General features: G+C 40.7%; 4 protein-coding genes and 1 long non-coding RNA gene across 15 annotated transcripts; 4 read left to right on the forward strand and 1 right to left on the reverse strand.

The window, feature by feature from the left end:
• Positions 1–9,699: 9,699 nt before the first annotated feature.
• setmar (SET domain and mariner transposase fusion gene) lies at positions 9,700–15,428 on the forward strand. The gene is made up of 2 exons (XM_010734666.3): positions 9,700–9,904; positions 12,555–15,428. Exons 1-2 carry the CDS (start codon positions 9,701–9,703, stop codon positions 13,350–13,352), a joined length of 1,002 nt encoding a protein of 333 aa, XP_010732968.3. The 5' UTR covers position 9,700; the 3' UTR covers positions 13,353–15,428.
• Positions 15,429–23,757: 8,329 nt separating this feature from the next.
• On the forward strand, positions 23,758–106,511 carry itpr1b (inositol 1,4,5-trisphosphate receptor, type 1b). 9 transcript variants are annotated; one of them, XM_019267298.2, is made up of 62 exons: positions 23,758–23,975; positions 25,357–25,470; positions 28,835–28,905; positions 34,860–34,975; positions 35,650–35,736; positions 36,598–36,756; positions 38,397–38,495; positions 38,618–38,701; positions 38,880–39,026; positions 39,238–39,342; positions 39,520–39,564; positions 39,670–39,699; positions 40,263–40,417; positions 44,069–44,168; positions 44,240–44,400; positions 44,567–44,708; positions 44,800–44,958; positions 45,044–45,216; positions 45,662–45,781; positions 45,861–46,052; positions 46,366–46,617; positions 46,870–47,011; positions 47,108–47,261; positions 47,424–47,617; positions 47,706–47,844; positions 48,091–48,145; positions 48,247–48,412; positions 48,523–48,690; positions 48,849–48,920; positions 49,006–49,143; positions 49,245–49,370; positions 49,479–49,679; positions 50,072–50,323; positions 51,508–51,633; positions 51,848–51,976; positions 53,012–53,132; positions 53,246–53,430; positions 56,632–56,780; positions 57,369–57,480; positions 59,494–59,529; positions 65,190–65,225; positions 66,193–66,240; positions 67,042–67,171; positions 68,737–68,921; positions 78,245–78,428; positions 79,491–79,753; positions 80,580–80,780; positions 82,119–82,229; positions 82,334–82,429; positions 82,500–82,634; positions 84,030–84,137; positions 84,625–84,856; positions 87,526–87,648; positions 92,610–92,785; positions 93,331–93,495; positions 93,747–93,936; positions 94,296–94,388; positions 95,689–95,837; positions 96,901–97,066; positions 98,124–98,284; positions 103,435–103,596; positions 105,024–106,511. In XM_019267298.2, the coding sequence occupies exons 2-62, from the start codon at positions 25,379–25,381 to the stop codon at positions 105,108–105,110; spliced, it is 8,355 nt and encodes a 2,784-aa protein (XP_019122843.1). In that variant the 5' UTR covers positions 23,758–23,975; positions 25,357–25,378; the 3' UTR covers positions 105,111–106,511. The 9 variants fall into 9 exon arrangements, with proteins under 9 accessions (XP_019122843.1, XP_019122846.1, XP_027129215.1 ...); XM_019267301.2 differs by having other exon boundaries at positions 84,625–84,817; XM_027273414.1 differs by having other exon boundaries at positions 47,706–47,832.
• A 2,376-nt stretch (positions 106,512–108,887) lies between these two features.
• bhlhe40 (basic helix-loop-helix family, member e40) lies at positions 108,888–112,490 on the forward strand. The gene is made up of 5 exons (XM_010734668.3): positions 108,888–109,365; positions 109,476–109,536; positions 109,630–109,737; positions 110,082–110,205; positions 110,357–112,490. The coding sequence occupies exons 1-5, from the start codon at positions 109,289–109,291 to the stop codon at positions 111,217–111,219; spliced, it is 1,233 nt and encodes a 410-aa protein (XP_010732970.1). The 5' UTR covers positions 108,888–109,288; the 3' UTR covers positions 111,220–112,490.
• Positions 112,491–130,390: 17,900 nt separating this feature from the next.
• Positions 130,391–135,523, reverse strand: LOC109140410 (uncharacterized). 2 transcript variants are annotated; one of them, XR_002042472.2, is made up of 5 exons: positions 135,449–135,523; positions 135,099–135,251; positions 134,301–134,464; positions 133,927–134,099; positions 130,391–133,009 (listed from the first exon to the last, which is right to left on the reverse strand). It is a non-coding gene; the product is annotated as an uncharacterized LOC109140410 (long non-coding RNA). The 2 variants fall into 2 exon arrangements; XR_002042473.2 differs by having other exon boundaries at positions 133,927–134,149.
• A 2,503-nt stretch (positions 135,524–138,026) lies between these two features.
• Positions 138,027–141,200, forward strand: LOC104921975 (N-acylethanolamine-hydrolyzing acid amidase). 2 transcript variants are annotated; one of them, XM_010734670.3, is made up of 11 exons: positions 138,027–138,289; positions 138,723–138,887; positions 139,012–139,135; positions 139,441–139,531; positions 139,620–139,705; positions 139,791–139,954; positions 140,039–140,101; positions 140,184–140,250; positions 140,384–140,412; positions 140,750–140,819; positions 140,910–141,200. In XM_010734670.3, exons 1-11 carry the CDS (start codon positions 138,117–138,119, stop codon positions 140,925–140,927), a joined length of 1,050 nt encoding a protein of 349 aa, XP_010732972.1. In that variant the 5' UTR covers positions 138,027–138,116; the 3' UTR covers positions 140,928–141,200. The 2 variants fall into 2 exon arrangements, with proteins under 2 accessions (XP_010732972.1, XP_010732971.1); XM_010734669.3 differs by having other exon boundaries at positions 138,028–138,289; positions 139,791–139,963.
• Positions 141,201–144,179: the final 2,979 nt, after the last annotated feature.

Here is a 144,179-nt window from a genome sequence, read left to right on the forward strand (position 1 = left end):
ATGAAATCCCACTGTTAACCTGCATACACTGCTGGCAGCACAGCTCTTCTGCTCCTGATTTTAGACACAGGTAGTGCCAATCAAATTTGCTTGTTGATTGCTGTTGCTGAGTTATAATACATATATGACTTTATTTAAAATGCATCTGGCATTTTAATGTTTCAAGCTGACTGACCTATAACATATCAATACAAACGTTTTTATATGGTCATCAATGTTGTCAGATTCACAGATATAGGTCTTTATATACTGTATATGTTTTCACTAAAAAAAGCAATCAAGTTGTCAATAAACCTGTTGCCTTGAAACAAAATAGCTTCTTGTGAATTTAAAACAACCCCAACTTTATGTGTTACGGTCAGCTGAGTGAATCCCGCAAACTTACAAAGCTTACAACTAAATCACAATGTCTTATAATCATTTAATACCAGCCACTGGAAGTGAAACACAAATAGCCACTCAACTCCTACGCAACAGAGAGCAAATGCGAAATGGGTGTGAACTTTCCGACATCCTCTTCTGATTACACTAATGACATGCCTCATCAGTTTCACCCCACACAACGTCACTTCTGACAGCATAACTGGGGACATTTTCTTCTTGTGAGGAGGTTGGAGGGTGAAGTAATGATGTGCCAACACTTTCTTTTCCTGGCTTTGGGAAGATTGATTTCTTCATTCTACAACCAAAACAATGCTGTGTTTTTCATAGGTTCACAATTAAAAAGAATTTCACTATAAATTTTTTCAGCACAGTGCACCCCTGCATGAAAAGTTTAACCTTTAGAGTTTAAATTACTCACTATTTTATTTATTTAATGAAGCACATGTCAACAACTGAAAATTTGTTCCATATTTACACTTGTTCACTGATTACTTGCTTGTCCAGAAAGACTACTGTATCTGGTTTCATTGCCCACTTGCCCAGCTCTGGTTCTGGCACGACACTGACTCTGCGCCCTGTCAGTATTCCCCAGCACTCCATGTGGTCCAAAACGCCTGTGGTACAAACAATAACACTAACTCTGAGCAGCTTGGTTAACAAACTGTGCTAGAATTAGCAAACAGCATCTACAGCAGAAGTTTACTTAACTGTTCATCAGTAAACTATATAAATCACAAAGAGTTGAAAATATTAATAATCAGTGATATAGTTGGTGGTGGGTGGGTGATTGTACCTGGAGGTCACCTTTTATATGATCACGTCAGTGTAGCATCAAAATGATTTAAATTAGTTATTTTATGGTAGAAAAGTTGCACAATGTTGCTTTAAAAAGAGAGCCTACTCCACAGCTGAATGCAGTCACAGAAATAAGTACATGAAGTGAAAACTGAAGTGAGAAAAGCAAAAAGCATTCCACTGCCTTTTGTAATCCACACAGCACTCAGCTTTCAATGGCTCTGAGTGCCCTGACTCAGTTCTCACTGCCTAAATTTGGACATGAGCTCTACTTTTAAAGAGCATATAATAATCAACAGGGTTCAAAAGAGGGTCATCTCAAATAGATTGTTTATCCCAGCAAATGAAAAAGCATGCATAACCAAAGTTATCCTGGGTGCAGCGATCACGCTGGCCCAGCTTCGGTTATTTTCATTGTTCTGGGAAGAGTGTGGGTGTAACTTCACACTTTTTCCTGAGAGCAACTGCCTGCCTTGCAGAGACAGCACCTGTGAGCCTGTTCTGCAATTATTCTCAAACTCTCACACACACGAAGATAAATTTAACTACTCACAAAGTGATTGTTAGCCAGCAAGCCTTTGATGAATGACACCTTCAAACTCTTATGTTTGCACAATCCTCATTAACTTTTTATGGTACAAAATGTTATTTTGTATCAAAGAAAATCAGTTTTGGAGAAAGCTGTGTGATTATATATTACTAAAAGTTATTCATAATGCCATCATAGATTAACATTTTTGGGCTGTCCACTGGTCCAGACAAAAATATCTCAATAACTATTGGATGGACCATTCTGTACAGACGTTCATGTTCCCCATGATAAATCCTAATGACTTGGTGATCCCCTGACTGACGTTGTCATTTGTCATTTTTAGTTTCTTGAAAACTATTCCATTGATTTCCTAGAAAATTGGTTCAGATATTCATATTCATATCCTAATAACTCTGCTCTCTCTGCTCTCCAGAGCTTTTTATTTTTGCCATCATCAGGTAAAAATTTTGACTTCGCCAATACTTAAGTTTATGACCAAATACTGTACTTATTTAATGCTACAAAGGCATTATAAAACTACCTGTTGAACATCAGAACATTAGCAATAACACTGTAAGAATGTTAGCATAATGACGTTAACCTTTATTTCAAAGCACTGAATGATTAATTGCCATTTTGTCTCTGAAAGGACCATCACAATGCTGCTACAGTGGCTGCAGACTCTTAATCTTGATGACGTATGGTGTAGACCATTATATCAACACCTGCACTGTACTTTTCCTGGCACAGTCTGAATTCATGGAAATCCTTTCCTGGCTTGGTAAACAGCAGTCTTTACAAATCAGTGTGCATAGAGCACCTTCATTATTTTATATTAGTTTGTCAATCAGAATGCAAATGGCCTATTCCAGGAATGGTCACTGAGCAGTGGAAGCGAGTATGAAAATGATGGTAAAACAAATGCAGTTTCTGTAGTACAGGGGAAATGAGTTTCACCGCGGTCAACAAAACATCTGGGAAATCTCTCACTGAAGGATGGTGGGACGTCTTTCCAGATCCTGGAGAATCTGTCCCAGAGATTAAGCTAGTTGGACATGTAACACAGAAATTCAGTTAAAATGATTTGGAATACAATCACAAGGAGACACTTCTTTGTAGGACTATATTGTGATGATATTATTGCTTATATACTGTCTAAATAATGGAGGCATACTGTGGGAAAAGTCAAAGTGGAAGTGTGGAAACAAAATGCATTTCACTGATGTTAATCATCTGTTAAATGCATAATGAATTGTTCCAGGGATTGTTGTGGTGTTTTCTCCCAGGGCCTAATTAAAAAGCTTTGCTTCTTGCCTGCAGCATACTGCAAGTGTGAATGTATGTTAAGTCTCACTGCTGACACAGAACCCTGAAGCTCATTTCCATCTTCTAAGACTTAATGCGCTGAATGTTATGGTTGTGTCTTTATTCAAACAGGCACATAAAGTGCTCTGTACTAATGAAAGTCAAAACCTGTGGGTAAATGGTTTAGACACAGAATATTCAGTGTACAGAAAAAACAATTTGATCATTTTACTGACAACATTCCTCTTTGACATGAAGGTGAAACGATATAATGAGACAATACAATCAAACGTGGCTTCACTCCATTACTCTATTGATTGCCTAGACAACAGTGCAAAAATATTCTCTCATATTGATTGCTTATGTGCTTGTGTGCATAGTAAGTGAGACATTACATTTACCAGTTTGGATAGGTTATTGAATATGTTATGTATTAAATAATAAATCAAAAGATACATTTAGAGTTGCAAGAAAAGAACGAACTCGAGCTTATTCTCATAAAAACACACAACTGAACCACTGTCAGATTCATTTAATCGGAATAGACAGACAAGCACGTACCTCTGTCCGGCTCCTTTTCCCATGTCCAATTTTTTTTATCATCTTCTGTCCTAAATTTTTTTTTCGGAGCCATTTGTGTAACTCAGTTCATCAAAATATGTTTAATTTCATAAGTTTGAGAGTCTGTAATCATTTGATGTTCTTTATATATATTTGTGTCATCAAATTTGATTTGTATGTGCTGTTATTGTCTACCTGAATGTTTGTATATTATGTTGAAAGTCACACTGACACTGATTGTGGCCCTAAAAAACCACACAGAGCGTTAACAACAGCGCCGTGCCCTGTGCAATCTTGTTCATTTATAGAACAGTATGTAACCAGTTCAGTTCAGTTTGAGATCCATCACAAATACTTGAAAACAGAACAGTGAAATTATTATAATAACACAGTAACTCCTCTCCGACAAACTCTGTAAGCTCTTGTCTCAGCTAATAGCAAATATTTACTCAGAGGGTCAGATTAACGAGGTTACATTTCATCCAAAAAACAAAGCTCTTCTGCTCTGAAGCTCTTTCCATGATGATGACACAACTTTAAAGTGTTCATTGCTGTGTGTTGTAATCATTCTCCACACAGCTCTCTTTTTATTGTGCAATAAGATGGTTACAAAACAAGCACGGACACACATAGACGGTCAAAAGACGTTATACAAAGTGAGACAAACGGCATAAACAGGACACAACATGAGTTCAAACCGGTGGGTGTATAGTAAACAAAGGGCGAAGAATTGACTTCAGTTTTGTGCCTGTGTGTTCTGAAGGCAGAACATAAAAACAGTTTTTGTGATCATTACAGATGAGGAGCTGAAAATGAGCAGTGATCATTGAACACAATGTTTCCTAGTACCAGAAATCTAGCAGACAGAGACTGACGGGAAATAATCACAAAATAGATTATGTGAAACCTGGAAACCTTTGTGCCTTCATGCCTATGCAGCTTGACTAACACGCTGCTTCTACTGCTGCAACACTGGACCTGAACTGACCTGCAAGATTTAAATAAAAAAAGGTTGTTTAACACTGATTAAACATCAGCTGGAGATCCACAGTGAACATGTCTTTAAAACATAGCATGTAAACAAATGGTCTGAGGTGAGACGCTGTTCTTTTTCTTTCTACAGCATGAGGGGTCCTGCAGAGAAAGTGTGCATGGATTATTACACCCCATTTAAAACACAGACACTGACCCAGCGCTGGCTAAGTGGAAACAGACAAAGGGTATTGATTGGATTGGAAGAATGGAGCCTCTTGAGCGATTCAACATCTTTATAGGTAACACGGCTGGCTGACTTGATTTGTGAAAGCTGTGCATTGATTGCTGAGATTATACATCACTGTTATTCCCTTTTTATTCCGTAAAACTTGTGTTGCTGCATGCTTCTGTATTCTGTGAGTGAAAGTAAACTGTGTCCTGAAGTCCTGAAGTGCACCTGAACATTTTATAATCTTGTTTGTCATTTGAGCTGAACCGTGCAGTATTACTACTTAATTAATACTTTATTGTTTTAAACAATCTTGTTTTCTGTGGATTTACATGCGAAATGACTGGATACATTTACAGATTTTTCACAGAAAAGTATTGTTTAATGGGAGATAATTGCTATCTTAAACATATAATCAATGTGGTTACCACCATATCTGTCACCAGAGTATTATTAGTGATGATTTTCATTTTACACAGATTCTGTATGATTTATTTTAGTTCATTAACCCTGAACTCTTAACAATGGTCTCAATTTACCAAACAGATGATGAACAGTCTGAGAGGTCTTGAGAAAGAAAAGTGTCATTTCAACCAGTTTATCTTCATTCAGTCAGGCTGCTGTCATTACATGTGCACTACAGGTAGCGATCACCATTGTTGATCTAGGCATAAAACGTTCAATCACATGTAACATAACATGATATTTTACTTCTTTCTTAGTCCAGTAAACTTGAATGATCACACTCATCAAAGTCACCCAGTGGAGCAGATTTGACTCTTTTGTAAAGTTAAGTGTCGTTTGAAGTTGCCATATGGCAGATTTAACAATCAATCTTTAAAAAGGTGCTTTCACACAATGAGCGGTTATTGTTACTGTGTCATTGATCAGAATGAACACAATAGATGGTAAAGAATGTGACTGTAGATCGGTAACATTAAATATTTCTTTTGTGTAGTTATCCATTGTATTTCAGTCTTGATTTAAAACTTATTTTTGTGTCATAATGTGTGTCATTAATGTTATGGTAAACTATTATGCTGACATGAAAATAAATACATTTTTATAACTTTGGTAAGAATAAAAGCACAGTAACATTAACATTTTTCCATTAAGAACTTTAAGGTTAGGGGGATGGTTTGTGGTGAAATATTGAAAACCAAAGAAAAGGTTTTTTTAAAATGCTTACATTAAAAGTAACATGCAACACGCTAGGAACCCTTGAAAACTAAAAACTGAAACTAAAATTATGTAAGGTTTTTTTCTGAAAGCATTGTGGGCACACAAAATCTAATTGCAAAGTGTCTTACTCCAGTTTTCACAGGTATGCGTATAAAACTGCTTTGATTTGAACCCTTTTTAAAGAAATACAGATGTTGTTTAGCTGTGTACAGTCTTGACTCTTGACTTGTCTCTCAGCAGATTTCTATCAAACTTCATTCATTTTTCAAACTCATCGCAAAGAGCTAAATATGTTGCTTTGCCTCAGGAGGCTAATGAACCCCCTTGACTCCTTGTTTAATTGCTTTGCAAAATCTTGTCATGTGAGTGAATCGCACTGTCGCTGCAGTTGCCTGGCAGCAGAGGAAGGCACCCGGTCTCATGGGATGACTGCCACAGAGTGCACGGATACAGACTGAAGTCCTCCTCGTGTGAACTGTGTTCTCACCCAAATGTTTGAACAAAGTGTTCATGGGTTTGAATCTTTCTTTCTTTCTTTCTTTCTTTCTTTCTTTCTTTCTTTCTTTCTTTCTTTCTTTCTCTGTGACTTATCGGAGCATCTCTGCTTCCCTGTTTGTTGGACTGCCTTTGATGGCCTTTGATGAACTCAGTGGAGCAGTCAGAAAAAAACCTCTTTGAAACCTCTGGGGTCAAGTCATCATAATTATGTCTACTCAAGCTGACAAAGGCAGATGAGGGAAACCTTTGAAATTTCCTTTGTTCTCCGCTGTCAGGCCAGACAACAGTGCATCCACACGGCCACGGCGCAGCTTTCCTCACAAGCTGGGAGAAGCATCACAGCCAATTTGAGGGCAAGTCAATCAGCAGAGAAGCAAAGGGACTGCTGGACTGTTGTTGATAATCTCCCCAGAGAACAGGCTCTATCATGCCTTTGGTTCATTAACTCTCCAACCAATTGTAGTCCAGCCTCAAAGTTCAGCTCTTTTGTGTTGGTGTGTGTGTGTATGTGTGTGTGTGTGTTCTCATTAAAGCCAAAAGATCCTTGACAACACCCATGTAAGACCCCCCAACGACCTGCCTCATCTGGAACAGGGGAAGCCGTTTCACCCCATTGTCAGATGGCACAATGAGATCACAATGTCAAGTCATATTATGTACTCCAGGAAATGCCCTTTTAAAAGCTAAAAAGAAAACCAATGAACATATGTTAAACAATAAAATTAAGAGACTAACCCAAAATGAACCTGAAATTTTTTTAAAATGTTTAAAAATGAAAAGATGTTGAGATTGAGTGAACACGTTACTGCTTTAGGATGTGTGGTGCATGAGACAGATTATGCAATTTTTTCCACCAAATCCTTAAATATGTGGTCATCAGTATTAATATTCTGCCCTTAATTAAGGCAGAAATTTAATGAACACAAGGATATGTGGGAAGAATGGTTCCATGCCTCTATCCCCTGTTGGATTCTATTTTATGAGAAATTGCCAGATAATTTTAATTTCATATAATTTCGTATTAACATTAAAAAGTCAACTTTCACAAAAAAATGGTTGAATAGTTATAGTGAACATAGATGTATATATTTATCATAGTATATCATAGAGGTCTGATGCCTTTTCACTTTCATCTTGACAGGCACCTCTTTAAAACTGGTGTTATTTTTAGCCATGCTAGCAGCATGCCTTCAGGGACTGCAATGTCGGTCTGACAGTTAGTTGGTCTATCACTCTGATCTTAACTGTTGGATGGATTGGTTTGAAATATTGTAATGACATTCATGCTTCCCAGAGGATAAACCATTCAAACATCGTTGATACTCTGACTTGTACATGTCTCGTACCACCAACTTGTCCAAGTTTTGACTTAATCTGTGAAATATCTGAACATCCACATGATAAACGTGACCCTTTCTTACAGAGATTTGTGGTTCCCAGAGGTTGAATCCTGTGGTCACTGCCTCACGTCCCTTCTAGTGCCAACAAGAGGCTGACTTTTGTTGGTAGAATCTGGACAAATACTGAATAGATTATCATGAAATCTGGACATTTATCTCAGATTTTTGAACTTTACAAATACCTATATCTATATACGTATATAATATCTGCAAAACTATTGAACCAACAGCCTCACCTGTACTTTATTTTACTGCTGTGTAAATGTTAGTATGCTAACACAGTAAACTAAGATGGTGAACATGTTAATGTCAACACTGTTAACACTAACATGCTGTGTAGTACACAGTCTCACAGAGCTGTATATATACAAAATGTGCTTTTTAATGTTTAATTTTCTAGTCTAATGCTAACAAAGTAACTATCATATTCAGTGGTTGAATATAGAGCTGTATATTAAATTCTACAACTGTTGAAAATGTGGATTGATTTAGGGCATCACACAGTATACATCAGTAGCTCGTCAACTATCTGTACAAATGTCTGTGGTGTATTTTGAAAGCTATTGTAGAAGCACAACACAACAGTTGAGTCACGAAGCCCACTTTCTTTTCAGCACTAACCTCTGTTGTTGTCAAACTGTCAATCAGTTCATTGTCAAATACTTGTACCATTCACTTCTACCATTTCAGCTTGTGACTGAATATGCAAACTCTGAAACCTACATACAGTGGATGCATGGCTAACAACTGACATCTCTAATTTTGCCCAAGGACAAAGATGAAGGCTGACTCTCAAAGGAAAATCCTTGGTCACTTGTGTGCAGCATGGAAATGCCAGCTGACAATGTGACCCCCTCATCTGCCTCAGATAGCCACCAGAGAATAAACCACTGCATATCAATTCCACACACCACTGTAACACCACAGGAAGGTTAGGCAGGGAAAAGATACACAACTTAAAGAATGACATTCCAGCAAAGTTATTTATGTTATTGTGTAACTGAACTGAACAGCGAGAAAACACTTTGAATCACGACTCTTCTCTCAGGCTTTAACAGCTACTGGGTTTGTCTGGGCTGCTGTGAACACACAGGATCCCACACACAGCAAACTCACTGGTTTGGTCATGTGGGTAGTCTATAAGAGCGAAAGAAGAAGAGCGTAAAAGAGGTCTTTGTCATGACAGAAGCAGCTATTTTAACCACTATACATGCAGTGTCAAGCATTTGGCTCTTTTAATATGTTTTAATTGATTGATTAATTAAATTATTAATTGGTTCCTTCTGTTGTTTATCCATCTATGTTCACCATGCAGAAGTTTAGTTGTGACTTCAGAGGGATATACTACTTAGTACTTTGCCTAACTAGTCCTGTCATCTGCAGGCCATGTGACATTACTGCACACCACTGGGTAACCAAAACTACTTGTGCTTTGGGATAGTGATGAAAAAACTGGAGGTCTGAGGACAACAATTGAGCAAAGAAAGAAAGAAGCCAAGAAAGAAAGTCACTGTTGAATAAATGGGGCCGCTTATATAATGAATTGAATAAATAGATGTGACACTGTCAGGCTTCTTTTTTAATTTCAAATAAGAAATTCTCTCTAGTTTCATCCTCACAGCAGATCAGACGAGACAATTAACTCACGCTGTTTGTCCTTAATGAGCTCCTGTCCACTTTGTCCTTAGCACGGACGGACAGATGTGTGTCAAACCACACGAGTTGTAATTACAGTGCTGTAGTAACACAAACTCATCACTAGATGGTGCTACTCTGTAATTAAACTACCGGAAGTTGCCGCTTCCAGCATGTGGTCTGTATCATAGACATATATACAATATGGCGGCACCGTTTACGTACGATTCAGCGCTCAATGCGGCGTCTATGTATATATGTCTATGGTCTGTATGCTCTGCCGGTGTTTTAATGGAAACTCCGGATATGAATATAAATATAGATAGTTTGGATTTGAGCAACGGTCTCGAGAGCGTCCCTGTTTTAATCAAGAAGAGTTCAGGTGCGCTGACATTTCCCGTGTTTCAGGTAATAATACGCAGTGTGTTTCTGTCCGCAGCTGAACACATTGAGCTGCAGTTAGCCTCAGTAAACGTTGTGTATATGTTTCAGCAACGTTTACAGACTTTAAGACCTCCATATTTATAGCAGCCATTCGGTTGTTTTGTTAGAGGAGTGTCATGAGAGCACAGGTGTTGTTTTAGTGCCATTTATTTTCGTAATAATATAACATTTCTACCTAGGCTAATACTTCGGTTACAAGTATAGAAACACAGGACAGGTTCGCGGGGTCTTTTCTCTTAAAACTAAACACAGGTGTTACTATTGATGGGAAGTTCAGTTCTTTTTAGGGAGTCGGGTCATTTTACTCAGCTCGCCAAGAAGAGCTCTTTCGGCTCTTCATTTGACCACTTATACCTTTTCTAATTCAGCCAAATTTATTTGGCACTATTTTGACTGATTTGTATGTGTATGCATATATCATTTAAATTATTCAATACATCCTTTGTACTGAAGTATTCAAAAGTAAATTACATTTTCAAATATCAATAAATTGCTGTAGCCAGTTGTTTTCATTGCATTTACAGACCCTTGTAACTCTCTGAAACCGCCCAGTGAATGCACTAACTTAATTGTAGAACCGCTCTGCTACACAAAGCAGATAGAAACACTTCAGCATAGAAATTAAAAAAGGACAGCTATTGACTGCATAGAGCACCGGTAGCGCACTGTATTACTTTACTTTACAAAACAAAACAAACATTGTTCACTTAAAAGAGCTGGCTCTTTGAATTGGCTCGTTCGCGACTGACCCATCCCTAGGTGTTACTAATGAAATGAACCATGAATCAGCATGCACCATGTCAGCACCCTGAAAGTACAGCAGCTAAAATATCATTAATTTTTTGGTATTTACACACCATTTTTCTATGAGTTTCTCCTGCTGGGACATTTTAAAATGTCCACCATGAAAAAAATCTTTTGTAATCTATTCTTGGTCACTTGTGGGTTGTGTGCAACCAGCTTGACAGGGCGACCCCACCACATATATATCTGATAAAGGCCACAGCATAAACCTGTAAATCATATCATAATGCATCACAACAACAATCAGACGTGACTAACGATGAAAATAATGTTTGAATCGCGACTCTCTACACACTCCTTGTGTGCTCTGGGAACAGATGGACATACAGTAGATACATCCAAAGATCATTCTGATGATGATGATGATGATGATGATGATGATGATGGATGTCACCACCAGTGTCACTTCCCTTTTAATACCTTTGATTTGACATGTTCATGTACACAGATCCTGTAGCCTGATAGTTACAGATAACTTCAAAATAAAGAAAAAAAATACTATCATGACATTTACAAACAAAGTGTTGTTTTTAAAGAATTGTTACCACAATACACATTATTTACAAAGGTAGAAATTAAATAAAAATCAGTGCTCTCTGACAAACTCCATAAAGAGAGTTTCTGCCTTAAACATTATCTTTGTTATGTATCTGACACTACAGATACCAATATACCTTGATATATTTATCTGTCTGTCTCTAATAATGTAGAATATAATGTAATGTGTAACAAAGAAGAAGAGGAACTGTGGATACTATGACGTTGCTTTCATGTTGAACCCACAGTACACGCTACAACATCAGAAAACACACACGTTTAAGAGTAAATAATAAAGGTCCAGTGTGTAGAATTTAGTTGCATCTAGTAGTCTAATTGCTGCATTGCAATCTCCTCACATCACCCTCACCTTCTTGGTGTAAAGGAGAAACAAACATTTTAAGGGCCCTGTCTAGAGTCACTATTTAGTTTAGTCTATAGAAACATGGCCTGCATGAAAGAGGACCCGCTCCCACTATAGATATGAAAGGATCATTTTTAAGTAAGAAAAATAAAGAATAAAGGTTCTTATTTTCAGGTGATCATACATGCATGAAAACATAGTTATGAATATTATATTCCATGTTCACCTTTTTAAGTATGTGCTTTGTCCAAATTCATTTTACTACACAGCAATACTACCATGCAAAAATACAATATAAGGAATACAATGACAGGACTGAACTGTATTACTGCAATTAAAGACTAAGTTGAGATCTGTTATGAACATGTGAGATAATAGAAGATTTAGCTGATGCTTTTATCTAAAGCAACTTGCAGAAAAATCCAAATTAAAATGCATTTCATTTAGGGTGTTGATACTGGAGGAGTTGTACTAGAGCTTTGTCCAGAAAACCTGCAAGTACTCGTCAAACCTAGTGGTTATCGGCTCTGTCAGACCAAATCTATTATTTTGCCAGCAGATGGCAGCAAATCATTACAGGCTACAGCCTTGTCTTCTGACTGCAGTACAGGGAAGTATAAAATAACTGCCTCTCCAGAATCAGAGGAGTCCTAGATAACACCCACAGAACCTTTCTGACTGCATTACAGTACAAATCTTAAAGATTGTAAATTATATCGTTCAATGAACTCTTCTAGATTAAACGTTCAGTCTATAAGATGCATGCCACATTTTCCTAAAGCTCAAGGTGGTGTCTTCAGATATCATATTTTGCCTTATCAACAGTCCAAAACTGAAGTGTATTCAGTTCACTGTCCAGTAACACAAAGGCATCTAACTTCAACTTTTTCTGCCCTTGTTGTTTTTCAGTATTCTCCAGATAACATTCAGGGACCAGGATGCACTGTTGACCCCAGTGAAGTCACCCTTCCTGGATGCTCCTGCATTTCCCACTTGTGCTTCACTGAGAGCTGCTCCTGCCTGCAGACACATGGCCAGGCATACAACAGCACCGGCACACTGCTGAACCTGAGCAGAACACACTCTGGTTACTGCTCACCTGTGTTTGAGTGTAACGCCCTTTGCCCCTGCAGTGATTTCTGCTCTAACCGGGTGGTGCAGGGAGGACTTAGATTCAGGTTGGAAGTTTTCAGCACCAAGAACAGGGGCTGGGGGGTACGGACACTAGAGGCAATCCCGCACGGGACATTTGTGTGCGAGTATGCAGGGGAGGTGATCAGTTTTGAGGAGGCTAGACGCAGACAGCTTGCCCAGAGATCTGAGGAAAATAACTACATCATTGCCGTCAGGGAGCATGCAGGCGTGGACTCCATCACTGAGACGTTTGTGGACCCTGCCATGGCGGGAAACGTAGGCCGCTTTCTTAACCACTCCTGCCAGCCCAACCTGTTCATGCAGCCAGTCCGTGTGCACTCTGTGGTTCCTCGACTGGCGCTGTTTGCTGGACGGAACATTGATGCACAAGAGGAGCTGACGTTTGACTACTCAGGAGGATACAGCAATCAACCTCCTGTGGAGCTGCTGTCCACTCAAAGTGATGCTGCCATACAGGCCAGTAGGACAGACGGCCTCCAGAGGAAAGAGTGCCGCTGTGGTGGCAACAACTGTGTTCAGTTGCTTCCACTGGATTTATCTATTCTCAACTGAAATAATCTAAATTTAATCATGAAAATGGAGAAAAGATTTTTATATAAAACTATGGCTACATAGTTCTCTCTATTTCCAGTAAAACCTTGGTTAATTCAGCCACTGGTTAGAAAAAGAAACAATCTGTGGCTCCTTCAAGACAATCAGCTGGATGAGTCATGTCTGTGCCCGTCATTGTTTCCTGTTTGGTTCTCCCTAGTGTCTCTTGATCTGGTATTGTCTCCCACTCAAATGTAAGATGATGCAAACTAAAACTCAAGGCAGAAAAAAACAAGACTATTATTTTTCTGAGAGAGAAAACTTGTTGACATTTCTGTCTGTTCTTTCACAATCCATTTCATCTGTCAGGGGAGGGCTTGTCCTGTGTAGGACAAGTGTTTCCCACCAGATTTACTTGCAGCTCTAATCTTGTCCGAGCAGGTATAAACCCCATTTCTTACACGACACAGGAATCTGGAAGGAACTGAAGCATCATTTGCGCTGACAGAAATGAGAGGAATGATGTTTAATAGGTTTCTTTTAATAGCCACATAGGCCACAGAATTGATCTTTACACCCTTGGTTGCCAAAGTTTCATGCAATAAGATGTCATCATGCCAGTAAAAACAAATCATCAAAATTCTCAGTTAAAGTAATAGCTGTCATGTTTCCATCAACTTGACATTTCTTTTCTGTGTTCGTGCGATGCAGCCTCCTGTTGCAGATATTCTCAGCTCCTCATCGCACTCGAACCTCCAGAGAGGTGGGAGCAATTAAAAAGAGCCAGGGGGGATTTTTTTTATATAGAAACGGACTTTATCCCCCCGTCAAAGGAGGGGCGAAGGTGTCCCACTTTAGTGTGACGTTTCTGAATCAGGATCCTCTCTGTTCAATCTGACCCGTTTCTAGTCTAGACCTGCTTTCATTTTATTAATATCCACATCTGGGTTAATTAGGATGGAGACCGTGTTTCATCCAGAATTGGGACCAGTGCTCCAGCTACACTGGGGCTGAGAGAGACTAAATGGTGGGAGGAGATAGAAGCCCTGTGCTGATCGGAGACCACTGTCAAGTTGATTGGTTTCTGTGTCACCCAGTGGACCGGTTAAAGGCGCAGTCGTTGTTGTTTTGACCCATATTTTCTCCTCTGTGAGGGTTACCTGAGATTTCTTTCTGTTTAAAATGAGCTGTTCTTTGCATGGACCAAATATAATATGTAAATTTTAAGCTACAAGAAGCATCTGGTTAGCTTAGCTTAGCACTAGCAGTAACCTTACTGCACCAGAACCATCTGGGAAGTCGTTGGAAAAAGGGGCGAGCACTTTCAAAAAAATACAGGCAAGGTGATTGGATGAATAATGTCTTCAACCAATCAGATAACACAGTCAAACTCTTACCTAAGCCTGAAGTCAGAAAAGGATCACAAACATCTTTCTTCTTTGGATGAATAAATACTCTCCACATTGGAAATAATTGATGCAAGCAGCATCTTTTTACCAGACACCATTGTTGTTTTCTGGCAATTACACACAACCTTGCAATAGACCACACATGTAGCTCATCTTGTAGCTGCCTCTACTTCCCCACAAGCTGCTGACTGGTCTGTAACCACTGTTCAAACACAGGCGCATAGCTTGAAGCCTGGCAAGATGGATTCTTGCTTGAATTTGTCGTCTAGCTGCCTCACAAGGTTCATGGGTCACCTGCCACTGTCCTAAAAAACTAAATCCACCCACAATAGTTTAACATGTTGTATCTCATCCGTTTAATCTGAACTGACTGTAGAGTGTAAAAATGAGACACTGTGACTTGTCTTGCCATAACCAATCTCAGAACCCACAGTGACAGTGATTTAGCCTCTGGGGGCAAAGACCCATGTTTCTAGGCTTCCTGTGTAGTCCATATCCACTGACTACACAGGAAGCCTAGAAACATGGATCTTTGCTTTGGATCCAGATAAGAGATAACCAGGTCAACTTCCTCCATAGTCCAATTGGCAACCTAAGACGAGAAAGACACAATTCCAGTATTCTCTGTAAACTGATATCTGCATGTGAATGGATTTAAGCTAAGTTAATAAAATGCTAAAAAACGAAATGTTTTGCCTCTTTTGTTTTCCATACGCACTGTTGGAACCAAATCCTGCACAAATCAACTGTCAGCATTTGCTACTTTGAAACCGGAGGCACTTGATCACAAAAATACCAATTTCTACATAATGTTGCTTTAAATAGTGAGCTCTTTAGAGCTGCTGGTTGGTGGATTACCTTTGGTTACCTTTAGGCTGACAGTTAAATTGATCTTCTCATCTAACTCTGGGCAATATAGCAAATAAGAATTATAGAAAATTTGACAAAAAGTCAAACTATCCCTTTGAACTCCACAAATACAATGTCTGATTGGACACAAAGTAGTAGTATAATACAACAAGAAATCAACCCAAGTTGATTGACATCTGCAAGGTGCAAGCCAGAACAACAGTACAAAATATCGTTTTTGTGATCAATGCTAATTTACAGTGTATTACCAGAAATACTGTACTGCCATGTGGAGGGCTGGATGTTAGCTGTGGCTGTGACCTTGCAGAAAACTAGGACAGAGAGAATGCAGAGGGGAAAAAAGGAATAGCCAGGCATTTCTCAAACCAAAGGATAGAAATGTATAGAAAGTTCTAGGTCAAGGTTTCTATCTCCGCCATCAACTAAACCATGTGTGCAGTGGTCTAATATTTTATCTCTGTTACCAACAGATTCAACACTTCATTTGACGACAAGAATCAGCTCCTAATGCTTTCAATTTGTGACCCTCTTTATTGTGCCTTTTGTGATAAACCAGATTCCAGCCTCTCTTCAAATACACGACTCATGTCATTTTTGAGTCAGATGTCCCTGAAATCCCTATGGCAACCGACTATGTGTACAGGAGGTGATTTGGCGGCAGCGGCTGGTTCAGAGGTGCACGAAGGCTGTTCTCAAATCCTGACTGTTGAGGAGCCAGGCTGCAAATGAATGGCTCATTTCCAGGATGGTCACCTAGCAACCACCAGTTAATCACATGAGGTGAACTTCCCTGCTGTACCCCCTCCACAAACACACACACACCATATACAAAAACAAATACGTCAATGATGCCTTACGATGCAGCAGCCTGTTACACCATTTTGTAAAGGTATTTTGAGAATGATATCTCTGAAGGAAAATAAATGTTTTTAAAATAACTGCCATCATTGTTTGAATGGTACACTTCATAACTTTGAAATGTCAAAATCTCGAAATTGACCAGTACATGAAAAAAACAATGTTTTTATAGAATCTCTCTTTACAGAACTCAATGAATTTGTATCATTTTAGGAAGAGACCTACCATCAATACTGTTGTGGAGAAATTGCTGAAGTCAAAGGTCAATGGTGAGGTCAGGAAGGAAGAAAGTGTTCAGGAGCCTCTGATGTCTTATGCTGTATTATTTTTTGACGCTTGGCCAAGGAGAATTAGAGACACTCTCAAAGTTCATCAGAAGTGCCTGAGTCGGTCTCACATTCTGGCGAACTCGTGCTGGTGGATCGACTTTAAACCTCAAGATAACACCACAAATACTACACGCCCCAGAACTAGCCAAAGAGAATGCCTTTACGCATGGAGGTGTTATTGTCAGCATATTCTAGTCTGTTTACACAGATTGGAACGTCAGCGACAAGCTATCTATTATGTCTAGTAAGGCAGCAACGGGTCTCTTCGACCCTGGCCACCACAGTGTTGAGATAGACTGGCACCTACTGTTCTCAACCAAAGCCAAACAATTAATACTGCCGAGGACCTCAAGGCCCACACGTGACCTCGTGTAACCTAAGGATAGAAAATTCCATAACACCATCCATTTAAAACTGAAAAACACTCACCAGCTAACAACTAGCAGCTAACAGGGGGATTATGTGGACTATTTCTTGGCCAGTGGCCATTGTCACCAGCAGGGACTATAGAAAGTTACTGCTTCTAGCCAAAACATGAAATAATTGAAATTTGTACAGATTAAACGAATGAAATATATCAGGTTCTTGAGCTTTAGAGATGTCGGTAGGCAGGCAGGCTAGCTGCTTCCTCCTATTTCCAGTCTTTAAGCTCCATACTTACTCCAGCTCTATATTTACTGGTATTGATCTTTGAGTGTATTTCTCAAAATGTCAAACTATTCCTTTAAAGCACATGAGTCAAAAATAATAATAATAAAAGAGTAAAACAGTGTGCTGTGGCTACAGTAAAAGTCGAGTTGTCTCACTCTGAGAAGAGATTTTGATTTTTAGGTGATTAAGGTGTGTTCTGTATATGGGATCACCCTTCATCCTTCATTGCTGCCCCACAGCCCCATTTAAGCTAACAATACTTTAACCTAAATATCTTGCCAAGTGTATCTTGACCGGACAGAAGACACAGATTGTACTTGTGAAAGCCATGCATCACGTTGATAAAGGGGTGAGACACTATTTTAGGATGAGTGACCAGTGGAGAAATTACAACTGGCAGTCCATTTATTCAAAAATGGAGCGCCTCTCATATGAAGGAGCAGATGTCCTTGAATCCTGGAGCCAAAGAAAAAAAAAAAAAAAAAAACAGTTGGACCTGCTGGCAAAGGCATCTCAAAGACCAGTTTAAAACATTTCTTTCAAGTCTTGACTTTGTCTGGATGTTGGCTGATAACATAAAAAATATCAGCAATTTATTTAGACAAATTTCAGTTATTTACAACATCATTTTAAAAAGGAGTTTTCCACAAAAAGAGCCTGATAAAAGTTAGTGTAGCTTGTAGGAGAAACCACAAAAAAATAATTAACGATTATTGTGATCTTCATGTTTAAATATGCTTCAACTCTTAATGTATGAAATCAGTTGTTTGAACCACATGGGTCTGTACATTTGTAATGTTCCTGTGTCTGTTGTATTGAATAGATCAACAGATTAAACAGCATGTATTAAATCAGTCATATAATTTGCCTAGTTACCTGAAAATGCAATGTCATTCAAGTAAAGTCAAGGTACAATTTCAGGATTTTTATAAATATGACTCTTTCTTACTACATTGTGTGTAAAGTAGCAGGTAATGTTGTGGCTTCACTTCAGTGTTGGAGGAAGAAGATGTCAATGGGGTTTTTCAGTTTGACTCCTCCCATCACAGATGTTAAGTTAAATTTGGTCCAGGACACCTGCAGCAGGCTCAGCAGGAAGTTCTAGAGCCCAAGAGGCAAACGCCTCCACAGCTGCTCTCACCACTGATCAGACTGCACATGCATACATATGTTAACTCCACCTACACTATGTTACAGCACACAAGATCTTAATTAAGCGGTTTATGTCTTCAGTTTGCTTAAAGGTGGCTAAGTGGGATTTAGACACAATATTTCTAAGATAAAGGGGAAATGAATATAGGGAATTGATTGGTTTTCATCATAACCTAACATATCCCCACGATTAGCTTTAATCACTGTCATTATGTCACACTGCAATCGCAGTCTTGTGCAATGATCCTCAAATGATCCCACTGAGTCTGCTTGGAGGTTTAGGCACTCGTTGGACAGTGGGGTTGTTATGGAAGATACTTCAGGCTGAGACTAATCATGTGTGAGCCACTTCACTAAAGGAGTTTGAAACCTTGTGCAACAGCTCACCGACAAATAGTCAGTCCCAAATGTTTCAGTGCAAACTAAGCTGTGACAATCCCATTACCAGTCCTGTGTACAGCATGCAGCACGGTCTTTTTCTTCATTCTGAAAACGTGACTATATCATTGTTATAATGTTATTTTGATAAGAAGAAGCTACATCTTATTATAATTATATTATTATATTAGATATGTTAAATAGTTAATGGTGCAAACAAACAATCCAACTTTAATATGATTACAATACTTGTGGATCAAAATCAGAATGATATTCATGTATACATTTTGTATAAGAATATACTAGCATTTAATCTGACATATGTAGACTCATTTAGGTAACCAGGTAGCTTATAAAATGCAGTGAAAGTGAGGCTAGGACTACTCTGACTGATTCTAGTGGATTACCTGCAATTAAAGCAGCTTACAGAACATGTTCTGCAGGTTAAATAGGTGAGTTCAGACCACTGCCTTCTTGTCTATTGTTCTCCTTCAGCAGGATTAGCTCAAACAGCTTTTAAGTATCAACAAAAACTCACTCGTATCTGTCTCCACAGTTAACACCTGGCAGATAATTTCCACTGGCATGAGTGCATGGTCTGGAATATTGATTATACCGTAACCAAGGGGATGTGGTGAAGTGATCCTCCGCTTTGTGCACAGTGTGTATGAAGAAGGGGCTAGTTGAATATAGCTATTTCGTCAGTGATGTTTTCTATGCACCACCTGTTGCACACAAAATGTAATACTTTTATGATTAATACACATTTTCATGCAGTTTGCCACAAAAGATCCAGTCCAGTCCATGATTCAGCACAGAACGTGAAACTTATTTTTCCTACATCGGTAACAAGTTATGGCACAAAAATCACAAGGCCTAATTAGGATATCTCTGCAGCTGGTCTAATCAGATTATTTCCACTGGGAATATGCAGGCCATTATACCAGCATAATTGTCTTTTATTTTTAGTCAGGTGGATCTCTACCTTACACCAGGCTGCTGTACCAATACCTGTTGTTTTGCAGGCAAGGCAGGATCTCATGCCTTGTGGTTCAGCTCACACAGCTCTCACTTCTTGCTCATTGGTCGACTGTGATCAAAAAAGAAAAAGAAGCTTCTTTGAGAACGCATGGTATCATGGGAGGGTCTAATAAGTGTCAATCTACTTGACCGTGTCTGAGTCCTATGTGTGATCTGTGTAAACTGTGGCATGATAAACCTCTTAAGCTTTGACTGTGCAACTGACTCGACTCTACAGGGGAGTGATGTCGTTAACAGATTATTAATGACATCATGTCCCTGTCACAGACTCAGGAAGGCTGGCAGAGGATAATAGATTGTTTGTATGCCCTTTTCTTTACACTACGATGGAAGGTCCTGTGTATTTATGACAGACTTGCTCACATCAAAAAGTTATGCATACTGATCCCGAGGAAGCCTTGACTCATTGCTCCAGTTGCCAGAGCTTTAAAGAGTTTAAATTATCAAATGGAACTAATCTGTACAGAATATACAACTGTGGGTGTGAGCCTCCTGAAGTTAAAAGAAGTTCTATCAGTATTCTACATTTAGCTTGAAATTGCTAATAAGCCATTATCTATGATTCTTGCTCCCAGCGGCATCACGTCTTCAGTGGTTCACTGTCCCAGATCCAGAATTGCAGTTAGAGGCCGCCACATTGTTTATAGAGTTATCAACTTACAGGGCACTCCATATCTCCTTTTAACGTGAGTAAATGTGGACCTACTAGAGCTTTCATCTTACACATGAAATCAAAAAATAATGAGGAATAATGAAAACACAAGAGGCTCTTTGTTTTTCCGAATATATTTAGCTCTACTCTGACATTTCTGATGAATGCAAGGATTGGTTTGCAGGCAATGGCCCACACAGAGGACTATCGGAGCCTCAGACAAGAAAAGTACCAACCATTGTGCCCACACATCGCTGCTTAGGGAAGGCCTGGATCTGCACATGAGAATACTCACTCTAACACATGCACAATGACAAATCTCACAATCTGTGCACCCACACAGATGGTAGCTGCATTTTGTCATCCTCCTGTCTCTGATGGTTTCCAAGCATGCAGCTGCTGTGTTCATTCATTTGTTAGTCATTTGTTAAATCTATCAGGAAAACCGGCCCATGTCACAAATCAGACTACCAATTGGGATGAATCACCTCTCCCTCCCACTGAACTTCTTGTTCATGACCCTCGTTCATGGGAAAACGATCGCTCTCCCCACCCATCGCATCTCCTGTGAATGTATATCAGTAGTTGTTGGGTGTTGCTGTGTGGGGTGGGAAAGCCCTCTGGCAGCAAACAAGCTCTTAAGGTTAAAGCAGGGTGATAAAACACTCACCAAATACCCAGAGAATAGAGACTTCCTTATGTTTACAAAGCTACAAGTCAAATCATGTCTGACATCAGAATCGCTTTGATTCACAAAAACACAACAGCAGTTGTGTCCAGTTTTATATATATACAGTACATTTTTTGCTCTGTGGTAGAATGGTAGCCAGCCGTCTGTACACTGTATCCATGACAACTGAGTAGTCCATGATCTGTATTCAACTTTACTTAATGTCAAATTTAGCCAATGCCTGGAGATACTTTTTTGTAGAACAAAGGCTATTCTCTTAGATGTTGTGAGGTCATAATACAGACACCCATGCTTGTATCAGACAATGATGCCCTGAAACAAAGCACTTGTCCTTCGTCCTTCCTTTCACAACGATTATGATTCAACAAATAGAATAACAGTCTGTTTGTGTACAAGTGGTTTTGGATGTGCTTTTGATATAATTTGTGATATAATTTGATAATAATGACTGATTGCATAACAGTAAGAGGGGGGAGTGGCACCACATGCATAATATGTGTTGTTTTTCAATTGCCCGGAACCTAGTACACTAAAACACAGTGTATCAGTGAATCACAGTGTAGAAGTTTTTTTTGGCCTCGGCACTCTACAGCAATCTGCAGTCATTTACATCTTAAAGACACTGTGCACAGTGAGAAGCAGATGTGGAATGTAGAAAAAGAAAAGAAGCACTTTTATGGTAATGGACACTCGCACTTACTCCACTCTTGTTATCTCTCTAGATTCTGTGGCTCAGAGACCAAATGAACAGCTCATCAATGGGTTTGGTTAATGCCAGCGAGCCCATTTTAGGGATGAAAGTGCTTGTTCTCTTCATGTGCCTCTCTTTCACTCATTCATATTGCAATTAGGAATAATTAGAAATAATGAATCTTTTACATATTTCAAAGTTACCATCTACTGTATGGAGGCTTTTATGGAGAAATTGAAGGTAAGTCTCTTCACTGTTTTGGGATAAATAATAGGATTACTGTGACGAGCCTCTGCCCACACTTATTTATTCACATGGCAAGTTATGTGTGAGTTCAGGACGCACAATGCATGTTCAGTACAAGCGTCTGCTCTAATTCAAATCTATAAAAACGTTACAGTGTGATTTTAATGGGTCAGCTGCAAATAAACCAGATCACTCAAAGTCGTGAGAGTGACATTTCCAAAGGTTATATTACAAACTTGGAAACCTGGTTGTTCCTGATTATGCTAACTGTAAAAGTATGGTGTATATGCATTATTCAACAATAATTTCTATGTAAAAAAAAAAGAAAAAAGAAAAAGAAAAGAAAGAAAGAACAGAAAATTAGAAAAGAAATACAAATCTGGCCTGACCTAAACAGACCCCACAGGAGTGCCCCACCACAAACCTAGGAATGTGCCAGTGGCCGACTCAGTGTTTCTGACAGGAGAGTGCACACACAACCGATGTCTTTATCCCGTGTCCTTTCACACTTCGACATGCACAGCATGGCCTCTTCTTTGTAAGGCAGTATGGGTGCTTCTGTTTTTGACATTACATACATGAAATTATGTAGACATTGACAAAAACCTAAAGTCACATGGATTGGTCTCATTCAGCAACACGTTTGCTCCAGTCCACAACATGTGACACATCTAAAGGAGTTATTTATGCTTAGGAGTAGACAGACATTAAGCACATGATCCCACACAGGCCGGGAATTTCTATTTGATTATCTTCTATTGCAATTGTTTGATGCCTGCAGTGTCAGCTGCTGGGGATTCATACAAGACTAGCCAGTCAGTCAGTCACAGCCATGCCTTGAGCTTAATGCCAATGTAAGCCAGCAACATGATCACAGTGTATATATTGACATACTGACATTTAAGCAGATAATATGTTTACTGTGTTCACCATGTTGCAGTCTTAGGGTTAATATGCACTACACGTTTGATAACTAGCAATAAACACAAAGTAGGTGCAGATGACTCTGATGGGAATGTCATAAATTATGCATGCATTTGGTTTTTCATTGGAAGCTTAGAACTGATAATGGCACTAAAGGAAAAGTTGGGATGACTTCAGTCATAGGCATAGTGCATCCTCTGGGAATCATGAATGTCTGTGCAAAATGACAATCCATCTAATAGTTGTTATGATACAGTATATCAGTCTATATTGATAGTTCAGTATTTGACAGACTGACACTGAGATCCCAAGAGCCCCTGTAGTTAATAGGAACATATACATAAGTATTATTTTATTCAAATAAAATGAAACAAACTGTTACAATAAGCTTTTTTAAGACAACAATGCCTCTTTAAAATCGGAATAGTTACTTTGTTTGTACTGCCAGTGACAGTTTAACTGCCCAAAGAACATCATTACCCAGCGAGCTCCGCTGCAGTATAAATAGTAACGAAATGGGCGTTCCCTCAGTGACATGTGGAGGAGGTAAGAAGCGGATTGTTGCCGAGGACGCATTCAGCTGTCAGAGATAACGCCGCTCAGCCTGCTCTTACCTGGAGTTTCACCACCATGGACTTAACCGAGGATAGCGCTGTGGAAATTATCCTGTGTTGACCCACTTCTTCACACGTTTCTTTCTCTCGCTCCCTCTTTCTCTCTCCATCTTTGACGCAGCCTTTCATTCCTGACAGGTAAAGTCCTTCATGTGTAGTTTTCCAGCGGTGTTCATTTTGTCACTGAGCTATAAGCATCCCTGTCAAGGAAGTAGCCCACGCGCTCATTTGTTGCTGTTATGCTGCGGCTCGTGCGAATAGTACAGAAAGAGGCGCTTTGACGTGTAACGTAGCTAGCATGGATGTTTGAGTCCGAATGAGTAACAATTGTGGAGCAATTATTTACACTGGACACAAATAACCCAGATATAAAGATAATCTCTGGCCTCCTATAAATGTGTCCTGTGAATTTGGTTAATATGGACTTTCTATTTTCAGTTGAAGTGTTAACCAGATACGAATACAGTGAAGGTGAGTTCATTTCTTTTACAGCTCATTCAAGTTGGACACAGAATTATTAGAAAATGAAACAATGAAAAAAATCTTGTCTATATATATATATATATATATATATACATACCATTTTTAGACCCTTTTGTTTGATGGCACGGTGCTGTATACTGTCACTGTATGTGTCAAAGTTCAAATTAAAATGATGTTAAAGTTGAATTTCTGTGGTTGGATGTGAACAGAAAAGCATAGAAAGCATAGGTGCTCTATGCTGTTAAGTTGACCATTTAACCTCTGGAAGACAGTGGTGGGTTCTTACACGCAGGTTTATTACATTCTCTCAAGCTGGGAACACACTAAAGAGTACTGACCTATATTAAAGATGCATTGGTTTCACACAGCTAACAATAGCACAGTGCTCAGAGAGAGACTTTTTTTTTTGGCAGGATTTTTTCATTGTTTCATTTTCTAATAATTATGTGTCCAACTTGAATGAGCTGTAAATAAAATGAACTCCTTCACTGTATTCGTGTCTGTTAAACATTTCAATTGAAAATAGAGAGTCCATATTAACCAAATTCACAGGACACATTTATAGGACAGAGATTATATCTGGGTTATTTGTGTCCAGTGTAAATAATTGCTCCACAATTGTTACTCATGATCTTACAGTAGGTGGTGCTCTGAGGATGGGCTAAAAAAAAAAGAAGAAAAATTCAGATAGACCCAACCGACCACAAACTTGACCGGTGGCAAAGTCAATGTCATAAAAGTAACAATGAATCACACTAGATAATCATAACCGCTGCCGTTTATGATTTCTTTTCAGTGAAATGAGCTATTGATAACCTGTGTGTGCAGTAACATGGAGCTTATGTTTAGTATTTTTATTTGATAAATGACCTATATGACTAATGAATTGTCATTTATAACAATAAATTGTCATTGGTTAATCAGTTAATTGATTTTTTGAGTAAAATATTTAATAATGGTTCCCAGTGTGTGATTTGATTGAGCCCTGCTATATGTAGTGACTGCTTTAAAGACCTTTGGTGTCAATATTTTGCAGGTGTGATCAACCCTGAGGAACCATGTCGGACAAGATGTCCAGCTTCCTCCATATTGGGGACATTTGTTCCCTGTATGCAGAGGGCTCCACCAGTGGATTTATCAGCACTTTAGGGTAAGTCTTCTTGTTTTCATGGGAGCTTTCACCACCTCAACAGACCCATTAGCTCATGCTGCAGGATTCCAGCTGGATGGATGGATGTAGCTTCAGACAGTATCGTCTCACTGTGCAAAATACACAAGCTCATGCTCCAAAATAACTACCTCATGTCATGATCTACAAGGTTGCTATATTTCACCTAGAGAGATGGGAAACCATAATAGATGAATTTATGCAATGGATGGATTTAATGTCTCTGTTTCATCATGGTTAGTTATGGTGAATGTGTTTAAATGTGTTTATAAGTGATGTGTTTTCAGTGAAACAAATTGAACCCAGTATTCAGAGGTGAGAATTTAGGTTAGGTATTCAGAAACAGTTGGACCTGAATTAATAGTTAAACTAGGAGGAAATAAATGATGGCAGAATACCTTTCTATCTTTAAACACAGACTGAAGACCCACCTCCTCAAAATGGATCTGGATTGAGTCTTTTTCACACTAAATGATTTATCTTGGCCAGAGTAATAGGTAGAACCTTTTTACTGTGCTGTATTTCTTTATTTTTACAGGAGAACCAGATAAAGCTTGTCTTTTTTTTTTTTACTTCAAAGTTATTGACTCCTACATGTATGTAGAGTTTCAGACATCGACTGCAGTCAAATGTCTATTTTCCCTTAATCTGATGTTTTGTTTTTCCTATCTGTAAATATGGAGCAGCATGCCGAGTCACTCCTCATAACGGTGTCTGCTAAATTTGGTAAATGATTTAAAGAGTAAGGTAGTCTAATTTGAGAAGTGGATCTTGCAGCAAAGCCATAGTTCTCCATTTACTTCCTTGATATTGTGTGCTCAGTTGGCAGTGCGCACTCAAATTACCCTGTCTCTTCCTGTTACATTCTGAGCACCATTTATTTAAGTGCTTGACGTTTTCCCTCCTCCTTAATTGTAGGCAACGAGTTAAAAGTGCATCTCATTATGTGCAAAACGAGCAAACCTTGACATAAATTGACGGTCGGAACAGAAGGCTAAAAGCAGAAGATGCAGTCAGAGAGATGTGAATGACAATATTTGACAGCACATCCAGCATGCCAGGCACCATTTTCCAGACTTTATTTCCTTGCACCAAGCACGTCTCTTTTCTCATCTTTCTCGCTGTTTTTCTCCCCCAGAGTGTTTATTTCATGAGGTGAAATGAGCGAAGCATCTCTGTTGTGCTCTCCTTTTTTTTGACTCCTGCAATCTTCCTCTTCTTGCCATGTCACTATTTTGTTTGCCACCCTCCACAGGCCGTTCTGAGCCCTCCTCTCTGCCACCATGCTCTTTCACAGTATAGTGCTGTGCATCACCCACCATGGCAACAAATGTGTGCACAGCTTTGAAGACTGCCACCATGACAGAGCTCGTTTGTCAAATTTCCCGTCTCGTATTGTTATGCCAAGTAAATGGTGGGGTGTGTTGGTGCCCCCCCCCCCCCCCAATGCTGCTGTGAGTGCTCCTGTTAAAGAAAAGAGCTTAGAGGACGGAACTATAAATAGCATTATTGTATTAGGTGTTGCTTTCGCTGTCAGTGTACTGAATGTGACCCCTGAGAGACAGCTGCAGCCACCTGGACAACTCAGAGAGGATGCCATCTGATGTCTTGATGCTGGGAGACTGGGATGTAGCTGTGATGCTGTATCTTGACCTTGGATGCCGATGACCCTCCGAACCCTCTCTGTGTTCTTTTTGGGCCTTCGCCCAAGAGCACATCAGTGTGATCAAGGCTACGCCTCTTTATTCCAACAGTGAAGACTCTCACACCATGTGCTTTCTTTCTTCAACATGACGGTGCTCCTGCAGCGCAGTCTATACTGCATGAGCTATAAAAAGATGTAACTGACTGGACCAGCCAGAGCATCCTACTGAAGTGCTGTATTTATGCTGATCTACTACCTGATAGTATTCCCAGGGGTTTCCCATGAATTCCTGGGACTGATAGTGCAATCAAGTTTAAAATGAAAAGTGTTTCACATATTTTGTTCTATTATTATTTGGAAAATTTGCCAGACAAGTTTGATTAATGCTTCTAACGAGAATGATGAGGTAGCACTGTTGTTGCATTCTTGAGGAAATGCCCTGTTTCACTGTTGTTTAGACGAACAGTGATGGTACAATCTATCACTTGTGCCCCAGTTGAGAAATATATAACCTCATCCTCTCAGTCTTTGAATGACAGCTTCTGCTATGCTGCTATTTCTTATCATGATACTAAATAAATAAATTTCAGGCAGGAATGCAGAGTAAACCTGTTACCCTTGCTCCGTTCATTTTAAACTTCAGAGAGCTATCTCAGCACAGCCTTTTTTGGTGTGTGGTGGAAGAGGTTCAGACAGTTTGCCTGAATGCTTTGAACTCGGGTGTCCAATGAAACAACTACTTGATTTAAATGAAATTAAATCTAGTAGCTTCTATGTCCTTTAGGCCTTTATCGCTGTAGACATTTAGATTTCACATAGAAGGAAAAGTACTGGTGTTAATAACATAAACAAACAACATTGTTGTTTGTTTTATAAACAAACAACATTACATAAGACCTTTTCTCATTTCTCAGTTTGTACATCCTCGATTCCTTTCCTCACCTCCACTCCTCACTTTCCTCCCATCCACTTGAGATGGGAGCAGAGGAGGTGAGGAAAGACCCAACAGGCACTTAACAGAATGAGACATCCTTTCCTTGGAGCCGTCAATTTAAAGTGATGTCAGTTGAATAAGTACATTATGAAGTGAGGCACAGCAGCGAGGCGCTGCACAAAGTTTTATTGGACATTTGATCGTCTTAAATGACTAACGTGATTAAAAGGCACACTTACATTCGTGGAGTCCTTCTCCCACCACGCTTTGCATATTCCAGCTCTTTTATACTTTTATACATTTATTCTCTTTTATATGTCTCGGGTGCCATTAAGATTTCCACAAAGGATACACCTGTGCATCCTTGCACGCAGCTCCTCCAGCAGGCCTCCTCTCTAATGCATTTAACAAATTGAGAAATCCTTCGAGATGGCATGCTTGGATTGATTTCTGGGTCACGGGATGTAGAACAGTGTGACACAATAAAACGACTCATAAAACATTTGAAATGTGATTCTTAAATCAAGCATTATGTACGCCCATGTTTACTAGCTGGCTGCCTTATTCACCGCCTTTTCTGCCACGTTGCTGTATATGTTGGTGTGTATAGTGTTACACCATTGACACTCACACCACAGTGGTAATATTAGCTTGATCTGTTTGTTCATGTATGGAATATGAAACCTTTTAAAGGGTGTATCGACATTTAAAGTTGCATGACGTGTCTTGGTTGGTTGACTCAATCATAATGATGGCTTTGTCCCCAGGCTTGTGGATGACCGCTGTGTGGTACAACCAGACACAGGTGACCTCAACAACCCGCCCAAGAAATTCAGAGGTAAGGCCTCAAAATCTCTTACTTTGTACTGTACTTGGAGATGTTTTGATGTCTATGGTATACTGTGAGACAGGACTTATGGCCTTTTGAGTGTATTAAATTAATTATTATTGTTTCCTTAATTCGACAGTAGTTGTTTTACTTTTCAGCAGTTCTTTCTAACGAGGTCCTGATTTGATTACCTAAAATCCAAAGAAAATCGTATCTAACAGTTTCATCTTACTTTTACAAACCGTTCCATCAAATAGCTGCTATTTACTACAAAGTAGTAGCGTAAGTGTGTGCGCTTTTTGTCTTCAGAACAGCTTGAATTCTTTGAGCCTTTTTGCTTCATGCTGGTTAGATATTGTTGGTTCAATAGTGCTCGCACATTACAAATCACACATTCATGCTGTGACCCTCACCTGTGCTAAAAGGTGCTTCACTACGTTTGAATTTAGAGGCTGTGTAGTTTCATTGGATTGGCATTAAGCCACCTTTGTGTTCCTGAAACCATGTTGAGATGGTAATGGTTCTGTTAGCATGCTATGATTGTTAGCAACAACACCAGTGACTGCTGTTGCATTCAAATACTCACTCGGAAAGAAAAGGCCCAATAAAACACTTGGCACACAATTACACAACCAAGTTCTGCCAACTTCAACTTTTATAGCAATTTCGGACCCTGTCATCAAGCACTATAGAAATGGATGGTGATCTGACCAGGTGACAGCCTGGTGTAGCTGATGCATTAGCCACTGAGTGCATGAAATTGGCTGCCACTTTTGAGGAAATACATTTATAGAAGTTTTGGCTGGTTTCCGAGGGAGGTCTTTAGCAAGTTAGAGAGAGTGAAATGACAAAATTTCCAAAGTCGTGTCCATTTACTCTGAATGGCGTACTTTCCAAATGCGTTAAATTCAATTAACCTTTTTTATACATGGCAAGCCTTGTAGGACCTTATTTAACATGTCCCTGTCATTGTTATAATTGGTGCTCCATCTTTCATCCTTGAGTGATGATAACCAGGAAGAGGATAATGTCAAAAGGCTGACTGACTGGAGGACTGTATTCTCAAAGATCTTTTCACCACATCATAGATTTGTAAATACATCCGCACATTGTTTGATATTCTATATCATTTGGGCTCATTCTGGTCGCAACCTCACTTGAATGTCTGAATCAAAATTCTGTTGGATGAAGCCATTCACAGTTAATACTAGGAGAAGCTAGTGGAAGGCCCAAACAGTCAGCGAGCCCTCTACATACTGTAGCTGGTTTATATCAACTCCAGTGAATCCAAAAATGATGAACAGAAATGAAAACCTTGTCATTACTACCCTGTACTTTATAGTCATATTGCTTTCAAGATGGACATTTGTTATTTTATTACCAAGGCTGCACAGCCATAGGGCTGGCATTTTAAGACTGAATTTGTTTTATTGTCTCGGCATACATAATAAATGACCTTGCATCTACCACATGTGTTTTTGTTTGTAGTCCTGGATCTCACAATAAATGTCTTCTTTCAGGCAGATTACCAGTCAGAGATAAACATCAGGCACATGACAGCAACCTGCCATTCCCGCTAAACATCTGATACCAGGCTCTAACCTGACAGCATGGACATCTGCGCAGATTAGCCAGCAGCTATATAACTAAAAATAAAACATAATTTGTTTTTTGTGCAGCTCCATTGTTGATTTGTTTCAGGTTCCTTAAACTATTATGCCCTTTGCCCCCTTATATTGCATTTTAATTGGACTGAATCTAAATAAATGGCCTCTTGGGGCATGGGGACCTGCTAGTATGATAGCTAGTCATGAAACAAGACTCAGTGCTTCATTAAATTACATGCTTATTTACAATAATGTTAGGATGTCAGCTGCTCTCTGTTTCCCTTAAGGTGGTTCTACACACGACCTACTCATGACCCCATATCACAGGTTGCATATGTCTCTGAGCTGGGAACATTTAACTGGGACCAGTTATGTAGTAAGTTGTTTCATTTTGAAGAGTTTTAGAGTTCCAAAGAGGTCAAACTCTCTAATTAATCTCAAGAAGTAAGACTAGTTGGAAACCTTTTATGGTCAATGTGTGATGCTGTGGCCAAAAAAATGTTGGAAATGCAGCAAGGATGTTTTTCCATCTATATCTTTGGATGTTTGATTTGAAAGAAAACTTATTCTTATTCTAATTAATATTGTTTAAAATGAATCTCTCTGCTCTTTGATTGGTTTCTATCTGCAGGATGTCTCTTGTTTTTCTATGACTCACTCTGTATTGTTTTGTCAGAGTGATTGTGATCTCTAGGTGCTCTAGCTGTGCACTCGCCCTCATGCGCTTTGGCACATGAAGCTGTTTTCTCACCAACTCTGCTCTCTGCTGGACTGTTAAAGTGTGTTAACATCGTCTTCACTTCTCGCAGCAGTAGGTTTTATGACGTATTCCACTTTCAGTATTAAATATTGCACTGCGACACGCTATGACGCCTTTGTGAGTATGAACTGGTCATTGATTCCTCATGAAGTGCGAACCCAGTGGAAAATACACCACTTCTGCTTCGTCCTTATCCTCCGAGCATCCTAGGATTTAGGGGGCGAAGCCTGTATGAAACAGAATATAGTAATGTACTCTAACTCTAGGTTCTATTTTTGTAGTGTTATTGAATCTCAGGACTTTGCAATATATTGTGGTCCAATCAAACTGGGTGTGCTCCATTAGTCTACATCTCAGGTGTTTCTGTTTTTCTGGGCACCTGGTGTATATCTGGACACGGTGCTCTGTAATGAGGCAGATGTTCTATTGATTTGTCTGCTTGCGTATGCCCTGTTCATATGATTTTGCACCTGCAGTTACACTGCTCGTTGGTTCATAGCAGCTAGAACTGACTCATCAGTAACGTGGCTGCCAGGCCAAAGACATTCTTGATGTTTGAACAGCATGGTGTAACCCTGGTGGAGCTTCATCATGGCCAGTAAAACATTTCAACAATGTGAATTCATCTTGTAAAGTAAGGAGCATTTCTTTGTTTCCTCAAATTGATGGTCTAACTCAGAATTTGCTGTCTGCGTAACGCATTCATCACAGTGTCGCGTCGGCTTTATTTACTAAGTCACCAAGAGCAAAGTGAAGGTGGAGCAGTGATGGATGAAATGAACAAAAACTAAATCTGTCTTTACCTACCTGGGTACCTAACTGAGTCACCATTGCAGACTCTGCCAAAGTGTGTATTCAGAGCAATTTTCATATCCACGACTTGTCTACGAGCAACTGCTCATGCCACTAAAACGATAACATGTCATCTTGATTCAAACCATTGAGAAAGTGGCACGTTAGTGAGTTGCTTCGTTGGTCATAATTTTGATTATCTTTTACACAAAAGGCCTACTATATATACCAGTTTTTGTACCAGGAAGAATTCTATAGATGAACAGGAGATATGTGCCAGTGTGCTATGGATTTAAACAAGGCGCTGCTTTGCCATTTCACTTGCACGTTTCTAACTGAGCTATTCAAATCATATTCAAAGCTCTGGTTTAACTCCACAAAACAGCAGTTACAGCACACTAACCCTGTTTAAACGAAACATAGTATTGACCCCTATATGTCATACAAGTAGACTTTGTCAGATATGCAACTCTAAATATTCAAAATGTAGTTTCCATTCCAAACTGTTTCCACATTATAGCACATTTAGACATGTACACTTAAATTGCAGATTTGTGAGTAAAGTTAGTGTTCAGAATTGGTAATTGTATGTCTATAGCCCAATATAACAAATCACAATTTGCCTCAGGGGGCTTTACCATCTGTACAGCATACAACACTCTCCAGTCTCAGTCCCTCAAACTCCCCAAAATACCTCCTTTAGCAGACATAGGTGATTGCTGAGTCTCATTGCCAAGTTATGAAATAACGATGTTTTGGGTTATGGTAAATGGGAAACAGAAAATTGCTCTGAGCGAACCACCCTATGCAACAGGTGGTGTTTGTGGTCATCATATTTGATGACTGGGAGCAGGTCTCTCTCATGTCAGTGGCTCCTGTGTGTGTGTGTTTATTCAAATACAGGCTGATCGCATGCTGCTGTGTATCAGACTACATATGTGCTGTATCTTTTTGAGTGTTGCAGGAGTGCTGTGAGGGTTAAATGTTTCAGTGCTGTGTTAGCAGCAGAAACCTGGAGGTTGAAGTTTATCAGGATGATATGAATTTTTTTAATGTATGCAAAAAAGTAGCTGTCACAAGGCTAATTTAGATTAAGATTTTTATTTACACAATGAAAGATTCACTTCTTTTTTATGTTTTTGTTTCACAGAGGAAGTATAAACTACAGTCAGCAGCTGGTGACTGAGGGAGACAGAGTAGAGTGGTTGTGACCAATGAAAGAGCAGGAGGTGGTCTTACGTGTGCAAAATAGCCAACCAGTTTGAACTTGAGAGGTTCACGCATGAGCATTAACATGGAAGCAACATAATGTTGTTAAAATATGACTATGAAGTTATACAGTGGAAACGTGGATTATGGTGATGGAAATATGAAATGATTTTTTCTTATTTCTTTCTGTTATAACTGCTGTGAATCCAAGATGATCGGCTACAACTACAAATCTTTCAACTGTCTTTCTCGAGTCAAAGTCAAACCTTGACAGCCTACAATCACATATCTCCGCAAATGTTTCCAACAATGCCCAAATCCAGATCAATCTGTAATTTTAATCCGGTTGAAGTGTGTTTTATGGTATGTTTTTTGCATCTTTTGGATAAACACAGGATACTTTGGATATATCAGAGAGTGAGGAAGAGAAAGTCAGGAACAGTTTCTGCCTGATTCATGTCAGATACAGTAGAATTTCATCAGTAATGGTGGTTGTTTAACAGTGAAGACAACTCCCACGATAGTTACAAACAGTGCTGTATGTTTAATTGTGTGAGTTGTAACAGATACATGAATTAACCTGCACTGTGCTGTAATCGTACCCTCTGCTAAATACTCCCCTGCCCTGCCATGAAATTCACCTACTTCCCAGCCTATTTTCTTCTTTTCTCCATAACCCCCAATAGCTCATCCCTGGCAGACAGATGTTCTCCCAGTGCCCCATTTTCCTTATTGGTCCTTGGCTTCCTTTCCTCCACCCTGTGCCCCATGATGGCTAATCCCTGGAGACCCTGACATTATTTTTATCTGGGCTATAGTTCATCAGGTCCCCTGTACTAGTTAGCATGCGATCATACTGCCATACCTTATCATGTGCAGGGATTTTTAGTAATAACGTTCCCTGTATAGTTTCCTCCCAGTTCAATCAGAGGGTACATATGCAAATGTGCATATATATTATGTATATAACATGTACCAGTCTGCCATTATTGCGTAACAGCATACATTCTTGCTGGACAGTTGAGCAAGTAAACCAGGAAGACTTCATGTCTTGACTGAGTCTCCATTGTTAAAACATGTATGTGCGAGATGTGGTGTGAAGTTTTGGCAGGAGGTTTGGACTGACTGTGGGTGGGATGTCTGAAAGCATCAACAGTGCAATAAGGTGACCCAGTAGTTGTCCCGGCTAATCCACAAAGTCTTGTTGATGCCAAACTTCATTAAAGATGTTATCATCTTTAAAGTTCTATTATCTCCATTAATTTGGTACCAAATGTGTTTTGTTATTTATATAATAAAATATTAATTCAATCATTTATGAGAAAAAATATGCTCTGTCCAGTTGGTAGCTGTCAAACTGAATCACATATACTACTTGAATATACACTTTATTTAGCCTCATAGTTACACAAGTTCTCATTGCATTACTGTTATTAATAATATGTGCTAAATACTAATTCTAATATTACCAGTGTACCAATTGTATTTTGAGTTACACCTCTTTAAGATGACATCAGGCAATTTGATATCTGGTGAAAAAAAACAGACTGTATGTTGAAGTTTGGCTCTTTACTTCTCTTCTTGTCTTTCCTCAGACTGTCTTTTCAGACTGTGTCCTATGAACAGATACTCAGCACAGAAACAGTTCTGGAAGGCAGCAAAACCTGGAGGCAACAGCACCACTGACACAGTCCTCCTCAACAAACTCCATGTATGTTTCCTCTTCACCTTCATTTGTCTGCTCTCCGACTTTTGTCATAGTCAAAATAAAGGATTATTGCAGTGAGGTCCTGACCCCACTAGGTGTCACCAAAGCTTCTTTGGGGGATCACAAACCCTTCTGGATTTTAAAGATTAAAAAAAATACATACTGTAGGTCTTTATATAGGCATTTAATTCATTTCTGTGTAGAAGACATTGTTATTTTTAAAGTTCAGATTATTAAAACAAAGATCTAAACTCACAGGATAAAGACACAGTGAAGCCTCGAACATGAGCTATATTCACAGAGCCTTCAGTTTGCTGAACAGCCTCCCCATCAAAGAGAATAATACACTGAATTTGTCAATAAAGACACCGGTAAAAATAAAACATACATAATACAGACAGAATTGGGAAAAAGGTTTCTAGAAATATCAAGAAACCTCACCTCTGGTCATTAAGAGAGAAGTTTATCAGTGCTGTTATTGTTATTTATTGAATATTATATGAAATATGAGGTCATTGGTCTACTTAATAATCAGAAAAGGCTACCTTAAGATAATAGTTTAGGATCAACTTGTAACATAAAGCTTGAGTCTTGTATCGATGTGAAATATGTATGTCGTATAACTCTTTACAGGGTATATTTCCTTTAGCATCTCTTCTCTTTGCTCTTTGTTTAAGCATGCTGCTGACCTGGAGAAGAAGCAGAATGAGTCTGAGAACCGCAAGCTGCTGGGAACAGTCATCCAGTATGGAAATGTAATTCAGGTGCGTTCAGAAACCAATGAGATAACGCTGTATATATAGACTCTAATTCTGTTTTAATCAGAAGAGTTTTAAATAATTGCCACAGCACAAAGGTGTCCTATAAAGTTGTCTGTTGTAATGTGTTATCTTGCTTTGCTCATTGCCCAGGTATGGTTTGCACACATGTAAGAGATCATCTGAAGCCAAGAATGGTTATGCATTCCTGCTCCATGTGCAATGTACACAACAGAGACAGTACATAGAGTGTAAGGTGTCCTAGATGCAAAGTAATCCAGTAAGCGTCAATTACTTCTTTGTTTGTCAGCAAGTCATTTTAAACATGTTTTGGTCAATGGAGAAAATCATCTGCACACTCAAATTTGTACAAAACATTAAACATACTTTAACTGTGTTTCATATAATACACTGTTTAATACAGACAGTGTGTGTCAAAGTGTCATTGGATACACTCTGCAAACTCACTGGTTCTAACACCAAATATCACATTGTAGGATTAAGTTGGGCATTCAGTTAAGTCGTCTCTAGGCCCCAAAAATCTGCAGAGCTTATGATTCCAGTTTAGTCGATAATAGATTATTTCTGACAGGTCTGGGAACCGTTGATTAAGTGGCTGAAGTAACAGAGGTCATGTGAAGCATTTAAGGATAAGAGATTTTAAATGCTTAAATCATTTTGAGAGGAAATAAAGACACCAAACAGTTCCCGCTCTGTTTATTTTCAGTGAAGTGATCCCTTGGGTCCAGACGGTGACATATTTCCATTTTTGTTCCAGCTTCTGTCATTCTTTCCACTGTTTGCATGATGTCATTGATGGTAGCCACGTGTATTGTAACCATGTAACGTTTCTTGTTTTGCCGACAGTTGCTGCACTTGAAAAGCAATAAATACTTGACGGTGAACAAGCGCCTACCTGCACTGTTGGAGAAGAATGCCATGAGAGTGACTCTGGACTCAGCAGGAAATGAGGGATCCTGGTTCTACATCCAGCCTTTCTACAAGCTGCGATCCCTGGGAGACAGTGTGGGTAGAGCGGGGTGTGGGATGCAAGTTAATTATGCTACATGACTTTCCACAATGGAAGTCACATGGACTCACATTTAGCTTGTTTTTATAGCACAGAACAAAACATAGATAGACAGTTAGCACAATCTCAGCAGCAGTTCAAGCTCCTCCGTCTTTCTGTTTAGTTTGGCTTCAAGTTATGAGGAACTACACGCAAACTGATAGTTATCAGGCTATGTTTGTGAGTTATTGTTGGTGCTTTGGTGATTTTGAGACGCATTTTATTATAACCTGCCCAAGGCAAACAACAAGAATGTAAAACAACCACTCCGAACATTTCAATTATGGAAAGCCCCAAATAATCTTTTACCACCAGGATGGTTTACTTTCATAATGCTGGATCAGTTACATAGATAATGTTGGATACCTAAAAGGATCTAGACCATATTTACAAGATGTTTGTGCAGATGAAAGGAAAAACAATTATTAATCAATATATTTTCTACATTTTGTAGAAAACCTTTAGTGGCTCCAGAGGGACCTGCACAAATCACTTCAAGTGAAGTTAAAAAGAAGTGAGCTTAGCACGCCTCTCTAGTTGGCTCTGCTTGAGGCTACACTAGCTGCAACTACTGTAGCATGATTAAACCATCAGTGGTCTAGGTGGTGACTAGATTACCCACAATGCAAATGGAAAAGACAAACGCATAGATAAAAAGAGATGATATTCTGATGTTCTGCAGCATTCATTATTACTTGGAAAAAAAGCAACTCTCACTCCAACAAATTCAACGATGCTATAGGAGTACAATCTTAGTAGTAGTATAGTTTTTGAGAATGTAAGATATGGAGCTATAGGCACATGAACCTTTGCTGATCACCTGCTAGTGGCTGAGACTGATAGATGGCTAATTTTCTTATTAAGTTGCACTTTAATAATCCACATGGAGCAATTGGGACAGGTAATGCATGGGTCGATGACCAACTCCAGTTTTTCTTGGTCAATGACAGTGGAAAGAGAGAATATAAAAGATAGATGAAATTGGTTATCATCATCTTTCTTACATGAACATTAGTTGATCCAGTCTGGACTGAAACAAACAAAGCCTGTATAAGTTCGAGATATTTAGTTTAAAACATTTTCTCATACCAAGAGGTTAGGTAATCTCTTGTAGAGTTCATTTTAAAGTTGGTGCAAGCAAACACAGACCAGTTACTGATGGTTAGACCAAAAGTTATTTATTGATACACATATTCCTTTGTGGTTAGTGATTGATGCTCAGGGTCAGGGCTACACCAGAGTGATTCTCTGTCTGATCCAATCTCACACACAGTATGGTCCACAGCTCCCCCTAGTGCTTATATAGAGGCTGGCATGATCCGGTGTCACCAGTGGTCACCTTGTGAGGAAAGGCAATTGCAGTGATGCCTGATATCTTGGGATGTGACATACTTCTGTTTCTGTTTTCAAGATTCTATATTCATATTCTATATCCTTTACTCAATAATCTTTATTTAAAGACACTTACACTCTAGTTGATCTACGGTGTCACTGTGTGTTTCTGAGTAACAGTAAAAGATTCATTTTTTTATTTATTTAAATCATCTAAACCAACTTTTGAGTGTTGTATGTTCTCTGCATTATATTGCCCCTGCAGGTGGTGATTGGAGATAAAGTGGTCCTTAATCCTGTGAATGCAGGACAGCCTCTACATGCCAGCAGCCACCAGCTAGTTGACAACCCAGGATGCAATGAGGTACATGAACACACTAACAATAAATATGACCTGAGATAGGTACCACGTTTTCTTCATTAGGTTTAAAGCCTGCATTGCATAACAATAATAAAAATTCACAATTTCTCTTCTCTGCCCTTTAGGTTAATTCTGTAAATTGCAACACGAGTTGGAAAGTCGTTCTGTTCATGAAATGGAGTGACAACAAGGAAACAATACTCAAAGGGGTTGGTACACTCGTGTTTTTGTCTGACTTCAAATATGGTAATGAATTCTCACAAATATGTGCATTTACGTGCAGCTAGAGAATAAAAACTACATTAAAGTATTGACATATTTGTTAAGATGTTTGACTTTTTCTCAGTTACATGCTCTGCATGTATTTGTGTGTGTATGTAATTGCAGGGTGATGTGGTCCGGTTATTCCACGCAGAGCAGGAGAAGTTCCTCACTTGTGACGACCATAGGAAGAAGCAGTATGTTTTTCTTAGAACGACTGGACGGCAGTCTGCCACTTCTGCCACCAGCAGCAAAGCACTGTGGGAAGTAGAGGTTAGCCACAGCATGTTTTTGAAATAAAAGTGAAACACTTTCTCTCTGCACAATCTATCCAGTTCATGGCAGCAGAGTGCCATGGAAGAGAGAAAGCATAGAGCTGTTTACATGGCTGAAGTGCAAGAGAAATAACAACACTAAGATAACAGAAATAATGTAGCTTTATACTTATTTATGCCTTCTTTTCCATGTATTCTGCCATTATCAGGTGGTCCATCATGACCCATGTAGGGGAGGTGCAGGCTACTGGAACAGCCTGTTCAGGTTTAAACACTTGGCCACAGGATGTTATTTGGCTGCTGAGATGGGTGAGGTGTGTGTGTGTCAACTTCTTTATCTTTTTATAATATTGATCGGTACCCACTGCCAGTCCACTGTTAATCAGCAGTATGCTCTGACATGGTTGGTCTAGAGATAAACCGGTAAATCAGATCGAATTTTAAATGAATGATACTAAGGAGGATGTTTGACATGCGGGTGTGTTTCCCAGGTGAATCCAGACTTTGAGGAGGAGAGTGCTGAGCAGCGGTCTTCGGTAAGACTTCATCTCTGAGTGCTTAGCAACGTCACGCTGGTTGCTCCACTGCTATTGATCTAATCTGTTCAATTCTGTGCTGGATCTTTTCGCTTCCTGCTCTAGATGGTGGACTTTACACCCTTTAATTTCCAGGTACTGTCAAATAATCTTTACTTGGCTATGGTGATGTAGCTCAAAAATCATTGTTATGTCTGCACATGCATCATACTGTCACCTTTGCTGCTTTGTTGTCCAATTTCTCTTTCGGCAACCATAATCAACAATAACTCTTTTTGTTTGGACTGTATGTGCCTTCATTTTAATAGCAGTAGATTACCACAGGGTGTCACCATGTCATCGCCTCAGCAGATGAGGCTCACTGAAAATGACCTTTAGATGGCAGTGTTGTACAAATCAAACTAACCCTTAGAGGGGTGTCGTATGTACTTGTACTTCTCAACTGTGTGCTAACAAGGTCTAACGATCTGTAGTGACGACTGAAGTGTATTTAGATTAATTTTTGTAACTCTTCAGTCCAGAATGGGAGCTAATCTGTGAGTCCGGATTCAGTGGTGATACGTGGGTTAAAGTGAAAACGTGCATATTCCTTCACCTCATCACGGCTGAGGACCTGTAGCCTGCTTTATCACAGTTATACATATTGTGAGCTTCGCTGCAGTTTGCTCCCCCTCTCACTGCGTGTTCTCTTGCTCTAGCTGGATGCAGATAATGAAGCTTTACGAGGTCGTCTGCGAGCTCCACAGGAGAAAATCATGTACACTTTGGTCCCTGTTCCTGATGGCATGGACATCTCCTCCATCTTTGAGCTGGACCCTACCACTCTGAGAGGCGGGGACTCCATGGTGCCCAGGTATAAAATACAGTATACCTACAGTACTCATACAGTACTTACAGAGTAAAATGTAAATAGAAACAAAACGTGATGATGTGCAAAACATATAATCCCCATATTTCATTGAAAATAGCCTAAAGACAACTTATCAAATGTTGAAACATTGGTTTGCTGTGATCTTCAGGCCCTCAGACAGGACAGTTCATCACTGCATCCACAGATGACAGAAAAAATTCTACCGTGCAAAGAGGAAATCGTATAAACTAGATCCAGAAACGTGTGGTCTGATGAGTCAAATTTTGAAATATATTCCTACATCAAGGAAGGATGGAAAAATATTCGGGTTCCCAGCTGCTGAACAGAGTGGTAAACATGAAACATGACTCTGTCCCAACAACACGTTGCTGGCATCAAATTCAAAATGTACATCATTTTGCAAAAAAAAAAAAAATCAAATGTCTCAGTTCCTACATTGGATTATTTGTTTTTGTGCCACCTTCAGTTATTCATGGTGTTGCAATATTTTGCATATCATCACATTTTGTTTCTATTTATATTTTACACAGTGTGGCAACTTTTTCTTGGAAACGGGATTATGAGTGTGTGAGTGCCTAAATTCATTTCAAATGTACACAACATCCAGCTATCACAGAGGTGAAGCATGACTTCAGGGCATCCAGTAATACAAACAACATAACCGAAATACAACTACAGAGTGAAAAAAAATGCTGGTTTATGTATGGAAACCTGCTAAAGGCTGCTAAATACTGACGGCATCAGTGTACAAACATGTCTGAGACTGCTGCAGACGCAGATGATGTGAAAGACCCCTCGGGGGGGAACATGTTTCTGCCCTGTAATGGAAACAGAAAATAACATTAGGGATGTTGGAAAATATGGGCAGTTTGACAAATATCCCACCTTCACACACTGTCTTATCAAAAGAACCACAGTGATGTCAAGACTACAATGAATCAAACTGTGGCAGTTTTAAAGATTTGAGTCATGTTCTGAGTTGGAGGGGAATTCGGAGCATTACTAAGAAGAAAGTTTCTGAGAGGGTTTGTTTGGATTTGTAACTATGGACAAAAGACCATTATTATTATTATTAGTATATCTGGCTTACCAGCTGTTTGGTTACTTTGATTTGACATTTAAATGAGAGGTTGTTGCATAGTCTTCTGTGTTTGGTTGAAGAAGAGCACAGATAGCGGTAGATAAAGACAACATTGTCAGGAACAGTGTGGTTATGCAACATCTTTTTTTTAATTTATGGTTTCCTTTATTCAGGATTAAAAGTAGATTTTCATCTGTGGCTTTTCATTGGGCACGGTTTGGGCTCCTATGCAGACTTTGCCCAGCGTGCACTCACTTCAGTTTGTTTATTATTCTTTTTATCTATCATATGATATCGAGCCACTGAAGTGGGAAGTCAAATAACCATTGACACGTGTGTGTCTGTGTGTGTGTGTGTGTCTGTGTGTGTACTAGTCGGATTTTGGATGGCATGATACTGGCCAAGGAGAGCAAGGAAAGTCCCACCATTGCATGAAACAGGAACCCATTGTAATCAGGCTGAGAGTAGGCATGGACAGTGGGCACAAGAGAAAAGCACATTTCCAAAAACATTTCAAAGTGCCATGTTAGACACTTTGTTATGTGTCTGAGCTAAAACCACAAGCTTGATGTTGCACACTGCACATGCATTCTCTCACACACACACACACACACACACACACACACACACACACACACACACACACACACACACGTGGCAGATAAACGTTTTATCAGGCAATCTGCTCTTTACTTCCAGGTTAGTTTGAAATGAGCCATACTCATTTTAATTTTTAGTTAGTATAACAATTCTGTGCTATTTTATTTACTATGTTATGTACTGTTACTATTGTTTATTGTTTACTGTACATGTGTAATAAGACTGTTTTGTTCCTCTGTTCATGCTGAGAGTATTGTGTAAGAGGGAATGTTTACCTCTAAAATTACAACAGTACATTTGTCCTTGTCACTGCACATCAGATAAAAACAGAGACTCTCCACCTCAAATCAAAGCCTCCATTGTGTCACATCGTCAGGTGCGTGCCTGCATGCTGCAGGCAACTTCTGCTAGCGCCTCCCACTCCTACCTGAAATAACCCTGTCCCTCAAACTTTAGCCAAGGGACTAATTAATGCCTGAGAGAACCGGTACACAGAGGTAAGCCTGTTAGTGTCAGTAGGCGTTTACGTAATGCCTGCCAAGTATATGACTACGGACTGCTGTCTGTGCTCAAGGCCTGACAATTTACTCACATGCACACACACACCTACTCATTAACATGCGCAGCAGGTATGAAAGACGTGGTTGGTTCAGACTTTACTATGTGTGAAGGTTTAGCACTTAATGGGAGAGGTGATACTGTACAGGTTACTATAGGCTAATCTGTAATGCCACACACATTGTACGCAGTCTCTTCCATGCCTTCCCCTCAAGTTTGTTTACATAATATTGCCTGCTTGATGCTTCTCAGTAGCTAGGATACATATATACTGTATACACCGACTTACTACTTTATTAGGTGCACCTGTCTAATGCAAAAACAAATCCTGTTTTATGTTGTTCATAATCTTCTTCAGTAATTTTGTTGGCACTGCTTCAGAGTTATTGATTTATGATCATTTTGCCATCTTTTATGAGTGTTATAATATTTGGTCCCCCTCATGTATGTAAATAGACTGTAACTTGAACATGATGAAAAAACCTGTCAAGTATCAAGTGAAGGTTAAGAAGTTGGTTACTAGCAAGTCTGTTTAAGCCACTAGGTGGAGACAAGTAGACAACCTTATGTCATGCCATCACTCTTACTTATATGTCTTCGTGGTACTCTATAAATACCGTCGATTGTGTCAAGGTTCATAGCTGCTGACCTTTGAGACCCACACACACGCACACGGGTGTAAAGTCGGCATTTCTTTTTGAAGACCAGCAGCTGGTTTAATGGACCCGGACGTTAAACAAATACTATTGTCTCAATGAAGATTTTAACAAAGCTGCTTTGTTGAAAGGTGCTATAGTAATATTTGTTTGTCATTGTTGACATATTGTCTTTTTTGAAAGGTCATGGTAGACAGACAGACACCAAAATAATGTGGGAGAGAAAGAGTGTACGACAAATGTCTCAGCTGTAATCCACCGTTCTGATCAATGTATAGTTCATTTGTTCCAACCCTTGTTTAAATTTATGCATATTAATTTGTCCTGAGTGTGGTGCTGTAGAAAAAGCCATGATATCACTAACCTCTAAAGTTGTATTCCCTAAAGAACATGAATGTGCTTATCAGATGTCTCTGCAAATGTTCCAATAGACTGTGAGATATCTCGTGTGCCCGGTTTATACTTTGGTATGAGGGTGGCTCTAGAGGAAAGTTCAAGGTATGTATACAATGAAAAGAGTTTATCATTCTGTTGCATGAATTAGATACGGAAATATCTTAAGTAAACTCTACAATGATGAGCCTGTTAAACAATGCTCTGATAAGAAACACTGTGTCTCACAAGGACCACCAATAGTCCAACATGGAAACCCCCAAAAGGACACTATGACAGGACCAGAGATTTTCAAAGCACTGAGACTTATTTTTTTTTAATCTTCTGTTCCTCTGTTACTTTTAGGAGCTCCTATGTGAGGCTAAGGCACTTGTGCACCAACACATGGGTTCACAGCACCAACAACCCTATTGACAAAGAGGAGGAGAAACCCGTTATGTTACGGGTGAGTAGCTGATGGCTAGGTCAGACTGAAGTTTTCTGAACATATAAACTAAAAACATTTTTTTTTCCCAGATTGGAACATCAGCAGTGAAGGAGGACAAGGAAGCATTTGCCATTGTACCAGTGCCACCAGCAGAAGTACGTGATTTAGACTTTGCCAATGATGCAAGTAAAGTGTTGGCATCCATCGCTGGCAAGCTTGAAAAGGGCACCATTACACAAAATGAAAGAAGGTATGTGGGGACAAATATCAACTGCAGACTTTTACATTATTATGTGTTATGTATATAGTGTACTGGAAGGAAACCCAGATCTATAAATAATGTAGATTTAATTCAGCCTGTAATACAGTTTATTGTTTGTGTTTGACTTGTACATTCACACATGTACACTCTTCAGGTTTGTGACCAAGCTCCTGGAAGATCTAGTTTTTTTTGTGGTGGACATCCCCAACAGTGGGCAGGATGTTTTGGAGATTAAGGGTAACAAACCCAACAGAGAGAGACAGAAACTCATGAGAGAGCAGAATATCCTGAAGCAGGTTGGTCTCATGCCTCAGTGACTGTAGGAATTGAAGTTCATGATTAACTACATTATTGGATATTCATTTCCAATATTCATTTCCATTTCAGATTTTCAAACTTCTCCAGGCCCCTTTCACAGACAGCGGTGATGGTCCCATGCTACGACTGGAGGAGCTTGGAGACCAGCGCCACGCTCCTTTTAGACATATTTGCAGGCTTTGCTACAGAGTGTTACGCCACTCCCAGCAGGATTACAGGAAGAACCAAGTAAGTGGTCACAGCAACCCCACCTTGACCCTGCATAGGACCTTTTCTTTCGGATAATCATCCTCCTTATTTCTTCTCTTTACAGGAATATATAGCCAAACAGTTCCGCTTCATGCAGAAGCAGATAGGATACGATGTGCTGGCAGAAGACACAATAACCGCTCTGCTCCACAACAACCGGAAGCTGCTGGAGAAGCATATCACTGCTGCTGAGATAGACACATTTGTCACTCTAGTGAGGAAGAACCGGGAGCCGAGGTGAGGCCCACAGGAAGGGACAGGCCCTTGCTGGTATCATAAACTGGCATAGAAGAAATTACTGTGGCCAGTTTGGGTCAGATTTGTTTGTATAACAGCTGCTGAGGAATGTAAATTTATGTAAATGTATTCAAATATATGCAGAGAAGTATGAGTGGAACTGCTTGTGCATGACCTTGGCGCAGCAGGTAATTTGCTGAGAGTGTGTGTTTGTGTTGTGTTCAAGTCCTTGTCAGATGTTGTTAATGATACGTGAATCAGGCTGATCCAGTAGTTTGGACAAAGGACGCCCTCACTGTTAGAGAACTGAGAGAGTGGGAGCAAAGAAAAGCATTTGTAGTTTAACTTTGTGTACTTCCTGACGTACCCCTCTAGTATAATCTGAAATTGACCTTGTTTATATATCTTAACTTCCCAAATGTAATATATTGTAATGTGTCCCCAGGTTTCTGGACTACCTCTCAGATCTCTGCGTGTCCATGCAGAAGTCCATCCCTGTGACACAGGAGCTCATCTGCAATGCAGTACTGGACCCTACCAATGCTGACATTCTCATCGAAACAAAGTTAGCTCTTTTCTTGATTATTTGTTGTTTTGTAAAGCTGAAATGACCACTTAGAAATAATATTTGTGCTGTTCACCAGATTGGTCCTGTCGAGGTTCGAGATTGAGACAGCGTCAAATGGAGAGAGTCCAGTGGAGGCAGAAGATGAAGAGGAGGTCTGGCTGTTCTGGAAAGACAACTGTAAGGAGATCCGAAGTAAGAGCATCCGGGAGCTGGCCCAGGATGCAAAGGAGGGCCAGAAGGAGGACCAGGAGGTGGTCAGCTACTACAGGTGAGATGTCTTTGATTATACATACCGGTAATTTATCTGCACTGACTGATTTTAACATGAATCTGAAGAGATGTTTGTAAGATACAGTGCAGTAGAATCAGTTCATACATGCATAAACGTGCAATTTCCCATTCAAGTGTAGTTTTGAAATATTCTTGAAAAACTATGATGTTCTGCTTTCATGGTTAGATATTTAACTGCTAAAAACAATAACACCACACAGGCAGAAACTAACATTCAAAAATGATGACAACTTAAATCTTGATAGACACAACTCTAAATAATTCTCAATTTGAATAATACTTCCTCACAGGTGCCAGCTGAACCTTTTCGCCCGGATGTGTCTGGACCGTCAGTACCTGGCCATCAATAAGATCTCTGGTCAGCTGGATGTGGATTTGATCCTGCGCTGTATGTCTGATGAGGACCTGCCCTTTGACTTGCGGGCGTCCTTCTGCCGCCTGATGTTGCACATGCATGTAGACCGTGACCCTCAGGAGCAGGTCACACCTGTCAAATATGCCCGTCTTTGGTCTGAGATTCCCTCTAAGATCACTATTGACGAGTGAGTTTGTCTCATTAATACTTTTAAACTAATCGTGTTCCTGTGGGACAAAATAAGGAACTCCTGGTGACTAACAACAGCTAAATATAGTATGATACAGAAATGCTTGTATCCCAAAAACAATCCAATGAGGGTTTTCCTTAACATACTAAATATAGTCGTTAGTCATAAATGGGTTCATTGAATTGTATTGCTGTTCCTAAGACATCACGACATCTCTTAGATTCCAAAGGTTCTCTGTTCATTTTACAGCTACGACAATGACGGAACCACCAGAGATGAGATCAAAGAGCGGTTCTGCCTCACTATGGATTTTGTGGAGAACTACCTGAGAGAGGTAGTGTCACAGAACATCCCCTTCTCTGACAAGGAGAAAAACAAGCTAACCTTTGAGGTAGGTCTCTCTTTGGGGATGGTAAGATGAACAAATGAGAAGTCACGTTGGTTTCATTAAGTTATAAGTCATCGTTTGGCTTTTTCTTGTCCGTAGGTAGTGAACCTGGCAAGGAACCTCATATACTTTGGTTTCTACAACTTTAGCGACCTGCTGCGGCTGACAAAGATCTTACTGAGCATTTTAGACTGTGTCCATGTCAGCACCATTTACCCTATCAACAAGATGGAGAAGGGAGAGGAAAACAAAGGTAAGCACCAGCTCCTCATGCTTAACTCGCATTACTGTACATCAGGGAAGAATGCTTTCCTTTATTATCTTTTTTTTGTTGGAGACAGGATAAGTAACAGCAGCCAAACAAACTTCCACACGTTTTAATGTTTTTATCGGTCTGTTTCTGCATGCACTGAAGCTGGCAGTAATGTGATGAAGTCCATTCATGGAGTTGGGGAGCTGATGACCCAGGTAGTGCTGCGAGGAGGCGGCCTGTTGCCCACCACGCCAACTCATCAGCCAGAGGGTGATGTGGTTAAGACACAGACTGAACCAGAGAGAGAAGACATCATGGTCATGGACACGAAGCTCAAGATCATAGAGATTCTTCAGGTAAGACATCAGGAAGCTGTTTCTTTCTTTATGGCAAATATTTATTTTTTTTACAGTTTGTAATGTAACTTTTTGTCTCTTCCTTTAGTTCATTTTGAATGTACGGCTAGACTACAGGATCTCCTGCCTGCTGTGTATTTTCAAAAGTGAGTTTGATGAGAACAACCCACAAGCAGACAACACCGCGACTCAAAATGGAACCAATAATGTCACAGGTCAGATGCCAGGTATGATGCCACTTTGTTTTAATAGACCTTTTTTCATTGTGGATTGTCACAGTTTTAGGTGACATTTAGGTGAGCTACTTCCTGTTTCTTGGTATTGTGGCTCTCTGTCATGTACACTTTACTTTTCCTGCTAAATCAAAATGTCTTCTATGGTCTATCATAAAGCCTGAATTAAACCCTTAAAGTAAATGTTATTATTTTGTCTCATAAAAGTTGAAATCAGTTGATTTATTTAAATAACTACAGGAAACCTGGACTTTGAGAATATTGAAGAACAGGCAGAGGGGATTTTTGGAGGAAGGTAACTCATAGTTCACTATTTCTTTAACTTTTCTGAAGCAAGATAAAACAAGAAAAGGTTTGTGTAATTTCTGTTCCAATTACCTTGAATTAATACCTTAGTGAAGAGAACACTCCACTAGACCTGGACGACCACGGAGGCCGTACCTTTCTAAGGGTCCTGCTGCACCTTACCATGCATGATTACCCTCCTCTCGTGTCTGGAGCACTTCCCCTGCTCTTCAGACACTTTAGTCAGAGGCAGGAAGTCCTCATGGCTTTCAAACAAGTAGGCCTTTCCACTTTCTATTATTTCACTTTAATATCTGATCATGCACACATCTGGGTTAGTTCAAGAGTTTAGGTTAACGCGAATCACACTCTTCCCCATACATTTAGGTCCAACTGCTGGTGACCAGTCAGGATGTGGATAACTATAAGCAGATCAAGTCAGATCTGGACCAGCTGCGTTCTATTGTGGAGAAGTCTGAACTGTGGGTTTATAAGAGACAAGGAGAAGATGGCAATGATGGAGATGGACCTTCAGAGTCTGACAGCAAAAAGAAGGTACAGTGTACGAGAACTTGAAAATATAAAACATCTGATAAAGAAAGAAAGTTCATTAAAAGGCTAACATGCCTCAATATTTATTATATTCGTCTTAATAGTAATGCTAATGCTAAGATTCAAATGACTTCTTCTCCCTATTGCTCTGTACTTTACAGGGAGACTCACCTGGTTCAGACAAGAAGAAGACAGAAAGCACCAGCAGTTACAACTACAGAGTTGTAAAAGAGGTTTGCTCTTTTATTTTTCAATATTGTATTTTTACGTTTGTGATCTGGTACCTGTGCTTAAACTTCTCCTGCTGTGTTTGTTCAGATCCTGCTGCGTCTTAGTAAGCTGTGCGTCCAGGAGGGCAGCTCAGGGAAGAAAAGTAAGAAACAGCAGCAGAGGCTGCTGAGGAACATGGGAGCCCACAGTGTGGTGCTGGAGCTCCTACAGATCCCCTATGAGAAGGTGCGACACTGCAACTGAATCTCTGCATAGCTCTTACACATTTTTAGTTCCACATTAATGTAATGTTATTAGAAAGTTTGACTGTGTGTTATGTGCATTAGGGAGAGGATGTCAGGATGCAGGAGATCATGAAACTGGCTCATGAGTTCCTGCAGAATTTCTGTGCAGGGAATCAACAGAATCAGGCTCTTCTCCACAAGCACATCAACTTGTTTCTTAACCCAGGGGTTAGTAGTACTGGTTTCTCAGGTTCATTTTCAGTTTCCAGAATGTGATATTTTGGAAAAACAATCTTAATTTGTTATTTTTATCTCCTCTTTTTCCAACTCTTTCAGATCTTGGAGGCAGTCACCATGCAGCACATCTTCATGAATAACTTCCAGCTGTGCAGTGAGATCAACGAGCGAGTGGTTCAGCACTTTGTCCACTGTACTGAGACACATGGCCGACATGTCCAATACCTCAAGTTCCTGCAGACCATTGTGAAGGCTGAAAACAAGTTCATCAAGAAGTGTCAGGACATTGTCATGGCCGAGGTCAGTTCTATGATCTTTACACCAGAAGAGAAAGGTAGCAGCGCTGTGTGTTATTTGGATATGCATAGTGAATTATAAGACATTCATAACGCTTTGATTATTCTCATAAACAAACCTAATGCTTTCTGATGCAGTAAGATAACACTGCATAGACTGTTATACAATTCCATCCTTACAAGTTGATTATTGAGGCATGAGTATAGGTAGTCATAATGTATTAGAAGCCCCATCAGTCCATCTATCTACATTCTATCTATCTATATTATTTCATGACTTCATCAGAAATCCTTATGTGTGTTTGAGGTGTTGGTGATGTCATGCTAACTGACAGATGTAATGTACTGACAAGATCTTTTGGTAATAAGACTCTACTTTGACTCTCTGACACTCAGCTGGTGAACTCAGGTGAGGACGTCCTGGTCTTCTACAACGATCGTGCCTCCTTCCAGACTCTAGTCCAGATGATGCGTTCAGAGCGAGACCGCATGGATGAAAACAGCCCTCTCATGTATCACATCCACCTTGTGGAACTGCTGGCTGTGTGCACTGAGGGCAAGAACGTTTACACTGAGATCAAGTGTAACTCCCTGCTGCCCCTCGACGATATCGTACGGGTCGTCACCCATGAAGACTGTATCCCTGAGGTATGAATAATGAGTTTTGTTTGTTTGCTTTTTTCAGCTGAAATGTGTCTTAGTTATTATTCAGAGTCTTTGTGCACTAAAACAAACTGATAGCAATTAAAGCCAAGGTTAGTGTGTGTGGGTGTGTGTGATTCAGCTCTTGTGTGTATATATATATTTATATATATATATATTAAAAAAAACCTGTACAATGTAGTCTCTGTTGTAGTGATTTTGTTTTGTTTTTTAGGTTCTCCAAAACCACTGAAGTTGCAATGAAACTGTTCAAATGAAATGCAGATTGTTAACTCTGAACTGAGAGTGTTTAAAAAACAAATATCTATTTCCTCATTTCAGGAGACTAAAAGTCATTTTACGATCTAACGGAACAAACGAGAGAGATCATTTTAAAGAGGTGTCATAAAGCTACATATTGCTCCGAATAGCTATTTTGGCAACAAGGAGGCAGTTTAGCACAGCAGTATATTGTGGATGCAAATGGTCACCTCTGAATATGACTCATCTAATCTGGATTACATTTTAATTATATAACAACATTCTCATTATAGTGTCATCACCTGGTTTTGTGGCACATGTTGGATCAGGAATCAGAATGTGCTTCATGACAATCGTTGTCAAAGATGATGGCTAAATACACAGACTTTCACCAAGTGTGACTTATTCTTGTTGTCAGGGGGATTGTGTTCAAAGATTTGTAGTTTTTAATGTGTGGAACTGTAGTCCTCCAACAAACCACCACAAGACTATGATCAATTTCTCTGTTTACTGTAGTGGACGACACACGGCAGGTTGAATGTGCAGCCAGACGTCTACAAATGTGATGCTGTTGAGTTAGCCTGGACCAAACCTTATAATAAACATTTGCAGGACCTTGTTAAAAATTCAGACCGTTCATAAAACAGATGGCTGTCCTACCTTAAACTATGCAGGTGTTCCAGATAACAATAAATGAGAGGCAGTGTGTTGAGCAGATAAAATCTCAATAAAAGATTATAATATTTACAGTGACACGGCATGTGTATCTTATAGTTTTATAGGTTCTTCTGTCCCTGTTATTAAAATTCTGAGGGACTAACACATCTATGTACACTGAAAGTAATGTGTTTACTGTATGTGTTTGAGAGCTAGTTTCAGTCCACCTTTGAAAAATGTGTCTTATTCCTTTTTTGTTTGGATCCTAATAGGTGAAAATTGCCTATATCAACTTCCTGAACCACTGCTATGTCGACACAGAGGTAGAGATGAAGGAGATTTATACGTCCAACCATATGTGGAAGCTGTTTGAGAACTTCCTGGTGGATATTTGTAGGGTAAGTGGCAATGTATTTAATTATCTCAAAGTGAAGCCAACTGCTAACAGACAATGTGACCAGTAGATGGACAGTGTTATCCTGTTTTGTAATAACATCGTGGGTTTGGGTGATTATGGCAACTCAGCATGCAGTGTTTTACCTGTTGCCCACATGCAGGAAGTGTGACCCAGTGGCTGTGAGTCATGCTAATATCTTTTCTGTCCTTGCCTAGGTGTGCAACAACACCAGTGACAGGAAGCATGCAGATACCACGCTGGAGCGTTATGTAACCGAGACAGTCATGAGCATTGTCACATGTTTCTTTAGCTCTCCTTTCTCTGACCAGAGCACAAGCCTGCAGGTAAGGTGAACTATGGAGCACAGAATTTGAATTGGCAGTCTTTTTTGTTGTTTGCAGTCTGTAAATCATGCATATACTTGGGTTGAGTTGTTTGACAGAGAGAAACCCTGTTCATCTACATGTGTATATAAATACATGATTCTTCCCTCTGCTTAGATGGCATGCCATATGTATGTAAGTAACAGTGATGATTCCCTTCATTTTGTTTCCCAACCCCTGGGTGATTATCACCAGGCTCTGAATCTTAAGAAGTAACATCACTGTGTGGGTTTCACATTTATAGCTTAGTCAGCACACAGACTCTCTTGTTCCCAGATCTGTGGGAGTGTTGCACAAGGTTCTGCTGGGACATGGTGCACATGATGTCTCACACAACGTGCTCCATTCCTTAGACCTTGATGTAGCGGTGTGATGTCTCCCACAGCTTTCCTTACAAATCATGACCAATACCGTCTATAGATCGCCAAATCCATCAAACAGCAACTCTGTGGTGTAGTGTTACATGCAGCTGTCTTATTGACTCCCCATTTCCTTGGTATGTGGAGTTGTTCTGTTCAAAGTTGGCCCCAGTAGAACTTATTTTTCTTCTCTGTAAGCCTCTGTTCTTGTTGAGGTTTATCAATACATGATGACGTCACAACCCTCTTTCTCTTGCAACAGGCCATCATTCTTGGAAAGATAACTGAGGTATTTATTTTACTGTAGGGCTGTGGTCAGCTGATAGATTGCTCTTTAATTGTGGTGATAGATCAGTTGTCCTCTCTGTTAAACATTGATTTGTTGTGATGCGTTGGGACTGCACATTATCGTAAACAGCTGGCCGACTGGACCCGAAGCTGTAGACCCCCTCACCATAGGTGCTATAGTATCCTCACAGTGACATCTCTAGCACAAAGTGGGTTAGGAGGTTCAATCCAGTCAATTAACACAATAGTCACATTGTTTCTTATTAAGTTTTTCCCACGTATATTCTACACGTTTGTTTATTTTGTACTCCCTCTCATTCTTATCTTCTGCTCTCTCTTTGTCTTACAGACTCGTCAGCCAGTATTCGTACAACTGCTTCAGGGAGTGTTCAGAGTATATCACTGTAACTGGCTTAACCCTGTTCAGAAGGCCTCAGTGGAGGCTTGCATTAAAGTCCTCTCAGACGTTGGTAAGATAGTGGGTTAACATCAACCTCCAGTCTCTGTTATTACATTAGAAAGGGCATTATGGAACATTTTAAAAGCATTAAACCGAACCATCTACATTGTTTCCTCTACCCAGCTAAGAGCAGAGCTATTGCCATCCCAGTGGACTTGGACAGTCAGGTGAACAACTTGTTTGTCAAGTCCAATAATGTCGTGCAGAAGAGCATCCTCAGCTGGAGACTGTCTGCTAAAAACACTTCTAGACGAGACTCCGGCCTGACTACCTCCAAAGACTACAGAAACATCATTGAGAGGCTACAGGTCAGTAGTAAGACTATTTTTTTTTTCTTAAGGATTCAATCTAATTAATTACATTTTTCTTAATTTATTTAATAATCTAACCAGACAACTCATCTAACAGTTCCTTCAAGCAGGAAAGGTGTGATGACAAAAAACAAACAAAACAGAAACAAAAAGAGAGTGGGGGAAAAAGAAACAACACCGGTTTAATAAAACAGTGGTAGAAAAATATATTTACATTTTATTTTATGTAGGAGAACATGTGGTGGCACTGGCTTTCATAAAGAGCATTAGTGACACATCTGATGACAGAGTGGTACAGGACATCAAGTTCTTTCAGTAGTGTTTCTGTGGTCATTTGCAACATAGTCAATTTGGCAGAGAGGAGCTTGAACATGGAATAAAGGTGATGAAAGTACTTCAAACCACCAACTGCACAGTATGCACATGCAGCTTTTGTTGTTTTTTTACTGTGTTGGTCAGATACATGATTGAATAATACCTCTGTGTTTATACTAATGATCCAGTTTTAGTCACATTTTTTTAATCCACAAAAAAAAACTAAATTTCTGTCTCTGATAGAATAAAAGTGTTTTGTAATTGTTCTATTGGAATAATTCTCCTGGAAGAGCACATTGTCCCCAATCTAAACAATGTCTTATTGATCACGTATAGTGTTTGAGACCATTTTTATTCAACCACAGGAAAAAAACAAACAAGTTCACACAAAGCCACACTGACAAATGAAATCAAATTTTATTTGTATAGCCCAAAGTCACAAAGTACATTTGCCTCTGAGGGCTTTACAATCTGTACAGGGAGTGACACCCTCTGTTCTTAGACCCTCGGTTCGAGTGACACAAAAAACCTTTAACAGGGAAAAAAGGTGGAAGAAACCTCAGGAAGAGCCACAGAGGAGGGATCCCTCTCCCAGGATGGACAGACGTGTAATAGATGTCACATGTACAGAACAAATCAACACAAACATATTGTACAATTACAATGAGAAAATGACAATGAATTACAATGAATGATAAAATGTAGCAGTGGAACCTGTGATAGAGATAGTGAGATATATGTAGTGGACGTTGTGCAGGACCACAGCAGCAGCCACGATCCATGAGAACCTGCTGGGTGAGAGAGCACAGAAACTCCGGGGAAGAAGTTTAGTTAGTAACATGCTCAGTAGAGATTACTGCTCTGATTGAAGTGCTGTGGCACAAAAACAATAATTGGACTAAGTTTCCATATTATTTTTGCTGTTCGACATAGATATAGAAAGACCACGATAGGCCTATCAAGACTCCCCACCTGCGTCAATAATTTTGAGGAGTGACGTAACTCTTTTTGTAAATGTAAGGCAAACACAATTCTGTAGAAGCTGTTTAGTCACATGTCCGGCTGTTCTACCCCTTTTTCTTATAACACATGACTCACTCAGCTTTCACTGGAAGCCTGAAAAACTTGGTTTGGTCCAGTGAAGTTGTTATCTCTATTTTGACAGGAAACGCAGGGCTGAAAAGTCAAGATTGTTTTTAATATAAGTCATAATGTTTTTGTAGAGTTGCCCAAGACTGTTTGGGGTTACTCACCAACCCTTTCAGACAGAGGGTAATGTGGTTCACATAGTAATATTATACCCATTTCTTTCTTGCCTTTATTTGGGGAATAGCATTTCTCTGAATGTATGTTTCAACACATTCAGTGTCTGTTAAGTTTCTTATCCCAGTGGCACTTTTGTTAGCCACTAGACAGCCCACACAGTACTAAAATCAGCACCAGACCGGGAGTCTTCATGATGCAACTTCACATATTTCCCTATTTTCACACTAATCATCAGCAGACATGACAGTAAGTGAGGCTGAAATGCTGTAGGAGTAATCCTTTCATTCTGCACAACACACTGCCTCAAATATTAGATTCTGTAAATGATTGTTACACCTTTTCTTGATACTTATTACTTTTTTATATTTTTTGGACTTTTTGAACCTTTATTAAATAGTAGCAGCTGAATAGTGATAGTGAAGCGGGGAGAGAGAGATGACATGTGGTGGATGGTCACGGGTCAGATTAATAGCGTGGGCCGCTGCAGCAAAGACTGAGCCTCTTGTACATCGGGAGCACACTCTACCTAGAGAGCTAACCAACACCCCACTTATTCTTATTACTTTATAAAAAGAAAGAATAGGGTGGCAGGGATGAGGTCATATGAACAGGATGGCAAAACTTTAATTACATCCACCACGTCGTCAACTGCAGAACATTCAAAACCAGCTTCCATTTTACATTTCACTAAAGGAGCCCTAGAAATATGCTATACACCGCTCATCAAAAAGAACTTCATTTAAGCCTTGGCATTGCAATAAAATCAATAAAATAGTATACACTACTATAATTGTATATACCAAATGTAAATCTTAAGAATTGTACTTTTTAACATATGAGAATATATGATAATGTATTATCTATGTTACATTTAACTTAAGATTGCTGTATGCGTTAAGTGGATTCTGTTATGGGATATTTTTAAGAAAAACCCTTCAATAAGAAAGACTGGATTCAAAGTATCAAAGTATAAGTTGGATTTATTATTCTTGTACAAGAAGGAGCATTTAACAGTGCAACACACAAAAAGGGGTTACAGAGTAAAAGGCTCCTCGTGGAGCTCTAACAGTTGGTTCAGTTTTTTTAATGGGCTGTCTCTGACACCTCCCCACCGATCCAGATAGCATCATAACGGCCTTTTTTGGTTTTCTGCTCAGTAATGAACAGGATGTTCTTTATCTAAATGATACTTCTCTAACCTGTCTCTCTTGTCCTTGTACTATTGATTTATAATTATCTCTCCCTGCCAGCCATAATAAAACACAGGCCAAATAAGGGAAGTGCACGAGACATGCGAAAGACAGGAAATACACACTATTTGAATTAAAACATCTGAACCCCAGTATAAATCCTAATCTTTATTACATATTCAGTCCTTAAGTTCCCCTTGTTATACATTGATACTATGTCAACAGTCAGTAAGTGATAATCAGGTGTGTGTGGGGTGTATTGATAAGTTTATTTACATTTGAAATAAAAAGTTCAGGACTAATAAATATTCAAGACTGTGGTTTCATCAGGTCTGTGAACTCACCACAGCTTTCTGTAGTCTTTTGTCTTTAAAGTACAGTGTCTGGTCACATCTAAGCTGATGTCGTATGTCACGGTGCTCTGTAGGACATAGTCTCAGCACTGGAGGACCGTCTGAGGCCACTGGTCCAAGCTGAGCTCTCAGTGCTGGTCGATGTGCTGCATCGTCCAGAGCTGCTCTTCCCTGAAAACACAGAAGCTCGCAAGAAATGTGAGAGTGGAGGCTTCATATCAAAGTAAGTCTAAATCTGCAATCACCAAGTTATCTTTGTCTAACCTATGCTCAGAGAAAAGTGTTGTTGTGTCAGTGAATCCTTTTAACATGATCGCACAGCCTCAGAGAAAGTGCTAACTGAGAGACTGAACGGGGGCAGCCGGTGCCCATTTTTGTGTTTGGTTTTGTTTTGTTCTTTGGATTTAACTTTACAATTTAACTTTGTTTGTGCTGTAGAAAAAATACATAAAAAAAGTCTTAAGTGAGATCCGGAAAGTGCTCAGTAGTAATGATAAGTATGCTTTAAATATAATAAATATTGTTGAACATGAATTAAGTCCCTTTAAATTATGTGTTAAGCCCTTCAGTAAAGAAGTTTCACCTCTGAATAACCCATTTCTTTGCAGTTATTTTCATTTAAATAGACATTTAAATATGCTGCCAGGCTGTTTTAAGCTAAAAGATCACTGTTTGATTGAAATAACAACAACAACAATGCTGTGATTGTCACAGTTGAGGTGTAATTAGTGGTGCAGTTAGGTGGTTGGACAGCTGTGCTTTCATCAAACCATTTGTATGTCCTCACTTTTCTTTCTCCTCTCCTGACCAGACTGATCAAACACACCAAGCAGTTGCTGGAAGAGAATGAAGAGCGTCTGTGCATCAAAGTGCTGCAGACACTGAGGGAAATGATGACAAAAGACCGGGGCTATGGGGAGAAGGTACGTACCTCCTGCATTCCTGTTTCTCCTCATCTGCTTGTAGTCGTGCCCAAGTTTCACCCACACATGAGATAAAAACCCCTCAGTGACATCTCAGGGTGCAGCATCCCTGTCCCACTGCAGCAAAAAAGTAAGACCTGAGATCAAAAAGCTGTCCAATAAAAGAAGAGGCTGCATGGTTTCCTCTGGAGCCTGTGGAGCGTGCTAAAAAGGAAAAAAAATCACTTAAAATCACTGTAGCAAGGGCAGTTTATATATACTCTGCATCGTGTAGTTTTATGTTCAGCAAACACTGGTACGTATTTAATAAAAGAAATAGATTCTCTCAATGCTTTCTTCCAAAGTACTTTATCGAAACAGTAAGTCCAAATGATTTAAGTAACAAAAATCAACATTATTAACACTTTTAACAACATGCATGACTCTCTCACTCAATCATTTGACACAATCTTCATTGGTTACTAATGACCTGATTTACTAATCTCTAATTGGTTGCTTCAACTGTCTTGTTTCAACAACAATAGCAGCATCACAGGCTGAAACAAAGTCAACTCACAACTGCAATTTGATTCGTGAAATTGAAGGTTTTACTTCCACTTTTGATAGAGTGGTTATGTTTTCAAGGTACCTGTGTGGAGTTTCTGAACAGTAGTGGCTTCTGATGAGCAAATCTCTGCTCTGTTTATATCTCATGTGCAATAAGATGCACACACTTCCACAAGTAGGTGGTAAAAATGAAGGAAAGAAGACTGCTATGGTGAACAGGTATGTCAACAGAGCGGGTTTCAAATTATTACAAAAAACATCTCTTTAATGCGATAATGGCATTCAATGCATTTAAAGCTTTAAGAATACACACTGTGTGTTTTGGGGAGAATGGAAATACACTGTAACTGTTTGTGAACAAAAGCTCCACAGGGTACCTTTACTAGAAAAGATTAGCCTTGGTTTATGAGTCACCCCTCAGCACACACACACAAGCACAGAGGTCTATTAAATCTTGGTGCATACAGAATGGCAACATACTTGACAACAAACGGCCGCTTTCTCTTCTCATGTTACAAGCACTGAAGCCCAATTTAAACCGAATGCAGTTCAGAGCTGTGGTGTTACTGAATGTATTTGTACTTTGCCAACACCCAAATAATATGCTCTCTGTTTTACTGCTGTCTGAAGCCATTAGCCCTATAGCACATCAACACACATTTCAGCAATGCTTTTAAAGCAACAGGGCATAGAAACTGGTGTTTTGTGTGCTTTAGCACCCCTGGTGTCAGAGTGCCACTGTCATAAATATGGACACTTGTACAAGTGTATTTATTATGATTACATTACTTATGATAAAAAGTCGACAGCTATGAAACAAATGTAACAACACAAGACATACAGTAGCAGCACACTAATATAACTTACTAGTCCAACGGCAGTCAGCCAAGCTCAATGTCTGTCTTTCAGCCTTTGATTTCACCAAGCTCTCACCAACGATGGCCCTTTGCTCAGTTAGTATTTCTCAACATTTGCATTTATCCATAAAGGAACATGAGCTAATCATAGAGCTTTAAAGTCAGTGACTGATCATGGTAAGCATCATGGGAAAGACAAAGCCACTGTTGAATAACCCCAGAGAAGATTTGAGCTAGTGAGGACATGAAGGAATATAAGCAAAGTTTTAAGAGACATATGTTAAATACCTCTACGTACTATCTAGTTAAGGACAACAACCATTTCATATAATGTTTTTTCTGTAATCATATCAATCAAGCTTAATGTGATGTGTGATTCCAATGTTGTAAAACATTAAAACATGAAAGTCAGACGGGTCTTTTTACAATTATTCATAATTATACTTACAAATTCATATTCTGTTTGAGCTTTAACATGCTCTGCTTCTACATGTTTCACTACCTTGACATGCTGCGTGTGTGACAAGCTTTACACTCTTCTGACCAAGCTTTACTGTAACTCACTAATCTAGCTCTACTAACTCTGCCCCCTATACTTTTTCTCTTGCAGCTGATTGCCTTTGATGATGAAATGGATGTGGCTGAGGTTGATCATTTTAATTACTATTGTGATGTACATCTGATTTGTCTCCCACTAACAACATAGACATGCTTGTGCTGCAAGTAGACTTTCTAGCACCACATTCTCATCTGTGACGCCTGTCAGTAGCGTAGTCCATCGCTCCCTGTATTGTGCCTGTAAGAGTTGCTCCTAATCTCCATCCTAAAAATGTAGCATACTGCTAGCATGTCGAGCTCACATTATGCTCGCAATACGCTTGTCTGTTGTGCAACATATGGATGTGTACTTACTGTACTGAGGTGCACTCTTTAAGAAGGAATACTGTTTTGCTGAATATATTCTCGGGAATTACACAAGTTACGCAACATTACTGCTGATTTTAGCTTACCTATCACAGCACCTATATGCAGCTAAGATTGCTCATCACAAATTGTGTGGGACTTTCGGGCCCTGGAACTTCCGTGCAGAGACAGAGGGTGATTTTTAAAAAAAATGTTTTTATTTATTTATTTTTATGTCACCTATTTTGTTCACGCTGTAACAGTTGGAATCTTTTCTCTTTGGACTTTATACTCCTGTTACATTAAGGAGACTTATTCACACCATCTGATTTTTCACAGTTGATCTTGGTGTTAATCTTAAGATTCAGTTAATCTTGAATCTTATTATTATTATTTTTTAGCTCAGTCACCTGTTGACCAGTTGTATTCTACTATTTCCAGTCATGATGGTCTAAATGTTGTTTCAAAGACACTGCCAGGGGTAAAATTGTAATCTGACTGAAATATTGAATTTATAAATAATCTATGCACCATGCCAGGTTTTAGTTTTAATAACTTTTAATTGTGATGTATACTCCTTCCACATTAAACCCCCCAATGGCCCTGTTGAAAATATAATCTTACTAAGTGAACATCCGTCAACTTTAGTAGTCTTTTTAAAAACTGAATATGGTAAGATCCTATCTATTAGGGTCATTGTGTTACATTGCATTACATCAATGAGCTCTTTCTATTTTTCTGGACACTTAATCTACAATCCGCACAGCCCTTATGATGGATGGTGGTAAGCGAGCATATTCTTCTAAGCCCTTTGGCACCACTGCAAGAGCAGGTGTGAGTGTATATATAGACAGGGATACTCCATCTAACAGATAGTTCATAACACAGGGGGCCGGAGTGTGTGTAGCAGCTTGCATGTCATGAGTGTGCATTGCGAAAATAAGTTAGTGGTCATGACCTGTGGCCTTAAATGTACTACGAGGAGTTCTTAACTGGGTATCAAACTGTATCAGTTTAATACTGATGCCCATGTATGACCTAAATAAACTCACAAGACCATCAATGAGAATATTGGCTGATTTAGTTATTCTTAATGTCAGCCACCAGATCCGATTTGGTCAGATTCCCCTTGAAAACTTCAGAACAGAATGAACACAAAATAAAAGCTCCTTGTATATTCTTAAAGGAAGTAGATAAAACAGGTTTGTCCTTTCTATGGAAATTTAGGTGTGACTACACTTCTACCTCTCACGTCACTGGTGACTAACATCATAGGATTTAATTGTAGTCTGTACGTGTTTTTTTGTTTTAATTAAGCCATTAGTTAATTAGTTTGTTTTAGTTTATTTTGTAGGTGTGATATTTTGAAAAGGAAGGCCATGCTTCTGTTTCCTCTTACTTGGACGGCTAACATTCTCGTGATTCAGACCAGAAATCAATCCACTCACCTTTAGCTTACTCGAAGAAGCTGGTCCTCTTAAACTCCTATTTATCTGAAATGTTTTTCATAGTTTGATCAGGTCCTCTAATATTTTTTTTAACTTTTCTTTGCTCAAAAGATGCAGATATATTTATTGTAAAGCAGTCTGAAAAAAAAAAATCCTGGAGAAAACCATATCCAACCATATGACAAGTTCTTCATCACCACATGGAGTTGACTGTGAACGCAGTATGCATTATTATTTCATTTGTAGCACTTTTAGGACATGTTGTCCTTGTTGGCTTAAAGTTTAGAATCAAATTTCTTTACTGACATTTACTGGCTTGCAGCATGACATTCATCTCCATGACAATTCTGTCCACTGATGAGGGCTGTGTCATGTGGTTGAAAGCTCCAGAGAACAGCTGGTAAGATGGACCTTTTAGTTGTTTTTACTAGCTTTGTTTTGGTATGAAACATTTTAATGTTTGCAGCCAACTTGGTAGCTTCTCTTGAATTGAATAAATTTGTCAAAGCTGTAAGCACACCATGTCAGAGCAGAAGAATCTGTGCCAGTGGGAAAAAAAAAACCTGAAGAGTGAAAAACAGGCCAACAGTCATTAGTCACTTAATCAAGAGTGTGGTGAGTGCAAGGGAAGTGAACAATGATGATAGTTGGGGGAATGGAGAAATTGTCAGAAAGGGTCTTTCCAGAGTTGCCAGGAAGCAACATGCTCTCAGTTTCTCTGTTATGTCTCTGTCTTATTTTCCCTCCTTCCCTCCCTCCTTGTGTATGCTGTTTGGTACTGCAGCAATGGAAATCCCCGACTTCCACAAAAACAGGGCTGTTCTCAGAGACCGGCCTTTTGTTCCATCAACTCCTCCCATATGCATTTTAAGAATGTACACATATGCCCGCACCCTCGCAGCACATGCTGTATGTCACTCATTCATGCACACACTCATATTAGCAGCAGCATACAGTGCCCTGACTGTTGGCTGGCAGCATGTGTGTGTGGATGTCATTCAGATGGAAGACAGGCGGGCCAAAACCCCAACTTCCTCTCAACAACGGCAAGATAAACTGCCATTATAGCTGTTATGTAACCCCGCTGTTTAGCCTGCTGCTGCTCTCTGACCTACCATAACACACCCCAACTCCCACCCAAAGGTCTCGTAGAATGAGTGCAGCTGTCAGTTTCACTACTCTTTGACAGAGCCCATCATACTTCTAGTTGGTGCATGCCCAGTCTGTGGTGTGTGTGTGTGTGTGTGTGTGTATCCATGGAGAATGATGAGAGAGCAGGATAAAACGGAGTGATGGTTCACCCATTAGCAGAGGTTATCTCACTCTTCCAGAAATAGAAACGTGATAAAATGCGAGCCAGGGGAAAACAAGACACGACTAGCCTGCCACCCTCATTGTCAGGCCCGATCATATCATTCACTGTGTGTGTGTGTGTGTGTGTGTGTGTGCGTGCGTGCATGTGCGTGTGCGTGTGTTTGTGTTTGTGTATTTTCTTCACGTGCATGTGGACCTCTTCGTGTGTGCGACTCTGTGAGGTCAAAAGGGTCAGCTAGAGATGATGTCTCTGTCTTATTCTGGTGATGTAACATGCTTTGCCTGAGCACAGCGCTGAGTACGTAACCCATACATGTAGTTAGGGTTATATAAGAGACTATTTCTATGCTTGTGTGTGTGTGTGTGTGTGTGTGTGAGATAGAGAGAGAGAGAGGGAATGTGTTTCCAGTCAATCTGTTTGTGTTTATGCCAACACGCCACAATCTCCCCATTATTCTGTTATGTTTAGCTAGAGATTTCTAGATTACCGGTTCCTCTTTTTCCCTTATGCCTTATTTCTGACCACATCCCCATTGATTCACAAACATTATTGTTTTGTCTATTTCACTTTCACTTTCTCCGTTATGCTTTTTATTTCTCCACTGTCTGCCACTCCCATCACTAACTCTGCCAAGCTGCCTCAGGCAGACTCTTGTTTGTCCTGGTTTATCCTCCCCGCCTGCTACTGTGGGTGAAATCAGGAGACGGTGGGTTGTTGTTCTTTTCTTGGTCAACAGGGGGAGCTGCAGACGTTCCTCAGCAGCATGCAGCACTGTCCCACTTTCCTTAACTTAATGCTGCACGATTCTTGGGCTCCAGCCAGCTCTCAGGAAGCAGTTACATAAGAGCCAGCAATTTTCTTTCCTTTTTTTCATGTTTTTTCTGGAATTTTAAACTCTCCACTGATTTCTGACCTTCAGTGGTAATTGGCAATAAAAGTGCAGCAGAGATGTCTTTCAGGAGAGAGTAGCAGTGGTGCACCTCCATCCAGGCAGCACAAGGTAGACAAGGGGGGCATGGGAAAGTTAGCCATTTATTTTGGCATTTTAGTGTGCACTTCAGCCAACATATAACACCTGCTAATTATTTGAAGTTTGCCTCTGTTCCAGGCCACTTTTATATTGTCAGTAGATTGCTATACAAAACCGTCCTCCTGGCCTTTCCCTAAAGACTTGTTTTCTTTAATTATGAGCGGCCAATTGCCTTTATGGCTTCCTGGTGAGGTGAGGTAATGCATTGCTCACTGTGTCTGGCTGTTTTGAAAATATGGGTTAGGGCTCTAAGTTATGTTTTGTTGAAAAAAGGAGGGATGATATAACTACTGGCAGCCCCCTGAGAGAGGAAAACATCCCCAGAGGAGTATACTGATTTTTCTTGACAGTTAGATCATACAACCTTTACTGCCTCTGTTTCTGCAAATGTCCTGATATTCATTGTGTTTATTTGTCTCGCTTTTGCTGTGCTATTGATGTTTCATCATAGAGTCTGAGAAGCATAGCAATTGGAAGTGGTGATTAATTATAATTCATAATTGTTATCCACTCAGGTGAGCCGTATTTTTTATATACCAAAACATTTAGAAGTGACAACACGGTGGATGTTAAATATAGTTTTAGCTGCATATGTGATGCATCACCATTTTTCTGTGGAAATAATTGTGTTGACGTAAAAGGGGGCTTGTTGCAGGGAAATTCCTGCCCAGTTGCACAATTAATCAGCATGAACCACCATGACTGTGTTGCAGAGAGAGACATATGGTCATATTGGGTTGCATGTTTGTTATTTAGTTGTTCACAATCTTTGCAAGTTTTGTCTGTGTGCACATATATGGAGGTGTTTTTATTAGCTTTGTCAGCTAAATAAGTTGTTTACCACAGAGAACAACTTAATTACATTTATTTAGTTTATAAAATTTCAAATTGAGTTTTATGAATTGAGGGAGTTGGTATCATTTTTCCAAGAATGCTGCATTTGCATGTTATTGTCTTTATCATTGATATTTATTGTTACCACTGTTGACTTAAGACAAACTTTCCAACAACAAAAATATGTCAGTAATTAAACTGCACTGAACCAGGTCAAAAAATCAGCAGGATAATAATAATAATAATAATAATAATACTACTCATGCGCTTGTACATTCAAAATATACATATTGGCGGAGGAGCAGGTTAACAGTAAAGAACAGAATACGAAACACACCCCAGTGTAGGTCTACAGTGTAGTGATGACGGGCGATTTTTTATTTATTTTGTTTGTTATGGAGTTTCTGCTCCGTCATATCTAGCTCATTGAAAACACATAACACGAAACATGTTGAAATGAAATTTCTTACACCCTTTTAGAAATGCATTATCACCAAGATCTCAGTGAGCAACATGTTTTTGTTCACCTTCTCTCTGCCCCCGGCTCTTTAAGTCACGTACATTTATGATGTGCAGATGTGAACGGCAATCTTAGTGAGCAGGAGAAAGCCAGATGCATCAGTAAATGAGCAGCAGCTTTTAGGTATGACAAGTTAGTTAGGTAGAGTTTTTTTTTTCTTTTTTTTTTTTAGGGAGGGTGCTTTGGAGGCAGAAGCAGCGTAACTAATTCAACATCTTCAGACTTTGACTAACATCATCCTTTTATTTCCAATCAGCTGGCACCTCCACCCGAGCCTGAAGTCCCTGCTGAGGTGTGTTTAAGACCCATATTGCCCTGCTGCCTGCTAATATGGGTCACTGCTGATCAAAGATCATCTCTCATATTTACATACTAACTCCATCCCATTACACTTGTGTTCAGTCTTAATCTCTTTATCCGAATATATAAAGAGCCACAACCCATCCTCATAGACCACACGTGCATATTGCTCACTCTGTGGAACTTGAATTATGCTACCTATCTGTTTGTGCACCGCCTCCCAGTTGTCCACCCATCCATTCTTCCCTCCCTCCTTCCCTCCTTCCCTCCTGTCCTTCCTTCATCCTTCTATCCACCTCTCTTGGTTTTTGAGCAAAGTCCAATTTTCTGACCTTCTGTCAGTGGGGTGGGGTGGGGTGGGGGGGTCGAAGTCACAGGTGAGGTGTTTTTCCATGCCAGATTGGTGCTTACAGTGTGTGTCAGTAGCTCACGGCATCATTATGTAACCCGGACAGAGCTGTTTTTTCTTTATTTTTCCCCCCCTCATTCTCATGGCCTCGTGTTTCTCCCCCTCCGGCAGCTTGTCATTCTCTTATGCAAATCATCTCGGTTCTTTTGCCACTGTGACTGTAAATTAGTGAGATAGGCACTGACTACAATGTTTGAAATGTGCTATACTGGATTGTCTGGAGAGTGTGTCGAAAGAAACTGTTGCTGATGAACAGCTTCAGATGATGAAAAGGTTTTTAGTCATTTGGTGAATATTGGTCCTTCCTTGCATGAAGCCTTGCATGACTTTGACTCGACCTCACATCTTCCCCGACACAACCACTTCCCTTTTAACTGCATGATCTAATTTGCACCCAATTTCCTGCATGCTAGGAAAGTAACTAATTTGCACTGTATTAACACCCTATTTTGTTTTTCTAATTTCTTTTCCAAATTTCTTTTCCTACATTTTTTATTTTCATTTTATTTATTTTTTTTATTGCTTTCGGCTAACTCACCGCACATTTAAGGAGCTTGATCCCAACCAGCCACAGAAGCAACTGGAGGATCAAACGAGGGTAGGTACTCAGTTTGGTATGCTGTGGTCTGGTCCAGGATGGTTGACAACTGACTGAGTGCTGCCATGCGCTCACAGTCACACGGCGGCCACAGCATGGACTCGCTGCTCCCCTGTCAGTTATGCGATATATAACACGCGAGGCACATCAAGCGGTGCACATTAACTCTGGGCTGTTGACATGTTTGACCCTGAGGGATCATGTAGGTGACTGTGCTGCTCTGATTTACACCAAACCAATATGGGGAAATGCTGAATGTCAGCATGTCTTGATGTGGGAGAGGGCACAGTGTCGCCTTTGAACATCACTGACTGAGGTCAGAGGGCAAAGGTCAAATAAGAAGAAGCTGTGTGTTGGTCTGTGATCTTCTAAAGAGGATGTCTGTATTAGGATTAGCCTTTCTTTCTGAGCATCTTTGTGTTTCTTTAGTTTGATTTTCATTTCCCAAAATTTCTATACAACTGTAGTTACATATGTACTTATTTTATTGCATTGAGCCACTCTAAAAACAGCATTTGATGAAAGGGCAAGGCTCTCAAGTGAAGCAGAGTCACACTAAAGAGGAAATGATCAGGATTTTTTTTGTGTCCATGTAACCTTGTACTGTAACTTTTCACTGCTTTTCATTTTGGGCTTTTTGACGTAGAGTTTAAATTTTTTGTGTGACTAAGTCTGTCCTTGCATTCATTTCCTAGTCTTATACTGCTACATTGGCGTAGTAACACTGACTTTGGGTTTCAGCTCCAGTTCTGTGACAATGTAACTTTTAACTGGACCTAACATCCATATTTTTACTGATAGGGCGAAGCTCTGCGACAGATCTTGGTCAATCGATATTATGGAAACGTCAAACCTGGCCAGAGGAGAGATAGCCTCACAACCTTTAGCAACGGTCCTCTCACTGCTGGAGCGCCGGGGAAATCACCTACAGGTGTGTGTCTAACAGTACAGTATCTGTGCGTCTGTGCTTTTGCTCATAAAGATAAGATGAGATGATTTGGAAATTATTTACTTGGCAAAGCCAGACGGTGTTGCAACAAGCTCAACATACATCACACACAAATGTACATCAAACCAAAATAGTCTAGTTCAGAGCTGTCAGCTGCAGTACGGCAGCCAGGAACTGATCACAAAACAAGAAACTTGAGTCATGCCATTGAAACTTTATAGGAACTTCAAAAAGGGAAATAAATGTTTAATTAAATGATATATTGCATAGTTACACCAGACAGAGATCATCTTCACAAAGCGTGTTTTATAAAGCTTATAAAGAAAACCTTCTGACCCTTACTCTTGTCCAATCAGCTTAAAGAAAGAAAGCACGAGAAACATTTGAAGATAACTTCTGTTTAAGTCAGTGAAAATGCTCATGCAGAGTTTTGACAGTTATTTAAATTGGTACTGGACAATATATATATATATATAATATATATATATATATATATATATACACCATGTGGAAAAAGTTTCTCCATCAGTTGCACAGACAGACTTCACTGACAATTTCCACTCAGTGGCAGTAAACAAAACATGTTTAGGGTGGGGGGTCGACCTCGCTTACCTGGACCACACAGCAGTAAACATTTTCTCACAATGCCACATTCACTGAAGGCCCTATTCTGTACATCCAGAATACAATCTTTATAACAAACTGAAGCTGTCTCTCCATCCATCCAATGTTGGCCGTCTTTTCTCAATCCGGACTGACATTCACAAATGTATTAGATTGTTCATAACTGACATTTATTCATTCCAGCCAAGCCGCTGTGAGTCTCTCATCAGAGCTATGAGTCATCGTTCATCTCTAATGCTTTAGAGCAGAGGAAAAAAAAAGAGATCTTATTCACAGCCATGGCCTTGTCCTCCTTTAAGCCCCTGGACCTCGGCTCAGCTACTGAGCATACTGCAGGCCGTGTTGTTGCCAGGCGACCGGAGAGCCAAGCTCCGTCTAGAATGGGATGTGTTGTTGATTCAGTGGCTCGCCCAGCCAGAGATGGCTCTGATGGGTGCTGTTATCTCACCACGGCCTCTCTGGCTGGCTGTGGTAGCCAGCAGCGGCAGTAGGAGTACCTCCAAGAACTATAGACTCATCTGATGTTATTTGTGTGCTTTGGCTAAATGGTCAAAGAAGACACTTAGCATAAACTCCTTTTTATTAAATGGCATCCTATATCAATCTGATTAAAACATGCTCTGGACTCTTTTGTTTTCTTTATACTCTCAAAAATTTATTCTGCTATGAATGATTGATAACTGAACTACACTAATGTGATCAGAGTTACTCTGTACTTATGTATTATGTGTTTATTATATGTTATATTACTAGGCTATAACAAACAGTAACATTTTGTTAATTAACGCATTAAATATGAATGCAGACCACTGCTCTGAAGGCATCCATCAAATATGATAATAGATCTATAAGGTAGCCTGTCTGAAATCTGAATACATCAGTATGAATATAGATGATAATCATTTCCACCTTTGTGATCGTAGTTGTCAGCTCTGGGGTTGGAGGTCGAGGTGAACTGAGTTTAGCGGAGGTCCAGTGCCACCTGGACAAAGAAGGCGCTTCTGATCTGGTCATTGACCTCATCATGAACGCAACCAGCGACCGGATCTTCCAGGAGAGCATACTGTTGGCCATCGCACTGCTGGAGGGTGGAAATACGGTCATCCAGGTAATCGGGGGGGTTACTGGGTTCAAGAGTACGCGTCACAAACAGTGACTGTAGAGGAGTGTGAGTGTGAAGTGTTAATGAGTTCAAATGCTCACACGTCTGGCCTGCAATTAAATGGGACCACTAAAAGTGCTCCCTTCAGAGAGGCATGAGTAGAATCTCAACAAGGAGATGTTATCTCAGCGGTGCGAAGCTGTGTTGGGAGGAATTTAAGTTATTGCCCCGGAACGCCACTCTGTCAGCTGAAAAAAATAAAGTGACCAACGATGGCTTCAGAAGGGGAGAGGGGAGATAATCAATTGTCAGCGTGGTGATCTGTGGGCATTTTGAAATCTAGACTCAAAACAGTCAGCATCCTGACATGTTTGAACTTATTGACATTTGAAATGTAAAAAAAAGGGAAAGTGGAGGAGCGGAGAAAGGGAAGTCAGAAAGGAAGAGGAACAGTAGTCTGCTGGGAGAGGTCAAAGCTGTGCAGCCAAACACGTCATCGCCTCCCCACAGCCAGCCAGAGGTTGCTAAGGCAACACTAACTCTTTGCAAACCTCACAGCAAGCAGGTTGAAAGGGGGGGAGAAAGAGCTGCTGTGTCTGCAACTGCATGTTTTCATCTTTGCAGGCTCGTGTTTGTATGTTTGTTTGTGTGCATGTACGTATGCATGTATTTCTGACCAAGTGGGTGACTGCAGGCTGCTTGTGAGCCATCTATCAGTGTATTCTGGTTTTGTGGTTTTTGTGCTATGGTGTATGTTCTGTCGCATAAACCTGTTGCATAATAAGCTCTTATTTGCATTGTGTTGTTTCTAGGCGTGGGAATCTCACGGATCGATCCTTGGTGTCCCGTTTCTCTGCGGTGCGGTTAATGTTGTTATTAAGGTTATGTCTCCAGTGGTGGAGGACATCCTCTCTGCTGAAACATTAGCACCAGAGAAAAGCCTTGTTATCCAAAAAAACACTGTGCGGGTCTTTTGAAATGAACCAGACTGCATATCAACTTAGTTTCTTTACAGGCCCAAGTTGGCTGGGAGCCTTTGTAAAGTGCTGCAGTGTGAGTTGATCAGCTTGTGTGTTTTTTTTTCCGGAGTACGGTGCTAATGTCTGCTAGTCTCCATAAAATGCTTAACTTTCATCACAGAAATCTAATTATTAAGTCGTTAAAGATAAGATAACTCTGGCATGTGCATGCTGCACTATGCTCCTGCAGTTGATTTCTGCCTTTTTCTTGATAACTTTATCAACAACGTACAAAGTTTTCTGCACTTGTGAGTCAATGTAGAATTGTAAAGATTCCTCAATGAATCAACCCCCCCTCCCCTCCCACCTCTAGTCATTACCTGACAAGGCCTGACACATACACAAAGGCACTCACATGACTCCTGTTACATAAATTACTGCCTGCCTCTCTGCCTGCCTGGGTGAATGACGCTCAGAGCCCTAGGGCTCCTAACATTCCTACTGGACTCTTAAGTGGGTCATGCTTTGCTGGTGGAAAGAAGGCAGTAAAAGGCACAATGCCTCAGAGGCCTTAGGAGAGATCCAGTAGATTTCAGTAGCTCTGTGGTGCTACCTAAGGAAAAGCCACTCCCTACAGCCTCCTTTTAGGAGAGCTCAGCTCCTCTGACATCTTGACTTAGCTGTTATTTCATGTGCTGATTTTTAAGTTTAAGGCGTGATAAAGAAGCTCAGTGTCCACTGCTCAAAGTAGCCTGTGGCATATGCTTTGAACTGGGCGTGGAGCTTTTGTCTTGTGTACCCTAGGCCGTCATTTGCAAAAGTTTTGTGTTGTTTGAGTCACAGTTTTGAATGTAAATGTTTCATACAGACAGCACATTGTCATGTGATTGTGCTATCCAGGGAAATAGCACCAGGTTATTTGAATTACAAAGAATCTAGGTACAATTCTGCTACATAACCTACTTTTGCCTTTAGAAACGAGCCTCAAAGTAACCCTGATACGCAGAGCAGTTTGTTGACTTGACCAAGGAGAAGACAGCATTATTAAAAAGATTCTTGTTTCAGAGTTTTAAGTTAGGTGTTTTTCTGCTTCTTTGGCATGGCACAGAGACAAGTGAGCTTTGTTTAAGGATCATGCATGGTTCAGAGTGAATTTACAACATATCAGCAGATGCACCACATTTCCCTGTCTTACATAACGATGGGTTGCCTGCCCCCTTTTCAGGACAGAAGGCTTCTTGTTGTCTAAATGAAAAGCAGGACAAAAACATGCCCTCACATTTCTCCAAGCAGTCTGTTTGTTTGTTTTTGAGGTAATCCAGGGTCGTAGCCTAGCCAACAAATTTTCTGGGGGGAAAGCAAGTATGAGAGGAGAGAGAGATGGAGAGCTGTTAGCTGGCTTCAGTATGAATTTATCCAGAGGCCCAGAGTTTGATGCTAGCTAGACTTGATGTTGCAGCCCAAAGGGACATGGTAAGTGTGTTACTGAACACAAAAGGAAATGGGTCAGGAGACAATCCTACCAGACTTTTCCAGGTTTACCCCATGCACGATGTGTGAGAGTCACACAGTGAGCGGACCACCACTGCCACCATCCCCAGAGACGTTTCTCTGTAGTTTAAAATATTTAAACACTTATTCACTTTTCATAAGAGCACATTAGAGCCAAATACTTATTTGTACTAAAACAACAGCAAATTTGTTGATTTATATGTAAGATGGCCTTATTTAGGTGTTCCAGACAGATACAGTAATGCCTGGGTTAAATACCGTTGATGTGAGTGCAGACACAATGAGGGAGTTTCACATATTAGAAGTCTCTCCCTGTATGCTAATCAGCCTGTCTAGTCCTGCAGATCTCTGATAACTTTGTGCAGTAGAAATCAGACACTGATGCGCCTCATCAATACACAACCAGTAGTGGGCGAAATTAAATGTTTTGATGCAATCTCAGTCACTTCCGTTAAACTTCAGGCTTTCAACTTTTGTCTTTCATCTTTGTAATTTTATATCTTGACATCTGCACATACACTAAATAATCCTTTGGTGACTTGCACATCAGAAGTCAAATGACTGTGCTAAAGGGTACCAGTGTCAACCCACCCCGCACACCCACATACTACGTATGTTTCGCAGTCACGTAGTAGCAGCCCTTGCTTAGTTAGTCTAATTGAGAATAAACGAGATGTACTGACTTTTTGTCAAAGTTTTCCTTTGAAGAAATCTGGCAATAAATGACACACTGCTTATATAAAGTCGGACACACGTCAAACATTACTTATTGGCCTCCATAACCTTTCATGGATAAGGTCTTCATAGACAAGATAACATGTTCTCTGACACGTATGCTCAAAGCCTTCAGGTTGCTGTCTTGTGATACACGGCAAATAGTGCGACACTACTAGTGTAACTTAAGCAGACGTATACCACACGTACTGTATCATAGCAAAATAAAGCTACACTCTTGCATCTGCACACCCCATTAGCACATGCACACATGCATGCACACGCTCCTGGATATACTTAGAGGCTTATTCCAAAAACAGCCCTCGGCGAAAGAGTGTGTGTGTTTGTGTGTGTTATGTAAGAGTAGAAGTGTAGAAGCTCTGCTCCTCCCAGCCCGCCATTCCATCTACTCAACGCCGTCTTCCTGACCTCAGATCCATAACTGTCACAGGAGCAAACAGGTGCCACCACTCTTACTCAATAGGCTTGTTGTGGCAAGCCGTTACCGTCGGCCCCTTCCAAACATGATTTAGCCCCCCCCCCCCTCGGCTCAGTTCAAGTTCTCTTTACAGCTACCTCTTGGAAAGCTTTAAAAAGCTTCTGCAAAGTGAGTTTCCAGGCACCAGTGTCATCAAAATACCAGCTCTCTTCTAACTACAGAGTGGCCAGGGGATTCTCCTTTTAAAGCCAGTTTATAGAAGTTTAATTATTCCAATGCTGCCCTGTTAAGTCAGATCACTGCATTTACTTCTGTTGTTGTTGTTGTTGTTGTTGTTGTTGTTGTCGTCATCGTCACTGCATACGTTTGAGACTTTGTTTGGTTTCTTGCCTCTGCGGAACCTTGATCATACACGCACATGTGTATTTCTCTTTCATTTCAAACTCCTATCTGGCAAGTCTTGTCGTAGCTTCAAAGAACAGATCTCCGTGGTTACCAGCTGGGCGTGGCAGAGTACGCAGCTGAAGCCCTCCAATAAGCACTGAAATGGCTTTGTCGCTCACCAAGGTGTCAGGCTGGTAAGGCGGGAGACGGATAAAAAGAAAGAGAGAGCTGTTGGTATAAACAGGCCTTACATAACTGGCCCGTGTTGATGCCAGGAGGCAGCCTGACAGCTGACAGGGAATGGAGGGAAAAAAATGGAAGCACAGAATAATCAGAAAGAAGGCTACCGCTGTGCCACCATGTTGAATCTGTAGAACAGAAGAGTGAATCATGAGTCGACGTAAACCTGCTGAGCTGAACATGACTGACAGCCGCAGGATCAGCAGAGCTCCCAGGGGGATTAATGGCTCTGTAGTGGGACACGTAGAGGGCTAAACTGCCTCAGGGGGAAAAGCTGATTGGCTGACTGACCATTTTCTTTAAAGAATGACTCAGCAGTCAATGGGGAGAAGCAGGGGCCATGTTTTGTACAGATTGTTCAAAATGGGTTGTTATCCAAGTTGTTATCTGAACCTGTTTCCTTGTCCAAGATAGCGCATCTTTGAATTTTATCTTATCACATTTCGTGATCTCTCGCCAGCTCAAAATCAACAATGAGGCAGTTAGCTGCACAAGTACAGCATGAACACTGTTCTCTTCCTCACTGACTGTTGATCAGGTATTTATGAATTTACTTCAGACATAGTCAGACCTTAAACCAGAAGATGTTAAAAATGAATTATAGATCCAAAAGTAAATTACCTATAAACCATATTCTTGTGATTCACAAATAGGCCAAAAGCTGATTTGTCATGTTTACCTTCATGTCAATCCTTGAGCTGCATCTCGACTTCATACCGGTTCTGATGCAATACCTGCAATTTGGTGCAGATCCAGACCTTTTCAATAACTTACAATACAATACAAAACAAAAATTATTTATCAAATTTCTTAAAGGTTAAATGTTTCGAACACAGCATGCACAAACAGCTATGCAAGAACTGCTAATTACCGAAATGAAATATGAAATTGACTAAATAGTGATTTATCTGAGTAGGTATTTGATGCCAACTTCTAATATTTGACAGTTTTTTATACTCTGTGCCACACACACATTTTTATAGAAGCCAACAAGTACTGAGGTTTTATGCCCAACCCTAGTATAACTGACTCTGCAGGCAGTGCAAAGAGCAACAGTTGTTGCATGCTTTACCTTTTTTGCCTTTGGCATGTATGACAGACAAGTGTTGACAAAATGATTCACTTTGCATAAAAGACTTACAGCCATAGTCATGAGTTCTATTTAATATGGTAATCTTATAAAGCTGCTATCCTGGAGCTGCAGTCGGGCTGCTTGCATAAGTCTTCTGCTGACTCTTAATCAGATCATTATCAATGAATGGCCCCATCTTGTCAACAACATGATGTTAACAGCTTGAAAAACAAGCAAGAAGAACTGTTGCATAAAAGAGGGAAGGAAAACAACTCGGATTTGCTTAATGTGCTGTGCTGTGCGCCACAGTTTATCTCCCACCCAGATTTAATAAGGACTTTCTTCAAGACTTCTCTGAGTTTTTGTCTGAGTTTATCCCAAAGTTTGATAAACTGTTGATTTGTGGAGACTTTAATATTTATGTTTGTTGTCCAGCAAATCAACTGGACAACAAATTCAAAGGCCTTTTAGATTATTTTGATCTTACTCAACCCGTTAATGCTCCAACACATGAGTATGGGCACACTCTTGACTTGGCTTCCAGTTTCCCTCAGAGAAATAGTTGACACTGCTATCTCGGATCACCTCCCCGTTGTTTTCGACTTTGCTGCCCCCCCACCTGCCCATAAGCCAGTTTCCCCAGCTTGCAGATGCCGAATCTTTACTCCATCAATGGCTGGGGAGTTTGCTGCTGCCTTAAGGAACTCACAGCTGCTTGATGACTGTTGGCTGGTTCCTCCCCTTTGTCCAGACAGCCTACTCTCCACTTTCCATTCAACATGTTGCGATTCTTGACTCTGTTGCCCCTTTTTGGCAAAAAACTACCAAAAGTTAGATCCCTGGTTGAATGACCACACCCGTCTGCTCAGACAACAATGCAGACAGGCTGAACGGCGGTGGAAAAAGGATAAACTGCATGTATCCCTGGGCTAGTTAAGGGACAGTTTGGCTGCCTACCAGAGAGCTCTAAAGAAAGCCAAGTCCAAATATTTGTCCTCCATCATAGCTAACAGCTCCCATCACCCAAGACTGCTATTTAATACTATTGATTCTGTCGTTAATCCACACCCCACTGTCCTGTCCGATGCCTTCACTGCAACCTGAGAGGCAGAATATCTGTAATATGAATATGCCCCTTAATGATGTCTGTGCTCCTCTGGCACAGACTGCTATTTTTGAGCGGTTTGAGACCATTTCTCTGTCGTCTTTTACTAAGGTGGTTAGTGCCATGAAAGCCACAAACTGTCCCTTAGATATGATTCCAGCCAAGTTTTTGAAGGAGGTTCTGAGTTCTGTTGGGTCAAGTCTGCTTGTTTTTATAAACACTTGTCTTAGCGCAGGGTCTGTTCCAGCTATGGATAGGCCCCTCCTAAAAAAAACGCATCTTGACCCCTCTGTGCTCTCCAATTTTAGACCTGTCTCCCACTTGCCTTTTCTTTCTAAGGTTTTAGAAAAAAAGTTGTTTTTATTCAATTACAGACATTTTTGGAGATCACTTCTATTCTTGATAAATTTCAGTCTGGATTTAGATCCCAACATAGCACCGAGTCAGCACTGTTAAAGGTGCACAGTGATATTGCCTTGTCTGTGGATGCTGGGAATCCTGCTGTGCTGGTGCTGCTGGACCTCACAGCAGCCTTTGACACAGTCGACGCAGTCGATGCAGTCCTTGTGTCTCGCCTAGAGCAGCACGTTGGCATCCGTGGCACCGCTCTCCAGTGGTTTAGGTCATACCTGGCAAACAGGAGTTTTTCTGTCGTGATTGGTGACCACTTCTCCTCAAGTGCATCCCTGCCCTGTGGGGTGCCACAGGGATCTATTCTCGGCCACATTCTGTTTTCATTGCCCCTCTGTTTAAATCACATGTCAAAAGTCTTGGTATAACATTTGATAATGGGCTCAAATTTGACAAACAGATTAGCTCTGTTGTCAGCACAAGCTTTTTTTAGCTTCATCTCTTAAGTTAAGTCTTTTCTCAGTCGGCAGGATCTCGAGAGGGCAATCCACGCTTTCATCAGTTCCAGACTACTGCAATGCCCTCTACATTGGCCCCAGTCAGTCCTCAATTTCTCGTCTCCGACTTGTGCAGAACGCTGCTGTCCGATTTTTAACAAGCACGTCCAGGCATGAACACATTACCCCTGTGCTGTTGTCACTCCACTGGCTTCCAGTCCATTTTAGAATTGATTTTAAATCACTCCACTGGCTTCCAGTCCATTTTAGAATTGATTTTAAACTTCTGCTGTTTGTTTTTAAACGCCATTAATGGCTTGGCCCCCTCTTACTTGTCAGAGATTTTAACTTTTCGCAACTGTGGCAGAGCCCTGCGCTCTTCGGGTCAGCTTCTGTTACAGGTCTCTAGGTCGAGATTTAAACGGTGGGGCGATCGTTCTTTTGCCATCGCTGCTCCCAGACTGTGGAACAAACTGCCCCCTGACACTCGCACCACTACTGATCTCCTTTTTAAATCAAAGCTTAAGACCCACTTTTTTAGATTGGCATTCAATTCTGACTAGGGCAGTACTGTTTCTTAGGGGTACTCATTCTGTCTGCTCCTTTCTATGTATTTCTGGAAGGCTTTTAATACCCTGCAGCGAGAACTTTGGGTACCGTTCAGCTATTGTAAAGGGCTATACAAATAAAGTTGATTTGATTTGATTTGATTTGATTTAACGCATTAAGTGTTCTGCATCCCTCAGGACTTGAATCAGGCGACTCTGCAGAGATTCTCACTAAATAGGTTTTCAAAGAGATTCTGTTCAGATAATATCACTTGGCGTGCATTGCATGTCTTTCTCCTATTTCAGAAACAAGTTGAGCTAAACCTGGAAAGAGGATTGTGTAACAGACTTTCAGAACTGCCCCAGAATCTATGTGATAACCCCCCCACCACCACCACCTTCCCACTCATGCACCAACCCACCTCCCTCTTTTGGACCCACCCTCCTCTCTCTCACACCACACGCTCACTTCGTGCCGTTCTGGCACTGAAAAGTAGGGCAGGGTTTTCCTCTCTCCCTCTCTCCAATGCTCACCCTCAGTGGGCTGATGTAACAGTGTTAGAGCTGAGGCGCCGTGTGCCCTCACTGTAACCACTCAGCTGATTACAGGTCTTATGTAAGGAGGGATTGTCGAGAGGAAAATGGGACAGAACATATGAGCCTGTAGCAGAAAAACAACAGCTCGGTGCATACAAGGCTTCCGAACAAGACAGCCCTTTGTGTAGTTCAGCTATAGGCAGAACATTTCCTTCATTACCTTGACTTCACAAGCTGCTTACTCATGCTGGATCAAACTTTTACCGTCACATTGTTGGAAAGCTCATAAAAGCACATATTTGTGCAATCACACAAATGTAGTTTTTATTGCAGTGCAAGCGAGGCGAGATTCTAACGTGTTTCTACAGCTGTGTATGTTTACCTGCATGTGCAAATGTGCTGTGTTGGCACGCCTTTGTTTGTGTGCATGCACACGTGCACTTGTAGAGTCGGTGCATGTACAGTAGCGTGTCCTCAGCAGGGTGTGTAGCTCTGTCTGTGTGTGCATGTGTTTGAGTTTGGCTGCATGTAAATCCCAAATGTTGTCTTTGCTGTTGCTTGCCTGTTAGTTAAGCGTTAACGCCCAGTATAGTTCTCAGGGTGCCAGAACCGTGTTCTGCCCAGGGAGCAGAGAGCAGAAGGTGTAAAATCAGGTGAGCCCTTGCATGTTTTTCTGGCACTGTGAAAGGAGGCTTATGTAACAGCTTCTAACAGAACCTCTGGCTCTCAGCACTGCGTAGCAACTATAAGAGAGACAATGAGACATTGATAAAAATGAAGGGAAAGAACTTACTAAATAAAATAAAAAAGCCCTGACCTGGAAAATGGTCTCTGATCAGTCTGGAAAAGAAATATTGCTGTTGATGCATGTTGAGAAAGCAGAAAATTATGTGTAAATGCCTCCATCTGGAGCAAAACTGTGTGGAGTGTATATTATATGCATTGTTGTCTTCTGTCTTATTGTTCTCCAGCGGTCATTCTTCCACCGTTTAACGGGGGACAACAAGTCAGAGAAATTCTTCAAGGTGTTTTATGAGCGCATGAAGCTGGCTCAGCAGGAGATTAAAGCCACTGTGACGGTCAATACTAGTGACCTGGGAAGCAAGAAGAAGGATGAGGAGCCACCAGACAAAGACACACCAGCACGCAAAAAAGGTGAGGGATGAGGTGTTCAGGTCACCAGCAGGATAGATTATATTCTTAATTTGAGAAGCGTTCAATCTGGGGAAACTGGACTTGGTTGTAGATCTGTGAATACGTTTCACCTCCAATGTAAGATCACCTGAGATCTGGTGTGAATGACAGTCATTAAGGTCACCTGAGCTCAGGTGTGGATGACAGTCATCAATGGTCAATAGAGGAGGAGGCCCTTAGACACCACTTATCTCTTCCCCACCTACAATGTTGTCCTTTGATCCCTTTCCAGGAGATTAAACAACAATTGACACTTGGCTTCATGTGACTCAAACAATTGACGTTCACACTGGACCTCAGGCAACCTTAGCGACTGTCGTTCACACTGGACCTCAGGTGACCTTAGCGACTGTCGTTCACACTGGACCTCTGGTGACCTTAGCGACTGTCGTTCACACTGGACCTCTGGTGACCTTAGCGACTTCCGTTCACACTGGACCTTAGGTCATCTTAACAATTGTTGTTCACACTGGACCTTATGTTATCTTAACAATTGTCATTCACACTGGACCTTAGGTTATCTTAACAATTGTCGTTCACACTGGACCCTAGGTTATCTTAACGATTGGCGTTCACACTGGACCTTAGGTTATCTTAACGATTGTCGTTCATAGTGAACCTCTGGTGCCCTTAACGACTCAGACAACAGTCACAACATCAAGAAGCAGTGGAAGTGGCAACAGTGGTCTGGGTTAACAATCCCACCTATGACAAATACCTAGGTTTCCCCACCAGTCAGTCAGAACTGAAGAAGCCTCTTGGATGAGAGGTAAAATGTCTTCACAGATTGACAACCAAGTCTAGCTGCCCCAGAAAGATGACCTGGACAACTGACAACCTTCACAGAATCATATTTGTATATTTGTATATCATATATTTGTATACAGAAAAAAACAGACCCTATGCATGTAAGTGATGATACGAATCAGAACACGAATACGTGACCTGTCAAATGAACGTTCATACAGCATGAACAGTGTACTCTGGTCTGTGTTTGACTTACTGTCCTATACCTACGCTTAGTCAAAGACGTGCCAATTGTAGCAGTGGTAACGGAGGAGGTGAAGGAGCAGCTAATGGAAGCCTCAGCTGTCACCAAGAAGGCCTTTACAACCTACCGACGCGAGGCAGAAGCAGAGGAGCACCAAGCAGCCGCAGACGGCACCCCTGTCCCAACGGCTGATAAGAGCCAGGAGGAAGGCGAGATGAGTGTCATCATCACCATCATGCAGCCTATCTTGCGCCTGATGCAGCTGCTCTGTGAGAACCACAACAGAGATCTGCAGGTCAGCCATTACGCCGACTTGCTATCGCTGTAGGGCTTTTGTTTTCCCTAAACCCCCACCCTCATGGCCCATGACATGTTAACATTTCCTGACCTGTGTTCTAAATTTTTTTATCACCCCACATTGGTTATACAGAAATGAAACCATGTAGAAAATAGACACCAGTTGCAGAACTTCCTGATGCAGCTGTTTCCATATCTGGTATGTCTTGGTCTGGTTTCACTATGAGGAGTGTGTTGTTGTTGTTTAGTAATGACTAGCAGCCGAGACAGTTCTTTATTCTTGCACTGATACTATTTACACCCCAAACCACGGCAGGCCTTCATTAAATGATAGTTTGCTCAGTGCTGAATCATTCTGTCTTGTCCATCCTGACCTAGCATGTGTGCAAGATATTGATTTACTGCTAGCCATACACAGATGATCAATTCATTGAGATGTTACTGTTCCTTTCAAAAACGTGGAGTAAGTGTGTGGCTGCCAACAGCTTACATAAGAAGACAAAAGTACAATGAGCCTCACAACTCTTAACTTTTTATATTTATTTCTCACTTCAGTGAAAAAAAGAAAATGTTGGAAAGAAATGTGTTTGAGTCAGTAGAAGCTTAAAGGAGTGTTTCTAGTACCAACTGACCAAAACTAATCAGCTTGCTTTAACTCTGAACTCAACATCAAGTCTGACAGTCTTTTTCTTATATGTAGTTAAAAGCAACACACAGTCTGTCCGATAAACATATACCACACTGCCCAAATACATGAGAATAACATGAGTCCAGAAAGAAGGATATGTATACTTATTGACCATTTTATCTGCATTCATTTCCAGAACTTTCTGCGCAACCAGAATAACAAGAACAACTATAATCTGGTGTGTGAGACACTTCAGTTCCTGGACTGTATCTGTGGCAGCACCACAGGGGGACTGGGGCTTCTGGGACTCTACATCAATGAGAAGAACGTAGGACTCATCAACCAGACTGTGGAGAGCTTGACTGAATATTGTCAAGGTCCCTGCCATGAGAACCAGGTGATACATGTATACACAGAACATGAGTGTACTTTTATCCATGTGTGTTTAGTCTGTAGTTTTGTCTGTGTTGTCATTTAGCTAACTGCACAGAGCCGTTTTTTTCATTTGGATGTTAAAATGTGGTTATCAAATTATCCTCAGGTTACGTCAGAATGGCCTTTCATTTTAGTAATCATGCTGGTGGTTTTGTGTGGGTAGTACTGCAATTAGTCCTGAGCATTTGTCTTTTCAAGCCCAGTGCTCAGCTGCTACACCGAAGCCATGCAGTCACTCGCCTCTCTTCAATAGTGTAATATTGGTGCCCTCTGGGCAGTGTGCCCGTATTTGTTCTTTGGTATGGATTAACATCATTTGGTCTTCTCACACGATGGTGGCATCCTCTGTTCAAGCCTCAGTGGGGTCATTCTATGGCAAGTGTGAAACTGGTATGACTAAACAAGCAACAGTCTAAATGCAGTCACTGTTTGAACTGGTCTCAGTTCCCTCAAACGGCGCTCGAAGGACGACTGCCAGACATAACAAAGCTCTTTGTTCATATCTACTGAGACGAAAAAGGGAGGGGCCGAAGTGCTAAAATTATTTTTTTGTGTGGTATTAAGTGTCTTTTTTAAATTGCTCCAAACCATCTGACTGCCACAAGCCATTGTCTAGTTTTGGGTCATGGCCCGTGCTTTGGCAAAATACATAAATAAAACTATAATTTGTGAGTCAAAGCTGATTCTCTTGAGACCTTTCCGATATTATTATGAAATATGTCTCACTTCAGACAGCACATGACTGTGTTGGTAAACTTAAGAGGATTTTATTGATACGGAGCACCAGACCAGACACAAATCGGTCTGTTTATGAAATATTTAAATGTCTGACAGATAAACTTCATATCTGGAAAGCTGTTGAGGTTATAAGTTAGTTTGAAGTTTACTGTAAATGTATCACATTCTATCAACTGAAAAACACTTAAATAAAAATAAATAAATACAGCATATTGTTTTGCTCTAGGCAAGTTAGATTCTTTCCAAGATTTCTTATGCACCATTTGGAACTTTGATGACAAATGGTCCTAGCATCTGTGTTTTGATTTCAGTTTATTTAAAAGCCAGATCAGTAATTTTGTGTCATGAGTCACGAGTGTGGGAAACTGTCTGACCTCTAGATTAATAGATCAGAGACTGTTTATTATGTTATCATATGTGAAAATACCAGCCTCTTCCAGCTGCATCAGAAAACATTCCGTATTAGAGTATCCTCACTTCAATAACGATGCTGCTGCTGGTTAAAACTGGTAACTCTTGTGTTCCAGTCTGAGCTTTCATTTACTTTGATTTCATTTCTCAGAACTGCATTGCTACTCATGAATGCAATGGCATTGACATCATCATCGCTCTCATCCTCAATGATATCAACCCCCTTGGCAAGAAGAGGATGGATCTCGTGCTGGAACTCAAAGTGAGTGATTGTCGATCAGTTCACAGTCTGAACTCACAGGTAAAGAAAATGAGATGATTCTGTTCATCTGCACTTCTTTCATCTTCATCTTCATCTTTTTATAGAATAATGCCTCCAAGCTTCTCCTGGCAATTATGGAGAGTCGCCATGACAGCGAGAACGCTGAGAGGATACTGTACAACATGAGGCCTAAAGAGCTGGTGCGTAAGACACCGTACAAATCATCACAGAGTTTAAATGGATGTTATCTGACAGCCTTCGGTCTCGCAGGTGGAAGTGATCAAAAAGGCCTACATGCAGGGTGAGATAGAGGTGGAGGAGCCTGCAGAAGGTGAGGATGGAGAGGAGGAGCACTCTGCGTCTCCACGCAACGTTGGTCATAACATCTACATCTTGGCACATCAAGTAAGCTGACAACTATCTGTAAAAACTGCATGTAGACAGACCTGCACATAATATAGTACCGGGGTTCCCAACCCGCGGACCGGGGTCCGGATCCGGACCGGATCGCCATATCATCCGGACCCGAGATTAATTGTAGAATTTTTTTTTTTTTTTTTTTGACAGGCGAGTCTATTTCATGCCGTAACATTACTTTTCCCTATCCAAGCACTGCACTGAGCAAGCAAGCATTGGAAGGTACCAACCAATCGTGTGAGAGTCATACTACCCATGTGATTCTATCTAGCCAATGAAATCGCCACCTTGAATTCAGAGCGAGGTGCTACGAGAGTCTCTGTAACAGGGGTCGGCAATTAGCGGCCCGCGGGCCAAAACTGGCCCGCCATCAATTATATCTGGCCCGCTAGATGACGTTGATTTATTTTAAAATATATATATTTAAATATATCTTTTAAACCTCATGTTTCCTGTCAAAATACAACAATTCCACAGATTTCACAACATTTATTGAAAAGTAGCTGATAAGTAACGTGACAACAGCCAGAACATCCTCGCAGCCTCTTTACTACGCACAGGTCGGAACACTAATTGGCACGTGCGTGCGCTGTAACCTGTGGAAAGTAAAAGTGTCCTGTGGCCCTCTTGTGACGGACAACGTGAACAAATGTGTTTTCATTAAATGAAAAAAACAAAACCAAACAAGGTCGGCTCAAATATCAAAAATGAATGTGAATGCACATCAGCGGCAGATCTGCGCTGCTGTATACATTAGTTACGGCACGTTGCTAGGGCAGGTTGCCTGTTTCATGACAGACGCAGTGGGCGTAAACGAAATCCGCGAAGTAAGTACAATTATCATACATGTTTTAAGGCCGTAAAACCCCTAACCACACACTTTTATACACCTTATTACACGCCTTATGACCCCCCCCCCCCGCGCATGGTCATGGCCCGCGATGGAATTGTCAGAAAAAAAATTGGCCCGGGTCCAAACTTATTTGCCGACCCCTGATATAGTACATAGTTAGTGGAAACTCTGTGCCCTTACTGTTACTGTCATTTTCTGTCATTTCCTGCTAGAGGCACGTGATACCTGCCGTTCAGCTGTCATCTCCTCTTTTTTTAGCCCTCAGGCTGTGCACAGCTCAATAGCTGCGTCTGTTTAAAACATGATTTAGCTTAACAACAACAATTATAGTTACGCAACACCCACTGTCAATCCACACCCTGCAGCTTCGTGGTTGAATGGACAGAACGTCTTGCAGTCAAGCAAAGATCCCAGCATACCATCAACATTAACTCAGTATTGCAACACATTTCTGCCAGTAATAGAAACCGCTGTAATGATTATCTGTCATTGATCGGTTTATGATTGATTCAGTGGTGTTGTCGTTTCAGTTAGCACGTCACAACAAGGAACTGCAGGCTATGTTGAAGCCAGGAGGGACGTATGGAGAGGGCGATGAGGCCCTGGAGTTCTATGCCAAACATACAGCTCAGATTGAGGTCAGTCATCACGTCCACGTCCAAACTTGCCTGTGCCATTTTGGATCTGCTCCTCATCATCTCTGGGTTTTATTTTTGACTTTACTTGTGAAACATTCCCATAATTTCTCTTTTGTCTGCCGACTATCCGACATCACATCTGTGTTAGCCGCGGAGGATTGCGACATGTTTTGGCGTCACAATTGACCTGAGGCATGTGATGATGTTTTTCTTGGCCTGCTATTCAGTCTCATTGTGTACCTTGACAGAATGGCAAGCACCTTTGGCATGTTTGCACGTTTTCCGCGTGTGTACTCAATGAAAGGAAGGAATGCTGATTGTTGACAATGTTCTCACCTTAAGTTGCTGGTTCAGTTCATCAACTGCTTTTATATAAACAAAACAAGAAAAAAGTACAGTTTGTCACAATAACAAGTCAGATCATATGAATCAGTGAGTGACGACAGCTCAGTAGTTGTAATATGTGCTGACTGATGGCTGTGTCCAGATTGTACGGCTGGATCGCACCATGGAGCAGATAGTTTTTCCCGTGCCCAACATCTGCGAGTTCCTCACCCAAGAATCCAAGCTGCGTGTCTACTACACCACAGAGCGGGACGAGCAAGGCAGCAAAATCAATGATTTCTTCCTGCGCTCTGAAGACCTCTTCAATGAAATGAACTGGCAGAAGAAGCTGCGAGGTACTCAAGAGGCTACTGGTAACACAAACACAGTTCCCTGTGCGTCCATCTCCTCAACTTTTTATCTCTAATTCCTGGTTTATATGCCATCCTCTTGCATCCCTCCAGGCCCTTAAGGCCCCCACTCCCTCCCATGAATGGGAAGCAGATACTAAAGCCTCTTTCACACAAACACGTCATAAACATGAGGTTAATTCAGTGTGTTGTTGTGATCTGTTAGTAGGAACTAGAGAAAAAAAAATTCCTGCACACCACTCTGGCAATTCGCCAAGTCAAGACTTTGGAAAATATTTCAAACTCTTCCTCCACACCTCTAGCGTGATCAAAAGCCAGAACACACAGCACAGTCAAGGACAAAAAGGTCCCAGCCACCAAAGAAAGCTTGTTTCAGAATCTATTTCTGATGTTGTGATTATAAAAATGGTAGGGCAGGAAATATAAAGTGTTTTAAGCCCCCTTTGAAGGTATGTCTGTGGTGTCTAACATGTTTGCAGCACTAAAGCACCATGGACGACTAGCTGTGATAAAAAACCACACAGCAACAAGAGCAACCACAGTCGCAGTGCCTGGCACTCCAGGAACTTCAAATATGATGTCACAAAGAAAGAAAACTTATCACAGACACACAGATGTTAGACCCTCAGACAGATCTAACTCATAACTTGAAGTTTCAGTTGCACTAACCACAGAACTCTCAGGTTGTTCTTCTCAGCAGGTGAACAGAACACGATGTAAAAAGCCAAACCTTGACTTTCATGTCTGAGTTTTTTATTAAACAATAAACTGTTCACTGAGTAAAACAAATTTACATGATAAAATAAATTGCTGGGATAACTTGTTAACCTGATAACTTGTAGGAATCTGAGTCATCTGAATCACCTTTTAAAATCCATCATTTAGCCAGCATCTGTGAGACTACTGTCCTTCTTTGGTGTCCATATATGTGAAAGAGGCTACACTCTGCTCCCTTTACTCTGAACCCTGGAGAGATGGAAGTAGAGAAAGCATGTAAATCGTGTTAAGCAACTTATCAACTTATTAATGTAAAAGTTAATCAAAGGTATTATAACAGAATTGTTCTATAAACTAATCTGATGTTCTGCAGCCAGGGAAGAATGATATGAGCTCTGTGAGTGTGATGTAGTGAATGATTGATATGTTCCACATTGTAAACCCATTCACTAAAATGTCCTTACTATGGAATTCACACAGGGTGTCTGTGTGTTCTTTGTCTGTACATTTAGTAAGGGAGGATTTAACTCAAGAAGCTGGGATTCATATGGTCACAGAATATTAGCTTTTACACCATTGCCACTTTTAATGTAGTGGTACCATAAATGGTGCTATAGGAGCTAAAACTGTGAACTTTCCAGCATGAACAATCGATCAACTTGTGTTTGAGAGGTCAGTGTTTGAAGCCTGTCCCGTGACTTTATTTTATTTAATTATTTCAATTTAATTCATTAAAAAGTTCATTTTTTGGTATGTCTGCTTCATTATGAGGAATCTACTGTAAACAGGGACAGGGGAGAGATAACAGAGTAACGGATGTGATGTGTAATAAAGTTCCTTGGCATATCTTAGCCAGCTGAGTTAGCAGGTTGCACCAAGTCTGTCGCGTATTAGTGGAATTAATGGGTCGACTCGCTTTGTCTTCTTCGCCAGTTTAAGTTCTTATGTGACTCGACTTTTCTTAGAAAAAGGTCGTGAATGCGACAGCTCTGAATCAGTAGGTGCAAGATCACTGTTTTTCATAGGGATGCAGACTTGAACGCTACTCTGAGTTTCCTTTCAGCAGAATAGGTCCCTGTTGACCCTTGCCTGATTTCTCTGTCAGCTGCTAAAGTGAAGTGATGTGGTTTAGAAGCATGTTGTGGCCTGTCTCACTGTCAGGCCTGAAGGAACGCGGTTTGTCTATAATGTGATAAAAACATGACGGCAACCACCTCTCTCCTATGCGAATGAATCAGCACAGCTGGAGATCATATTGTTCTGCTGATGCTAACCACTTGCCACGGATACCATGACTTGTGTTGCTAAAAGTCCCCACCCGCAGTTCTTCTTTTCTAATGAACAGTCAAGCTCAAAATAGTTAGCCATGATACTGATCTCCTGACCAAGGTCTGAGTAGGCTCTGTGTGGGTGTGTGTGTGTGTGTGAGACCTAAAAGTAGAAAATTGCATAGTGTATGTGAAACTGTTAAATAGAAATGATTTTTGCTCGAGTGAATCCTCTGTGTGCACTTTTTGGTGCTTAACCCCTCTTTGAACCACAGAGACCTCCCTGTGATTCTGTTTGATTAATGTGTTTCACCCCAAACTGAGTACACTTCTCAGTTCACTAAAATGACTCACCACTCAACTTTGGAGCGTTTAAAATTAGAGTGCACTTGATAGAACATGGCGAAAATGTTCTGTTGCATTGGAGAAACATGACAGACATTTGGCCCTGGAATTATTTATTTTAGTCAGAGCACGAAAGAAAATTCATCTTCCATCCCCATCTTTGTCTTAGCTTTGACTACAGTTAATTTAAAATGAGACGAATAGCTCAAAAAGTGCATCATCTTGGTGTGAAACACTGTGAAGTCACTATGTGTTACATAAATTGTGCTTGATGTTGTGCACCATTAATGTGTTTGGATGCCGCAGTGTTCTCTCAGCAGTACAATGACCTGTGCTAATGTGCTTCAATACACTGTCCTCCAGCTCAGCCCATCCTGTACTGGTGCTCCAGGAACATGTCATTCTGGAGCAGTATCTCCTTCAACCTGGCTGTGCTCATGAACCTGCTCGTGGCCTTCTTCTACCCCCTGGAGGGTGTCCGCGGAGGTCAGTCTGCTAAAGTCTTCAAATTTCACTTTTGTTTACCCCTTTAACACTGGGAGAGCAACAGGTTGTTCAATGGAGCTGGTTGTATTTGTGTGTGTATATGCACTGTGGTTAACACAATGAGTGTGACTAATATCACACAGGAAATTGGAGTGAGTGGCACAAACATGGCCAGGGGTGGGGCAGGAGGCACATAGAACATATTGTGCTTTGCCAGAAACCTGTATGGCAACGCTGAAGAAGAAAATAAACTGGGCCATGGCTTGTTAAGCTCTTTTGTTTTAGGGTATGGAGGGACAGCATCACACCTTTGCATGTTACACCCTCCAGGTGCAGCTCCTGGTTGCCAGGTAAAAAAAAAACATCCAGTGGTTCAGTGTATATAAGCCAGCAGTCCAACATGAAGTCCATCAGAAGTTCCTTTCAAATTAGTTTGAAAGCTTCTTTCTGGTATTTGGAGAGGAAGGGGCATTAAATCTGTCCAATTCGTCCACAGTAACTGCCAGGTGTGAAAATGAGCCGAGCACTGTCACAGTCACCTCCTCTCCTCTGTCTATGTCTGCAAATGACACAGTCAATTTAAAAAGCTTGAGCTTTGAGCTTAAATGGGTTTGTTTTCAGGTCTTGTCGAGTACCACTGCATATGTCAAATGTATATCAGTATGAAGCTTTTTGTGACTGTAGAAAAATCTGTTCAAATGTCAATAAAGTCGACGTTGGTTGGGACAGAAAACTGCGAGTTTGGAAAAAATCTGGATGTGAGGATTTAGAACTGTGGTCCATTACTCATCTCTGCTTGAGTCTAGATTAGCCACTACTAGCATAACAAATCAGAATCTCTCACCGCTGGCACATGAGTTGCATTCTGGGTAATGTAGGTGCCACGTATCAATATTTTTGTAAATATAATATTTTTCTGTCTAACAATGTTGCAGGGGTGCAATATTTAAATGATTAAATTGATTAAATATGTGTCAAGACCAAATGAACACGAGTGAAGGAGTAAAAAACAGAGTTAAATACAATGAGTTTAAATTTGTCTGATCATCTTATTGGGTATAAAGGAAAAATATTTTATATATATATATATATATATATATATATATATTTATTTATTTTTTGACTCCACGGACATCATCAAATTATTTGTTTTGTCAGTCAAACTGTTTAAAATCTCTAAAACACTGAATGTAAGATGGATAAAAAGTGGTAAGTTCTCATATTTTGTGAAGCAGGAAACCTCCCCTCCCCACTGCGCTGCACGTAGGCTCACGCGAGATCTTAGCGTTCCTCCACCTGCCAAATCCCACTTTAAACCTGGGCTTAAGAGTTCACCTCCCAGCATTTACAATCATAAATGTATTCAGTTTTTATTCATAGCAGCTGGAATTAGTCCAGGTCACATGCTTTAAGGTGCATTATTAGTGTTAAATGTGTCCAGGACTTTAAAGAACACTATGTGCTCTCGTGCCTGTGGTTAGGGTGTAGCCTCACACCTCCCTAACCAAAGTGAGTTTCACCACAAGTGGAGGTGTGATGAGAATGTAATCCAAGCTCAAGATTTGGATCTTGAACTGCACGGCGCTGTCACAAAAGATCAAGATGGATTTGTTCTAATTAGGTCCTGACCTGTTTATTGATACTGTACCTTCCCTGAGCTTGAACCCTGACTTAACATGTTATCAGATTTCTAGTCTCATTCTCACACTCTTGGTATGAGCAGTCTTCCCTTTCCACATGTATCACTTCTGGTAATTAGTTTGTATCTGTGTGTGTTTTGTGCGTATACAGACTCACGTAAATACTGTGGTCTCCCCAGAATCTCTAGCAGGAAACATGATGCCACGCTACTGACAGCGGAGTTTGAGATACTATTGAATGTGACACCTACCTGATAAGAGGCAGATATAAATACGACAGACCTCTTCCTTTACTCTCATGTAGTTCAAAATATTGGATCCTTTAATTAATCAATTCATCTGTGTCAAAACTGCTGTAGACCATGTCACAGATTAAAACTTAATGTAAACATTCAGTCAGTCTTATTAAATAAGAATGTAAAAGGTTATTTAAAATGACATGTTTCAGGCTTATAAATGCCACCAACATTCAAGGGATACTTATCACTAGAAAAACGTTGAAACATTCAACTTAATAAAATGGATTTAGCATTCTATTTTTTTTTTCTTAAAGATAATTTTTTGGGCTTTTTGAACCTTTATTTTGATAGTGACAGCTGAAGAGTGAGAGAGAGAGACTCTGCATATAACCATCGCGAGTTTTTAGATTCCATTAGTCGTAAACATGGAAATCTTCTACTATTCATACCATTCGATGTATACAGAGCATCACACTACATAACTTATTAATAATAGTATATAATATTGGTTATTGGTATCTGTGGTCAGCTCTAATATATATTAATAATTTCCTCAAGGATAAAGCATTTAAGTCAAAGTAATGTCAAATATACTGTAGTCTAATAAATATGTATAAAGAACTAATAGGTAAATATTTATGGATGGGTAAATCTGGTCGTCTGTCACATGGTGCACCAGACTGCTTTCGAGATAAATATTCATATGTCTCAGTGATACTAATTTATCTATGACAGGAGGTTTTTACAGACCAAAGGAATGAGTGACAAACCCGAGCATGTTCTTTTATGTGCAGTTTCAGTTTTCTGTTTGTTTTGCTGTCTCCTATTCCTTCCCTTTTTTCTCAGTTCTCCTTGAGGGCAGTATTTGTGGGGACACGAAAAGCCACAGCCGTTAAGGCCTGCATTGTTCCAGCGCAGAGTAGCAAAGAGAAGACACACATTGTGATTCACATAAACTTTCAATTGTTCTGCGTGGGGTCAAACGGCGAGGTCCCTTTTGTTTGAACTTCCTCACGGCAGTATAGAGGAGACAAAAAAAGAGGTTGTTAGCTTAGCTCTAGAAACTCTATGTGGTTTTCAGTGTCAAAGGTCTTCTGAGAGCTTAGCAGTTCATTCCAGGACACCAATGTTGGCTTCAGACTGAAACCACTTATCAAGGGAAGAGAGGGAAAAAAAAATTTGCCACTGTTAAGCTGCTCAAACGGGAATATTTAATGTCTACACAGATGCAAATAAACACACACAAATTATATGCACACGGTGCCCTGGACTCATATGCGCTCAGCCATCTCTTGTTAATATTCAAGCCAACTGCTTGTAAACCTTGAATAAACCAAACTAATCCAGTGAACTTCATTTGGGCATGAAAAGAATTTACTGCAAGTTTGACATTGAGACACATCTTACTTTGTTTTGTTTCATTTGCAGATTGCATTGACAATTTAAACACTGTAAAATCCTTTCAAACATTGTTGTATCAGCTGCACGCCTCACTCACATGTCGATAGTGGTTTGTTTAAAGACAAACTGTGGTTGGGAACTTTTCCCAGGAGTGGCCAGATGTGCTGAAGTCCTAGTGGAAAAAAAAAACACCTTGAATTACTCCAGGCTATACACCTTCTGTTGGCTAATGCTGTGTTTGTTTGGGGTCAGGTAAGTCCAGTTGTAGTCAAAGTGCCAGAACTACCACGTTGTCACAGGCGCTGCTCGAATGTAACATGCGAGTAAGAGCAGTCATCTGAGCTGTAGCTCAGATAGACATATGTAAAGTCACATTTTTGTTTGTGTGTAGAATTTACTTTGAAGTGTAAGTGGTTCAGTGTTAAGGTCAGCCTCTATCGTCTAATAGCTGCAGAGTAAGCAACTAAGGGTTGATGAATGGTCTTAGACTGGAGGTGTGTGACGTACAAGCTGCTGTGTCTGGGTTGGCTGCCAAGTCAAAGCGCTCAGGCGGCCTGCTACGATGCAGTACCAAGGACCATCCCTGATGAATGTAGCCGGAGCCAAGTGTATTTTTAGCCGACCGGGGGTTATGTAACAAGTACCTGTCATGTGATCTGTACATAGAGAGGCGAGAAGAAAGAGGCCTCAGAAGGGAGGGGATGGAGGGAGACGTTCAGAGTGGTGTTTTTGGTGCCTCAGTGAAAAGAAGAAAACTCGACCAAGGAATTAGATTAACACTAACAAAGTGACGCAGCCTTTCTGCTACATGCTGGGCAGGACTTGGCACTGAGCTAGTACCTGGTGAGCTCATGATGATGCTCTGCTGACCTGCAATGGTTGATGTGGAATATATAAAAAGGCCAACACACGCACACACAGAGGAAAAGACTTCTAAATATAAACGATTCATAAATTCATGATAGAGAACCAGTGGGATATCTTTGTCTGGTAACAATCCATGAAACACCATTCACAAATGATAGATAACAGCAGATCACCTGAATCATCTTGGTCTGAAGACTAGTCTCAAGACCACTTTTCGAAGGTCTCGGTCTCAATGCAGAACTGACCACATGTTTACATTTGTTTGGCTCAGTCTCAGACAAAGAGACCTCATGTAAAACTTGTGCTTCTAAAGAATAAGTGACTAATTTCTCATTTGAATTTTTGTTACCGTCAATGGCTGACACCCCCGCCCCCCTGCCTCCCTTCACATGCATTCCAAGTGAATGTGGGAGAAAGGAGAAGAAGCTGTGGCTGTCTGGGAGGGGATGTCAGACATATCTTTTCTAATAAAGATATGGCTGGGAGGTCTCGATGTACTCTATAGTCTTGGTCATGACTTGGTTGTAGTTTAGGTGCTATTGGTACCATTTTCTTTCTTTGCATTCAGTGTGTTGTTAAAAGTTGTGTTTTTGTAGTTGTGGTAAAAGTAGAGAAGAACGAACAAAAAAAAAACAAACGTTTTGTTGCACAGTTGCAGAGGAGTGGCATGTCTTGCTCATGAGTAGTTGAATAAGCCTGTTGTTGTCAGGGTAAAAAGAGAACAAAACACTCACATTTCACTTAAAATAGTTGGCTACTGGCTTTAATGATTGAATGGAAAGCCTCTCCCTAATGCAACTTCCTTCATCTTCAGGTACCCTGGAGCCCCATCTATCTGCCCTGCTGTGGATGGCCATGCTGGTCTCTCTGGCTATAGTCATCGTGTTGCCTCAGCCTCATGGCATCCGAGCACTTATTGCTTCCACTATACTGCGCCTCATCTTCTCTGTAGGCCTGGAGCCCACATTGCTCCTGCTTGGGGGTTTCAATGTAAGTGTGCATCACTGCAATGAGAATTTATACAGAACCCACATGCATGCTCAGATTTAGATATGCTTTATTGCCCAGTAGATGGTTGGCTGGAATGTTCCTTGGCAAAAGGCGCAGTCACATGCCAAACATTAACTAAACATTCAACTTGTTGATACAGGACGAACGTGTACACAGTGCTGGAACACAGCGACTCCCGGTAGTGTAACATCAAGCATTGACATTCATGATGTCACATTCAAGTGGCCATGTAGACTCACTTGGTTTAACAGTTGAGGTTACATTACAGCTGCTAATAGAAGTGTCACTCATGGCTGTTAGGTGTTGATGCATTCGGCAGGGAGATTCAACAGTATCTGGCAGTCAACCACATTCACTTTATTTTTAATGTTCTGAACAATAAGCGTTTTGAAAATCGTACCCAAAGGAGCCAATACTGATATGTAAGCCTTCCTTTCTCAGTTTGAACGTCCTGTGCACATTCATGACACGACATGACGTTGCTGTCTCTACATGTTGTCTCTGTGGTGTCCATTGTTCCCCAGTTATGTAATAAGGTCATCTTCCTGATGAGCTTTGTCGGGAACCGTGGAACCTTCACGCGCGGCTACAAAGCCATGATGATGGATGTGGAGTTCCTGTACCACCTGCTCTACCTGATAATCTGCAGCCTGGGGGTCTTCGTCCATGTCTTCTTTTACAGCCTGCTCGTACGTGAGCGCTCACAAAACATACATACGCGTTAACAACATGTCACGCAAAGAAACATGAGATGAAAGTTGGATTTAGATGCTATTTGATCAGTCATAAAGGTGCATGCATCTAGGGAATCCAAACACAATGTGTCCTTTGTCCACAAATGAGTCCACATGCTCAGATTTACGCACAGTTTCCTCGTTTTCTTGCACGTTTTCCACACACCTACTGTCCACACATCTCTGAATCCTTCCTCTTCCTGCAGCTCTTTGATCTGGTTTACCGAGAAGAGACCTTGCTGAACGTAATAAAGAGTGTGACCCGCAACGGCCGCTCCATTGTTCTGACGGCCGTGTTGGCGCTTATTCTCGTCTACCTCTTCTCCATTGTGGGCTATATCTTCTTCAAAGATGATTTCATTTTGGCCGTCGACAGGATACCCAACAAAACACTAGGTATGTTCAAATACAGATTTATCCTTATTTTCTTCCCACGACGAACATAAATTACTTCCCCTCCCTGACCCAGACAGTCAGACTGAAACATGGAATGTTTTTCTGCGGGACAAAAACACACACACACACACACACACACACACACACACACACACACACACACACACTGGATGTCTGAAAATACATGTAGTCAAAGTGAAGGATATCCTGTTTAAAGTACATGCATCAACTTTTATGACTATGCTTACCTTGCTTTTAGGATTACCAACAACTTCTGCACATAAAAGATGTTTCCATTAATTTGCATTGTGAATACAAATTGTGCAGTTGTGTAATGTCCTGTGTTCCCACCTGAATAGAGCATGGAGCCAGCATGGTGGGAGAGTTCTTCTCCGGTGGAGTGTGCCAGAAAGAAAATGGAGAGAACTGTTCAACAGAGGCTGTGATGGATGGTAGGTTGACAAAAGGGGGGGGGGGGGGGGGTGGACAGGGTTGAAGAGTTCTTTTTTAAGTTTGAAACCACGTGTTTGTGCATACATGCACAATCAAGTCCATCTGTCTGTGTATGTAGAGGCCATTATGTCCTCACAGACATCTTACACAGCCAGAGGAGATCCGTCCATTCAAGCTCTAAATCTGGGAGGCAAGGTGGTCATGAGATTAAACCAGGTTGGGGGCTTTCAGGGAGCTTGGTGAAACATGGAGGGGTTTAGACTCAGGAGACGGAGCCTAAGACCTGATGCAGGGTCCCTGGGTTGAGAGGTCAGGGATTAATTACCATCAGTTACCAGCAGGTCGATGGGTCCACTAGTTGACCGCGCAGAGAGCTTCTCACCACAAGCAGTGAGTTCTTGTAAACCTAATGACCTTGATGGTAAAAGCCTACAAACATAGATGAACACGTGTACCACCTTAAAATTGATCAGCCAACCATGTCGAATCTTCAGACTGCCAGGGGCTGACCTCGTCTAGGCTACCCTATCCATCACCGCTTGGTCGGTTAATGATGGTAGTCTGGTGACATGTTTTTGTGTGGATAGCTGAGAACATTCCCAGTCTTGTTATACCCTCACAGACCCCTGAAGGGGCTGTTTTAATAAACCAGTATTACAACCAGATTTCAAAAAACAAAATTGGGACACTGTTTAAAATGAAAATTTAACACAGAGGACTCAAAGTTTATGATTTCCAAAAACAATTTTGCTTTTCCACTCCACATCAGTCCATCTCTGATGAGGAATCAAAGGTCCTGAGCATATGATTTCTCCGGATTCGCTAGATCTTTTCATGATATTATGGATTTTAGATTTCTTGTCATTGCGCTGAGAAGTGTTCTTGAATTAATAAAATGATAAAACCTGTTTACCTGTGGAACGATCAAAACAGGTGTTTCTTTGAGTATTCTACAACTTTCCAAATCTTTTGTTGCCTCTGTCTCAACTTTTCTGAAAAGTATTGCTGGAATCAAATTCAGAATGAGTGTATATTTACTAAAAAAAAAGAATAAAGTTAATCAGTTTGAACATAAATAACTTGCTGTTTATAGTATGTAATAAGAGGATGACGGGTTGAAATACATCTCTAGTGTCAGGATCTAAAACAGTTTGGTTTTTCGTGAAGCATTTAGTGTTTCTCCCCCATGGAAAAGAGTTTAAAGGTTTTGTTGACTGTTAGTAGCAATACAGCTTATAGAGCATGCGGTTAAGCCTGATAAATAAATGACTGTCTGACACTACGGTTGTGTCTCCATAGCTTCCCTTGCTGTCCAGCCGTCAGCGGTGGTGATTGAGGACAAGGAGCGAACGTGTGACTCCTTGCTCATGTGCATTGTCACAGTATTGAGCCACGGCCTCAGGAGTGGAGGAGGCGTTGGAGATGTCCTGCGGAAGCCATCCAAAGAGGTATGAAGCACAGGAATGCAGCAACAAGAAAAATAACTTAGCACCATCTGACCCCCACTTCATACTCACACACAGAGATTAAATTAACTTGAATTAAATTAAAGTGGATGGAGAAAACTCCGAGATGAAGGAGATATTTAAGAATCAATGAGGCCATTTAAAAAAACAAACAAATAAAAAACATTTGGCTAATCCCATGTCTAATGGATGAGGTGGCTTGTAAGATATGTGAGGCTAGGCTATGCTGTTGGGTCAAAGAGTTTGTTTAGAGGACTTTCATAACCCCGAACATGCCAGAAAAGGCATTAATGGTACTTATCCAGGATGAAGACAAGCTTGTATGCTCCCACAACATGTGGTAGATCTGCAGCTTGATCCATACAATGAGGGCATGACTCATGCATACTTATATAAACCTCAGTTAGCTTACTATTCATGTGAATTCTCTGTTCTGTTTTCAATTGTGTCAGGTTGTGTTTAACACACGAGGATGACTTACGCAGAAGTGCATGGTACCCTTACACGCAAAGATGGCACTATGAGTCACCCCGAAGTGACAGCAGTGAAATTAGATATGAATGGCTCCATATTTACATAAACATGCCCCCCACCCCTTCCTTTTTTAAATAAAACTCGTCATCTGATACATTTTAGCAATTAAACTTGACATCCTGCAGCTCAAATGTTAGATTTACAATTTAGGACAGTTTCTGAGATGCTGTTCTCTGCTTTCAGAATGACTCGTCTCGTCTGTCAACATGAAGAATCTGCTTATGAGCTAAAATCATCAATACACAGAACTAATAAAAAAATATTACTAATATTACTACCGTAACATTTATTTCGTGGCTGTCCCCCGATTTAAATGACATCATGACATGATGTTTAATGCCACTTTGTGATGTCTTTATTTTATGACTATGGTCGACATGCAGCTTTGTTAGAATATCTGCAAATGAATTAAATACATAATACATAATAGATCAATAGGGCCCATATTCCCATTGTAACACCAGCTGATCTTGCCTGTTTTCACGTGTTCTCTCCTGTTTGGCTTCATCAGGAGCCCCTTTTCGCAGCCAGGGTGATCTACGACCTGCTCTTCTTCTTCATGGTCATCATTATCGTCCTCAACCTCATCTTTGGTGTCATCATCGACACGTTTGCTGACCTGAGGAGCGAGAAGCAGAAGAAAGAAGAAATATTGAAGACAACGTGTTTTATTTGCGGTGAGCACATGGATGAAGATGCATTTGTGTTGTTCAGCGCGGTGACTTTGCTGAATGAGTAAAAACAGTACGACCGTTTAATTTTGATCTTTGTCAAATTAGCCATTAAAGCTATTCTGCCTACTCAGCAGTAAAAGATGTGTTTTTCAACCTCAGGAGAATGTGACTCATGACCTTTGACACATTTTCCTGTCTTTTTCCCATAATCACTATATAGTCGCTGACTCCCTTCTTAGAACTGAATAAAGCGGAAATGTCTCGCAGTTCTGTTCGAGTCGAAGTTGCAATCGATACTTGACACGCTGCTGAGTAGCCTTAGTTGAGCAGTACAGTCAGTAGGTGTGAACACCAAGGTTTGGAGATGATGATGAAATCAAGAGAAATTAAACGAGTGGTCTGCTCTGAGCCTGCTTTTGTATGAGCATGTGACTGTGGTGTTGCAGCTTCACATCAGGCCTCTGTGCAAAATGGGGGCTGTTTTTCTGAGTAGTATAAACAACAAAACGCCTCCTCTTCCCAGAATGAATGGTTAGTCATGGCAGGTGCTGCGGAGGAGGAGGAGTGTTTCTTCCTGTTGCCATATGGGTCTTGACCATGTTAGACTGTACACTCACTCAGACACTGGCCTCATCCATCACTACACAGTCATTTATCGCTGTTGCATGTGTAGCATTGGTCAGTTCCGGTCATTCTTACGGCTTTGTGTTGGGCAACTCTGTTAAGGGTTATTCCTCTTTTGCAAAGTGCAATGCAAGAGTGCGTATGGATTAAAGGGTTTGGGTTACATGAACATTTTTAGCAAACCTCACCTCTGACGTGTTTGCCCATTCCCTTGTGACCCCATTTCCTTTTGTTTTTTTCAGTCATCCTCCTAATCACAAGAATGATTATGTCACGTTACCACACAAAGTGTGTGTCTTCACTCTTCCAAAGAAATGAGAGCATTGTATTAAATTGGGCTGTGTGTGTGTGTGTGTGTGTGTGTGTGTGTGTGTGTGTGTGGTTGTTTGTGTGTGTGCATGCTTCTGTTTGTGGGGTTACGTGCGTTCATTTTTAGGTTTGGAGAGAGACAAGTTCGACAATAAGACGGTTACCTTTGAAGAACACATCAAAGTTGAGCACAACATGTGGCACTACTTGTTCTTCATCGTCCTGGTGAAGGTGAAGGATTCAACAGAGTATACCGGCCCGGAGAGCTACGTGGCCGAAATGATCAGGGTAAGAGATGTTGTCATGCACGAGCAAAAAGTCCATACCAATCAAAATCTACACCACATGTTTGGAATAAATAAAATATACTTGGTGTAAACAAATCTCTCCTTCCTTTTTAAAAAGCAGCATCTTGTTGCTACTGCTGGTAACAATTCATGTGCCTCAGAGTTTACACATGCACAAGTACCGTGCAGCACTGTATCAGCTTCAATGTGGTTTTCACTGAGGTTAACCTTCACTACTAAACAACACTGTAGGCACTTTTACACCGGTGATCAGGTTTATATGGGTTTGGCTGATCACTGCAAAACGTGTTGTTTCTCTCACCAGCGATGGCCAGCAGATTTTTTTTTTTTTTTTTTTTGCCCCAGATTACAAGGACTGCTGCATTATGTAATCCCCACCTCAATGACCTTGAATCCTTCCAAAGTATTTTCACATCAGTCAGCTTTGTGAATGTAGAATTAACTTTCAGACCAAGTTTGCCATTGCCATAAAATGTGTTAATCCCCTGAAGCAGCCATGCCTTGCTAAACACACACACACACACACACACACACACACACATGCACCCTCTCACACTGCACCTTACTTCACCTCATGAGGGTTAGACAGACCAGAATGTAGACTCAAGACTTTTGTTAAGCAGCTGTGTGAGGATAGCAAAAAAAAAGTTTATTAAACAGAAATAGAACTGTTTGTTGTCTTGTATTTTACATTTGAATTCTATTATGATATATTTATATAGTGATATATGTATGATACGTTTATTATAACTGATCAAAAGAACAAAAAGTAATGCAAGTTGTAGCAAAAGTTAGATTAGGATAAGCATATTGAAATCTCAACTACATTTAGTCATTTAGCCGACGCTTTTATCCAAAGCGACTTACAACTAGTAAGCGAGAGCTTGTAACGAAACAAAGGCGACGCTTCAGATACGCACATGCTCGTCCAGTCTGCCTCTTTATGTCACAACTGATTCAACCAGACGAGCTCTGTGGAAATTTGTCATTGGAAAAATAAAATCCAGAAACAAAATTGTTTGTTTAATTTTGAATGTTGCATCATGCTCATACCCAGTAAGCAATTAGAAAGCATTTTTAACTGCCACAGGAAAGCCCCTTCTTCTGAAGTGGTTTGCTTCCCTGACGTACTTGTGTTGCCGTTCAGTTTCTGACACAGTTACTCATTAGATGCCTTTTCTTTTTTTTTTTTTTCTTTTTTTTTTGCATTGATCTGCTACACAGTCTTGTGAGGGACCACCTGATTTGGGATTAACCCCCATCCTCTCGCCCATTAACCTTGCAACCCACTGAGCCAAAATTAGTTTGTCAAGGGTGCAGATTGAAGGAGCAGGCTGACCAGAGAAGGCACACATGGTGCGAAAGACCCCGATGACCCATCAGCTGACCCAGTCATCCCTAACATTAGCTCTCAGCTTCACATTCTTCTTCTAACACATTTATTACACCATTAATTTTATATGCAAGGAATACATTTTTTTCAGCACTATTTTTGTTATATATTTCATTTATTTTATCTGGTGGTGATAGCAGAGATCCAGACAGGAAATGCATGTACACTGTTGTTTATTTTAGATTTTAAATAAATAATTAAAATTTTAAGTTTAGTTAGATACTATTTATTATTTATATTATTTCTTGCAGGGATTAATAAAAATGATCTATATACTCATCTTCCTGTCTGTCAAGGCACATATTTCAAACTCATTTTAAGTTAGTTAGTTAGTTAATCAGTACTGTCTGTGTTATTTCTCACATTTGAAGTTTAGGTTCTCACCCTAGTTTTTGTTGTATTTGGGTTGGGGTTTTTTTTTTTTTTTTTTTGATCCAGACAGCACAATGTTGAGTAGTGATGAAACAAATGTTCACAATGCATAATCAAAGAAACCAAACAAACAAACTGCAGAAATAATTTGGGCATAATTAGTTGCTCCCAAAGGTAGGGCCAAATTTAATTGTCAAGTAATTATTAGTTAAATCCCTTGGGCACTTCTTTTGCTGTTCGATCTTGTTGCTGTATTTTTTGCTACAGTGTATACTGATGCTCTGCATCAGAAACAAGTTTTGCAGGCCCGATTTCTTCAATCTGTTCTGCGTCTCTCTCTTTCCCCCACCATGTTTCGATTCATTTGATGCTGCAGTAACGTGGAAGAAGCAACAGGACAGAAGGGGGTGTACAAGTCAGACTACTCTGACAATGACTGGGACTGACGTCAATGGTGAAGGACTCTGAGTGAAGTGCTACATCTAAGGTGTAAAAAGATGATGCTCAGCTTACACTCATTGCCCTGATCCTTCAGCACCGCAGGACGCCCCAGCTTCATGAGCCAAATTTGAAACATCCGTAGCCACAAACATTCAAAACATTTATTATCTGAGTATAGTAAAATATGCTTAAACCATATCCGTGTGTGTGTGGATGTGTGATATTTTTTGGCATTTATTTGCATATTTGTTGACTGAGTGGGCTGTCTGCTTGTCAGGTGGCTTGCGGCATGACTGTGACGTTTTCTGTTGCTGTTTTAACCACACAGCATCCTGTTTCTCTGTCATGGCCATGCGGTTTTAATAATGAAAAATGTACTTCCGTCATTTCCATTGAACCAGCGTGATGTAGAGCCTTGAGTCGTGGCTTCTTTACTCAGTTTACTGGAAGTGCTTTCATTTGTAAACACTTGGGATGGAAAGAGGGCCAGGCTGCTGCTGACAAAATCATCAAAAGCAAACACGTGCGCATTTGGCTGGTAGGCAGAATCCAAAAAAGGAGAAATGACATCTGTCATGTTTAGTTTTTTTTTTTTTTTTGCCAGCGTATGAGCAAAACCGAGTGTGAGAAACACTAATGACAGAAAAATGGGGGGGGGGGGGCGCAGGTGAACTAGGTAAACACAGCCTCTGTCTCTTTGCATTCAGGAAGTGGAACTTGCTCACAGCAGTCGTCTCCTCCTTTCAGAATGAGTGTGTGTGCTCATTATCTTAGTGTTGTGTGATTCCCCTCGGACTGCCGTCTGACCCAGGACTGGTTTGTGGTTCGGACGGCCACCTCATTCGCCCCTGCGTCTCCAGATAAACCACTGAAACCCTGGGACTTTTCCACACCAGTTTTTTGGCACCGTGCTGTGTCTGACCTCAGTGGCTACGCAGCATCCTCCCTATTTCATTCACACTGACTGATGCTTACCCTGATCGAGACACATGACATTAGAAGGGCTGTGTCACGCATTTATGTTATGAAGAATTCAACGTAAATGCTTTCCTGTGGCTTTGATCGATTTTTTGAAGCAGGGACACAATAACAATGGCATGTGGTGGTCAAGTGCTGGAGGAGATAGAAGCATGACAGAATGCAGCTGAGTGACCCTCAGCTCTGTTTGAATGTCTCTGCCATTTTTGGAAAAGTGTGTACAAGTTAGTATAGTTAATGAAGAGTAAAGTTTTCCACATCATAATACATACATCCAACACGATTCATAGTGATTTTGTTCATCAGTACTAGTTTTATTTATTTATTTTTTTTTTAGGATTTTAAAGATTTCAGCCCTGCTTGACTTGACTTGGCCCTGCTTTAGCACTAACCTCTGTGACAAAGCCGTTAAAATCCACATAAAAGCCACTTTGTGTTACACAACTTGAATGTTTTAATATGAAGGAGCTGTAGTGAGAAATGCATTAGCTAGAAGTTCACAGAGCTCTGATGCAGCAAACAATGAGGCTGGCATCAGTGTGCCGATGGAATACACGTGTGTGTCGCTTCTTATGAATACCTTGCTTTGAATGAGATAAGATAGACTTTAATGATCCCATGCTGGGGAAATTCACTTGACAGCAGCTTATATACACAAGGTTGATTAAAAAAGTACTCTTATATAATAAATATATAGAAGAAAGTCATGAGGTCATGCTGGTATTAAAGGGTCTAATAGCTGTTGAAATGAAGGATCTGTGGTAGCGCTCCTTCTTACATGGTGGGAGCAGCAGTCTATATATATGTATGATACTGATGATAAGATGTATTATCATAAACAGGGTATGATTTTGAATCTGGGGATTTGTTTTTGCTTCATTATTTCATCATAACTAAAACACATTCATGAATTTCCAATCAGTAATTCTTCATTGATAACCGATCGTTATTAATAATTATCAGTAATCTTTTTGAATATTTCCACAACTCCCACTACCTTTCATTCTTAACTGATATTATTGACTCATTTGTATCTGCGATAACCCAGTGTTCAATTTTTTTGTCATATAGTGGGTTCAATCAAACAACGTATCGATCGATCTGCTTTGTTTGATCTGTGTCTTCACTGACTCATGCGTTCACTGGCAGTTTATCACACTGAAGATAACACCAGTGCTTTTAACCTTGATGTTTGGTTCCGACACTTTTATGCCACCACTACAGGTGTCAAAAGTCTAATTCATTGATGTACTGTAACTCCTGTCACTGCTGCAGCCTATTTCTCAAGTGTACTCTTCAGTTAACAAATGATAATCCTCCACCTCACACTTTAAAAACAAAACCTCGTTACACACACATAACTGCAACTTTTACATCGAAGAAACTAACACCAGCTCGGCTGCAGCACCTCTGGTTAGTGTCGTCAGCTTGTTTCTCCATTTTAGTTTACAGCTTTTCATAAGTTTTCCAGTTCTGTCTATGTGTATGGTAAAGGTTAGACGCGAGGGGAAACATTTCACCAATAAGTGAACTATCTGTTACAAGTGATTTCAAGAATGCCTTCATATCCCATGTGATTCTAATATGGAAAGTCCCTCATGATTAATTAGATTCTTTTTTTAGAGCAGACTTCAAATCACTGCACACAGCCTGAGAGACAAAACGGGGTCTAAGGTGAACAACACAAATCAAATTAAAATACATACTTGTGGTGTAATATGTAAAGCATTTCTATTACATCCCAATAAAATGCAACAATGGAGAGTAAGTAAGGCTTCTAGGCTTGTCCTGTCAACTGCACTGAAAGATTAAACAAAGAGATGAGCCGGTTTGAGGAATTAAATTTAGATTAGATCACTTTTTGAAAAAGAAAAATTTAGCGGTACATCAGTTTCATTATCTGTTGATGTGCTGTTGGCTGTAACATTCAAATTTCTGTTGACCAGGAGCACAACTTGGACTGGTTCCCACGGATGCGGGCCATGTCCTTGGTCAGCAGCGACGCAGACGGGGAGCAGAATGAGATCAGGAGCCTGCAGGAGAAGCTGGAGTCCACCATGAAACTGGTGTCCAACCTGTCGGGCCAGCTGACCGAGCTCAAAGAACAGGTCTGTTAAGTAAAGTGAAACTCTGACACAGAAAGAATCATCACGGGGGGGAGTGAGACACCAGTTGTTCTAAACATGTGGACAGCGGACGTTGCTCGAGCTTTGTTTGCCGCTCGTTGCCCTTTAGGTGCAGAGCTTACTAAATGCAGAAGGTGATGAGTCATACTTCACAACACAGCTCATGGGGCTGTCAACCTGATTTTGTTTGCATCATTGAGCAGTGACCTATCTAGATTTCATCATTGACTTGTTGGAGGTCTAGAATTGAAGTTTTAATTGATCTATTTATTGAATGATTTACTGGATAAAGCCTTTCTCAGAGCAGATTTTAGTATTTATTCAGCAATTTTTCTTCTAAAATCATTTCTCTTCATTAGTGTGGATAGTGAGATAGTTCTTTTGTAAGAGAATAACACACCATTAGACTTCTTGTGTAAGAATACAGTCTGCTGATATTGCATATAAAGCCGAATAAGGCTTAGGTTGCACAACTGCTGCAATCGACTGTTTCTAGTAAACAGAATTGTAAAAATGTCTTTACCCTTGAAATGAGAACTATCTGTGAGGAAGTGAATGTTACCGAGACATTTTGACCCAGACAGGGGGAAATGATTATTGTGTTGCTGAAAGCTGTGAAGGGCACAGTGGCATCGGTCACATTTCAGTCCAGAGTCAACATTTGTAAAGCCTGTTTTTACTTACGAAACAATTCAAAAGGCACAACGGGAAAGTGTGAGTTCATGAATTTATAGTCTCATTCTTTTCAGGAAGACATTGGCATTCATTCAGCGGGCACAAAATTGCACAAATGATGGTACAAGCCTTCTCTGTAATGTGTCATACCAAAGAAAATTGGCTTCATTAGAAAATTAGAGTGTAAAAAAAGGCCAGCATTCTACTTCTAACTGAGTTTAAACGGTCCAAGTGAAGTGTTTTAATGATATCTTTCTCTAACATGTCCCTCTACGCAGAACTATTTCTCCTGAAACACTCATTACAAGACCACTTTGTCTTCTCACTTTTAATATTGTTGTGTTTCAGAGGTGCAAATCACTATCTTGCTATGTTACTTAAAATTCATTCTTAGCAGAAAACCTGTTCTTATTCCTATTGGTATAAAGGTCAGCATCTGTGTTATGACTCGGGCGCTTTGCTTGATCTCTGAAATTTCTTTCGCCTTGGTTTCAGTATTAGTCGTTTGTATTGTGCTGCTTCCGTCAGAACACAGAACAGTGTGGATGACGAGGCTGACAGGATTTCAAAAGCATCTGTTTCAGTCGAACAGCGCATGCAGAGTTTGAGCATAGTTTCTGTAAAGTGGTGTGAAAGAATGAATTGATGTATATGGAGAGTATTTAGCAGAACAGGACGTGGATGCCGACAGAGGTACAGGTGGAATGATTTTTTGTCTTTTCTATGCCATTCAGATGACGGAACAGAGGAAACAGAAGCAGCGGATTGGCCTGTTGGGACACCCTCAGCACATGAATGTCAACCCCCAGCAGCCTGCGTAAGATTCAACTGACACGGCCCTGAAGAAGCTTGGCTCGGCGTCTGTGTCTGTCTGGACGGAGTGTGCAGCCCTCACTCAGAGGCTGCGCATAATGTATACCGCACTGAGTGTGAGTGTAACTTATAACAGTAGGGAAACACTGTAACATAGGTAGTCATAAGGCGATGTGTAGCTCTATCCCACGCACGACGTGTTAATCCTAACAGTAACACTCACCCACCTCGTTCTGTTCAGTCCAGTTGGAATTGGTGCCAAATCTTTTCTATGTAGAAATAAATTGGACTTCTCAACACATGGCCTTCACTGGTTGAACTTGAAACACAACATAGCTGACTGGACAGGAGGAATTAGCCCCGTTTGTGTCTCAACTTTTATTTTGTTTGAAGGTTTTCTATTTATAATCCTGGCATAACAAGCAGTATTAAATGTCTTATTTTTGTATGTTGTGCAATATATTAACTTAAATATGCAACCTCATCGGTGTGTGGATTTAAGTTCCATCAATCATGTCTTATTTAATAGCGTGGGCCAATGTTTATGTTTGTACTTAATTGCCACTGGATAAAATAGGGAGTAGTTGGTCATCTTTACTTACGCAAATATAGAGATAATATTTAATAAGCTGGCCTTCAAAATGTTACTTTTTTCTTTCTATTTCTTGAAAATGTGCATATTCTTGAGTGCCAGTCGCACTCAGTAGAAATAGTATATTGTGTGGGAGCAATATATACAGATAGTTTTCTTTCACCTGTGTAAATCCAGCCATGTCATATCTCAGCGCTAACTTATTTTATGATAAATTTGCTTTCTTATTTAATTTGGGTATAAAGGACATTTAGAATGTTTGACTCGTCTGTCAAATATATACTGTATAATTTATTCAGGATCACTCATGCTATTACAATTTGCTCAGGAGTTGTGTAACTTTTACTGTAATGAACATGATTAGCATAATTTCCAGTTCTACGACAAACTTGTTCCATTTGTGCCTGTGTTGGTTCTCATTTTGAAGTTTGATACAAGTCTGCTGCTCATGCAGTCACTAACTTTTATGTTCATGTTCACTAAAATGTATGAATTGGTTTTCATATTAGACACTGCCACTGTTTTTGTTTGTTGTTGGTTTTTTTTGGACTACTTTGTGTACATAAAGTTTGTTGCTTATCTTTGCTTTTGTATAGAAAACTGAGAAAAAAACTGTTACTCATGAATGTTAAGATTAACTAAAAATCTAAGCACTGTCAATTTGTATATTAAAGTAGAATTATTTATTAAAATTGATGTAATTATCCTTTACTTTATGCTGTGTTTGTTTATTGTTGAGGTCATATTATGGGATCAGAAATTATCCATATAAAGTAAACCAGTAATGTGCTTCATTGTTTAAAAGTGTTCAACAATGTGTTTGCCTCAGTGTATTTATAATTTGTGTGTTTATACCGCTGTTGGACCATTTTCAGCTCACTAGATTTGATCAGTAAAAAGTAAATAAATATAGAACACGTTGCACTTGATTGTAGGAAAATTATATATATATATAAGTCACACTTTGATTCTAACTATAAATAACACATATGACAACAAACATTATATTCTTTTTCACAAATTAAATTAGGCCTTGACCTGAATTAGTCTTTTGGCTTTCAGAGAAACTTCTGTCATGTGGAAACATGCTAATGTTAGCAAATGGAATGTGTGTAATTTGATATAAAATTGCATACATCCTCATTAATGAGGGACTTTTTCTTAAAGCATCTCTGCATGCCAAGTATTTATCAAGCTCTGCTTGTCGAGCTGGTCTCATGCGTCCAACAAACAGTTCTGCCTTGTTTTGACTGTCGCTGTTTAACTTGAACTCAGTCAAACAATGTTTTGTGTTAAGTTCTTTTTTTTTTGTCAGTCAGACTGAAACTGATGTAATAGTACGTCCGTGTTGCTAATCGGTGTGTCACCAAAGATCAGTTCGTAACTCTATATCATTCTGCAAAAATAGATTTTAACCACATTTGAGCATTAGTGCAAAGTGAAAAACTGACACTGAATCAGATTACTAAATGACTTATGATAAAACACAAATGTATCGCAGCTTTAAATGTAGGATACAACAATGAAACTCCACTCAAGGACTTGGCTGTGAATTATTAGCAGGCTACATCAGGAAGATTTTATTAGGCCAACAGTGTCAACAGCGATATATTAACACTATATATATATATATATATATATATATGATAGATAGATAGATAGATAGATAGATAGATAGATAGATAGATAGATAGATAGATAGATATGGATATATATATATATATATGGGTGGATATTTGCAGTAATGTAAAGTTACTAGGTAATCCAGTACTGTGCTTAAGTACAATTTGAGGTACATTACTTGAGTATTACCATTTTATGCCACTTAATATAGCCACTACACCACACACATATTACACTTTTTACTTTATTCACCAGCTGTTATTTTTCAGATTAAGATTTTCCATACAAAAATATGTTCCATTGTTATGGATTAAATAATAAATCCACCAAGACTCAATGGTAAACTTACATATTAATGTATCAGTAATAAAAATCTAATATGAATACTGACAGAGTCACCCCTCATTCATATGTTTTGGTTTTTCCCCTCCACAGAAGCAGAAAAAGCTCAAGTTTGAGGCACTTTTATTATCTGCGACATCTCCTCCGCGTTGAAAAGTGTCGACAGGGACCTCTTTCCCGCTCCTTCGTTTCCGGCTCGGTTGTTTTGGGACTGTTTCTATCTTTAGTCTCTGGATGCTTTCGGGACGTCGGCGGTTGGAACCGGCCGACCAGGCGGGCACCCTCGGTCGACTGCGCGCGTGACGTCATCACCAGGGATCCGCTCCTGTTCTTTACCCCTCTCTCTCTCTCTCTCTCTCTCTCTCTCTCTCTCTCTCTCTCTCCCGGCCATGAGGAGCTCAACGTGACAGCCCACTGAGGCTAAGCAGGTTTAATACTATCAGTGCGGCAGCTGGTGGAATAGAAAACACACACACACACACACACACACACACACACACACACACACAGCCTCGGTGTCATCCTGCTGCGGGCGCACGTGCCACACGAAACATGGGTAGACCTGCAGTGTGAAATGACACGGGGCTGAAATTTATTACAAGTCACCATGGATACATAGTTTGATTCACTGTGTCTCGTTATCATTATGTGTAATATCACGTTATTAATTGTCTCTTCTGTATTCAAATTAAAATAAAAACAGAATAAACGGATTAAAAACGTGTCAAAACTATACGTAATAATAGCAGACCCACGCATTGGAATTACTATAATTATTATTTGATTGGCTTATCGTGTTATTAGTGTAAACAAACTGTGTATTGTGACCTTATCACACTTTTCAGAGTCTCGTGTTACTGCGTGGTTGTTAATAACCATACAGGCCTCGAGCTAATGGCTAACATTCTTTTCAGTGTTTGTCTCTCCAGAGGTTACAATGTTTCACGTTATTATTGTTACGGGAATATAAAGGCTGTTTGAAGTTTAATAACGTTTCGTCGCTTCGTAACTGTCGACGGGGGAACTGTTGCTCCACTTTCGGTCTTTGTAAACACGCTCGACTCCGCCGCGAACACGGTTTTGTCTCGAGGGTCGGCGCATGGTGGTACACGGGACTCGGCCCCAGTGGAGGAGTACTACAGAAAAGGGTTGTACTCTAGCAGCGGAGCAAAAGGGAGGAGGTGTGTGTGTGTGTGTGTGTGTGTGTGTGTGTGTGCGTGCGTGTGCGTGCTGGGAGGGTGAGGAGTTGAAAGCGCCGTCCAACACGTGAGGCTCATGTGACGGTGTCGAGTCTGAGTCTCTAGCCGAGAGACGTGCCTGCAGTCACAGGGTTTATTTAACACGTAGTCAGAAACCCACCCAGCTCTCTCACACATTCAGCCGGACGTGGAACCTACCCAGACATACTACTGAGTCCGGACCTCAGGGTGACAACACCGCGCCGTGCCCAACTCCAGCTCACAGCGGGAACACACGCACACACACACTGGATAACGGCAGATACTTTTTGCTTTATTTTCCCTTTTTGTACGATTTCTTTCTCGTTTTGAAGCGCGACTGAAGAGACGCATTTGGGAGATTTTTGAAGGCTCTTTGAAGTCATTTATTCGGGTTCTACAGTTCAGCGACATGGAGAGGATTACCAGTGCGCAACCACCTCCCTGTGTGCCAAAACACCCATCACTGGATATAGCTGATATGCAGGGGTAAGGAAATAAAATCTATTTAATCCTGTTCTGTCCTATCCTACTATAAAAAAAAAAAATTAATCTGCCCCCAAACTGAAGCCTAACTAATTTGAATCTTTTCTTTATAGAATGGAATTTCCCATTTATGTGTACAAACCCAGAAGGGGCATGAAGCGGGATGAGAACAAGGTAAATTCAAGTTGAAATGCATCATTTCTCTGCATTTCTCAGTTTAAACTGAGCAGCCTGGATTTCACTGACAACATTTCAAACCCTCTCCAGGAGACATACAAGTTGCCACACCGACTGATCGAAAAGAAAAGACGTGACAGAATCAACGAATGCATTGCCCAGCTGAAGGATTTGTTGCCAGAACATCTTAAGCTTACAGTGAGTATTATCTTCTACATATGGCATGTCTGCTGAGGAGTTTGTTTGCTCCAGCCTTTGGATTTAGTTTTGGAATCTCAAAAAAGAAAAGTTTCTAAAGGATTTTTTAAAAAGTAGAAATTAACAAATATTTAATTTTATTTTTTTTTACTCATTTTTATATTTATTAATTTTATCATCTAAATTCTAACACGGTTTTAGATTTTAATTTGCTGTTGAGAATTTTGCGTGTGTGTACGTGGATTGCATGACTTCCCGGGTGTTTGAGGCTTGTCCTCTGTTCAGCTGCAGAATGTGTTACATAAGAAAGATCAACATGCTTATCGAAGGTCTTCCTGTTTTAGACGCTGGGTCATTTGGAGAAAGCTGTGGTGCTGGAACTCACTCTCAAGCATGTGAAAGCCCTGAGTACCCTCCTGGAGCAGCAGCAGCAGAAAATTGTCGCGCTACAGAAGGACCTGCAAATTAGTAAGTTTGAAGCCACGGCGTTAGACATGAAATACAAACAGTTTTTTCTTATTAAGCATCCACACACTGAGCGCTCTGCGATCTGTTGTGTCCTTTAGAGGAAAGTTGTGCACTAAAAATTAATTTTAACTTTGTGCTTCTAATCGACCAGGCGATCATGGAGGCGACAGTGCAGAGACCAGCGAGGAGATGTTCCGCTCCGGCTTTCACTTGTGTGCAAAAGAGGTCCTCCACTATGTGGCCAGCCAAGAAAGTAGCAGAGACCTGACTCCTTCCCATGTCATCAGCCACATCCAAAAAGTAGCAGCCGAAGTCCTGCAGCATCGAAGCAGTCTACACCCAGAAGAGGTCATCCCTCAAGCTTCAGAGAAACTGAAGAAACCTGCCGGACAGCCCCAAAGGGTCCTTGATGTCCCAGCAAAGAACTGTGTTCCTGTCATACAAAGGACTTACCCACACGGGATGGGAGAGCAGAGCGGCAGTGACACAGACACTGATAGTGGCTATGGAGGAGAACATGACAAGCGTGACCCTAAAGCCCAGTGGTCAGAAAGCCATGCAAAGGATGGGGAGCTCAAGCATGTCGCGTCTGAGAGGATGGCCAGTGCTATCAAGCAGGAGGGTGACGAGCCACAGGCCAAGAAGTCGAGGTCTGACTCCCCAGAGGACGAGATTCTCTCTGGTCACGCGGCAGGCGGCCCTGGCAGCTACATGAGCTTTTCCCCCAACCAGCCCCCGTTTTGTCTCCCCTTCTACCTCATCCCCCCCACAGCTGCACCAGTGGCAGCCTATCTGCCCATGCTGGAGAAATGCTGGTATCCCGGGGGCATGCCAGTTATGTACCCGGGCATGACCGGCTCTGCAGCGAGCTTGCCCCCAGAGACACTTCCCTCATCTCTGGTGATGTCCCCGAGGGCAGGATCTCCAGTACCCCACCAGAACCACATGGACTCCCCTTCTCTTCACAAAGCTTTAAAGCAGGTTTCTCCATTGAACCTGGAAACCAAAGACTGAAGACGTGTTTCTTTCAGAATCTTACCCTCTGAATGTTGATGGGGTTGAATGGTTGGCCCGTGGAAAAGAGGGTAAACAAACACAGACGCACTGGTATCCCTTCAAACCACAGCCGTTGTTTGGCCCATCAGAACTTTAACCCCAGCAAAGAACCCCAAAATTGCCACCACCGTCTATCATCAGCTTCTTGCATACTGAAACAGGACTTTTATGAGACTATTCGAAGGCTCGTAGCTCACCTGTGGCGTGGCTCTGAAACACTGTGAAGATGGTCAGTTTAAAGACGCTGAGTGCGCATAGAAGATCGCAAGAGTTTTTTTTCTTCGTAGCAAGGTTCATCTTCTCTGCTCTCAGTGTTGAATGTCAGAGGTAAACCCAGAATGTAAGGCACAGATAAGCCCCCCCACCAAAATTATTTGGACCTACCTTTTTTTTTGCACACACACACACCAGTCTGTAATGAATGTAAAGATTGAACAAAAGCCCCTTGTAGATGCTGCTTGAGTTATTATTACCTGCTGTAGATCTGTGAATGGAGGATCTACCTTCAGTGTTTGTCGCTCCTGTAACTGCAACAACAAACTGTTGTTTAGACTAGAATGTTACCAAAAAAAAAAAAAAAAAAGATGTTGACCACGTGTCACAAAGGACATTGCTCCTTTGACCCTTCAATTACCTTGGAGCTAATTGAACACAAGTGTTCACAATGTTCAAAGAATTCAGGGCGTTGTCACTGTATGAGGTGTGTCACTCGTATCTGTCGAAGAGTGATGTGGCCATACGTGCTTTTACAATTTAATTTGTGACTCACGACTTATTTGTGTATCTAGATGGAGTTCCTGTGAAGTCATGTCTTATAACTATGTTTTGTTAATACTACTCGTACATCTCTATTTTTGATACGTGACCCACTGAGTGTATTTGCATCGCAGGGCGGTTGAGGTAGTCATTTGCTGTATGCCAAGAGAACGTGTACAGTCTATAGCATTGTGCTCAAACAGATTTGCATCTTGCCCACCAATTCCCGGTCAAATAAAGGCCTGACCTTAGCTAATGCTGTTGCCTTTACTCGTTTAACGCAGACACAACAACGGCAGGTGTTGAAATGTATTTGCTTTAAATGTTGTGTCTGTGGCAAAGTGAGTGAATGTAAAGTTCAAACAAAAATAATAGTTTTGTATAGAAAGAGGTACTTGGGATTTTTATTTTGAAAAGTAACAAAATGTCATTTGTTGTACATATTTTGTATATAAAGTATTATTGATATATATTAAAATATTAATAAAGCTTTTTTTTTCCCTCCGTGGAATTTGTGTTTCACTGCCGAAACGTGTTGTAGGCAGCCAACCCGACAGCTCCTCATAACAACACATACTTACGTAACACTTACATAACCCATAAAGCAGCAGAGCCTGTGTAAATCAATAGCGTGTTTTCATTTACAGGCTGTAAATATTTCAAATTCAAAAGCATTTCCAAATGATTGTCTGTAGGGAATTTGTCAGAATCTCACAATTATAAATATATTTTACTGTTAACAGTAACTCTTAGCTCATTACAACTGTTCTAATCATGGACAGGATTTGACTTATGAACTGTCATGGGTATTCAACATTAATAAAAAACAGATCCCACAATTCACTTTTTTTCTGTAAAAATAAATGAAACAAAAAGTAACAAACTACAAATTCACTGAATTATTTTTATTATGGTTTAGTCATTTCTCTCTCATACACTTTAAATGGTTTATATACTGTATGGCAGTCACTGTAACAATACTGAAAGTGTGTTGAGTAGGAGCAGAAAATGTGTCTGACGACTTGAGAACACCACAGTGGATGGAAATGGTATTTGAGGTTGCGGGGTAAAGGACTTCAAACCTTTGATTTACTTTCACATTTAATAATATGGAAGACCAGTCTCCACCAACCTCCAGCTGCTTTCTGACTCTCCTCGTCTCCTGCGTAATAATGCTGGTGTGATAGTGAAAATAACAAAGGCCTGCATCATATACTTATCACCCACGATACCTCCCAGAGAAATGTGGAAATGGCACTTTTTCTTTTCTAGTAATTACAACAGTATTTTGTAATCTGGTCTGCTGATCAGTGAAATGTTGTTTGCTGCTACCCCCTCAGCTTTCCTTACTGGTTTTAGTTATGTCTGTACCTCAGCAGCATTGCTCATAAAGATTCTCCTTCTACGTATATTTCCAGGATTAAAATAAATAAAATCATAATGAAACAATCCCAGCGCTGCATTTTGAGATTTACTCCTCACAGCCAAGTCAGTCCTCATGTGCTCAAAAATGTAGTACTGCCGCCACCTTGTGGAACTTGTGCATCATGCCACGCTGGCTGGCATTTTCACACCAAGGACTGAACAGCAACATGACAATTCAGTACAAGTATAACCCTATTTATTCAAAATGTCTATTAAAAATTTGAGATTTCTTTGCCATATCTATTAAAAACTATAGATTTCTTCATCATATCTATTAAAAAACTTTACAGTTCAAAGAGAACAGAAGTCTTTAGAGGTGCTCTAATCAATATTTTTATATATCAATGGATCAAATTACTTCATGCATCATAAGAAAGGGGTTGTGAGTAATGATGGATCCACAGATAATTATCACCCAACTCTTCAGTTCCTCTGTAGTGGTTCAGAGTTTTTCAGTTAATTGTTTTGGCCTTATTGCCCACGTGACTTTATCGTTTCGGTTCACTCTCCCTGCTCTCATCAATCTTGTTTCAAGATGCTACTTACACTGTTCCCAGTGAAAAAGCTTTAATGAGCACCAAATAGCAAAAAAGAAACACAAGCAGCTAGCTGGTGAACATAGCAGCATTTACAGCTGAAGAGAGAGAGAGAGCTATTTCCCTAAGGAGGAACCACAACAGAGCTGAAATGAGAGAGAATACTGGACTTGGACTGGCTTTTGCGATAAGACAGAGACACATTTCAAAATGATACCTGACACCTGGTCAGCTTCACAGTGCATATGCTAAAAACATGATAATGTAATGTGTACAGCTGGTTTTTGTTGTCCCAAAGATGCCAGAAATTTTGATTTGTGATCCCACTGGGGCAGAAAGATAATTCATAAGATCGATGACGCAGCTACATCCACTGCTGCAGAGTCTAACTTAAAACATGTGACTGCTACAGCGGGAATCATCATTATCGTTCTCACAATGACAGTGGTGATCACGCTAACCAACAAGTTACACACAACTATGTTTTGAATGAATCTCCTTATTCATATTGTTTGTTTTCTGTCATCCTCAATTAGTTCACTCTCTTATCTGAATGTATCCTCTGCCGACTGTAAGGAAATTCATAAATGAGCCGAGGCAGGATGTGGCTGCTCTGGAGACTCACTGCCTGAAGTGGCAACCCTGATGGCTAGTGCACAGAACACTGACACCAGTATAAAAGAGGCAGCGAAAACATAGCGTCACAAGCTCATGACTGGTTCCCAACAAGCACGGAAATGCGATGGCATCAAAAGAATGAATGAAAGAAAGAATGCTGATATGCTGGCTAACATGAAAGCTCGGGATGGTCGCAGACCTTACTTGCACGGATACGGCCTCCAAGGTCACTGTTGCTGAGAACAGTGTGTGCACTGCGATAGACTGCAGCAGGGAGATTTCTCATAAGGCTAAAAACCCTCAGTCCTAAAAGAAAATGATACAACATACATTCAGCAAGCCAAGGACAACTTCTCTATAAAATACGATCCAGTTTCATCAAAATAATGGAATAACTTTATAAAGTTGGCACTAATTAGTGAGATTAGTGATTAGCCATAGATGCATGTAGCAGCCCTCCGAATCTCTCTACGGCAGGTCCTTCATTCCAACAGCTGTCAGACTCTTTAACACCAGCATGACTTCATGACCTACTTCAGCTTGACTTTTTCTATATGAGTTGTGACTAATTTGTTATCAGCCTTGTGTATCTTATCTTAAAAATTCAGACTCAGAGATAAAAACAGTTTTTTGTACCAGGCTGTAAACATGTTTATTTCTGCTGTGAGGTTGAACGTTTTCACACGTGTAAATGCCAGCCTCTAGTGGTTGTTGAAGGAACTGCAGGTTTTGGCATTTGGCTGTTTCCACTCAATGGAGACCTAATGCTGCTTATTAAATTCAAAAAACTTTCACACATGCTGTTTTATTAAAAGGTCCAGTGTGTAAGATTTAGTAGACTCTATTTACAGACTATGTCAGAAATGTAATAAAATATTTATAACTATGTTTACATAGTATATAATAAAACCTTTTGTTGTTTTTTTTGTTACTTTAGAATGACCCTTTTAACACAGGTCCATGGAGCCCACCATTTTTCTACAGCAGCCCAGAACGGAGTAGCCAGTGAACTAAACACTGGCTGTAGAGGCAACAGTAGTTTCCCACTGTAGTTTTACAAGTTACTTTTTGTATTATCAAATACGTCACACCTTTTGCTGACCAGGTTTAGTCGATGAAATATACAGTTCCTTGATGCATTTTTGTTAAAGATTTACAGGTTGTACATAAATAAACAAACACAAAGTGTTTTGTCTGTTGACTAAATGAGCATCATTTACTTTTCATATCTAGTCAGACAGGAGCGATGGAAGGTTTTGATGTACTAGGTTTAAAATGACGTGGTTATAAAGCTGCTTCATTTTTCCACATTACTATAAAGCTCAGATCATCAAGATGTCAAGCAATTTTTAGTTTGCATCCCTAAATTATCGACTGTTATTCAAACTTTATAGGTTATATTGATGTGCAGTGTTATGGTGTCTTTAAATGTTTGGTTAACTGAAACTGTGAGGAGTTCTTTGTTCACAGATCACAAAGTTTACTTTGTGAAGACAACAATTCAGTTTGACAGGTTTAGAGTTGTATTACTGCATTCCACTGGCAAGAACAATTAGACGATTTCTGGTCAGCTCTTTTTCAAAAACAAAAGCTAACCTTACCAAATTAACTCTGAATGGAAAACTAATTTTGTCAAAACTTGCAAGTATGAAGCAACATGTAAACACATGTGTAATGTATTCTGAAGCGCACATTGTATTTGTCCTCTTTTCTTCCATAATCCAACCTATGAAATGACATGTACTTTATTGCAGTCAACCTTTGAGAAGCGAGTGTAATAAATATCCCATGTCATAAAAAGGCACAAATAATGAAACCTAATCCTTGCAAAAATCATGTCAGGGCCTCAACAATGGTGACTCTCAGACACCAAACCAAAGAGTTCCTCTTCTGACCTCAGTTACCCTGCTTCCTCTATCTGACTTCCTCTAACACTGCAGTTTACTTTTTTGTGTCATATAATCTCACACCCTGTAGTTTCAGTATATTATGAGAATATGAGACTCTATTAAGTTCCACAAGTGAGGCCAGAAAAGAACAATACTGATGAGATAATAAGGCGGTCCACTGTACAGGCCTGTGGCACACGCTTGCTGTCTTTTTCAGTCATCGAGAGATTTTTCCTGCCACCTGATGCCCAAGTTATATACAAGGATGCAACAGGGACAGAAGTTGATGCATAACTATTCAGTGACCTCAATGAAAAAGGCAATGTGGTGCTGACAGTTTTCTCAAATGACAGTGAGATATAAAGGCAAGTAAAATCATGTTCTCTACAGCCAACAGAATAAAATTATTCATGTTTTTTTTTGTATTCCTTTAGAATTTTCTGAGTGGTCCCTGTCTTCTGCTTCTGAGACGTCTGATTCAAGCTTCAGCCTAAGTTCATCAACTATAATCATGGATGAGTCTCTTGCAAGAGACAAACACTTATAAGACTGACTCCATTTATATCCACATAGAAACTTGATACCGAAGCATCATTTTACGATCCATTACCCATCTTCTATCAGAAAAATTGGCCCTTTATTACATATGTGGTCCATGAGGTTTGAAGCCAAGCCAAGCTTTAAAGATACTTTTAAAAATTTCAAAAACCTAACCAAATCACTTGCTAAAAAGCATCAGATGGCCATTGCCTATCACTAGGAAACCTTCAGTCTAAAACAAAATGAGTACGGGCCAATTAAACCTTTTTCCCTGTTTTCTCAACTACTTAAAGGGGGTTAAAGTTGATGGTGTAGAGTCTAAAGTTGGACTTTTCTGTAGTGCAATGGAAGAAAAAAATGCCGGTCTTTTGTCAAATAAGTGATATAATTTTAGTTGAAGATCACGTCTATTTTTTGACAAACAAGCTATTCACAATTTTGATAACCATCATCATGTTCTCAGAATATTGTACAAAGTGAGGAAAGGTGTATAATGAAAATATAAAACTATTTGATATTCAAAGTTCATACGTTTCAGATGAAAGTTATGTCTTGTCAAGTATGTTAAATATAGTCATGTTCACTGTTTTATGTTCAAGTACTTCCTGTTTTATTTTGTACTCACCTTTTCCCTCTCATTTCAGACCCTGACTTCCTCCTTTTGTGGTATTTTCCTGCCTTCGTAATTGTTTGCCCCGCCCACCTGTTTTCACTCCCTTCATGAATAAAAAGTCCTTGGGCCTCATGTACAAATACTTGCGTGTATTTCATATTGAAACTTGGCACACCAAAACCCAGAAACTGTCGTACGCACAAAAAAAAATCAGATGTATCAAAGTGTGTGTGTGCATGGATCCAAGCACGTTTCTTTTGTACATCCCAATCAACGTGGAATTGAGCGCACATGCAAAGGTGCCAAACTCCTCCCTGTCCACGCCCCCATTTAAATAGGCCCTGCACCTGAGATTCACCTCTTTGTCCAATCAGATAACGCAATGCACAAAGGTAAGAAAAGGAATTTTATAGAGTCTGAGCTAGAGATTCTAGTAAATGAAGTGGAGACGCGCAGGGAGATTCTCTTTGGTAAACTGTCAACATGGATAAATATGAAGAAAAAGAGACGTGAGTGGGAGCATGTGTGAGGCTGTAAATGCTGTGGGATCTGAGCAGCACACACACACACAGGTAAAAAAGAAATGGTCAGATCTCAAGGTGGAGGTGAAGCAAAGGGTTTCTGCCCACCGCCAAAGCATGACCGCAACAGGAGGGGGAACAGGAGTGGAGGAACTCTTCCTCTTCGACAAGAGAGTGGCCTCTTTAGTGGGTGATACAGCTCTCACTGGAGTGGTGGGAGCCGATGAAGGTGACACAGATCATCCCCAAGGTAAATATGCTAAACTCATAAATGTTGTAATCATACTGGTCATACAATTGGCTCCTCACAATACACATACCTCATGCGTAAAGATACCAGGATATATATTTTTTTAATTTCCCAATAGACGATAAGCCAGGAGAGGGCACAGACTCCTCCAATGGCCTTGGCGTCACCACCAACCGGCCCTGCTTGCCGCGGTGTCTCCACACCAGCTGCTGACGTCCGCCCGACTGGCCATGTCCTCACCCGAGCTGTGCTGGAATCGCAGGATGCATGTCGTCAACTAGCTCATCAAACCTCTTCTCATTCATCAAAAGACATCTACGTGAACGTAACATTCAAGCTTTAACACGGTTTATGTGTTAGAGTTGTGAGTAGTGTAGCTAGCATAACGTAGAGCAGCTGCTTAGGGCAGGGTGCAACAAGTGAGCAGGCAGAGAAAGTGGTAAAAGCGACCAGAGCAACAATGGTACAGAGGGAAGGATTACTAGGAAGTTGGCAGGAAATGTAGTTTGTCAGTTAAATGCTATAGCTTCTCAAGCTGTAGGAAACAGTCTTATGTTGTTTTACCAACTGCTGGAAAAGTAATAGGGTTAGTCCTAGTAGCAAAAAAAGATTAACTCTAACCGTATTTTTTTTTTTTTTTTTTAGCTGCTAAGTAGCATTAGCTACATTAATTAGCGGCTTGTCATTATTACCTACTGTATGTGTCCAGTGTTAAGCTTATGATAGTGTTTAATGCCTGAACTGTTTAAATCATGTTTTAAGATTGGGAACTGTCTTTGTAATGCAAGTGCCCAAATTCAGGGAGGTACAGAAGCCGAGAACAGCCATCGATTTAAAAAAATAAATAAATAAATGTATGCATGGTTATCTCGTGATAACGACTTCGTCTAACGTCTTGTTATTTCGATATAACAAAGATCGTTTTCTTGTGATAACGAGATAATCCTTCCATTTTCGATAATGAGATTTTTTTTTTTCCGTCTTCTCGTGATAACGAGATAATTCATTTGCGTGCAGCGTGTCTGCTCCTCTCACTCAGGAGAAACTGGACACAAATAACCATCCCGTAAGTCACCCAGTCAAATCATACTTGGTGAGAGAATGATTTCCGGTGCTGGTCATGTAAAACAAAGTGGACCAAAGAGGCTAGTTATTGTGCACACCTTTAGTGTATTTTGTATTTGTTCTTGTTTTCTCTCAAAACATTTCAAACAATTACTGAGTTTGAAATACAGGTAGTCAGTTTTGATTTTCAGGGTACATGAATCTCATTTTTACGGAGAAACCTTGGGTTAAGCACAGACAGTTGGAGAGAGGGCTGGCTCAATTCGTGGCAGCGGCAGCTAGTAGTGGCATTTAAATGCCGCGGCAGCTGCCAGTGTCTGAGACAGCTGCCACGGACCTGCCAGGGCAGCGTGTCTGAGAGGAGCAGACACGCTGCACGCAAATGAATTATCTCGTTATCACGAGAAGACGGAAAAAAAAAAAATCTCATTATCGAAAATGGAAGGACTCACACCGAACGCGGAGCGGAAGCGGAACGGAAACGGAACGGAAGCGGAACAGTACTTTGCCCGGCGTCAACTCACACCGGATTTGCCCGGCGTCAACTCACACCGGACACGGATCAGCCGCGGAACGGAAGTGGAGCGAGCCGGCCGTATCTTCACGAGATCACGCGAGAATCCTGGACATACCCGAGACCCCGAGACCCGATAACAACAAACAGCTGACTTTGCTTCTCCGACGTGGAGGAGATTATAAAAAGGATCTGTTGTGTCATAAAGGATTGTGTGTTGTTTCACGTCAACAATTAGTCTCTCGTTGAGACCCTTTGATCGATCTTTGATCACCTGGTGCCACCGGTCATGACGTAACATTGATGTGAAGTTGTAAAAAGCTACATGAACTGTGTATTGTGTTTTATTTTGAAGGGGGGCGGAAGTTTATTATGTTGATTCTGTGTCGGATTTCCTGTCTGGTGCGCAGTGCTCTGTTGAAATTTACGAGGTTTAGCCGCGGCTCGCGGAAGAAATAGAAATCCTGCGGAAAGCTCGCGCCGTGGCACGGAGAGCCGCTTCTGGGACGCTTCTGATCCGCGTCTGATCCACGCCCGGTGTGAGTGCTCTCATTGACTAGACTGGATTCTATTTGCTACGGTGACCGCGGCGGTGCCGTTCCGCTTCCGTTCCGCGTCCGGTGTGAGTTGGCCTTTAGCGGCAGGTCCGTAGCAGCTGCGGTTGAGAGAGATGTTGAAAGATTAATTAAAATCAATGCAAATGCTAATACAGAAATCACATGATGGTAATGTTACTTCCATCAAGTCCAATACAACAATGATTGTTTTATAAGATAAAAAATCAAAACAGATGATCAAAGCATCAGTAGTTGCCGTGGCAGGTCACCTGCGCCACACAGCGGCAGCAGTGGTAACTGCCCCAGACACCGGCATCACTGCGACACAAATCGCGTAATGGAAATGCCAATACCAGGGACACAGCACTGTCTTATAAAATAAAAACAAATGCCCATGCCCAACAGCAGCAGTTGCGGTGGCAGTGCCAGACACCGACACACACACACACACACAGCGGCAGGTCCGTGGCAGCTGTCTCAGACACTGGCAGCTGCCGCGGCATTTAAATGCCACTACTAGCTGCCGCTGCCACGAATTGAGCCAGCCCTCTCTCCAACTGCCTGTGCTTAATCTAAGGTTTCTTGTGAGCACGACATACTTTCTCGTGCGCACCAGAAAAGTATCTTGTGAGCACAAGATACTTTCTGGTGCACACAAGATACTTTCTGGTGCGCACGAGATACTTTTCTGGAGCGCACGAGAAAGTATCTTGTGCTCACTAGAAACGTTTCACTTTTTTTTTTTCCCCCATGTCCCTTTAGGGGCTCCGTACATTTTGATATGAACGTTTCTGATCATAGTCTGCTTTTTTAAGGGCATTCTTTTACATGAAGTGATTTCCTGGAGTGTGACCAGTCAACATCACCAAACTCAATATATTATTCCAAATGTTCTTCCAAAACAACACGGCAGTTTCAATTTCACAAAACACAATTTCAAACCAAACCACCACTTCTACTACATTACACCAAGCTGATAATGCATATGTACTTTTAATGAAGTAGTAAAGTATTTTTACATTGCTGTATTGGTACTTATGGGACTGAATACTTTTTCCACTCAGAGGTGACAAGAAATTTCTCTGCTCTTCCATCCTTGGATCTGACTAATCATCTGGGTCTGGCTCTTATTAAGGGCCTCAGCAGTCTGTACAGTCTGGTAGCTTCAACAGCATTATGACCTGGCTCAAGATTATGCTCTTCCATTGTCAATACACAGAGCTCATAAAGGTCTGAATCACAGGTAATGTCAGTTTTCCAAAGGCAATCCTCTTCTAGAATGATGTCCAGTCTTTCATAGTCCACTGGATGGAGGTAGCCCTGTGCCTGGTAAAGCTTTGGTGCGTGATACATGAGGACTTCCATGATAGAAGTCATGACCATTTCCACCTGGCCAGATCCGATGGGTGTTCCACATTCTCACCACAGTGTCTAACTCCTCCTGTAAAATAAAACACAAATTCAAATAAGTTATTCACATGGGGATGTCAGCCTGCCAACATCAAGCAATTCTCAAGCAATTTTATTGTTTTGCATATTGACATGCATTGTGTGTGTGTGTGTGTGTGTGTGTGAGAGAGAGAGAGAGAGAGAGAGAGAGAATGAGTGTGTGTGTGAATGAGTCAGTCAGTGAGAGAAAGAAACGTTACCTGAATGACATCAAGAAAACAGAACTGAATGAGTCCCTTGGCAACCATATCCCCATTAAAGTCACCCACTGACTGGAACTCCTGGAACAAGTCTCTCCAGTATTCTGCATTCTGTTGCGGATAGTTTCCCCACCAGCTTTCAATTCTTTGATTGGCAGTACTTCTTCCTTGAAGGACACAAGGTCCATGAACTGTGACATTTTCATCCTCACACAGAAAACACTGGAATCTGTTCACATGCACATTCTCGGTACCGAGATCCGATCTGATTATTTTTGGGCAGGCCCACTAGGTTTCTAGTGACCCGCAATCCTGTTGCTCCTAATCCATGGAGACGCCCTGGGGCCTCGTAGCTGGTCAACTATGTAGTCAATGATGACATCAGACTCAGTTAGACTGCGGCTCTTATAAAGCTGAAGCCTTGCTAGCCGTCCTCTCAGATGGCGCACACTAATGTGTACATACTCCATAAACTGTCAAAAATCAATAAACTGTATCATGTTCCCAACACAGGATGAAATCACAAAACACATTTGTGTCTTCAAAGTTACATTTCCACTGTTTTTAACCAAAATAATCATGTTTTACTTGTTTTACTACTTTACTGCCCGTACTCTTTTAACCTGACTCAATACTTTAGCATGAACATTCACATAAAACACATTAGTTCACCATCGCAGAATTCATATTACACTATTACATTCTTAATTCGGTAACTGTTACACTTCAAATATACAGTCACTCATAAAAGAAAATGAGACTGCCATTTTGTGTGGTTGTTTTATCCAGGGGAAGTGGAGCTACTTCTCTTTTACGCTTCTCACAGTTAACATCACGATTTCTACATCAAAACTTCATCTATATATTCAACAGGTTATTAACAATCCTTATACCTGAGTTGTGGTCTTTTAACACACTTACTAACCTGTTTTCACAGAAAAAGAAGAGACAGAAATCATTCTGTGCGTTCTCCATGGCAGGCTGATAGCTGTCTGAGGAACATCAGTCTGACGCAGTGTACCACAACAAGCTCTTACGCAAGGGGATACTCCCCCTCGTGGTGAAATTAGGGATCTGCACTCTAATACTCAGTAGAAAACATATAAAATTGGCTTATTCTTTTCATACCAAAAAACACATAAAATATAATTCAACATTTTTGACCATACACATTTGTAGGCGTCACAGTTGCCATAAGTTGGTTGAGGAGAGTGATATCACTTTTCTTTGTCGCTAAAATAAGTTTCAGCCGGTAGCAGATTAGCTTAGCCTGGCTATTTCTTGGCTGGGTACAGTGACTTTCTGGAGTTAGTTGCATCAGCTGTTGTATTTCATTGAGACTCATTACTCATTTGTTATGTATTTGTGTAAATATTTTTTACACAAACTAATCAACAAACGTGGGTACATACAGTATCATTAGATTTGACTATTTAAGACGCTCTAATCCTCTGTTCCTCAGGAAAGGAGGCTCACACATCTTATAAATTCACACTGCTGACTTATTTCCCTGCAACAGATAAGCCCCGTGATTTTCAGACTGATATCATTAGATTTGACCATTTAAGATGGGGGAACGCGTCCTGGCAGCTTGGAATGTGACTGCCAGATACCATTCCCACTCTGTTCCACAGGAAAGGAGGTTCATACATCTTCCAAATTCACACTGCCTACTTCTTTTCCTGCAACAGATAAGCCCTGTGATTTTCAGGCTGATACTGTTGTTACGTCCGGCCTAGGGGAACCGAACATAACAAGAAAAGGACGCTCCCCTCTTTCCCCACTCCCAAGAATGACCAAGGCCACAGAGCTGCAGTCCAACCAAAGATCATTTATTCAATTATTATTGTTATTATTTCAAAAGTGGTAGTTTAAAGCTTCAGGGTGAGCATGGCCCAAAACAACAAACAAAACAATCTGACCCAAACTAACTTACCTAACCAAAACAAGGAAAACAAAATACAGGTTTCTAACCTGCCTCCCTATAAAATAAACAGGAGAAAAAAGGAGACAAACCAAAAGAGCTACTATCTGGACTGCTAAGCTAAAGTCTGCTAAAGCAGACCAGTACAACTTCACAGAACACAACACAGTACAACACAGTACAATACGGCCTAGTGCAGTTGGGAGTAAGGTCAAGAGAAGAGGCCGAATGAATCCAGCGGCGGCCATTTATAGCTGATCCACCAGTCCATTAACCAATTGGCAGGCAGCACCTGGAGAGAGGGAGAGACCCTAAGGTGGTAGCACCACCCCTAGGCAGGGAGGAACAATAACACAAAAATAACATAACACTAAATAATGACCCTGGGTCATAACACCCCCCAACCTAAGAACAAACATTTCCTCCCCAACAGGAAATGTTTGACACATTAAGACCTAGACAGCGCATCAGCCATTACATTGTCTAAGCCCTTTTTATAACGGATGTCAACATTAAAGTCCTGAAGCAGTAAGGACCAACACATAAGGCGCTGATTGCTATTCTGCATTCTACTTAGGAATACGAGTGGATTGTGATCGGAGAAGACGACGGTTGCTGCAGTGTTAGAACCAAGGTACACCTCAAAGTGTTGCAACGCCAATAGTAGGGCCAAAGCCTCCTTTTCAATAGTGCTGTAATTTAGCTGGTGTTTATTGAGCTTTTTAGAAAAGTAGCAGACTGGATGGTCGATGCCACGCTCATCTTCCTGGAGAAGCACTGCACTTATGACCAAGCGCACTGGCATCCACCTCCAGCTTAAAGGGACGCGCAAAATTTGGAGCAGCGAGCACAGGCGCACTACAGAGAAGCGCTTTAACGGCCTCAAAAGCAAACTGGCATTTCTCTGACCACAGGAAAGGAACTTTGGGGCTTGCTAAGCTTGTCAGTGGAGCCACTACATCCGAAAAATTCTTACAAAAGCCACGATAATACCCAGCCATCCCCAGAAAACGGCGGAGCTCACGGCGTGTTTGGGGAGCTGGGAAATCCATGATGGCCTGCACCTTAGCAGTCACGGGACAGACACAACCTTGTCCCACTATCTTACCTAAATAGGTAACCACGGCCTTCCCAAACTCACATTTGGCCAGATTGAGGGTTAGGGAAGCCTTACACAAACGATCAAAAATCTCAGAGAGGGTTTTCATATGTTCAGTCCAGCTGGAGGAATAAGCCACAATATCATCAAGGTAAACCTCACAGTTACCCACACCGCGCAGAACTGTGTTCATGAGCCTCTGGAAAGTGGCTGGGGCGTTTCTCAGACCGAATGGCATGAATGTATATTGTAAAAAATGGTCCGGAGTGACGAATGCACTTATTTCAGAGGCGCGTGGTGTCAAGGGAACCTGCCAATATCCTTTTAGGAGATCTAGTTTTGTAACATATTTGGCTGAACCCACCCGATCGACACAGTCGTCCATGCGAGGAAGTGGAAAAGAGTCTGGTTTAGTAATGGCATTTACCTTGCGATAGTCATTACAAAAACGTGGAGTCTGGTCAGATTTCGGAACTAGAAGCGAAGGAGAGCTCTATTGGCTAGTACTTGGCACAGCAAAACCATTTTCAACCAGATATTTTGCCTCCTGCTGCATTATGGCACGATTTGTCGGATGAACTCTGTATGCGTGTTGTTTTATCGGAGGGTGGTCATGCACGTCAATATCATGGTAAAGCACATTAGTTTGTGTGGGGATGTCACCAAAGAGTGTCGGATAACTGTGTATGAGCCTGCTAACATCGGTCTTGGCAGAGTCAGACAGGTGCACCAGATGGGCATCTAGATTTGATAGGACCTCTGAATTTCTGAGGCGTGCACATGAAAGGGAGCTGCGTCTATCATTCAGCCCATCATCACTGGGATCATATGGGGGCTGTGCATTAGACACCATGACAACAGGCGCAACTATGGGAGATGGAGTGCTCTTCCGGTCAACATACGTTTTCAGCATGTTAATGTGACATACACAAGTTTTTTTCCTGCGATCGGGAGTGTGGATTACATAGTTGGTCTCACTGAGCTTACGGTCAACTACATATGGACCACAAAACTTTGCCTGCAGACTAGAACCAACAAGGGGCAGAAGAACTAGTACACGGTCACCAGGCATGAAGGTCCGTACGACAGACAAATGTGTTTTCATTTTCGACTGAGCAGTGGAGAGTGAATCACGGGCCAAATCGCACGCGTGATGTAGTCTCTCCCTAAAGGAGCTAACGTAGTCCAGAACGTTGTCACTCAAACTAGAAATTTCTCTCGTAACAGGCGTAGAGGGCCGCGCTGTTGTTGTTCGCTGTGTTTCCCTCACAGCGAACAACAACAGCGGCAATCCCTCATCCCACTCACGATTGGTTTCAGTACAATATTTGCGAAGCATGCTTTTTAGAGTTTGGTGAAATCTTTCTAATGCACCTTGACTCTCAGGATGATAAGCGCTGGAAGTGTGGTGGTTTACATTGAGCTCGGACATGACCTGGGCGAAGATTTTAGATGTAAAATTTGTTCCTTGGTCACTTTGAATACGCCTAGGAAGGCCAAATGTGGAGAAGAACTTGACAAGCGCTTTTACAATGGCACAGGATTTTAATGTGCGCAACGGGACAGCCTCAGGATAACGGGTCGCAACACACATTATAGTGAGAATATACTGATTTCCGGACTTGGTTTTTGGTAAAGGACCCACACAATCAATGATAACATGTTCAAATGGCTCTCCAACGACAGGGATTGGTTTTAATGGAGCTACGGGGATCGCTTGGTTCGGCATGAACGGCAAAACCTCACAACATCTGACTTAAGTCCAGGCCAAAAGAAATAACGGAGGATACGATTATAGGTTTTTCTAATGCCTAAATGACTGGACATGCTATGATCATGAGCCAAACTTAGCACCTGAAAGCGAAACTGTTGTGGCACTACAACCTGAGTGACAGACTCATATGCTGGACCAGAATGAGGGTACCAGTGGCGCATCAGAACACCATCATCTATGAGGTAGGATCCAGACTTATTAGGGCCCGAGCGAGGCCCTATTGTATTTCGAACGCTGAACGACGTTGAAGAGTAAATCGCATTTTCCACAGCCCATATCCCCCCCAAAACTCACGAAAATTTGCCTACCCCCCCAATGTCAGGCGTAAAATTACGTATTTTGGAGGTCTCACATATGCACGTGCGCATACGCCTCCACAGCGCCACCTAGGTGCGCGTTTTTGCCCCTCACCACGGTTTCGCCCACGTGCACGAAACTCGGTGGGAGTATGTAACATGCCCAGACGCACAAAAAAGTCTCTTGGTGCCCCGGGCGACAGTGAAGTGTACGGCGTCCAATTTTGCTCAGATTTGGCCTTTTCCCGTTTTTGCCTCATTTCCAGGGGTCGCATTTGAACGAATTCCTCCTAGGGATTTCATACGATGTGCTTGAAACTTGCCGTGTGTGTTCTCAAGGCGTCCACAATGAAAAGTTATCAAAATCACAACTTTTTATCAGAGGGCGTGGCCGTGACGGAGCGTCACACTCGACGCTGCTGACTTTTCCACCAAAAAACAAGACTCCATTCACTTTTTTGCTGATTTTCGGGCACAAGTGTGCGGCTATCATATACTTTGTCACAGCTGTCTGAAACTTCTTGGGCTTGTTAGGAGCAGTATTATGCACAATTCGGCTGCATAATATCATTTGGTGGGTCTGGCAAAAAAGCTCCATAGCGCCCCCTGGAACTTTTCTTTCAAACAGCCCCGCCACAGTTTTGGACACAGAGTCACGAAACTCGGCCCAATTGTAGAACATGGTGAGACCTACAAAAAAGTCTCTTGGAGCAATGGGCTAAAATGAACACGAAGCCAGATATTTAAGGATGAATATCACCATTATTAGGGCCCGAGCACAGCGAGGCCCTATTGTATTTCAAAGTGTGCGGCTATCATATACTTTGTCAGGGCTGTCTGAAACTTGTTGGGGTTGTTAATAGCAATATTATGCACAATTCGGCTGCATAATTAATGAGGGGGAGGGGCAAAAGCGCTCTATAGCGCCCCCTTGAATTTTTCTTTGGGACAGCCCTGCCACAGTTTTGGACACAGAGTTATGAAAGTCAGCCACTTTGTACAACATGGCAGGGCTGTTTGAAAGAAAAAATCAGCTGCGAAGGTGCCGATTTCGATGTGAGCTCATATCTCAGGAACGCTTTGGCGAAACGGAACCAAATTTGATGTCATGCTTCGAGGCGCTGTCCCCAGTCCAGGAAACAAATATGGTGTAATTTCGTCTCTAGGGGGCGCTATAATTAGCTAAACATTGTTTTTGCTCATATCTCCTGAAGTGTTTGTATTTGAAATGAAATTGTGATATCCACAGATACTGTGGCTTGCCCCATTGATAGTTGATGTCAACTTTTCATGTTAGCCAATTCAGGGGGGGCTATAATTAGCAAAACATTGTTTTTGCTCATATCTCCTGAAGTGTTTGTATTTGAAATGAAATTGTGATATCCACAGATACTGTGGCTTGCCCCATTGATAGTTGATGCCAACTTTTCATGTTAGCCAATCGCTGTTGACGGCAACGCCGCCAGACAGGACGTTTGCTCATATCATATGGAGCAATGGGCTAAGATTGAACAGGAAGCAAGATATTTAAGAATGAAAATCGCGATTTTCTGTGTTTCGGCCTGGTTGAGAAGGGCTCATGTTTGAACAAACTCCTCCTAGGGATTGTATCCAATTCACTTTAAACTTGGTAGGAGTGTTCACATAGACTTCCTGAGTAAAAGTTATCAAAATGATGAATTTTAAGGAATCGCTGTGGGCTTGGCGATCAATAAAAAAATTCAAAGAACGCATCGGCAGGAAGCACCTTCTCAGAGCTGTCTGAAACTTCTTGCGGTTATCAAGGTTATGTTATGCACATTTCGACGTGCGAGGGCCCGACCATCGCTGCTTGCAGCTTTAATTACATTTTGGATCTGTAACAAGAGAAAAACAAGAAGACAAAGTGGCATCAGTTTTCTGTGCATTCATTAGCTGTTCTCTGTCTACCAAGAGAGTCAGAGTTTTGTCATCAGGCTGAAGCTCCACAGAGATAGTCTCTTTATTATCTGAGAGAGAGCCTGTGGGATCAGAGGTAGTCATAAAAGAATCACTGAGATCCACCAAGTCTCCAAGTTTCCGGGCTTGAGCACGGGTTACAGCACAAACAGGGAACAAAGGTGGTGAGCCGGGAACAACAGAACTGGGAATGCAGAAATCTGCAAATGGGTTTTCAATTACCTCAGGAGACGGGAAAACTTTACCACCAGCCAAATCGTTTCCGAGGATCAAATCAACACCAGCTATTGGCAACTGGGGTCTTACAGTGATTTTGAATTTGCCTGACACAATCCTAGATTTTAACTGAACAAAATGCAATGGGGCAAGTACAGCACTTAGCTTCACCCCCCATACTATAATGTCAGAACCACAGTAAGACTGAGTTGAAAAAGGGAGAACACCTTCAGACATTAGGGACTGTTTCGCACCGGTATCCCGCAGGATAGTAATTGGAACTGGTTTATCTAAACCCTCTAGAGAAACAGAACCCTGTGTAATGAATGGTTTGAAATCCTGGTCAATTTCGTCTATCACACCCACACTTTGCTGGTGTCGTGGTTAAGCGTGTGTGAAGCCAATTGAGGATGGTGTTTTGACATTCTTGGATTGTCCTTTTTTCTTAAGAGTGGGACAGACGGCAATGAGATGACCCTGCTCATGGCAATAGAAACAGTCTCGTTTCTCAGTGTCACCAGTAGCAGCAGTGGGGTTACAATAGGAGTTTTTGGGTGATCTAGGGCTTCGGCCAATGGGGACTGAATCACGGCACACTGGGGAAGAAAAAACACTTTTGTGAGTCAACTCATCGGCAAGTACAGCAGCATCAGTGAAACAGGTGACTTTTTGCTCATTCAGGTAAATGACAATTTTCTCAGGAAGTCTGTTTTTAAATTCCTCAAACAAAATGAGTTCACACAAATTATCAAAAGTTGTTACTTTACTGGCCTGGCACCATTTGTCAAACAAAGTGCTCTTCTCTCTGGCAAACTCAACATATGTCTGATTGGCAGTTTTTCCACAATTCCTAAATTTTTGTTGGTATGCTTCCGGTACCAATTCATAAGCTCTAAGGACAGTGGCTTTCACAATTTCATAATTAAGGCTGTCTTCAATGGACAAAGAATTGCACACTTCCTGTGCTTTCCCAACTAACTTACACTGGAGTAGCAGAGGCCACACACTCTTTGGCCAGGGTGAGCCTTAGCTCCTCGGCATTCATGCCAGTTTGGGACTGGGAGGTTGGGATTGTGGTAGGAACACCAGCCAGAACACCCAGCTCAACTCCATCTGTGGGAGCTGGCTCCCCAATCCATCCCCTTTCTGTCAACTTCTCATAGAGCAGATCATATAACTCTTCCTTCTTTGCGTTAGATGACACATGCACACCAAATGAACTAGCGATAAGGCACAAATCAGCCCTTTTACACTTTTTTAACACCTCTGGGGTCGGATTAGCCACAAACTCCGCTAATTTGAACTCCATTTCACTTCCGCCACCACCACAAAAAAAAACTGCCAAACAGACAAGCAAAGACTACAAGTGGGGAAACAAAGCGAACTAACACAGATCAATAGAGAAAAAACGGACGAGCCCCCACTTCATGTTACGTCCGGCCTAGGGGAACCGAACATAACAAGAAAAGGACGCTCCCCTCTTTCCCCACTCCCAAGAATGACCAAGGCCACAGAGCTGCAGTCCAACCAAAGATCATTTATTCAATTATTATTGTTAATATTTCAAAAGTGGTAGTTTAAAGCTTCAGGGAGGGCCCAAAACAACAAACAAAACAATCTGACCCAAACTAACTTACCTAACCAAAACAAGGAAAACAAAATACAGGTTTCTAACCTGCCTCCCTATAAAATAAACAGGAGAAAAAAGGAGACAAACCAAAAGAGCTACTACCTGGACTGCTAAGCTAAAGTCTGCTAAAGCAGACCAGTACAACTTCACAGAACACAACACAGTACAACACAGTACAACACAGTACAACACAGTACAACACGGCCTGGTGCAGTTGGGAGCAAGGTCAAGAGAAGAGGCCGAATGAATCCAGCGGCGGCCATTTATAGCTGATCCACCAGTCCATTAACCAATTGGCAGGCAGCACCTGGAGAGAGGGAGAGACCCTAAGGTGGTAGCACCACCCCTAGGCAGGGAGGAACAATAACACAAAAATAACATAACACTAAATAATGACCCTGGGTCATAACACTGTACATGGGTAACGTACCGTAATCCAATGTAAGTTATAGAGTACATTGGATTTGCTTTTCACTATGTGTTGTTCTTATGTATTTAAGATTGGCTCACAGAAAGACATATCTAAATGTGGAAATTTATTTGAACCCTAGGCCAAAGCATTGAAGAAAATACAAAATATTTATTACAGACCATCATGTATTTTCTTTAAAATGAGAATAATTAATGACAGAACTACATTTGGTAAAAAGATGGATCAGAAGAAATATTATATAATACACCTTTCTTTCTTGCTTGCTTCAACAATTATCTGGCTGCATTTTGGTGAGGAGCTACTGTGTAAAGGAGGACAGATTTTATTTTTTCTTATTGTTGCAGATTTTATTAATGCAACTTATTAATGTCACATCCAGTAGCACATATGCCATCTATCCTTAGACCTTTGACTTGGATGAGGAAAAACTGCAACTCAGAGTCCTTTCCTGTTTTTTTGTTTTTTGTTTTGGCCTTTTGCCTTTATAGATAGCACAGCTGAAGATCGACAGGAAACGCGGCGAGAGAGAGGGGGAATGACATGCGGGAAGGGGCCACACAGGTCGGGATTCGAGCCTGGGCCTCCACAGCGAGCCTTCTCATATGGGGCGGCTGTTCTACCTACTGAGCTAAACGCCGCCCCATCCTTTCCTTTTTTATGACGTCCTTGGCTTCAATAGTCATTTGAAAAGTCTGAAATTTGACATAGAGATTGACTTTTCTCCTGTTGCTGAATGAGATGTTCATTTAGCAATTTATAACTTCAGCACAATCTGACTGACTCTCAGCCATTTCTTTTTCATGCTGAAGAGTGGATGCCTCTAGATCTTTTTGGAGCTCAATGATCAGCTTCTTCCTCTCTTCAAATTCAGCTGTCATTGCAGTGATTGTGCATCTTTGCTTTTCATGCGTCTCCTGAAGCGACATCTGTGACTTCTTAAGCCACTTGTGCTTTCATGAAGTTGATTACAGCAGGAAGATCATCTTTTTCAGCTTCCACTTTCTTTCCTCTTTTTCTTCCCGCTCCTGCTCAAGAACCTCTTCCTGTTAAGCTCTAGATTTTTCCTTTTTCAAGGTCTCTTCAAGAGAAGCATTAGCTCTTAATTCTTTTGGAAGTTCGTCAGTAGTCTCCTGGTAATCGTATTCAGTGTCATCCCCGATGACTTTGTCAGTCTTTTTCTGGATGACTTATTCAATCTTTTCCTCAATGACTTCTGGAAACCCCAGAACGTCAAAGAAGAGTGTTTGCACCACAGAAAATCAGACATGTTTGGGACAAATTCTTTGATTTGTCCACTGTGGCCACGTTTCTCATCTTTAAGACAAGAATGGGCCCTTTGAGAAATCTTAGATTCCATATACTCTGGATCTTCGGGGGTTCGGGAAGCTCAACAGTAGTCTTTGGAAAAATATCAAGGATTTCTTTCTCTTTGACTTCAATCTCCTCTTTTTTCATTACTCTCCTTGATGAGTAAAAAAGTTTGTGGATTACACAGGCCCTTGGACCTATTGGGAGAATAAGACAAAAGGTTATTTGTATGTGTCCAATTTCTTATCTTTAAGAAAATTACTAAGCCTTTGAGACATTTTAGCCTCAGTGTAGCTGGGATGAAATCAGTCTTTTTATATTCCTACTGTACTGTAACTAACCGAGCCTCACGGCAGTTCATGACACTGTCACCAAATTTAATGTACCAATTCCTGCTCCCGGAATGAATCGCATTTTTTCTCGTGCTGCTCAGAACAACAATGAAACTAATGTATTTCAATAAGAAGCATCTTTCGTGCTTGCACCACGTCTTTTACAGCTGCATGATGGTGGTTTTGATGATCGCATAATGTGCTTTTAATGTCTTAATTGACGTTTAAATTTTAGGCCCCATCTTTATTCGATATCTTATCTTTCTGTAATTTATAGGTCCTGGAAGCGCACCGTTTTCATGCGTAGGTGGCACACATGACAGAAAATAAGGAGTTTTTGTGATTCTTTCGTTCAAAATAAAATAAATGTATCCTTCTGATCATTACACGACTGCAGAGTTGTGTTGCGGCCACTGCTTAGAAATATTTCAACTTATTTTCCGAGAAATATCTTAATTTCACGGCAACGGCAGCAGAGCCGATACATTTCAATTTTAGTCAATGTGTCTCCAGTTCCGCTGCGCCACGGCTTTGGAACGACTGCAGCGACCGGAAGCCCTCCGCAACACATACGCAGAGCTTCTAGTGTTCAGGACACCAGCAAAAATGATGCGGCGTGGAATGCCATTGCAGGAGTCAAAGAGACTACAGCCGGCAATATCACGCGTTTTTGCGCAAAACTATTGTGTGTGAGTTGGCGGACAGCGGAGTACGCTGTCGTTCCGGAGCAAAGCCATTCCTGAGCCATTCCGCATGCAGTGTATTTTCGGTGTTGCACTTACTCTTCCTCCACACTTTGTGCGATGCTCCAGCAGCAGCAAAAACCTGTCTGGAGAATCCCAGAGAGATAAACCTGAGGTTCTGAAAGGAGCTAAGGAGGTCCAATATGTGCAGTGTGGACAGTCGCCGGCCAATATCCACTCCTCAGGGGGTCCTTTAAATTGGGGGTCCACTGCTGCTGACATGATTCACAGAGATATAGTGACTGATGCAAGTCATAATGCCCTTAAAGTAATAATAATAACATAATTATTACACATTTTACTAGAGTCACACTGCATTCCAGCTGAAATCTCCATCTTTTGACCTCCAAATGTTATAGGTACACGATACCAAATGCCAAAAATTATGTCTGTTTATGTTTCAGGATACATACCATCAGCGCAGGTTCTGGCCACATTTGGGCCCTGGGCGAACCCCCCAGGAGGCGAATTTATTTGGGGGCCGCTTGAGCGCCCTCATGGAGACTGCGCCCTCGGCGGTCGCCCACGTTGCCCATAGCTAAAACCGGCCCTGCATACCTTGATACCAAGATCAAATCTACAACAGAAATATAAACGATAAAGTTAATTGTTTTTTACCATTGATGGTGATTAAAATCATTAGTTTGCCTGGTAACAGTGACGTTTGTGCCTTCACAGGAGCAGCTTTGCACCTTCACAGTTGGCAAAATGCACAATAGCAAAAAGAAAGAAAAATACCTGTGTACATTATCTTTACCTGGCTGCAGACACATGTAAACAGCAACATTAAGGAGAACACACCTTGCTCATGGGTGCAATATCCACCCTCCACTCCAATGATCCATGTGGTTGGAAGAATGGCTTTTAAAAAAAACATCAATCACAGCTTCCCTGTTGTGGAGAGGCTGTTTTTTGTCATGCAATACATCACAGTCCCCACAGAACGACTCCTCAGATAGACATTCAACTAGGTTGTATTTTATTGCATGGTAGCATGGTGACAGTGTTCCGCACTGTCATCTCACAGAAACAAGGTCCAGGATTAACTTTTCACATTCATGTAGGTTTCCTCCTGGTATCTAACTTTTCTCCCACCCCAAAAGACATGCATGTTAGCCAACAATATATAGCAGGGTACTGAGCATTAATCCTCAACAAGCCTGGGTAAATACATCAATAATAAGTTTAATATGATATTAATGAGATCCAACCTGATAACAGCAGGCTCATGGCAGAGGCTCTTGCTTCTTTCCAGCGCTCTGAGGCTTACTGCTGCTGAAAAGACCACGACGATGCATAGCTTATTTGAGGCTCAGCAGAGATACATGAGGCCAAAATAGTATGGAGCCTCTCCATATTTTTGTCTGTAACGAAAATATGAACTTGACCTATAAACAGTGATTTACAGGCAAACCATTAAAAGCCAACTGATCAATATGTAAAATAAACACAAAACACAACTCATCATACAGCCTGATACCCAGGTATTCTGATTTCATAACAGAACTAAGTTCTGTATACACACTGTAAACTGTAGATGTACAGAATGTGCAGCATTTACCCGTTCACCCCAATAATAGAATCACAAAGGTTCTGCCTTAAGGCTGCCGTCACGCATAAGCAAAATCAACAGTGGTGAGTTCCTTCACGTGGAGTTCAACTTTGGTGAACTTTGCCCGGTGAAATTACAGCCTCAACCAATAGCAAATACATGTGTGGTACCAGTAAACTGACAAAGCAAAATAAAATACAGCCAGGGTGTGTACAGATACAGACACACACTTCTAGTGGTTTATAAGCATGGCTTAAGTGCTCAGGCACCATGCCTTATTTCAGGCATAGAGCAGTTTTAAATCCATGTAATACTTATATTGTACACATTTCCTCCTGGACAACTTTTCAGGCTTACAAATATGTTCTTGCTTTAAGCCCTGTTTAACCCTCCTGTTATGTTGCGGGTCAGATTGACCCATTTTAATGTTTAAAAAAGTATTTTTTCTGTATGAAACGTCTTCTGCTCAGTTTAATAAGTGTAATCAACATATAAAATTAAAATGGTTTATTTCACATATTTGCAAACCTACAACTTGGGTCAGGAGCTTCTAAAGAGAAAGCTGGTCAGAACAGTCTGAAAGAACAGAGTTGAACTACCTGCTGAACTGCTGGAAACCAAGAACAGGGCCCCAAAGTCTTCCGTGACACCACAGCCCTAGTGTCTTACTGCCCCAAAAAAGAAAGAATGTTATGCTCATGAGCAAATCAGCACACGAGAAGACCAGAAACCAAGTATGATCCTAGACTACAATGCCACCAAAAGGGGGTAGACAATTTGGAAATTTTGAAAGTCACGGGATCCTACAGCACCAAGCCAATGACTGCACAGTAGCCGCTGGTCATCTTTTACAACATGATTGATGTATCAGCCTACAACGCATTTGTCATTTTGATGGAGATCTTTCCTGAGTGGAACGTGTCAACATCTTCCTTGAGGAGCTGGGGAAGGCGCTTGTGGTACCGCATATATAATGGAGGCAGCACATGCCAAGGACCCCAGCCACTGTAGCTACAGTGAGGGAGATCCAGGAGAGGACTTCAGCCAGTACACCAGTGCGTGAGGTAAGTGTGTGTGTGTTTGTGAGAGCATGTTATGTGTGTCTTGGAATCAGCAAAAAAACATAGTAATCATCATCCTCTTCTTTCTAGGTTGATGCTGGGGAAAAAAGGAAGAGGAAGAGGTGCCAGGTCTGCAAGCCATCTGATGATGTCAGGACAAGCACAAAGCACACTGATGACATGTCCCTCATGTGCTGTTTAGATGCATAAACATGCACCTTGTTCATTTCAACCTATTCATTTTTGTGTATTTCTGTTTCTAAACATTGCATAGTGTTTACTATGACAACGTGATGACATGTCACGTGCTGTGGAGACTCACAGACACATGCACACACACCGTGTTCATATTGCTGATGTGTTATTTTGTTGTTTTGTTATTTTGTTCTTTCAGTACAAATCAAAAAATCAATGTCATGTAAAACTCTTGTATTTTATATGTAGGTCTTTCCAATGTACATTAAGTTTTAACAATCTGTGAGAGGTAAACATCATTGCACTAAATATTGTTTGAAATTGTTAGTATTGGAGTTAGTAATGAGATATGAACAATGTATATTGGGATATTTTAGTTTATGACACTTTTTGATTACTAAACATGCCCCGGGTCAAATTGACCCAGGAACATCATTGCTGTTCCTGAGAAACGAACATAACAGTAGGGTTAATTGATGACTGAGAGAGATTTTAGGAAAATCCTACTCAGTATGCCTTTAAAAAATTCAGGTAATGCCGAGAGTCTCAAACTGAGATTGAGAATCTGATCTGGTGATACCAAAGCAACTCTTGTTTGGAAAGATGTGTATAAGAGATTAGATTTTTTTTTTGCTGTTCGTTAACATATAGTTGGTTTATGCTTCTACTGTATGAGCCTTTCCTGTTTACACATACATCATCATACAAATGCTAAACCCACCATAAAGTAATTCTAAATGGCATCAACCTGGATACTGTCACCAATAATGTTACGTTTCCTCAATTATGTGCTGAGATACTTCTGCTGTTGCTTTTCCACTTCTTTAAAAAGCAAATTCATATTATTGTCATTACAGCTTGAGAAAATACAGTTGGTTACAAGCCAGTGCTGCTTCTGGGCAAGGAGGCCAAGAAGAAACACAAAAGTGTGAAATATTAACGCCTCGCTGCACACTTACAGCCAATGCCCAGGACTACCTTCAGAAGATAGGCTCTTTTTATGAGTACCTTTGTGAAGGTGAGAAGCAATGCACAGTATTTTTTAAATACGATTTCACACGTTGTGACAGTGTTGGGTCACAAGCACATTGTGAAAAAAAAGAGGTCATATTGAAAGAAGCTTTGGGCTGATTTACCAAAATTTGTCAAAAAATGTGTGTGTGTGTGTGTGTGTGGAGGGGTCCACGTAACGCCACAAAAAGTTGCTAGACGGGTCAACACTAAGTTGACAACGCTGCCTCAAGCGGCCGCTCGAGTAATTACAGTTTTTAGGGGTTGGCCCTTTATTGGCCAGCTTTTATTCTGAAAAAGTTTGAGCGGAAGTACTTTTGTTTTGTCTCTTATGTGCTGACTGTGTGTGTGTTTGTGTGTGTGTGCGTAGCAGTGTCAGCCAGCGCCTGTCTCGGTTCGGACCGGTCGTGATGATGCGGGCTGTGCTGCTGCTGCTGCTCGGGCTTGTAGCGTCGTGCCGGGCAGAGTTCGCTCCGCCGACAGTGAATATCAGCCTGGATGAAGATCCAGAGGTGCGGTGGGCGCCTCTACTCAAAGTGTTCGACGTTGAGTACCTGAAGAAAGCCGCTGCGGAGGTCATTGAGTAAGTTTATACCATGTTGTCTAATGTGAGAACAGAGAGTTGCACTTTTAAAGTCATGTCTTATCACTTGTGTGAGCAGAAAGTTATCATTACGGTGTAATACTACTGTTATCAGATGTTGCAGAAGTTAGTTATGACTGTGAGTGGGTCATAAGGCATTTTAATAGTACAGAAGTGATTCATACATATTGAAAATGAGACTGTCAGGATCATAATTTAAACACTCTTATGTAACAGCCTCAGACTGCATGGTTTCACATTGTAGAACATTATCAGTGGAGGTAAACAAAGGTGAGGCTGAACCATGAATAGCAATCAAATAAAACAGTCTGTTAGTGTGTCAGCCCCGAGTCAGCATGTAAACTAACCTCTGGTGCACACTGCACACTGCTGACAGACATGATTTCTCTCTCTTTGTTCTTGCATTTATCAGCACTACAGTTCCTAAATGGGTCCATCAGTTAGGCAAACCCATTGTGATGGCTTTGGAAAAGTACATGCCTCAGCCCTACGCAGGGGAGATCCGTGGCCTGGCTTCATACCTGGGAGGAGACCTCGCCGATGTCGTCATTCTCAACTTTGCCTATGAAATATCTGCGTATGTATGATTTTATGTCTAGTTACACATTTATAACAGAGACTTGTGTACACTGAAGTTGCGCAGAATGTTGAACATGTGTGCAGGGTTAAGGTGAAGTCAACTCTTATGCATGCGTTCCTAGATTTTGCACTAGCATCGTAGCTCAAGACAAAAATGGGCACGTGTACCACGGCAGGAATCTTGATTATCCGCATTCTGTTCTGAGGAATCTGACTGTCAACGTAGTTTTCCACAAGAATGGAAAGGTACAGTATGTGTTTATTCATTTAGAAATGTTATAAAAAAAATTAGGATTTATACTGTGGTTTAGATGTTTTGACTCGTGCGTTTCCTGTTTTTTGCATGTCTCGTGCACTTCCCTTATTTGGACTGTGTTTTGCTGAGGATGGCAGGGAGAGATAATTGTAGATCAGTAGTTCAAGGAAAGAAGAGACAAGAACATGAGATACAGGCCTGAGAAGTGTCATTTATGCAGAATCACAGATCCTTGGGTAACAATGAATCGGCTAAAGATACAGTTTTGTTGTTGCTTGTTGATACATTCTTTCAGGTAGCGTATCGTGGAACTTCATTTGCTGGCTACATTGGCCTTTGGACAGGACAGAGTCCGAACAAGTTTACCGTGTCCGGCGACCAGCGAGGCAAGACCACACTTCTCAGCACAGGAATGTTGTCAAATTTTATTGTTTCTTTTTGTTTTCATGTTCGTATGTATGCTCTGATCACCAGGAAAGGAGCACTGGTGGAATTGGTGGAAGAATGTGGTGTCTGCCTTCCTCTTCCACAGATCCCCAGTGAGCTGGTTGGTCAGGGAGGTGAGTATGATAGAGAAGTTAGTAAAATGAGGATATTTTTGTTTGAGGAAATGAAACTCTGGCTGATGGAGTGTAAACTGTGCAGACACTGGAAGAAGCAGAAGACTTTCAGGATGCAGTCATGCGCCTTTCCAAAATCCCCATCATCACTGGAGTGTATTACATTGTCGGTGGGGTGAAAGCAGGAGAAGGAGCTGTCATCACCAGAGACCGGACGGGTCCCGCTGATATCTGGCCACTGGACACCTTGTATGGAGGGTAGGCAAAAAAGGATCCAAAGAGAATGTGTTGCACAACCGAAGCTAAACATAAAACTGTGTGTTCCTCTTTTAGATGGTACAGGGTGGAGACGAACTTTGACCACTGGCTTCCCCCTCCAGCCAGAGATCATCGAAGGTGAGTCATCTCACATGATGAATACTTCCACAATATTATTGTCGATGTTGTTATAATGTTATTGTTTGCTGTCGTATCGCAGAGAGGCAGCCAACAAAGCACTAAATGCTACCGGTCAAGATCACATCAACCTGGACACGCTTTATAAGGCAAGTACAGACTAATAAATGAATATTTCCAGGGAGCAGAGCACACATGATGCTGACAAAGATTGCACATTTTAAAAGTCACACACACACACAACGTATGGATTTGTAACAGAGCCCTTCTCTCTCTGTGCAGGTTTTGTCACTGTTTCCAGTGTGTAACGGGTAAGAAGAACGTTATCTTTCCATTATACTCTCATTTTTGTTTTAAGGAATCACATGACTGTGTGCATACCAGTGTCTACCCATTCTCTTTGCCCTATCTTAGCAATAGTGTCAATAGACCTTTGTTTGGCGCTATATTTCAGCACATAGCATATAGAACAGCAATAGCTGAGTCTCAGTCCAAACGTTTTGAATGCAAGGCCTACAATTCTACAGGCAGATATGTATTTTAAGTAACTAAGGTCTAAGTAACCTTAAAATAGCTTCTAATCAGAAAATGTATGTTCTGCATGATGTTTGATAGTATGTGTTGTCTTCTCTGTTGATAATCACTCAGAATTACTGTTTACACGACAACAATGAGTGCAGCAACCCCTGAGAAGTACAACACACTTGTCAGGCCGCAGGTAATTACATTACACCTTCAATACATATATGTGTTCATACTCTGTTTTATATAGAAACATATATATTCATACTTTCTAATCTCTTATAAGGGCTGCAGAATGAGCTGACAGGCATCAAGCAGTCAACAACATGCAAATTTTTGCTGCAGTGTGTCCTTGCGGGCCTGAACATCAGGAATATATTGGGGATTGGGGATCATATAATCAATGAGTATGGAAGGAAACTGGACACAAGCAAGGGGTGACCGTGACCTTTTCTGCCTCTAATGACACAAAAAATGTTAGGATCACTTTTGTTACCTCATGTACCTGTGATTTATATGTCAAGCTGAATAAAATTTTGGTTACTTTAACTGTCATGATCATCTGCAGTCAGCTGAAGAACGGTTAAGTGAGTTTCTTGAGCACTGAAGTTAAAATAAGCCTTGGGAAGAATGGGGTCAACTGACTGTGGATAAACTCAATTATCCCTGTAATCCAACCAGTTCATGAATTCCTTAGTTTTTAAACATCAATCACTAAACCTCAGTAACATGGATTACGACAGTAAACGGGGCTATTTACTGAATTCTAACGCTGCCACTGAACAATAACTGATGATCTCAAACTTATTAAAAAGGTAAGAAATTAAACTAACTTTAAAAAGGCACATCTGTTAATTGTAAACCATTTCTGGTGACGACTTCATAAAGCTGACTGAGAGAAGTGTGCAAAGCTGTCGTCAAAGCAAATGGTGGCTGTTACGAGGATTTTTAAGGAAGAACTCTTGAATAAAGAGGACTGGATTCAAAGTATCAAAGTTTAAGTTGAATTTATTATTCTTGTACAAGAAGGAGCATTTAACAGTGCAACACAAAAGAGAGTGTGTGTATCAGTTGATTCTTATACATTTTTCTCAGGATGGGCCGTCTCTCTTGTCCTTGGACTAGTTTAGTTATGATATGCAAAGAATGAAAACACACACACACACTCCCTAAAACAACTGCATCCCAGTATACTCACATTTTGCTTTAACAGTTTTTTTTTACATGTGTTTCTTCATAGTTGTGATGTTTTCAGTTTGAATCTACAATGTAGTAAATAAAAATAAAGAAAAAATACTGAATAAGATGGTGTGTCAAACCTTTGACTGGTATTGTAGGTAAGCCATGCTGATGCACACACCACCATTTATCCTGTAGGTTATGGAGGACTAAAAGTGCCAAAATTAAATAAATAAATACATCATTAAATAATTACTTAAATGTGTCATTAATAATTAATGGCATTAAATACATAAATTATTATTAATTAAATTATAATAATTAAAATACTGATTCATTTTATGTAAAAATCATAGAATTATTTCACTATTTCCATTTCATGATTTCCATTTCATAGTCCTGTGTTGCAGTGCTTTATGAATTGTCAAACTGTCAAACCCATCAGTCAGTGGGTGGGGTTAACTCTATTCTGATCCATTGCTTTGGTCTGAATAGAGATGACGGTATATACTGAGCTGCTGGAGCTGGAGAAGTTCTGTTCAGAGCTTCCTCAATCAAGAGATGACTAATGTAAACTAGGAGATTTGCTATATGGAGAGGTTTGGTTGGTTGTTGTAGAGTTAGACAAACATAAATATGGGAATGCAGTAGCATATTGTCCTTGCTTCATATCACATGTTTGATCACTTAAGGTTGCCATTGTAGCCATATTATTTCAAAATATGGTATCACAGGTGTAGGCAACAAGCCTGCTCTTAGTCTAAAAGGAGGCATGACCTTTTATCATAAAGTAAAATGAGGAATTAAAAAAAAATTAAAAAGATTTTGGTTTCACCTATGTGAAGTATTAAATAAAACATAACCAGCAATATAGGATAAAGTCCTAGATCTGCACTTCATTCACACCTAACCATGGCAGATAATTCACCAAAAGTATTTCACCAAAGAAATCACATACATCTAACTATCATAACAGTCATCATGTGTCTTGACTAGTATGCAGATCCAAGTGTTGGGCAAGGTTAAAGTAGTTGGCATGTCAGAGTAGCCATTTTCTGCTTTCAAACAGCTTTGCACAATCACCTGGAAAGGTTTTCAGGTGTGCACTGTCAAAAGTTAATTAGTGTAATTTGTCTACTTAATGTACTCAAGAGCATCATACTGTTCAGGGTTAGTGTTGGCATGCAATGTATCGTCTCTATGTTTCCACTGTTATGCAGACAACACAGACACCTCCTGCTGAGACCTGATGACCCCGAAAGCCCAGCTGAACGATACGTGATGGATGGCTAAAAAACTTTCTCTAGCTCAATGATTCCAAAACAGAGATTTTACTGTTCACTCCCCCACATTCCTCCCTACTTACAGAAAATACCCTTGTTGAATTCAGACTTCAGCTTCAATGAACTTGTACAGTCCTGCTTCTTCCAGTTATGAACCATCTTCAGAATAAAATCCATGGTCCCACACTCCGGCCAGAAAAAAATCCACACTATCTTTTCAAAACTGGACTGCTGCATTTCACTCCTCTTCAACATCAACAGTACATCACTCTCATGCCTCAGAACACAGCAGCTAGGCCCCTTACAGACCTCATCACGCATTTCAGGATTGATTTTAAGATTTTACTGATCACTTTTAAAGCTTGTCGGGGTCTGACCTCTAACTATATTGCCAGCATGTTAGCCACATACAAGCCAGTTTGCAGCCTTAGAGCCTTGGATCACGTATGACTGTTCTAAGGTCAAGGCTCCAAACTAGAATGTGACTACACCCTCGACTTTGGACAGACCTGCCTAATCTCTTTTATCATCTTTTTACAGTATCTTTAAAGCCAGACCTGCCTTTTGATGTCAGTTATCCCTATTTATTCTCCCATCTTATATTTATACTGTATATGTACAAAAAATACTGTTCTGATATAGTTTTTAAAAATATATAGTTTATATAGTTTTGGTGTTTTACTTTTCTCAATCTTAACTTGTTTGGCCCTCTGTTAGGTCCACTGCTCTGTAAAGCACTTTGTAAAACTTGTTAATAAGGTGCTACATAAATTAGATGTTATTATTATTATTAGTATAAGTAGTATACAGTAAATAGCCATATTAAACTACTGTAGTAATCCATATTAAGGCAAGAACCACAGAGAAACAAACAGAAATAATTGTTAGATTAGATTAGATTAGATTAGATTAGATTATGTTCTGTATATGTTATATATGATATGATATCACATGTAAATAAAGTGAGTCACGTTCTGTTGGCCGGACGGATTCGGAGGCGGATACGGAGGGATCCCGGAAGAGCAGGTCGCGGACTAGGAGGAGCAGACGTCGGAATAAAAACGGAGAGTAAAAAAGTTGATTTGATCAGTGTA

Source organism: Larimichthys crocea, chromosome I, assembly GCF_000972845.2.
Source record: "Larimichthys crocea isolate SSNF chromosome I, L_crocea_2.0, whole genome shotgun sequence".
NCBI classification, from domain to species: Eukaryota; Metazoa; Chordata; class Actinopteri; family Sciaenidae; genus Larimichthys; species Larimichthys crocea.

What these genes read in the sequence shown, in the direction of transcription:
- bhlhe40 (XM_010734668.3), top strand. Translation starts at nt 109,289, where the DNA reads ATGGAGAGGATTACCAGTGCGCAACCACCTCCCTGTGTGCCAAAACAC. An exon ending in TGAAGCGGGATGAGAACAAG is followed by an intron (nt 109,537 to 109,629) that starts GTAAATTCAAGT and finishes AACCCTCTCCAG; the next exon opens with GAGACATACAAGTTGCCACA. An exon ending in ACAGAAGGACCTGCAAATTA is followed by an intron (nt 110,206 to 110,356) that starts GTAAGTTTGAAG and finishes CTAATCGACCAG; the next exon opens with GCGATCATGGAGGCGACAGT.
- LOC104921975 (XM_010734669.3), top strand. Translation starts at nt 138,117, where the DNA reads ATGATGCGGGCTGTGCTGCTGCTGCTGCTCGGGCTTGTAGCGTCGTGC. An exon ending in CGTGTCCGGCGACCAGCGAG is followed by an intron (nt 139,532 to 139,619) that starts GCAAGACCACAC and finishes TCTGATCACCAG; the next exon opens with GAAAGGAGCACTGGTGGAAT. An exon ending in ACCTGGACACGCTTTATAAG is followed by an intron (nt 140,251 to 140,383) that starts GCAAGTACAGAC and finishes CTCTCTGTGCAG; the next exon opens with GTTTTGTCACTGTTTCCAGT.
- setmar (XM_010734666.3), top strand. Translation starts at nt 9,701, where the DNA reads ATGGCGGCACCGTTTACGTACGATTCAGCGCTCAATGCGGCGTCTATG. An exon ending in TGACATTTCCCGTGTTTCAG is followed by an intron (nt 9,905 to 12,554) that starts GTAATAATACGC and finishes GTTGTTTTTCAG; the next exon opens with TATTCTCCAGATAACATTCA.
- itpr1b (XM_019267298.2), top strand. Translation starts at nt 25,379, where the DNA reads ATGTCGGACAAGATGTCCAGCTTCCTCCATATTGGGGACATTTGTTCC. An exon ending in ACAACCCAGGATGCAATGAG is followed by an intron (nt 38,496 to 38,617) that starts GTACATGAACAC and finishes TCTGCCCTTTAG; the next exon opens with GTTAATTCTGTAAATTGCAA. An exon ending in AGCCTGAAGTCCCTGCTGAG is followed by an intron (nt 65,226 to 66,192) that starts GTGTGTTTAAGA and finishes CGCACATTTAAG; the next exon opens with GAGCTTGATCCCAACCAGCC.